This window comes from Copadichromis virginalis, linkage group LG17 (assembly GCF_057382275.1).
Source record: "Copadichromis virginalis isolate Kocher_CV1m ecotype Utaka linkage group LG17, C_Virginalis_male_GT1.1, whole genome shotgun sequence".
Lineage (NCBI taxonomy): Eukaryota > Metazoa > Chordata > Actinopteri > Cichliformes > Cichlidae > Copadichromis > Copadichromis virginalis.
The window spans coordinates 17,346,742-17,460,399 of NC_140634.1; the positions used below are offsets into that span (position 1 = coordinate 17,346,742).

General features: G+C 42.3%; 5 protein-coding genes across 14 annotated transcripts; 1 reads left to right on the top strand and 4 right to left on the bottom strand.

Moving 5' to 3' along the window:
* Positions 1 to 1,055: 1,055 nt before the first annotated feature.
* On the bottom strand, positions 1,056 to 6,515 carry socs2 (suppressor of cytokine signaling 2). 2 transcript variants are annotated; one of them, XM_085436522.1, is made up of 3 exons: positions 6,069 to 6,515; positions 3,037 to 3,247; positions 1,056 to 2,084 (listed from the first exon to the last, which is right to left on the bottom strand). In XM_085436522.1, the coding sequence occupies exons 2-3, from the start codon at positions 3,161 to 3,163 to the stop codon at positions 1,603 to 1,605; spliced, it is 609 nt and encodes a 202-aa protein (XP_085292648.1). In that variant the 5' UTR covers positions 3,164 to 3,247; positions 6,069 to 6,515; the 3' UTR covers positions 1,056 to 1,602. The 2 variants fall into 2 exon arrangements, with proteins under 2 accessions (XP_085292648.1, XP_085292649.1); XM_085436523.1 differs by having other exon boundaries at positions 6,020 to 6,515.
* Positions 6,516 to 12,494: 5,979 nt separating this feature from the next.
* LOC146689240 (filamin-C-like) lies at positions 12,495 to 73,955 on the bottom strand. Of its 4 annotated transcripts, XM_085437411.1 has the most exons (50): positions 73,068 to 73,955; positions 57,298 to 57,546; positions 55,324 to 55,421; positions 53,465 to 53,615; positions 52,159 to 52,277; positions 51,995 to 52,072; positions 51,187 to 51,352; positions 50,695 to 50,895; positions 49,331 to 49,453; positions 47,525 to 47,662; positions 47,069 to 47,195; positions 46,673 to 46,809; positions 45,992 to 46,185; positions 45,798 to 45,911; positions 45,562 to 45,705; positions 44,864 to 44,987; positions 44,408 to 44,568; positions 44,223 to 44,313; positions 43,323 to 43,492; positions 43,120 to 43,237; positions 41,926 to 42,188; positions 40,969 to 41,566; positions 39,340 to 39,513; positions 38,281 to 38,443; positions 38,020 to 38,180; positions 37,741 to 37,908; positions 37,375 to 37,498; positions 37,139 to 37,295; positions 36,874 to 36,990; positions 35,006 to 35,195; positions 34,897 to 34,920; positions 33,509 to 33,756; positions 32,389 to 32,481; positions 31,381 to 31,480; positions 25,942 to 26,082; positions 25,654 to 25,782; positions 25,291 to 25,464; positions 23,010 to 23,171; positions 20,545 to 20,748; positions 20,306 to 20,458; positions 19,920 to 20,042; positions 19,527 to 19,784; positions 18,271 to 18,540; positions 17,798 to 17,935; positions 16,217 to 16,332; positions 15,463 to 15,595; positions 14,900 to 15,076; positions 14,601 to 14,819; positions 14,007 to 14,213; positions 12,495 to 13,917 (listed from the first exon to the last, which is right to left on the bottom strand). In XM_085437411.1, the coding sequence occupies exons 1-50, from the start codon at positions 73,444 to 73,446 to the stop codon at positions 13,730 to 13,732; spliced, it is 8,454 nt and encodes a 2,817-aa protein (XP_085293537.1). In that variant the 5' UTR covers positions 73,447 to 73,955; the 3' UTR covers positions 12,495 to 13,729. The 4 variants fall into 4 exon arrangements, with proteins under 4 accessions (XP_085293537.1, XP_085293534.1, XP_085293536.1 ...); XM_085437408.1 differs by lacking the exon at positions 36,874 to 36,990 and having other exon boundaries at positions 73,068 to 73,954; XM_085437410.1 differs by lacking the exons at positions 19,527 to 19,784; positions 36,874 to 36,990.
* A 1,886-nt stretch (positions 73,956 to 75,841) lies between these two features.
* LOC146689241 (uncharacterized) lies at positions 75,842 to 99,195 on the bottom strand. 3 transcript variants are annotated; one of them, XM_085437670.1, is made up of 11 exons: positions 98,703 to 99,195; positions 98,159 to 98,302; positions 95,933 to 96,133; positions 94,820 to 95,116; positions 94,387 to 94,461; positions 93,370 to 93,663; positions 92,983 to 93,100; positions 86,467 to 86,668; positions 85,154 to 85,288; positions 82,426 to 82,540; positions 80,848 to 80,910 (listed from the first exon to the last, which is right to left on the bottom strand). In XM_085437670.1, exons 3-10 carry the CDS (start codon positions 95,982 to 95,984, stop codon positions 82,436 to 82,438), a joined length of 1,278 nt encoding a protein of 425 aa, XP_085293796.1. In that variant the 5' UTR covers positions 95,985 to 96,133; positions 98,159 to 98,302; positions 98,703 to 99,195; the 3' UTR covers positions 80,848 to 80,910; positions 82,426 to 82,435. The 3 variants fall into 3 exon arrangements, with proteins under 3 accessions (XP_085293798.1, XP_085293796.1, XP_085293797.1); XM_085437672.1 differs by lacking the exon at positions 82,426 to 82,540 and having other exon boundaries at positions 75,842 to 80,910; positions 98,703 to 99,026; XM_085437671.1 differs by lacking the exon at positions 98,703 to 99,195 and having other exon boundaries at positions 98,159 to 98,333.
* A 2,412-nt stretch (positions 99,196 to 101,607) lies between these two features.
* sco2 (synthesis of cytochrome C oxidase 2) lies at positions 101,608 to 104,891 on the top strand. Of its 3 annotated transcripts, none has more exons than XM_085437674.1 (2): positions 101,608 to 102,000; positions 102,714 to 104,891. In XM_085437674.1, the coding sequence occupies exon 2, from the start codon at positions 102,723 to 102,725 to the stop codon at positions 103,527 to 103,529; it is 807 nt and encodes a 268-aa protein (XP_085293800.1). In that variant the 5' UTR covers positions 101,608 to 102,000; positions 102,714 to 102,722; the 3' UTR covers positions 103,530 to 104,891. The 3 variants fall into 3 exon arrangements, with proteins under 3 accessions (XP_085293800.1, XP_085293801.1, XP_085293799.1); XM_085437675.1 differs by having other exon boundaries at positions 101,608 to 101,992; positions 102,711 to 104,891; XM_085437673.1 differs by having other exon boundaries at positions 101,609 to 102,000; positions 102,711 to 104,891.
* On the bottom strand, positions 104,281 to 112,020 carry ncaph2 (non-SMC condensin II complex, subunit H2). 2 transcript variants are annotated; one of them, XM_085437667.1, is made up of 20 exons: positions 111,437 to 112,020; positions 110,552 to 110,664; positions 110,009 to 110,110; positions 109,872 to 109,933; positions 109,716 to 109,794; positions 108,693 to 108,749; positions 108,532 to 108,611; positions 108,293 to 108,444; positions 108,029 to 108,162; positions 107,842 to 107,925; positions 107,528 to 107,591; positions 107,352 to 107,453; positions 107,216 to 107,260; positions 107,040 to 107,110; positions 106,788 to 106,899; positions 106,609 to 106,701; positions 106,449 to 106,498; positions 106,147 to 106,248; positions 105,908 to 106,057; positions 104,281 to 104,493 (listed from the first exon to the last, which is right to left on the bottom strand). In XM_085437667.1, exons 2-20 carry the CDS (start codon positions 110,657 to 110,659, stop codon positions 104,371 to 104,373), a joined length of 1,770 nt encoding a protein of 589 aa, XP_085293793.1. In that variant the 5' UTR covers positions 110,660 to 110,664; positions 111,437 to 112,020; the 3' UTR covers positions 104,281 to 104,370. The 2 variants fall into 2 exon arrangements, with proteins under 2 accessions (XP_085293793.1, XP_085293795.1); XM_085437669.1 differs by lacking the exon at positions 111,437 to 112,020 and adding an exon at positions 110,187 to 110,262 and having other exon boundaries at positions 110,552 to 110,607.
* Between the last annotated feature and the right edge of the window lie 1,638 nt (positions 112,021 to 113,658).

Here is a 113,658-nt window from a genome sequence, read left to right on the forward strand (position 1 = left end):
AAGGGGGCAGCATCGCCTCTATCACCTGGCAAGACTGCACTCACTACTAACGAAGAAGAACATTGTGTGAACGGCAAAAGTGGATGACAGAAGTAAACTGAAAGGGAGATTAAATTTAAAAAAAAAAAAAAAAAAAAAAAAAAAAAAGAGAAAGTATTTTACAAAAATTAAACAGTTAAACCAGACCGTGCTAAACGGAGCTTTCCTTCCACGACTGCAGTGCATGAGCATTTCAAACGCTGTCACCCTAGAGCTGTTACATCAGCTCTGATGAGTCCGTTATTGAGAGCTGAGTCAGTGCGTCACATTGATACCTTGTTCATGTTCGTACAGTAATGTTTATTTTAGCTTACCTGTTAGAAACCTCTCAGGATGCTTGCTAAGCATTTCAGTTTTGCTAGCCAATGACTGAAATCCAATAGCAAACCAGTACATTTCTGAAAAGAGGCTGATGCACCTCTCAAATTGCTGAAATCATGACAGAGAGCATCTTCAGCATGTTTATCAGCAGCTGGGAACATCTCAAAGACAAGTGTGAGCTTTCCTCCAGAGCATGTCTACTGCAGTTGTGAATTCATGAACTGAATCATCTGTAAACTTCGGAAACTTGTTATTTTGAACCTGAACAAAAAAATAATTTTTTTTTAAATTCAAAGCTTTATTCGAGTTTATGGACACTTTTCTGTTTAAAGTAGCATTTTAATTTATGTTCCTTGATATTTTATTGACTTACTTTTATTCTGACCGTGCTATTGAGTAATGCTAGAGATACATTTGATTATTTTCAAATTCACACGTTTCCTGGGTAATTATTTGAATTTGCTGTGGAATGAGACAACAGGGTGACAGTCACAGGTGGGCAGACCAGAGAAGGTGAGGTCCTGGAGCCTAGAACAGGAAGTTTGCCCACAGGGACAAGAGTTACTGAAATAATCGTTGACTAATTGAAGAAAAATTGACAGATTAGTCAACTACCAATCTTTAGTTGCAGCTGTAATTTAAAGGGAATGTTTTCCAAACCTGTGCAAATCTGTGATTCATCAGCAGAGCAAACCTGAAAACTAAAAGAAATATTTTTATTGTTTTCATGAAGGTAAATACAATATTCTGGTTTTTATTTATAAAATTAACTTGGGGGCAGCCCGATAGCACCACTTTCCCCCTCTGCATCACTCAAAGTGTCAACAAGCAAAATTAATAACAAAGCTTTTTAAATAATGGTATTTGTAATATGACGTTTCATAGAACCATGGTAACATCAGTGACCACATCAGTAACCACTGTAAACATTAATACCTTAAGATACTTCAGATTTATCTGGTCCATTTTAAAAATCAGCATATGGATTCAGGGGAAAATGGATGTTCTGAAAAGTGATGATCTGGTAAAGGTGAGGGGACGACGAGGTGTCAAGTCACCACAGAGCAGAGAGGTAGCTGTGGTCAGGAGGGGTCATGTGACACGGCGTTTCCATCAGACCTTTCCCCTCTGACTCCAGCGTGATTGGCTGCAGACTCCGAGCACATCGACACTGCAGCTTATTGCGTGACCCTGTAGAGCAGCACACGATGGGATCAGTCAGTGGTAAGATGACATCAGTCCTTACACATTGTAGGCGTATTCCGTCAGGTAGTCCTTTAGTCTGTTGGGCAGCGGCAAATCCTGAACCTGCCGTGTCCTTTGGTTGATGGTGATGCGACAGAGGTGCTGCAGGGATGGCGTGGAGGTGTACACGGGTTTGGTGAGTAGCAGCTGCACTGTGCCATTAGGCGGCACCGGAGAGACCCGAGAATTTGACGCCGACGCCGCCTTGTCGCTGCTCCTGGACAGCTGGACGTAGTACTCGACCAGGTGGACCACACTCTTGAACTGCTTCAGCTTGGGCTTCACCAGGACCACCGAGTCCAGCTTGAACTTGCCGTGTTTGAACTCGATCCGCAGGTTGGTGGGACCTGCTGACGTCATGGCGGAGATGGTGAAGAGGTAATCTCTCTGAGAGCTGTCCCGCAGCAGGAAGGTGCCTTCGGAGGTGTCCTGCAGGATCTCTTTGGCTTCATTAGCCGTCAGACTGCCCCAGTACCAACCTGACAGTAAGCAAAAGATGAACTTCAGAATAACCCTTTATCCCAGCTCATCCTCTCTCTGAAACCACCCGTTTTAACCCGTCTCATTAAAAGCTCAGTTTGTTCTGATTAGCCAACTTTTGGAAGCCTGCTCAGGGGCAGCACCCAGTGACCGAGCTGTCTGTATGTGTCAGTGTTTGGAGATCACCAACCCCTCCCACTGTCCTGCTGAGACCATATCTTAATCTGAAACCACGCCCCCAGTCTCCCTTGCTGTTCCAACAATAAATAATTACTCAAAGTCTTGGTTGGAAACAGGACTTCAGAAACCAACATGTGACGTCACTGTTGCTCACCGCACCTTTATACTAGCTATTAATGGGAACTTAACAGGTTAAAACCACAAAATGACCAAACTAACCAACCAATCAGGATGGCTGCAAAAGAGCAGCTCCCGTTTGTTTCACAGTAAAATGTTTTTGTGAATCTGCCTGGTGGAAAGTAATGGCGCCACCTAGACACACACTGATTCTTTCAGGTGTGTGAAACAACATACAGTGCACACCTTTCACTGTTCCCCTGTCTGTCACTGAATGCAGCAGCTGTGGTGCGAAACGGCCCAAACCAGCCAAGGAGACCTTTAGAGACGGCAGTGCTGCTCATGTTATGAGCTGAGAATGAAATCAATCAGCTGATTTGTGGCGGCTGGGTACCTGAAGACTCGCTGCAACGTCTCTGGAGCTGTTAACCATCATGCTTTAAAGAAAAATCTGCTGTGTTTGTGATTTTTCAGCCTCCTGAACAGGACTATTTGATGCACTAAGGTGAGCCTTTTTAGTTTTGGATGTGCCCCCCCCTAAATCTGCCAAAATAAAAAAATAAAAAACAAGAGGATGGAAACTCCACCTGCTGGGCTTTGGTTTCCAGCTGTTCTCCTCTGGATGGAGACTGTGGAGGCGTAAATCTTTCCTACCCGTGTTTCTGAGCTCCTTCATGGCAGCGGCAATGCGGCTCTCGTCAGATTCCACAGCGGCGGTATTGTTGTCGGCTCGTCTGTCACTCTCGATGGTTTCCGTGGACTCTGAGGACTGGCAAGTCATTGGATAAATCCGACCTTCAGGCCCGCAGCTGAGACATGGACAAAGTCTACAGGGCGCAACTGCTCACACCACAGTGTCAAAGTCCTGGAAGTTCAGGAGAAAAACCAGTGAAGAAGAAAAATCTGACATGAGGCTTGCACACCAGGCTCCACTCAAAAAAAGTTGATCCAAAAATACTTTAGAGCCTGAATGAAGTCTGAAAACATTTTTAACCAGAAACTCAACAAGAGAAAGTTTTATTTCTCAACATTTCAGCGTTTTTTACGTTCAAGTGAGCCGGTAAATAAAGGAGCTTTATCTTTAAGACATTACTCATAAAGACAGATCAGACAGAGGCAGATTTATGTTTCACTAAATCAATCAGCTGACTGTAAAACACGAGATTGACTCATCACCTCTAAATAAATAAATTCAGCACTAAAACAAACAGGTATACTGTCTCTCTCATACCAAACCCCAGTCAAAAAAAGTGCAGATTTAAGACCAAACTGATTGAAAGTTTAAAACTGTTGGGTGTCAGATTTGTAGATTTTTGGGGGGAGGAGGCTGAATGTTTTTGAACAAACCTGACATCTGAACTCTGCAGAGGCATTTTTGTCCAAACTGAGAAATTAGTAAAAAAAAAAAAAAAAAAAAAAAAAAAAAAAAAAAAAAGAAAAAAGCCAAAATCACATTTTCCTGGATCTTTGTTATTATTTAAAAAAAAAATTTAAGTTCATATGAGACAATAAGAAAGGAATTTCAACTTTAAACCTTAACCATAATCACAAACACACATCAGCTAAAAACAAAAAGCGAAGAAACTTTAAGGTCAAAAATGCCAAAAGACTGATGATGTGAAACAAAAAAAAAAAAAAAAAAAGGTACATAGTGTCTATCAAAGAGTATTGTTTATTTCTTCACTACAGGAAGATTTTCAATGGCTTTAACTGAGCAGTATTTTTTCCCTCTTACCAAATTCCAGTCAAAAAAGTCCACATTTATGACCACTGGTTAAAACTGCTTTGTGTGGCCTTTAAAAACAAAAAACCAAAAAAAAAACCAACCAATATTCACCATAACTATCATTAAAGTGTTTTAAAGACTGGGGAGAAATAAAGCAATAATAAAAAGTTAAAACATTTTAGACTGGCACTCTGCCGAAGTCCCTTTAATGCTTTTATATTTGAGTAAATAGTGGAAATCATTCAGATGAGAAATGTGTTGAAGGGCTCGGTGTGTTACTCCTGTCCTCTGTTAGGTTAACTCTGTTATCTCACATTCCTGAGTGCTTATGCAACTTATCTCTGCAAAGACAAACCTCCAAACATCTTTCAGAGACCAGCTTCTTTATTCTGTGCAGCAGATATAGTGGCAGTTTTAAATTAACTCAGGTGGAAGGTGAAATCTTATTAACTAAACTAATAGAGTAAAGAGACACCTTAAGTTCCTCGTCTGTCCATCATGAAACAAATGCTGTTTGACTGCTTTGTGTTTAAACAAAGAAAGTATGTGAATGTTTCAGCACATAACAGCAGACTGAAGTTAGATTAATTCATTTTTCCACCTTAAAAAGCAGTCAGGTGAGGTGGTTCTTGTTCAAAGTGGACTTTGGGGGACAGGCCACATGTTTACATTCCAGGCAGCCTTAAAGCAGCTGAATTTCTCACAGAATTTGGTGAGAGATCTCCATTTCCCCCCGTGGAATAACCTGCTTAGTATTCAGGCCAGCAGGGCAAACACAAGAAGAAACGGAATAAATACAGGCTGCTTGTTCCTGTGTGCACAAATCAGTACTGCACTCTGATGTCTTGTTGTCTACAACAGTGGCTTCCGTGAAGAATGAGAATTACAAGAATTTTAACTGAATTTGGAAAAACTGGGCTATTTGGAAAAAGCAAACTAAGCATACAGTTTAAAACCTGCTGTGAGGTTTTATGTCTGACTGCAGAGGACAAAGGACGCAAAAATCACTGTTTTTATAAGCGACTTTGCACTCTGACCTCGGAAACAAATTAAGGCGATTTTACAATAGAATTTGTTAAAAAAAAAAAAATTCTGCACGTATAGCTGCTAATAATAATAATAAAAAAATATTTGGTGTAACCGAGGAACAGGCTGTCAGGAAAGAATATTCTGGGTTTTTTTTTTTTTTTTTTTTTTTTACGCCGAGGTCATGAAGAAATATTACAGTGGCTTCGAGTTTAAATTCTATTTGGCGAAACAGCAGTGAGTAGTGCAAAATTAATTTTATTACAATTAAAATTGAACGCTGATGTAACTTTGTGGACGGAATAGAAAGGAGAGCTGTGTAAAGCAGGACACATAAATCCGCTTGTTTTTATTCAAATCTACACAGCTTTGGGCACGGGGATAAATTTGGAAGAATTTTAGTATTTAGTATTTATTTATTGTCATTGTCAAGAACAATGAAATTGCGTTTGGGGCTTCCATACAACCCAAAAAAAAGAAAATAATAAATACCCCTTAAATAATAAATACCCCTTAAATAATAAATACCCCTTAATTTTTTTTTTTTTTTTTTGAGTAGAATTTGGTATAACATGAACAGTTCTTCAACGATGATTTAAAAAAAAGCCCTTCCTAAAGCAAAACCTGGACGGGGAGTTATTGTGTGCCGAACTGAAGAATGGGCTGTAAAAATAGCGGGAAAATTAGATTATTACGTTTTAATCAGATGAGAACACCGAGAAGCTTATTCTAAATGTGAACGCAATTCGACAGGCAGTAGAAGGGCTCCCATTATTCTGGGTAAAATAATCGAACTTGGGAGCACAGGTCAGTGCAGAAGGCTCTGTGCAGTCTGGAGCGTATTATCGGCGTGTTACTTGTCTATTTGGGTGCGTGTTTACCCACCTGGTTTGAGTTTTGGTGACATGTTGGTGATAAAAACAAGCACACGCACCTGACTGCTTTACGTCCTGCTAGCTGCTGTCTAGCTAAAAGTCACGGCGGGCTCAGCAGCGCTGCCGCCGATGTGTCCTCGGGGGGGGCCCGACATGTCCCCAGTAACACTTCTAGTCCAAATCCCGAGAAACGCTCCGCTGCTGGAGGTTTTCCTTCTTTCTTGTCTTTCCCGATTTACAAATGGCGGGTTACAGTGCAGATAAACGGAGGTCCCTGCCGTCTCTCTGACACCCAGTCCCACCCGGGGAGCAACCGCGCACCGGCAGCTACCGGAGAGACCGAAAAGTACCGAGCGGGTAATAGAGCGTCCGAACGTCCGTCAGAGAGCTGGACACAACCGAGTCCAGCAGCTGCCTAAGAACCAATGTCACCATAAACACAAAGGCAGCATTTCCAGGAACTTTCCAGGAACACGGTCACGTGGTGCCACGATTTAAGGTGGACTGACGTATGTGGCTGTTGGTCCTCCTGTCTCTGTAAGGACCCACCTGGAGTCACTCCCAGGCTCTCTCTCATTAAACTCAAACCAGGTGTTAATGCCCACACAGAAAACAAAGTGAAGATCACCCATGTTGCAGTGATGCATCTCTTAGTCTCAACTAGCGCCTCCTATGTCACTGTATATAACACTGTTTAATAAATGATAGTTACCAATAGTGATGTGCGGATCGATCCTGAAATATCGATTCCTCCGATACCAATCATTTATGTTCTAGAATCGATTCTCACATTAAAATATCGATATTTGAGTAATTTAGAGTAAATTTGTAGTTCATAACAGGAACACAGTGGGAAGAAACTATAACATTCGGATTGTCTACATTCAGAAGAACTACTTCCTCTTCCGCCTTTCATAGTCATGTGTGAAATACGGCTGTATAAATGTCTGGCAGCCCCTTGGTGTGCGCACTCACAACAATGGCTGAGCCTAATTGTGCAGAAGTATTTTACCTCCACAAACAGCTGAGACGTGGTTTGCCATACATGTGGCAAAAAAAGTGCTCCAAGAGTGAGGTGTTGTGGCCATACTAGGGAGACATTCAAAGGGCTGCTGGGGGGGGGGGGGGGGGGAGAATACATTTTACATGGTTTATTTATCGGATAAAATACTTTAAATCTCACAGCTATTATTGGCCAGCCGGGAAACAGCCGGGTGTCTGTTTTGGAGGAAGGAAGTTTCAGGGTTTAAGTAGTCATCATCATGGACTCATCCGATTAGAATGAGAATAAGCAGTCATCAATCATTTGCAGGTTTTGTCTTTTTAATTAGATAACGGGTAAAGGAAAGACACATGGACTGCTATCACTAAAAGGGACAAAGTATGATTTAAGTAGTGATGGGACGTTCTGTATCGAGGCTTCGGAGCGTGTGTCGAGTAATGGAGGGGGCGTTTCCGCGAAGCGCGTATCGAGGCTTGCTTCAGGAGGAGCTGAAAATGATGACGTCCGAAGCCTCGCTGCCCGGCTGTACCACGTGACTGGTTCATGAAGTGGTTCGAACTTTGCCGCGAGATATGACAGCGATATAAACCCCTCAGACTTCATTCAAAAATGTGGGTGTTTGATGGAGAGTTGCGGTTAGAGAGAGTTTGGAGACCGTTTGGAGGTTTATGAGAGTGAGGAGAGAAAGTCAGGAGAGAATGGAGCCAGCTAAGAAGAGGAGGATGTCCTGCCCTGTGTGGGAACATTTTGATCTTATTCCTCCCAACAAGGTATTTCTACAGAAGATGTATTTTCATGATACTGATGGTGCAATACAATTTATGTTGAGCTGTCTTGACTTTTGTACAAGGTGAAGTGTTTGCTATGTGCCAGGGAGCTGGGATATAACAACAACACCTCATCCATGCTTAGGCACTACAGAGCTTTGCATGAGAATAAGGGGGACACCGATCGTGGAGCAAGACCAGGTGAGCCATCAAATGCAATGATAATATAGCATGCAGTAATGTTACTAAATGATATAACAATATTATACAACTGTTATAAGTTACGTGTGTGATATTTATATTTGTGCTTTATCTTTATTGTCTTTCCTCAGGAGAACAATCTCAAATAGATGAAGACCTGGTCAGCATGGTGATTGAGGACTCACAGCCATTTAGCATCGTGGAGGACAAAGGATTCAAAAGATTTGTTAAATCATTAAATCCTAGCTATGTTCTCCCCACTAAAATGTCATAAAAGCAGTGAAAATTTAGTTTTTACAGAATAAAATGTGAACAGGCAGGACTGAGGCTCAAAGCCTCAGTGTGTAGCTGTCCATACCTCAACGTTACAAAAGCACAACCACTGTCCACACCCCAACCACACCTCACCTCACAGTAAATGATCATTTCCATTTCAAGCATTTCCAAATAATCATTTCCCATACTGCCACTATAAATATACACAGTATACTGCCATCACTACAATATACATGTTTTACACACTCCTTTTGTTGTTGACATTTACAGGCTGTGTGCAAAATGCCACACTCTTCAAATTCATGCCAGCTATTATTTTTACGTCCAGTAGGTGTCCTGCTAGAGCAAATGAAGCTTCATGAAGCTTCGCGTTGGGGTGAACCAATTGGATGAAAAGCTTCAGTGCTTCATGGGGCTTCATCTGCCCATCACTAGATTTAAGTAACTCAAAATGATACATGAACTCAGGAGACTCAAAGAGAAACTCACCTCAGCTGCCGCCCGTGTGGGAGTGAAGAAAGAGTGAGGGGGTAGGTGAGTGCAGTTCTTATATAACGAGTGACAGGTGAGTGCAATTAAGGCCAAGCACCACCCCCAATCAAAGGTGAGGACAAGAAGTGCATCTGCCAGTAGGTGGCGGTAATGCACCTTTCAATTGTTTGCCAACCGCCAATATAACTGTAAGAAAGAAGAAGAAGAAGAAAGTGCATCTGATGAAGTGAATGTGCTGAAAGGTGAGCCTTTACAACAGTGTCCAAATTCAGAGGCTGCTTCCACCTGAGGACCCGGTCTAAAGAAAGCCGGGTAGTACGTCACGAGCTGGAGTGAAACTGCCGTCTGCTCCTTGCTATCTAATACATAACCGGGCGCTGACGTAAACGCTTCTGTTTAATTATTTTCTGTTTGACGTTTATTCAGCTGTGTGAAAACCCCGGAGGAACCCTCCTGAGGGATTAATAAAGTTACATTTAATTTAATCTAATCTAATAACTTTAATCTCAGCCAAACCGATTTAGTCACGAACAAATAAAACACTGAAAAAGCCGAACAATAACATTTTTAAGTTATCAAAGTGACTATATCATGTTTAACCCGAGTAGCAAAAGACCGCGGGGGTTTGAAAACGATGTTTGGATCGGCTCAGATATTTGAAGTTTACACAGCTACATTCTCACATGAAAATATGTTAAAAGTTTTTTTGCGACCCAGAAAGCGAAATAAGAGTAATATTAAATCTAAGCAGCTGCCGCCATTGTTGGAAACTGGAATAAGCTGGGCCGCGCTATGAATTCTGCGATATGGTTTTTCAATTTTGTTGTCCGGCTGGAAAATCGGGAAAAATTCGGGAGAATGGTGGCTCCGGGAGATTTTCGGGAGGGGCACTGAAATTCGGGATTCTCCCGGAAAAATTGGGAGGGTTGGCATGTATGGTTGTGGCAACATCACTAACCTTGTCAAACACCTCAGAGTAAATCATATCACAGAATATGACGAGTGTATGTTGAGGTTGTTGTGATATTTTGATACCATGGTAGCATTTACAGGATATTGTTTTATAGTGATATTATACAGGAAAACTGTTACTCAATAAGGCCCATTTACTAGTTGTTTTTCTCTTTCTCTGTGACCCAAGAATTAATGTGTAAGAATCACAGGCTGGTACCAAGGTCGAAAATACCACAGAGATCACTTCCTTACTCCCATCCTCCCTTCTTTATCTCCTAGAAAAGAGCTTGTTAAAGGCCAGGTGGTTTGTTTCAGAATTCACTAATGAAAGAACTCTATATTCTATGTCTAGGAGTGTATTTTGCTGGGATAATCATAAATTGTAGCTGAACTGATAAACTATACAAAGGATACTTCTCTGCTCACAAGGCAGGAAGACGTTTCCTTATTTGGTCTGTACCGGTTTGAACTGAGAATCTGCTGACACACGAACCTTTTTCCTCTATATAAACTGTTGTCTGATGAATAAACCTTTGAGTTGATTTTGGGAAAGCAACCTGAAGCAGTCTGTGTTTCCTTGTTCTCCCAAGCTACTCCCGGCGCTGTAACTAACCCGCTGAACGGCATACCTGAGTGTTACTTTGAATAATTTTGAATCTTATAGGGTAAAGACAAAACTCTGCTTATAGGTGCCCACGCCTCGGAGGAAACCTGATCCACGGAGAAACCGGGGACCGAGATTTCCTTCAGAGGTGAACTGAAGAGGAGAGGGACAGGTGCTGCTAGGGCGAGACAGATGTCTCTCACGGAGTCCTTTAGTGCTGCAGGCAGGCAAGGTGTTCAAATAGCACAACTTCAGTTTTGTTATTTCTATATGATGAACTCTGCATTATTAAGTGATAAGAACAAGTAATCTGATGTCCTGTAATTATTATGACACTATAATTTGAGATACAATAAATAAAAATAAGTTTTTGTACAAAGTATCGGTATCGGATCAGTATTGTCGATACCACCCTGAATATTGCTTGGTATCGGATTGGAAAGAAAATCAGTGGTATCACACATCACTAGTTACCAAACCCGACATCCTCATTTTGAAGCTTAGCTCCCTTTACCTACTACTATAGTCTTTTTTTTATTTCCAGAAGCGAAACAAGTGCTATGTCATAATGCTAACTAACTTGGTAATCAGTCTGTATCCACAGATTATATGAGCCACATGTGAAATAAGCCTCAGTCCAATTTGAACAGTGAGATATAAAAATGCTGTAAGCATGTTTATTTCTGCTGTAATTTTGAGCATTTTAGCATGAGACTGATTCACTGCTGGCGCCCCTGCTGGACATCAAAGGAACTGCAGGCTTTAGTTCTTCAGCGTCTCGCATACGAAGTACCTTCGCTGCACAGTTTCCCGCTAAGTTGACGGTAGCCCCTGGCAGGTTCATTTGAACTTTGACCTCGGTGAGGTATGACGTCTATATCTCAGATTGACAGGTGCAAAACTTGTCGTAGTACAAGCAGAGCGCTGCAGCAAGTTCAACACAAACGTTGGGCTGTTCGCTCAACCAGCACTCGCCACTTCCTGTGTGATCAGCCTTCAGAAGTTGAGTAGCTGGGCAGCCCGATTAAGATAATGGAAGAACTATTGTCTGTTCTTGTTGTTGTTTTTTTTTCTTGTTAAAGCAGAAACAAGAAGACAGACATCCATTAAGCAGATTAAGAGAAGTTCAGCCTTTCCAGGAGGAATTTCAAAGTGGGAAACTTCACAGAGAGTGATATGAACACCTTCTCTTCTCTGTTGGCCAGGCGGATCTTTTTAAATAGGACTCTTTCCCCCCAAGATTTGGCCACTGGATAAGAGAAGTCATGGGTCACGTTCATCTTGAAGATATCAGCTACACCATAACAGGATCTATTGGAAAATCCCGTGCTACCTGATAACATTCATATCCTTTGCTGAAAGCATGGCGGCTGGTATTATTAAAACATACTGTGATGCTATTATTGACCTATGTGACATAATTATAATTTATTTTTAAATATTACTGAGAAAACATGTTGATAATTCCTAACTATCTTTGCATGCTTAATAATCTGGTATTGTATTTATTTTGGTTCATATAGTCTGTATTGTGTTTTTTTTCTCAAAACAAAATACAATAAAGACTTTGTTTGAAAACAAAGACTGTTTCTCGGGTTCTATTTGCCGTTTTTACTGGTTTCTGCTTCCACCTGCTGGTCCTTTGCAGCACCACAGTCACACAGATGCCCTCAGATCACATTCAGCAGCTTCTGTGCTTAAACCCTGAACATGATATTCACACTGCTCATCTTCCAGCCATTTAAATAACAATGTCTAATATGACTAGAAATCGTCTCCAAGCAACTTCAAATACATTGCCCCAGTTTATTTAATCAGAGTATTGGACCCGTCCTTACCATTTTTGTCTTTGGTGTTTCATAAAATTGGAACAAATTAGATTTTTTTTTTTTTATGAATTTCTTTTCATCTGCTTCCATTTGAAGGAGCTGTAACCCGAGTCTCAGATAATGGGCCTGTATCTGTCTTTCTGTCCGAAACAAGCTGTTTCACTCCTCCCCCAGGAGGACAACTTTTGTTCTGGTTGGCTACCCCTCACAATCAGAAGGTTTGAACAGCAGGTGGGTGGACTTCTGTCTGACACGATCATAATAGAATACACCCTCTGCATGACATTATATACCAAGAGTTTATGAAAATGAGATCAGACAGCAGTCTATTGTACAACACAGGAAAGAGGAAAAGCACAGTAGATTGTTCTCCATCATGAAAATGAGATGAGAGATTTCACAGATAAACTTTTATTATGCCTGCACAGTGTCGCAATACAGAAGGTTAACATATCAAACACTTAAACTTTGCTTCACTCATACATATAAAATCACTATAAAATGTCACTCTAATATCTGCTACTGTTTTTCCAACATTCACAAAGGAAACGCCACTTCACTTCCTTCCTGTGGTTTAAAAAAAAAAAAAAATCCATCATCACCTGCTTCTCTCAACAGTAAGACCATTTTCTGTCAAAGAAAATCAAAGGAGAGAAAAATGCTGCAGGATAAATAAAAACAGAAGAGTTTGTTAACGTCACAGCCCAGCTCATCTTGATCATTCCACATCCCACAACTGGGCCTACGCCACATGAGCGATCTGGCACAAACCCTGACATACAGAGACCTGCTGAGTGCATCTGATTCAACATGGAGGGAAGATAGTCTCTCGCTCACCTGAAACTGAATGCTGAGGAAGGGGAGACTTTGCCTGCTGAGGCTAACTAAACACCATTTTTCACTCAGAATATCTTCGAAAGACATTAAACTCATCCATGAGAAAACATGAATGCTTTTAGGGATCTGTAGTTATCAAGCTAACTTTGGGTTTAACTCTGTCTTTTCAGGGTTATAAAGGTGGTATGTCACCATGGTAACTGATGCTACAGACCAAAGTTGCTCCAGGTTTTGTTGCAGGTAAGCGTTCACCATCTACTGACCAATCAGATTTTTGGACGATAGTCACCATGGCTGGAGTGCAGACAGTCCAAGGGTCTGAAGTGTTCGTGGTTATCGGATGAGCATCAGTAAGAAATAAGGATTCTTAGAGAAAGTTTATAGTTTCCTGTTTTTACAGATGGAGATAAGAAATAAAGGACTCGGAAGCACTTTTCCCCCCTCACTGACGTTAAAACTGTTTCTTCTGTTTAAGCTAACTTCTGAATTGTTTGGTTTGTGGGAGCAAAAGAGCAACTTGCAGCTTGAATTTTTCACTAAATATGAGGTGTGATGAAAAAGTTCAGAGAAGTGGACACACAAAAAAAGATGGAAATGTATGCAGTCTCCCCTTCATGGTGACCTCAGACACCTCTGGACCTCTGAGTGCTGCATATCTTCAGAAATACTAACAGAAAATCTGTCATCAAGAAAATAAACTAGTCCAGATAATGCAGATCACATTTTAATCCAGTCTTGGACAGTGAAGAGTTCAGTTTTAAGGGACTGTGACATGAAACGGACTGCCGGGGACGTTCTCGTCTCCCCACTTCACAATGAGGATGTAGCTGCCCTGCTCTTTAACAGTATACGTGACATTGTACATCCTGTTGCCCATGTGTTTGACGTACACTTCCTCGCAGGGTGTCTTCGGCCCGTGGACACCGACCATCAACATGTTTGTGCCTGCAAGGAAAAAAACGGAAATATCGTGAGTGGTGAAGAAAAATCTCAGATTTGACTTTCACGAAAGACAGGAGGGACGAAATGGTCACCTGCTTTACTGCAGTCGACTGTGAAGGTGTTCTTCTGACCAATGAAGGCCTTTGAAAGGCCGGCACCTCTGGAGATGACTTTACTGGCATCTGAGGAAAATTTAGGCAGAGAGGCAAAAGGGCTGCCCATCGCTACTGACTTGCTGACGGTCTCCACAAGAACAGACGACGTCTCATGCAAACTGTGGCCACCTGACAGACGAGGTCCTGGAAGAAGAAGAGTTAGAGTCAGCTTTCTCCAACAGTATGTGGACATCCCTTCAGGTTTACTGAAAAGGAGGAAAAGGAGTCATATGGTCAGTATCACCAGCTATGTAGAGCTTGGTGTCCTACAAGTGCATAAAAACAATTGGTTCCAAACAAGCTTTATTTAGAACTGAATGTGCTCTTTATCTCTGGAGGAATCAGTGGAAAGTGATGAATCATGCTTTATTTCCAGGAATCACTACGCCTGAAGGCAGCATGCAGACTGTACACAACAAGACCGAATCACTTTCATCCTCATTTCCAAGGAAACCCCAGGAAACTATACCCGTGAGTATCAGGAAAACTCACGGACTGACCTCAGTAAAAGGTCAATGGTCATTGACCCACCTGATACTTTGGCCTTGAAGGGGCTGCCTACAATGTGCTGGGGTCCTCCATACTTGATGGAGATCAGGTAGCTTCCAGGAGCCATAGGTGTGTAGGAAACCTTATACCCCTCAGGAGACTCCTGACAATCCATCTTAACCTTTGATGGGCCATCAATTGTCACGGACAGTGCTCCTGAGCCGGCGTTACAAGTATTGACAATAAACTCTGATGCCATGCCTAAATAAAGTGAGAACGCTCATTAAAACTCTCTTTCATCAAATGGCTTCAAAGTTAAAGACTTTGTTTTTTGTATATACCTGTGGTTCCTCCCTCCAGACCTGACCCAAACGCAGACACCATTCCTGGATCTCCGACCTGACCCGGTTCTCCTACTCTGATCTTGAAGGGACTGCCGGGGACATGGCTGCCATTAAAACGAACGTCTATAGAATGAACTCCATTCTCCTTTGGGATGAACCTGATAGCATGCTGATCTGTAGAAACAGGAAATCATTGATTTACAAACAGTTCTATAACCACCGTAAATACAGACTTTGAGAAAGAGGTTTCTTATACGAATGACTCTATAATCCTGTATTTAATATGAAGATTAAATACAAGAAAGATTTAAACTTCCAAACACTCTGAAAAATTACAAATTAAAATTAATAGTTAAGCAGTAAATAACAGTCTTGTATTTATAGCAAATAAGTGATCTGAACCTGAAAAACTAAAAGGTCGTGGGCCCAGACTTGAACCTTGTGGAACTCCAAATGTAATTTTGACTGGGTTAGGAAATCGTGGTGGATCCATGTTTGGTTTTTAATTGTACTCAAAAGTCCTAAAGATCACTTCACTAACAGCTATAATGGGGTCTTACCGCTGTCCAGCTCAGTGATGTAACACTCTTCGGTGGCTCCTGATGGCGTGTGGATCTTGGCATCAATTAGCCCTCTTGCTCCATTGAGCTGCACTGCAAAGGAGGCCTCCTGACCCACCTTCAGACCCATCTCCTGGTAAAGAAAAGGGATTCAGTGCTTTGGACCATGGAGATTAAAAGTGTTCAACAAGCAGTTCTCGGTTATTTTAAACAAATGGAATATGCTTCCTCAGTACTGCAGATACTCATTTAAGTGTTTTTACAAGATTTCTTTGGTGGTCTGATTAATAAAGTTTGTAGTGCCTGTTTTTATATTTATGCCTATGTTTTAAAGATTTGGCTTTAACTATAAATTGTTTAATCAAAACTATTTAGTTTTTTTATTTTTAAAATAGAAATGTGTCAGTTTAGTTTTATTTCTGTCTTTTTTTGTGAGATCCTCCATAGCCTTTTTTCTGTTAATGTTACCAGCATAATTTTTTTTTTAATTTCACAATTTAACATATTGTGACTTTGTTTTTTTTCCCTACTTGTACACACATTTGTTATATCTCAAGAATAAATGTGTTGCATACAAAGAAAGAGGGCAGCGATTAAATATTCAGAGATAAATATACACACCTATGAACACAAATACAATCCTCAACACAGCACAGTTATTGAGACTCTAAAAATAAATCTGTCCACAGTAAATATAATTCTCAAAGGGTTTCATTTCTGTAAGTTCAGCTGGTAGATTTAGATCTTTCCTCACCTGCAGGCTGGTGATGGTGAGGCGGCGAGCGTCATCTGACAGCGAGGCGATGGGGACGGTAAAGGGGGAGTCTGGGATATGTTCATCATTGAATTTGATGGAGACCTCATAATCACCTGAACAAAAGAAATATATTATTGTTGGAAGGATATGCACTTTCTCCTTTAATACTTTAACGATCACAACAATTTGCAGATCCAATGATAAAAAAAAACAAAAACAATATAACATTATAACAAGGAACTTCAAAAACATTTAGGCTACGTTCACACTGCAGGTCTTGATGCTCAATTCCGATTTTTTGATCAAATCCGATTTTTTTGTCTGCTCGTTCACACTACAAATAAAATGCGACAGCAAACGCGCTCTAGTGTGAACGCTCAAAGCGGCCCACATGCGCAAAAGAAGACGTCATACACAACGCGCTCTGTTTAGACCCAGAGCAAACAGTATTGTTTGACTGATAGCCCTTAATATAAAGACTTCGGACTTCACGTTTCCCAATTTTTGCTTTAAGTTATTTTGTTATTTACATAATAATGTAAATAACCTAATAATTATCATTATTGCTGTTTTAGAGGAGCGGTGCTTCAAAGGATAGTTGCAGATTTCTGTCAGAATCTGCAGATTATACAGTATAAATAAAATGTTCACGTTTCTCCAACGTTGTCTTCCCAGCAGTTTCACTGGATGGCCAGGAAGCGTTCGCGATGTCTTATCGGGCGCTTCTCCGGCGCTGATAATTGGCGTCTGTCTTGTGTCAGTGACGTAAAAGACGGATTTAATGCGACTTGACCGTTCAAACAGCAGTCGCTTTCTGAAACATCGGATATGTATCGGATTCAGTACCACATACGAAAGTGACACAGATCGGATTTGTGCCATTCACACTGTCATACCATGATTGGGTATGGGTCGCATAGGGTCAAAAAAAAAAAGTCGGATTTGATGCGCTTTCGCCTGCAGTGTGAACGTAGCCTTATACTGTTTTTAAGTTCTAATTTTATTTCTGTTAATCTGCAAGTTTGTTTTTCAAAAGTTGCCCATTTACCATGAGTTCTAACTTTAATCTGTTTTTTTCTTAATTTATTTTTATATATCGTTCCAGAGGCAGAGCACGCTTACACTTTTACAATTACAATAATTATACTGTGACATGGATGGATTTGAACTAAACTGGTCCTGGGCGAATATTTGAAATGATAAAATTCAAGTAGTGATTCCAGGCTTGTGCCTTTGTTGCTATGTAGGTAGAAACCTTGTGGAATATAAGTTTGTATGCAGATCAAACCCTTTACCATCAGATACAGAATCCTAATGATGTTTATTGTCAAATTTTCACACAAATAAGGAATTTGTCTTGCTGTTATGGTGAAAAGAGTGATACAATTAATCAGAGGAATAAAAACAAAACAAAAAACAAATAAACACCACAATAATCTGTCAGAGAGTATTATAACTATCAGAGAGTATTAAAAGTATTAAAATTAAAATGATAACATCTCACAGAAAAAGGTTAGGCTTCTTTCATTGGCTGAAATAAATCTGAGCGGCTTAAGCCAAATATCTCTTGAGACTTACCAGGTTCCTGCACTACGTAAATAACTCCACAGGATCCATCTTTCCTGTCTTCAAATGTTATCTCAGCCTTGCTGGGTCCTTCTACAGCAATAGAGAGACCTCCAGCACCAGCCTCTCTGGTCCAGATACTGAACTCCGCTACAAAACAACACAAACTGTGAGAGCTGCAGTTCCTATGGTGGCCACTAGAGGAGCTTTTTGTAAAGAAAATTTTTCAAATTGAACTGAAATAGCAGACATATCATCAGTGAAACAAAATTAGGAACATGGGTGTTTCAAGAGTTCATTTGACACATCACAGATGGATGTTTTGTTTCCTGTGACCAAACCTTGCTGACATGTAGGAGCATGTCAGCATGCTTCTTCATCCAAAGATTCAAATGAAATCAAAGTTGTTACAGAAGAAGCAAAAAGAAACCGGTTCATAAGGACAGAAGAAGAGATAAGGAACAAATGTAAATCCTACAGCCCACCTGGGATTCCTGCCACTCCGCGGTCCAGTCCAGTGCCTCCTGCTCTGACCTTGTGGGCCCCTCCCTCTCCCAGGGGCCCCACAGTGAACTGGAAGGGGCTCCCAGGGACGTGCTGGCCCCGGTATTTGACGTTGACAGTGTGAGGTCCCATCTCCTGAGGGATGAAGCGGACGCTGTAGGTGCTCTCCTCTCCTTTAATGATCTCTGCGTCCTCTGTCTTTCCTCCAGGACTCGTCACCTGAGCCGTCATCTCCTGGTTAGCTGCCTCACCTGACAGGATTAGGAGAATGTTACTGAGGATCAGATGATTCATCCAGCAAATGTTTCATAGTCAGTTTTTACATAGCATGCACCAAAAAAAAAAATATCTTGCATCATGCACTGGTTAATATGTCACGGATTTAGATTTTGTAGGTTTTTGGTCTATAGCATGTTTATTTTGTAATTTTTAGTAGCTAAAATTAGGTGTGGAGCTCCTCAGAAATCAATCCAAGGTCCTCTTTTCTTTTTTCAATTGTTAGTTCAGTTTGAACAAATCATCTCATTCAATAGTAACATTTAAGTGAAAATACATTTTTATGAAGAATTTGATAAGAAATAGTGATGATACTGTAAATACTTGAACTGCAATCTTTTAATAATTTTACAAATTTAAAATGTTTCCTTGAGAGTGCGTATTACTAATATGCTTAATGGATGTTTGTCTTTGTCTTTCTGCTTTAAAATAGTCTTAAAGATGAACAGAAATCAGTTCTTCCACGTCTCAGTCAACAAAAACAACAGCAACCATTAACCTATAAAAAAAACCTGCTTTTCCTCAAAAGTCCACTAGAGGCTCCAACAGTACAAACATGGCCCAGAAGTCTCTGAACTGGACTTCTGGGCTGTATTTGTATTGTTGGAGCCTTTTTAAGGTTTTTTTAATTTTTATTTTTTATCTGACCAATGATATGACTGCTGAACCTGTAAGCAGCTCCTTCCTTCTACTGCAACTATAAACCCAACACATTTCTTTATTGCTGTATCTGAGATTAGGCACAGTGCCCACATCAGGCCAGACTGAATAACAATACTACCTTAATCCAGACATTTTGACAGCAGAATGCAGACAAAGAGAAGTGAGAGAGCTGGAAGAATCAGAGCAGGTTAGAGGGTTAGCATGGGAGGCCATTACAGCACAACACTCTGTTAAATCAGCCACTCTCACTTACCACACACACACACACACACACACACACACACACACACACACACACCGTTCTGCAGCGGCTGTCGGCTGCCGGTCGGCATCCCGCTGAAGCCACTAAGACTCTCTCGCCCTAGAAAATCTCCAAATACGTCTCTAAAGGGATCGCCTCCGACCTGCGTGCTCTCCTCCACCCGCACCTCCCTCTTGGTCTCTCCGGCTCGGGTTTTGCTGATCTCCGTCCGCTCGGTCCGGGTGTAGGTGTGGCTGCTGCGGGTGAACGTCCGGGTCAAACGGTCCTGAGCCGAAACCATCTGAAACCAGTTTCCTGGGACCCAGAGGAGAAGCAGGAAGGAGGAGGAGGAGGAAATAGTGGACAAAGACGAGGAGGTGAAGAGAAGGAAGCAGGGAGGGCAGGAGCCGACAGAAGGAGGATGAGGAGGAGGCAGATATCACAGCTCACCTGGTATTTTGAGGTTGAGGTCACACGTGCTGCCCACGGTGGCAATGGAGGGTGCCTGACGTTTCCGGGTGATGCTCTCTTTCATCCGACCTTCACCAAACACCTTCACCGTGAACGGACTTCCTGTTCACACAAACATCACATCACAACTGAAAGCCGAAACTCTTAGACCCTCATGCTTTGTCCAGAGCATCAGATCAACACCTAGCTCATCAGATCTGAACCAATGATCTATCTAACTCTTTATGGTAGTTACAGGAAAATGTTTTGTACTTGTGAAGAACTACTTCAGGCATCTGCATTCATCTTTTATACCATCTGCAGTGGTACGTTCTCTTTCTACAAACTAATTTGCCTCAAATCAAACTTGGAATAATTTTTCGTACCTGGCACATGCTGGTCGGCGAACTTGATGTTGATGATGTAGTTTCCTGGTTCTGTGGGACAGTAGGTGACCTTACATGTCCCGTCCTCCACGTCCTCACAGTTGATGTCCACCTTACTGGGACCCTCGATGGACAGACCCAGACCTCCATAACCTGCCACAAACACAGACATTGAGGGTTAGAATCTGAAATCCTGAGCTTCAGCGCTCTGATTGTGTGGATGAAGGTTGAATCCTCGCCTGCATTCCTTGTGTCCACAATGAACTCGGCCACCTCGAACACGTGTCCCTCCACCAGCCCCTGACCGTAAACCTTCACCTTGCTGGCATCTCCGATCTCCGACTGACCCACCATGATCTTAAACGGACTATTGGTCACATGTTTCCCGTTCTTCTTCACACTGACCACGTGTTCACCAACTTCCTTTGGTGTGAAGGATATTCCTGCAGGAAAGAGACATGTCATCAGAAACGTGGAGTCTCTTGTACAGCTGTGCGAATTCTTTTTACTGTATAAAATCACATGTCCGTGTAGGAATGGGAATTGAGATCCGAGTAGTTCAGTTCTTTTGAATCGTCTGCCTACCTATCTGTCCCACTTATCGGTTTTTGCACGCTACAATCTGCTGATTTCAGTTTGTGTGTCAGAGGAGGAAAATAGTTGGGCAGTTTCCAGTGTGGATGTGGACTTTTATTTTTATTGCACAAAAGGACGAGAACGCGATGGTAAAGTGCAAACTGCATCCAGGATAGACACAACTGCATCATATGCTGATAACACAAATTCACCTCTTTTCTAACATCTGCACAGCCAACACTAAGCTAGTATTCAACCCAGAAAAATGTAAAAACTGAGTGTCTGCTGACATAGCTGGACTGGCCATCGGGTATACCGGGCATTTGCCCGGTGGGCCGCTGGCGATTTTTTGTTTTTATGGGCCGATGGATTTTTTTTTTTAGGAAGGGTATATATAATGAAAGGTGTTGGATTGGCCATTTGGTCATGATCGACTCTGGGCTGGACCAATTACAGCCGAGGAGGCTGGATGCACCCTCCCCCTTGTTTAGCAATCACGTGATTTTCGCGCATTGCATGCCGGGAACTCGTGGCAAAACAATCCAAGTACCGCATCAAATGCAAGCATTTGCAGCACCGCAAAACGTTCATTCTCCGGTTCCAATACCTTCCTGTTTTTTCTTTGCCGCACAAAAAAGGAATGTACAAAACAAAAGGAGAACAATGTCGGTCCGTACAAAGACAGACTCGACGAAAAGACAAAGAAAAGATACGAGGAAAAAAATCAAAGGAGTGAAAGGGCCAGACCCTTAGGAGCACCCAGAGTGGACAAAGGACGTCAGCGTGCTGCCCAACTTTCACCACGCTCAGATTCATAATTATACGGTTCTTGGAGTGAGTGCATACACTCATGAAGTTTAGTAACTTCAGGTCACTGCAACAAGCCCAGGTACAGTTTACCGACGGATGGGTACAGGACCTTGAAATGCACCGTGTAGAACGAAAGACCATCGTACAAACAAAGGTAAGTTTACCAGTCTCACAAATCATCGTCATAAATACACATTCGTTAACCGTTTATTAATATAACCTTTGAGCTCAACGGTAATTAATTAGTAGTGGAAATAATTTCTGGTAGCATCACAGAAATGTAGCAGTGACAATAATATTGTATGCTGTAATCGCACTGGACAATTAGTGATACAAAACAACTGTTTTATCCTGTGAATAAAAGTATATGGTTTTGTCAATGTACCATAATAACAGAAGCGAAACGCAATATTGTGTCAGGACAATTCACTATTTATGCACAATAAACACAATAAATAAAGGAGCATAGCGCAACAATTTCTGTTCAGCGCCAGACTTGCTTGTAACCTATATCACCAGTTATGTTAAGAAAAATGACGCATTAACTACTACAAAACTCTGACCTTTGTGGGAATGCTTGGAGCAGACTAACATGTGAGCTGAAGTGTTCTGAGACGTTATATTTGGTATATCCAGACCATCCGTCGGCTCTTACTTCGGAAACATGGCTTAAAAATTTCTCTTCAACGACGTAATCCGATAAAAAAAAAAAAGATCTCTTTACCCGTCGGCTTCCCGTGGCTGTCATGCGACCGGCTATTGCAGTTAATAATACAACAGCTTCTTGCCATTTTTTGGGTTTCTTTTTATCGCTGTGTAACTGAGTTCAATTGAAAGCCTGCGTGCGCTAGTACCTCTTGCCACAAGTTCCCAGAATCCTTTGCGGTTTTACCCCTGAATGACGTCACATTTATCCTGGTGGGCCGGTCTCTAGTCAAAATGCCCGGGCCGATTTTTTGTCCCAGTCCAGCCTTGTCTGCTGACTGTGACGATATTCTGATCCTCACACCTGTGTCACCTCCAAAAACATGAACAATAGTCTTAGATCTGGCCTGCTTCAGACCTTCAGCACCTGAAGGTTTTCCCTTTCAAGTCCTAATAAAGACATTATTATTTAGGGACAATAAGGTAATTTTATCACCGATGAATTAGTGATGGACAGCTAGCTTTGTTGACTGGGTAATAATTTGAAGAATGTAATATTTAGAAAACCAAATATTTGATGAAATCTGGATAATAATAAAGATTCTATGTTGTTTGGTTTTGGTCCACGTTTTGCCAAAGGGTGACTGAGAAGCATTGAAGCATAGAAACTGACCGATATGTCTGTTGGGCAGCCTCTTCAGCAGGCAGGGCTCCTCGTTTCCTGACGGAGCTCTGATCGTCGCGGTCAGGCTGCTCAGGTCCGTCTCCATAATTTTTAAGGAAACATCTGTTGCCGTGCCAACGTTAAGCTGGGATGTTCTCATAGAGTCGTCACCTGGAGATCAAATGTGAGACGACAAAGTAATAGTGAAAACCAGCTTAGTTCAATCAGCCAAACTTTACTCATACTGCAGCTTTTAATGCAGGTTACAGCACCCACAGACAAGCCAGCACCGACACAAATGAAACAACGTGCAATGACATAAACAAACTAAAACAAACTAAACTGGCATCAATTTGAAAACAGAAATTAAGCTAATGATTGGCCATGTGATGGACGTACCGTGGGTAACAGGTGCTGCTTACTGAACAACTATCATGACTAATTTTAAAAAAACTACACTGAAAGGTGGAGCATGATGAGAAGGAGCTTGGGAACTTTAAAAGGTGAGGGGGGTGTCTCGGCAGGGGAATGTGCTCTCCAAATGCAGACTAAATCAACATTCACAGCTCGATGCCAGAGTTTGGACCACCTAAGCAGAAAATCTTTTAATCTTTTGATTATGATGATGATGAGCTTTTATGTCTGACATAAAACAAAAACCATATACAAACATACACATATACACTGATACCTGCATACACACACATATGCACACAAAAAAATACAATAAATAAAGAAAATCTCAGTGACATGAAATAAACCACTTAATCATCAAGTCCAAAATGGAGCAGGAAGAAGTATGTACACGCTGATTAATCCCTACCCTATGCTCAGCACTCTACTGATTCATGATATTCATCATTACCCCCACTTTGCCTCAGCACTTGTATACACGTACCACACAAAAAAGAAGAAAGACAGGAATAATCTATGTGTAAATATAGATGTAATTCATATATAGATACTTTTTCTTTTCTTTGATGGCCAAGACTTGGAGGAACAATTAAAAACCGAGACTGTCACTGTCCTGGGTCTGTGACCCAGTGTTTTGTTTCTGTATTACTATTGAACTTTGATTTTGTCATTGTTTATCTTTTCTAGTCTTTTGGTTTCTGTGTTCCATGGTTGCTGTCTCACCTAGTTAAGTCCGTGTCTGTTATGTTTCTTGTTTTACTTTGAAAGTCTGCGTCCTATGTCAATGTATTGAGTTTTGCTTCCCCTTGGTCATGTCTGATTACTCCCAGCTGTGTTCTCCTGTGTCTCATTCCCTCGTTATCCGTCTGTCTATTTAAGCCTTGTGTTTCCCTCTGTTAGTTACTGGTTCGTCTGCGTGTCTGTATTTCTCCAGGTGTCTCTCCATGTTTTCAGGTTTGTAGTCACAGGTTTTTATTTCTTGTATTATTATTTCGTAGCTCTTCCCAGTTTAGGTTTTGTTAGCGTAGTTCCCTGCGATACCCTGCTTTGGTTTGTATTTTCCCCTTTCATTATTAATAAACTTTCTCACAGCTACGCCGTTGTCAGTGCTTGCGTTTGGGTCCACATCCTGCATCTCCTGATGATCTGCCCCCCAGATCGTGACATAGACAGGTTAACAATGAGCCAGTGAAGGTCAGGAGGTTAAATAATGTAATTAGGAAATATTATAATGACAAGGAAGGATAATTACAAGAAGTTAGACAACCAAAAGAAGAACACATGCCACGTCATGGTTTGACAAAACAAAGAAACTTTCCAGAACACTTTAAAGCTGTTAGAGTTAAAGTGAAACCTTTTACAGGACTAAATGACTGAATAACTGAAGATAAAAATGCTGGATAATTTATTTTCTGAATTTAGCTGAAAAAAAATCTGATCATTTATATCTGCTTTGATTGGAAAGGGTTTTGTATATTTGGTGTCCCACAGGAAGATAGAGCAGAGTGTTGTCTGCGTACAGAGATAGAAATCAACTAAAGGCAATCCACATGTGACCAAGTACACAGTTAATATCTATCTTTTTCTGCACGTGCTTCATAATTAATGTGTTTTGAAGGTACTGAAAGGTATTGATTGTGAAGATATTCAAGCTAAGCATGTTAGTTTTCTTAAAAGAAGATTTTCTACATTTTTGGAGGTAGTTCTGAAAAATTACACATTAAATTCAAATTACATCTTTTGTTAAAATCATAAAAATGTACAACGTCATAGGTGCTGCAGCTGCTTTTTGATGAACAATCATTTAAAAAGTGTTGCTTAAAACTGAGCTGTCTGGACAAAAGCCCGACTTTCCCGAGGAGAGAGAATTTTTTACCAGTAATCTTGGCGGTGAAGGGGCTGCCAGGGATGTGTTTGTCATCAAACTTGACGATGATGTTGTAGTCTCCAGGTGCGGTGGGCAGGTAGGACACTGTGCATGTCCCGTCCTTGTTGTCTTTACAGCTGATCTCTGCTTTGGATGGACCTTCAACTGCCAGAGACAAACCTCCTGTAGAAAGAGTGGGAACACTTACTGCCTTTCTTATCTTCAGTTTCACATGGTGTCTTCTTCTGATTAAATACACATTTCATATTTCAGATAAAAGATACAGTCATAAACACCGTCTACGTGCCCGAGAAGAACTGGGCTCAGGCTTTAAACAGCTCTTATATCTACTAGTGTACATATGAGGGATACCTTCTCCAGCATCTTCTGTAACTATAGTGAAAGTAGCTGGTCGGTTCATGGTGCCGTGGCTCAGGCCGGGACCGTATGCTGTCACATGACCACTGTTAATAGCATCAACATAGAACTGGAGTGGACTTCCTGTAACAGAGAGAGCACACAGAGAACCTGTGTGTTAATGTGATGTTTAATGATTTTCACATTAAAGGTTGAAAGTCAGTCTGTCTGCTGATAACACTGCTGAAGACGAAAGAATGTGCGCCTCAGAAACAGAACACATATTCACTGAGGAGGGATCACCTGGGATGTGGTTGCCATCGTATTTGATGTCCATCTCATGGAGGCCTCGTTCAGTTGGCGAGTACTTCACAGTAACTGTCCCGTCCTTGTTGTCGGTGATGTGAGGTCGGGCCGTTCGGCCAGAAGGCATGCGGACTTCGCCTGGAGGATAAAACACACACAAGTTCAGTTATTCTGACTAATTTCATGTTTAGACTGAAACCATTCTAATCACAATAACCAAAAGGTTAAATTTCATTAGAGTTTTTAAATTAGATTCAAATACTATGCAAGTTATCAGCCTCTAGTAATGCTTCAAGTGCATCCTTTGATGCAAAGTCACCTGGTTAGGAATGATATGTCAAAGCTAAGAAACAGCATTTACTGGGGTGCCAACTGAGCATGAGCAGGCGACCATGACCACACAGAAGAGAGCAGATTCAAGTCTGACCCGCTTTCCTGTCTGTCTACACCAGGGGTCGGCAACCTGCAGCTCTTTAGTCCTTATAGTGCGGCTCTGCGTGGTTTGGGAAAATATATATATATATTTTTTAAATATTTTGCTGAAGTGCATTTTATTTATGTTTATTTATGTTCTTTTTAACTTTTAGTCCTAAATTGGAAGAGTATTGTGATATTGAAATATAAAATTATATTATATTTTTCATGGCTGAAAATAAGCGTCACACTCACTGAAGCCGGCATACCCGCCGAAACACCTTGCATTTATCGAGACTTTCAACCCCAGGTAGGCAAATTATGGATCTTTGGATCCACATTATGTCAACAGCTATTCTCCACCGCGAACTATGCTAAAAACAAACACTGCTCACGCCTCACAGATGATAGCTTACAGTCCTGCGTAAAGATGAAAGTGACTTCTTATTAGTGATGTGCGGATCGATCCTGAAATATCGATTCCTCCGATACCAATCATTTATGTTCTAGAATCGATTCTCACATTAAAATATCGATATTTGAGTAATTTAGAGTAAATTTGTAGTTTATCATTAACAGGAACACAGTGGGAAGAAACTATAACATTCGGATTGTCTACATTCAGAAGAACTACTACCTCTTCCGCCTTTCATAGTCATGTGTGAAATACGGCTGTATAAATGTCTGGCAGCCCCTTGGCGTCCGCGCTCGCAACAATGGAGGAGGAGGAACACGTCTGAAGGTTAAAGGCATGTTCACAGCCACTCTCAGCAAGAACAACCACAAAACCAAAGAAGACATTTATGTCGTACAGGGTTTATGCACACCGCTGCTGAGCGGGCATGCTGCAGTGGCACTACAGCTGGTTGCTAGAGTGAATCATATTAGCTTAGACTCTATTGACGCTGTCAAACAAGAATTCCCCAAGCTTTTCAGCGGCTTAGGCAAAATGGAGGGGGAGTACAATATTGTTCTGAAACCAGAGGCACAGCCGTTTTCCCTCTCGACCCCTAGGCAAATCTCCCTTCCACTCTTACCAAAGGTTAAAGAAGAGCTGAACAGGATGGAGCAGCAGGGTGTCATTTCCAAGGTGGAGGAGCCCACTGATTGGTGCGCGCCTATGGTGGTGGTTCCTAAGCGCACAGGCATAGTGAGAATATGCAGCGATCTCACTGAACTAAACAAATATGTCATGAGAGAGAAGCATCCACTCCCTTCAGTAGAACACACACTAGGACAGCTTGCAGGAGCAAAAGTGTTTTCAAAGCTGGATGCCAATGCAGGATTTTGGCAGATTCCATTATCCAGGGACTCTTCTTTGCTCACGACCTTTATTACACCTTTTGGTCGGTATTGTTACAATCGTCTGTGCTTTGGAATCTCATCAGCCCCAGAACACTTCCAGAAACGGATGGCACGCATTCTTGAGGGCTTAGAAGGAGTCCTCTGCCAGATGGATGATGTGCTCATCTGGGGGACGTCACAAGCAGAGCATGATGAGAGACTTCGAAAAGCACTGGTTCGACTGCAGGAGGCTGGAGTAACATTGAACGACAAGTGTGAGTTCTCCAAGAACAGGATAAAGTTCCTGGGGCAGGTCATTGAGGCATCGGGGGTTAGCGCAGATCCTGACAAGGTGCATGCCGTGAGTTCCATGGATGAGCCCAGCAACATAAGTGAGGTGAGACGCTTCCTGGGCATGGTGAATCACCTAGGAAAGTTTCTTCCTCACCTGGCGGAAAAAACGCGCCCCCTAAGAGATCTACTGAAGAAGTCCAACCTGTGGTCATGGGGGCCACAGCAGCAGCAGGCTTTCGACGGCATCAAAAAAGAACTGACAACACCCCCAGGGCTCGCTCTGTATGATCCAAATGCTGAAACGTGCGTATCAGCTGATTCATCTTCGTATGGCTTGGGAGCAGTGCTTCTCCAGCGGCACGCCGATCTAGGGTGGAAACCAGTAGCATACACTTCAAAAGCTCTCAGCGCAATATGCTCAAATTGAGAAGGAGGCCCTCGCTTCAACATGGGCCTGTGAGAGGTTTGCAGAGTTCCTAATTGGGAAAACATTCCACATTGAAACAGACCACAAACCTCTGGTCTCGTTGCTTGGCTCCAAGGGCCTGGACGAGCTTCCACCTCGTATACAACGTCTACGCATGCGATTGATGAGGTTCTCTTATACCATATCTCATGTTCCTGGTAAATGGTAAATGGCCTGTATTTATATAGCGCTTTACTCGTCCCTAAGGACCCCAAAGCACTTTACACATCCAGTCATCCACCCACTCACACACACACTGGTGATGGCAGCTACATTGCAACAGCAGATGTACTGTCCAGAGCTCCTGTATGTGACACAACTGAAGGTTTGCCGGAGGAAGAAATCAACTTGTATGTGGAGTCCGTCATAGCAAGCCTGCCAGCCACAGAGCCACGACTCAGAGAAATCCAGACACATCAGGACAATGACAGCATTCTAAGCCAGCTGAAGAAGTTCTGTGTGGAAGGATGGCCAGATAAGTACTGCATCGAAAGGGTTTTCCAGCCTTATCTGCCATTTTCAGGTGACCTCACAGTCCACAATGGTTTGCTTCTTTATGGGAGCAGAATAGTGATTCCCACATCACTCAGAGCAGACATTCTGTCTAAACTACATGAGAGACACCTGGGAATAACGAAATGCAGAGAGAGAGCTAAACAATCTGTTTGGTGGCCAGGCCTGAGCAGTGAGCTGATAAAAGTGATTGGGACCTGTGACACTTGCTGCCGTGAGCGGACTAACCACAAAGAAATCATGCTACCTACCGAGTTCCCACAAAGACCGTGGGCCATGGTTGGAACTGATCTGTTCCAGATAGAGAATAAACAGTACCTGGTCATTGTGGATTACTTTTCCAGATTCTTCGAAGTTGCCAAACTGACATCTACAACATCAGAGGCAGTGATCGAGCACTGTAAATCAATCTTTGCACGTCATGGCATACCAGAGCGGGTTCGCTCTGATAATGGACCTCAGTTCTCGTCTGATTCCTTCAAAAGATTTGCACAAGAATGGGGTTTTAGCCATGAGACATCCAGTCCCCACTTCCCTCAGAGCAATGGGGAGGCCGAGAGGGCAGTCAGGACCATCAAAAGTCTTCTTAAAAAGTCTGGCGATCCCTATCTCGCCCTTATGGCATACCGGGCCACTCCATTGGCAAATGGCTACAGCCCAACAGAGCTTCTCATGGGTAGAAGGATAAGGACAACTATTCCTGTCATCCCATCACAGCTAAATCCAAGAGGTACGGACACAGACAAGCTCAAAGCTATAGAACAATCGTACAGACAAAAACAAAGACAAAACTACAACCGCAGACACAGAGCACATGATATGCTACAGCTCAATCCTGGAGACAAAGTGTGGGTCTCAGACATGGATACTAGAGGGACAGTCGTGTCCATGGCAGGCTCACTGAGGTCCTACATCATCGAGACAGCAAAGGGCACGCTGAGAAGAAACCGTTACCATCTTACATGGACACCTGGGGCACCGGAGATTTCTGGCGATCCACCAGAGGCTTCACCTGAGAACTCTGTTCCAGCTGCACAGATTGTGTCGGTTCCAGACACTATCTCACAGGGGGCCAGCCAGCAGACTCCTGAAGCTGGGAGCCAAATCCAACCCAGGTCTAGGAGGCCTCCAGCATACCTAAAAGACTATGTTTGCTCATAGGGCTTGGAACTGAGTGAGCAATGGGGCAGAATAATCCCCACACTCAGGCTGAGGGCTGGGTAGTCTACCCCATCCCTCATAGAGACAATGAGAAATAAAGCAAATGGTTGCACTGTTTAAACATGTTGTTTGTAGCTGCACTGAATAGTTCAGAAATGTGCACTTATGCTTAGTGTTCAGAGTTGTATACTTTGAGAGTTTATTTTTGGACATTCTGAGTAGTCTGGTTTGAAACCAAGCGAGTTCAGTAAACAAGCTGTTACCAGATAAAGCACAAGGACATAGTAATAGTATACTTTAAAGCGTGCAGGTCTAATCTGTTTTCTTGGTTGTATTCCAGCATCACATCCTATTTAGTAGGGGGGATGTAGTATCAGGTAAATGTTAAGTGGTAGGAACGTTTCTGCTGGGTTGTTGTTGTAGGGGGGGATGAAAAATAATAAAGGACACTCATTGGAGTAATGGCGCGTCTCTTGTGTCTGTGAGTTATGCCTCCAGTCAAATAACATCCATAACCTCAAATAACGTAACAGTGCGCAGAGGTTCAGGAGCAGAAGTTCCATTGTAAACATACCACGGCAGACCAACGATGTTTCCATGAACATGCTTTTCAGCATCTACCACTTTTCACACACGGTTGCTGTACGCATACAGCCGGCTGTAGCTTTTCAGTTCACAGCCCGACACACACCAACACAACAGCATAGATAGCACAGACGTTAAGGCGGCGAGGCGTGATTGCGGGTGCCGCTCAGGTGCGTCCGCCTCCCCTGCAGCGGCGCTGCAGACCACGCCCCGCCACACACATTAACCAGGTAAAATACATATTTAGGCAGAATTTTGCAAATATCTAGTTTTCATTTTTTTTTAGCAGCATAGTGCTTTTTTTCCAATTACTTTTTAAAAGTCAGGTCAAGGCTCCAAAAGCCCAAAGGCGATATAAGGGTGGCGGCTCACAACAGTTTTTGTTTGCTAAATGTAATTGTAATTTTGAAATTGAAATGTAATTTTCTCTGTAGCACTTCATGGATTTCACAAGCAATAGACCTTAGTTGTTCACACAAAGCATAAAGGTAAAAAACAATATATACAGTGTAATCTTCATTTTAGATGTCAAAAAGTATTTGCGGCTCCCAGTGTTTTCTTTTGCGTGGAAATCGCGTCCTAATGGCTCTTTGGGTGTTTAAGGTTGCTGACCCCTGGTCTACACCGCCTCTGTCCAATAATGGCTAAAATGCCCACAAAACAAAACAAAATTAACACAAACTGCATAAACACTACCATTAGAAATAAAGATGCCCTACCTGTGATCTCTCCTTTCTGCACCGTAAAGGGAATGACCAGACTGAAGGGACGCAGCATCGGCTCCAGCCCATCCACAGGGCTGACGGGATCATCGGTAGCCTGAACCAGAGCAAGAGGGGAGGGGCGTTAGTGGCATCATACTAGGAACTCTGGGATTTCATCCAGAGAGAGGAGAGAGGCAGAGGAAGCACAGCAGGGCTGCAGAGAGGCTGACAGAGACATCTGACTGGTCCAGTTTAGGTAACACTGGTTTAAGAGCGGGGAAAGGAAGGGAGCTTCTAACGATCAGAACTGAACTGGAACAAATGACTGCTGCACAGTCTCTGAGATAATAAGAAAATAATATTATATAGGTTAATATAAGAAATATTAACCTATCTAAGCATTTTGATATAAAGAAGCAAAATGAAATAGAGACAACAGCTCTGAAAACTATAACGAAACCATAAAATTACCAAAAAATTATAATTAAATACATTTAATGAAAAATAGAGTAAAGCAATAAAACAAAATTTAAAATTTAAAATAATGTCATACTAAAAATAATATGAAAAAATTATAAAAGTATAAAAATAAAATAAATTATAATTTTAAGAAAATACACAATTCTCTGAAATAATACAAAACAAATCAAATCTGTCTTGAAACTATTTCTCTAAAATCATCACATTGTCAGAACATCTGGATCAGCTGCTCTCCAGATGTTGAAGAAAAGTTGACATGCTGAATTGTCTCTGATATCAGCCAGTCAGAGGGTAAAAATCAGAGGGTAGTGTTAATAAGAGTAGCCCCCAGCTGCCCTCCCAGCAGGAGATGATGATCATGCAGATTAAACATGCAGCCTCATGCTGAGCCAGAGATCAATCAATAAGTGAATGTGGGTCGGTATCGACTGTGGGACAGGAAACGCTGCAGTGATGGAGGGCAAAGCGAGGAACAGATGACAGTTTTTATGAAGAGGAGACGCAGCGGCAGATAAACAGCAGGTGTGGAGGTAATGATGATACCCATTGAGGGGAGAAGGCCGCATAGGGAGAGTAGGGCTGCTGTAACTGAAGCTTGTCACATGGTTCCTCTATTATTGGGATGGTATCACTTGCCTGACGAGGAACAAGGTGCAGCCATTACAAACACAAGCAAACCAGAAACAAACACACCGAAAAGCGCAGCAATTTTCCACAGTTTCAGGAAATAAATCTGAAACATAATTAAAATATGGAACAATACAATAAATAAACAAAAATAAAACAAATAGTCAAAGAAAAATTAAGGATAAAATAGACTGCAACTTAAAATCAAATCAAAAATGAGACATAAAACAAATACATACATAAGATACAAAAAAATACAAAAACAGCCACAAAAATAAAAGAAAACAAAAAGATGAACAAAATAATAAATAATAATACATTTATTTTCCTTAAACTGGAGATTTCTCCATCGTGTCAATGCTGTGAAGAATTCACAGTTTCACAGTTTTATTCAAAGAGTTTGTTTTGTTTGGGGGTCAACTAAATAATTTAAATATTTGTTTTTTCATAGTGACAACTAATATTCATGAAAAAAAAAATCCCAAGATCAGTTGTGAAAGACATGCAGTTATACAGAGTGTTAAATAAATGAGCCATTAGCTAATCGATCTCCAGTGGCTCCAAATCTGATAGATTCAGATGGGTTGAGATAGTTGGAGGCGTAAAACTACTTTGGTATTTACATGAAGAAGCCTTGGAAGGACTGACCTTCAAACCAAACAAAACCCAATCCAAAAACCCCAACTTAAACTATCCCAAAACCAACCCCAACAAACACCAAACTGCCCCAAACCAGTTCAAACCATCCCAAATCAAACCTAACTATGTAACCCTAAACAAAAACCAGACCAAAGCCAAACCAAACTCATGCCAACAAATCCCAAACAAAACCACTCTGAACCAAGAAAAAAAAAAATCCTAACCCAACCTAAACTAACCTCAACCTAAACTATCCCAAATCCATCCCCATAAAACCAACAATAACAGGCCAGAAAGTCAAAGCAAAACAAAGCTAACCTGACCACTTGACTCCAACTCAGTCCCAAACTGAAATCAGCTAAGCCCAAATCATGGTGTTTTCAGGGTGGTGACTCACCACGACATGGAAGGGGCTGTTAGGAATGTGTTCCCCTCCGAAGCGGATGGTGATGACGTACTTCCCTGGCTCTGGAGCCGTGTAATAAATATCAAACGTCCCATCTGCGTTCTCCACTACATCCACATCCAACTCCGCTCCGTCCGGCGTTGACACCTTACAGGTGACTTTACCTTTCCCTGCAGCCTTTGCATCCACGGTGATGACTGTTTCCTCTCCGATCTGGATGGTTGGTCCAATTCCTGAACCTGACAAGACATTTGTGGAACCAACAGAGTCAAAGCAGTGATTTCTGAAGTGATTAATGTTAATGAAAGAAAGCACACACTAATACCAGGGAGGTTAAATGTTTAGATTGATGCTGAGTTGATTAGGGGAAGCTTTAAGAGTGATCGTGAGCAGTGATTATAAGAAAAAGGTTCTGATAACGGTGGTGTACCCAGCCTCAGAGTGAGTGCTGCTCAATGAGCTGTTAGAGTGGGTTGTTAATCTCTATTGTGTTTATTATCAATATGTTTATTGCACAATAGAAACCCTTAAATAAAACAATAAATTAAAGTCTTTGTCATTTATTTCAGTTTGCACTGAGTGTGTTTGAATTTGTTTGGGTGGGTTTAAAGTGCAAAACATACTTATAATAAATCTTGGATTTCCTTCTGTTTTCCAGACAGACTGACTGGACAAATACAGTGACAGTAATTGTGGGTAGTTACACATATGTCAAATATAGATGACAGGAAATGAGTGCAGAAATGCCACAGATAGTTTCGGTCTCATCTGGAGTCCACTGGAGTTTATCCAGTGACCTCCAAGCATTTTTAATTCTCCACCCTACACACCAAAACATCTTTAAGTAGCTTCAAGCTGCACTGACAGATGTCCAGTTCCCAGCGCGTACTGGGATTTAGTTTAGCCATTGCTTAGCGAATGACATTTCCCATCACTCATTCTGAAAGCTCAGAGAAACTCCCAGCCCATCTTCTGGCCTCTGAGAACAGAAATCACTGCATATTTAGCATCTTATTTTATTCAGTTCCTTCCATATATAACAGCTTCCAGCTAATTTTATATTCTTATTATTAATAATAATAATAATAACTTCTGAGGTGACCTTTACTACTAGGAATGGTATCCTACCTTTTAAAGCAAACTACCCCCCCCCCCCCCCCCCCCCCACACACACACAGAGCTGGATTCCAGTCACAATGCAGAACCAAAATTTGAGAAAACATTAAACTCAATGAATCAGTGTCCATTTTAAATATCCACCGTTCAGTATATATGTGTAGTTGCTGGTTGGTTAGTTAAGCAGCTGCTTTTTTATGCAAAACTGTAATGCTGTTTATCTGTTGGCGTTCAGTGAGTCTAAGAAAGTTGAGGCCACTCACCGAGTCCGTGTCCTCCAATCGACACTGTAGGAAAACAACTACAATCAGTGATGCTGCTAAGCTTCCAATGATAAAGTTTAAGTTTCAGTGCTGATGGGTGGAGCCTAACCTGTGACCAGACACTTGCTGGCGTCTCCGGTGGGCAGGGCGTGGATCCGGTAAGGTGAGTACGGGATCTCATCTCCTCCGTATTTGATGGTGATGGTGTAGCGGCCCGCCATGTCCGGCACGTAGGACACTGTGTAAGTCCCATCTCTGTTGTCTCGAATGGTTGCCTTCTTGGGTTTTCCCTCTGGATCCTGGAAGCGTACAGACAAGAAGTTAGTCATGTTTGGGGTACAGAAAACATAAATAGGTCCCATTGCCCATCACTGGTCTCCTACCATCTGCCATCGATAGTAAGAAAAGGGAAAAGTAATATGAAGTCAAATTAATTTTATTTTACGGAGATCAGAGATCTTCTTGGTCACCAGACTGAGGCTCATTTCTTCATGTGTGGACACAAACAAACTGAACTGCTGGGTGGAAGCTACAAACCTGCAGTTCCTCTGATGTCCAGCAGAGGCTTCAGCAGTGCATCAGTTAAAACCTTACATTAGAAATAAACATCTTTACAACCTGATACAGAAACTGTTTTGGTCTCTAATGATAATTTCCAACTTCTTTTGATGATTTTTAGGAATCTTTGTGATACATAAATGCAATCAATGGATTGTTTGGTCGGAGACATTCACACCAGTAGCCTGCTGCAGGTCATTCTGTAGGGCTCTGGCACTGCTCATCCTGCCCCTGCTTTTGTACAAAGTAGAATATACTTCTCATTGCAGTATTGGTAATACCCGGTTTCTGTATCTTGCACAGAAGAAGAGGACAAAACAGATTTTCTGGATAAACAAATATGTTAGAGATCAAACAACCAACATGAAATTCAGACTTCTGGATCTAAAACTTTTCACTGTGTCAGTGATGAGCAGTTGAATGTAAAAACAGGCGTAAAAAAAATAAAAAAAAATAAAAAAATCTGATTTAACCTCCCTGTGCAGCAGCGCCCCCTGGTGTGTGGAAGCAGGCATCTACAGCTTATATCCATGTGAAAAACTAAAGTGTGTATCAGAAAGATTAACAGCTACCGCATTATGAACACTATCGTAGACCTGATGGCCGCTGATGGTTTGAGAGCAGTGGGCTTGTCACGTCCACAAGTGTTCTCACAGGATCTAACTATTCACTGCAGCAATGACAGGTCAGACAAGTGGATGGATGGATCATTGAATGGAAGCAGGTTTACCAAAAACTCTGGTTAGTTAACAACTCAAAATCAAATATGTCTGTTAACTCGTTACACAAACTGAATGGAGTCAGTGCACGTGCAGACCACAGAGGGGTGGAAGCCAAGCAAAGTGCTGCCAATGAAAATTTGCTTCTAACGTTCCAGCAGATAATCTTTTTGAATCTGTTGTTGATTTGATGAACATTGAAAGTGATATTTCAAGTACTTGGACTCTAACACAGGAAACTATGAGCTTCATTTAAAAGGCTTTAACTAAGAGCATTTACCTAACATCCTACCATCTGCCAGGTCAGATGTGAACTGCTAAGGGAAAGGGCTGAAATTTGTTCTCTCACTCTTATTTTATCCTTACAGTTCTTCCATTATAAGATTTCCATTTAAGTGTAACTAACAGATAAGATTCCATATTAAGGAGTTGATTATAAGAGCTTAACCACGTGCAGCTATTCTTTCTTTGAGTCTCCGTTTTTAATAACATCCATGAAACTAATAATGAGTTTCATGGATGTTATTAGCGTCACAGGAATATTCACACTTTAGATCTTATGCAGAATATAAGAGCGGTGAAAACAGCCAAAGGCTACACAATGAGGAGGCAGTCAGCGGGGGAGAACAGGTGGGTTGGGCGGGGGGACAAGAGACAGGTAAAGGGGGAAGGAGGTGAAGGGAGAGAGTGCAGGGCTTACAGAGCCTCTCCTAAGAATACTGAAGGGGATGGTTTTCTTTACTATGTGAGTCTCCCACACCCTCCTGCCCCAGTCTTCCACAAACAATGAAGCCTCGCGACTGCAGCCGTCTGGACCCTGCAGTGACAGCAACAAGCCCGCCGGTCTGCGTTTGAATCGGGGTGAGTCAGAAACAGGTCACAGAAGAGCAACAAGACACGACAGACACCTCCCTGCCAAACACTGACTGGGCAGCACAATGATGATTTCAGGACAGGAGACTCACCAGAATCTGGACGGTGAGCAGTCCTTCTCCAGCATCTCTGGCATCAATGGTGAACTCCACTGGCAAGCTGGCTGGAACCCCAGATGCATTCAGACCGGGACCACTGGCTCGAACTTTGCTAGCATCATGAGCCGGTAACGTCTTGATTTTAAAAGGACTGAAGAGACAGTTAGAAAGGTTAAATCTGAACCTGAAGGACCAGAACTGTCTTGTACACACTTCTCTTCAATACCAACCTCCGGGGCACTTCCTGGTCGGCATACTTTACGCACACCGTATATGGGCCATCGTTGGCAGGAGTATAGTTGACCGTGTGAGTGCCATCACCATTATCTGTGATGTTGAGTGGCTCAGCTACACCTGAAGACAAACCAGAGCACAGGGCAAGGCCACAATGAGGTGATATCAGGTGATTAAAGCTAATGGGAGAGTTTCATGACAATACTACTAAAGAAAGATTTAACTCCAGCTTGATAATGAGTTGGTCTGACTGGAAGTCCCACGGGTATAAGGTAAGGCAGGTGCAGCTTTTTTGGAACAGCTTTCCTGGTTAACAATGGCCTGGGCAATGTTATGAGGTTAATAAGTCTTTGTAATCTTACCTGTTGGTCCATATAGCTGAACTGACAGGGGAGCCACCCCTGCCTTGCTGCTGTCTACAGTAAAAGTCTGAGGAACATGAGCCCGGACTCCACTTCCAAGGCCAGGACCTGAACACCTCACCATACTGGGATCAACCAGCTCTCGCACTGGGACCCGGAATGGACTCCCTGAAAGACAAGTGACGTAATAGACGCTCTTGATTGCAGATATCTTTACCTTAGAAAAGCGCAGAGTCAGTTATATCCAAACCACACCCTACAGGGTTAAGTGACCTTCACCTGGGATCGGTAAGCCTCCAAAGGTGATATTGACGTCATATTCTCCAGGTGTGAAGGGGATATACTCCACACTGCAGCTGCCATCTTTGTTGTCCTTACATGACATTTTTGCCTCTGATGGACCCTCAATGGCCAGGCCAAGTCCCCCAGTGCCAGCACCTCTGAGGCACGCATGAAACAAAAAGGAAGTTTAGGATGTTTAAACAGAGATCTATGGATGCTACAAAATCTATTCTGGATTTAAAAACAGAGTGACGATACCTGGTCTCAACAGTGAATCGGTTTGGTTTGTTCACCAGTCCTTCCTCCAAACCTGGACCGTAGGCTCGGACTCGACTGGGATCACAACCCTCGCTCACGGACACCCTGAACGGACTCTTTGGCACCGAGATGTCATCCAAAAGAACTTCAATCAGATGTAAACCTTCAGCAAACAAGAGTCCAGTAAAAGTGAGTATTTTAATGGATAGAGTCAAGATAATGTGGGTGAAACCATTCTGCAGTGATCCGGTGTGTAGATGTCACTGAGTAACCTCCTCATTGCTCTGTAATTTGTTTGTTCTCTTAAACTTGTATACGAAGAAATACAAATTAAATGCTTTACACATTTATTTATTTATCCGTCTTCAGCTGTTGAGTGTGTTGTTTCAAAGTAACCCAAACATTTAATGGTCACTCATTTTTTTACCCCACGGTTCAGTTTTTAACCAGCAACCTCTCAGGCAGAGTGGGAGTAAACCAGACAAAGAATCACCTTCCATTAAAATTCCAGTCTGACTGAGTATTTCTTTCCCACAATGCAATGGACTCTAACACGTCACACTTCACTATCAGTGGAAAACCATCTGCTGAGCGCCGACAGACTGCAGCTATAAATACCCTTGGTCCAAACCCGCTCCTCACTGAGAGGTTAAAGGACCAGAATCCAATCATTGTAACTGATGTTCAGTACATTACTATAACTGACTATAACAGTAGCACATGCAGGGTTAAGCTTTGAGCAGCAGATATTTGTCTGAGCTTCAGGCACTTAAATATTAAATCAGATATATTTGCTCTGGAATGGTAATTATGCCCTGGATGTTGATTGCTGCTAACCCCTCTGTACACAGACTGACCGCAGTTCAGCCAACAGTCCTTCATGGCTGGCGAGGGAAAACAAGCCTTATGAAAGCCAAATGGAATTTTATTTCACAATTAGGAGGTGTTGCAGTGGAAAAACACCCACAAACCAGCAGCAAACCGTCGTCTTGCCCGTCCTCTGTCTTTGCTGACGATCTGCAGCCAGGCTCACAAACAACACACAGGTCTCAGGCTTACCGTCCTCATACGGTGTGTACTCGACTTTGTATGTCCCATCTCCCTTGTCGGTGACGTAGGCGTCTGTGTTGGCGCCTGACGGATTTGAGATCGAGGTTTTGATATGGCTGCCACCGCTCTTGTAGTGAGCTCGAGCGTCCACGATGAAATGAGTGGTTACTTCCCTCAGGATGCCTGCGGAGAGGAAAGCAGCACGAAGGCAAAAAAGTAGAGAAGAAAGTTAGTCAATGTCTCCATGAAATATAACATCCCATTTTTTACCAAGATGCAGAGAAGGACTCATCACTTTTAATCATATCCAAAGACAGTAAAATATTTGAAATATTTCACGGAATACAGTCATACTGAACAGATTATTTAAAGTGCTACAGAATTCATGTTCAGTTTACAAACAATCAGCCATATTAATCACTTAATTTATGTTTTTGGTTCCAGTCACATAAATGAAAAAAACCCCCAAACATGATAGAAAACGTGTATCATTAACACAGATCATAGTTATTACAAAAGATGGACTTTAGCTTCTAGTGCTGCATTTTCTGTCATTTCCAGCAGGGGGCGACTCCAGTGAAGTCTGATTGGATAAAAGTCTCTGAGCTCAGCAAACTCTTTCTCAGTCGCTGCTTTCAGGTCTGATTGAATAGAACAACAAGTTCATTTTGGATGCCGTGGCTCTGTTAGAGGTATGACGTTCTATCACTTTCCAGCCTCATATTTTAACTTTCACAGCATGACTTAGATCAGGACCAAAGGTTGTTTCAGGATAAATCCATCAGAGTAATGCAACAAGCACTCATTTCTTCTTTGCTCTTTGTTTATTGATTAAATTAGTAACGTGAGCATTCAGCAACTTCTCCCATTTGTTCTCATTATAAGACTTTATGACTTCAGTGCTCTTTTATTGGTTTTACTTTAATCTCAATTTAATAAAGACTGCAATCGAAATACGGAAAGAAAAACGTAATAATTAAAAAAAGAACATACAAACTAAATGTGCTGTTGGGAGTTTATTAACTGTGATAATGGAGTCTGGTGGCGTCCAGGAGGCCAATGAACCAACCACAGAGAGCTGAGCCTAAACCAGATCACACTGGAAATAGTCCTGTCGTCGTAAAAACAGACCTCAGAACAGCAGAGAGTTTGGAAACTCTAATCACTGAGACGGATAGGCTAATTAGGGCTGAAAACAAGTTAAAGGCTCCCCTATGGTTTATTAAGGAAAATAGAAGGTAATGTGTACCCCATAACATAGAGGAGCCAAAACCCCTGCATCTTTAGTGGCAGACGTCCTGTTAGGGTCAGGGGCGTTTCTGGACATGTTTTTATATCAGGTGCATGTATCATATTTTATACACATACATGGCAGTGGCATTACGTCACTAAAATTTTGCAGGGGGTTTTGTGGAAGCATTTTGCACCCCTGCATGTTTACAGCTAATAAAAATCAGTACATTTTCACAGCTTCTCACATGTGTGCAAAATCTACTGAGTTTTCTGTCGTGTTTAGAGCACAAAATCGATGAGCAAATTTGATGACCAGATATTGTTTTACATTTGTGTTTGATTAAAGTATACAAACCTCAGACATCCTTCTTTTAACTGGGCATTAAAACATCTTTAAGTGCTCACCTCTGGGTTCCACTCCTGGTCCATAGACCTTCACTCCGCTGGTGTCAACAGCTGGGTCCACCTGCAAGCGAATGGGGAACTTTGGCACCATGTGTCCTCCATATTTAATGGTGATGGTGTACATGCCGTGGCACTGGGGTATATATGTGATGGAGTAGGTCCCATCACTGTTGTTCTGAATGTGAACTTCAGCTTTGGCCCCAGAGTCAGAGATGATCTCGATGGTGAGCTCATCCTCTCCGGCTTTGGAGCAGTCCACCGTGAAGGTTCCAGCCTCGTTGACCTTGCCTTGCTCCAGCCCGGGGCCGCTGGCTGTCACCTTGCTGGGGTCAAACACTGACTGGACCACAGCCTTGAAGGGGGAACCGGGGATGTGCTGGTCTGCAAACAGGATGTTGATGGCGTATTCACCAGGCTCAGTCGGCAGGTAGGACACAGAGCAGGATCCATCACCATTGTCCTGGCATTCAATCTTGGCCTCACACGGCCCCTCCACTGTCAGACCCAGACCACCAGTACCAGCACCCTTTGTGTCAATGGCAAAGGGGGCTGGTTTGCCTACCACACCACCCTGAAGGCCTGGACCGTAGGCTCGCACCTGGAAAGTAAATGAAAAAAACCAGAAGAGACACAAGGAATACTTATTAATGCTGGTTAGCAGAAGACATTAGCTTTAAGTCTGAGGTTTGCACCAGAATCAGCACAGATGATTGACTGAACATCCATGGATTACTAAACTGGTAGGCCTGAAAAACATTCACACAAGTAAAGATTTACACAAGGATTTCTCAACTAAGTACTAAGTACCTTTCTGATCCTTCCTAGTTGGTGTCTGATACTTTTTTCTGTGCATCTTTGCTGACTCGATGAAAGCCCAATTAGGATAACCACATGTCTTTACTTATTCTGACAAATATTAAAATTCTATCAGTGTGGGTTGTTGTGATCTTAACTCACCTTTGAAGGATCAGGGGGCATGATGCCCTCCACAGTGAATGGACTTCCTGGGACAGGGTTCCCATCGTAGCTGATGTCCACTCTGTATGGTCCTTCCTCAGGAGGAATGTACTTCACTGTATGAACCTCATTGGCTGTGCCCGACTCTACCTTGCAGGGGATTGGTCGACGAGAAGGGGAGGTGATCTTCACGTCTAGTTTGCCCTGACCTCCAGCACCTTGAGTACAGATGGAGAACTCCTGATCCTTCCCAACGTCTACTTCTGATTAGTGCACAGAAACAGCAGGATGGTCAGCAGGAACAGGGGTTTGGGGTTTAGGATGTTGATAACAGTGAAGTCTGAACATCTTTTTAAGCTGTACCCACACAGAGGACAATTCACTCACCGTGCATCGCTTTCAACCTGATGGTTGGTCGCTACCAGGCTCCAGTTACCTAGGTAACATTCTAATGTATTTACTAGCCAGTCATATGTCATTCACCAGTATCCTGAGCTAAGTAGCAATCACTTTAATTGCTCTCCTTAAAGTTGAGAAACGTTTATGTCACGCGTGACATCATTGAATGTCATTGATTTTCCTGTCACCATGTGAATTTTTTCCTGTGTGGACGCAGCTTTAGACATAAAGATGAAAAGCTATTATTTTTGGAAATGCTGGCGTGTGTTCGGCTGCACATTAAGGGATATTTCTGTTGGAATCCTTTGATACCGATTATAAATGAAATGGAAAAGTGGTCTAAGCAGTTCAAGCTTGTTTTATGTTAAATGATTCAGAAAGAAGAGAAATTTCCACTGCAGATCAGAATTACACATCAGTTAGATTAAATTTAATGAAACAGAGCTTGAATGAACAGCAGCTCAGAGTCATTAAGGATCCCCATGAAGGGGTTGTGATTGTCTTTCAGAGGAACTCCTGGATTCTTTTGTTTACTCATCTAATCCATCATTTACTCTCCACCTCACTTATTATAATTAGTACCAAACTGTGCAGGACTCTCTATGGAAACATCCTGTAATCTAAAGCTAAACAGCAGCTTGTATTTAGGAATTTGTGATGAATAATTCCAGGAATTTAGCTGGAAACACGCATTCTCTGCTTCATCTGCTGCGTCATGAAACCCGATCAGGGCTCCGTATGGAAGCACTTTGCTTCTGTATGATAAATGTTCCATTTTTTCCCTCACAGACTTACTGTTGTTCAGTCCCTGAACTTTGACCTTGTTGAGGTCCAGTGGGGGGGCCACAATGATGGTAAATGGACTCTTTGGGATGGGGTCTCCTCCATGACACACAATGATGGACATGCTCCCCTGAGAGAAACACAAGCAGTGCTTAACTTATGTCCATCAGTCACCTCACAGGTAATCCATCACACATGTGAAGTTGGTGTGTTACCTGCTGCACCGCCGTGTAGCGGACAGTGTATGAGTAGTCATGGTTGTCGATGATCTCAAAGTCTCGGACGGCATCACCTTTAGTTGCTCCGGTGAAGTGGACCTCAGGTTTGGCTTTACCAGCTCCCTTTGTATAAATGGTGAAGTGGGTGGGCTTACCCACCTCCACCCCTGCAAAGTTCAGACAGAAACTTTATTAATAAGGTTCTTCTATGTGCAGCACTTTGTGATTCTCTGTCTAGAAAGGTGCTATATAAATAAAATTTTACTTTATCTAATTTAATACAGATAACAAGCTAAAACCTGCTGTCCCCCTGATGGGAACAGGGGCTCCAGCAGTGAGCCAGTCCTAACAGACTAATTAAAGATTAAAATGTCCAACTTTACAACAGATATAGATGTTTATAGTCTGATACAGTCTTTTTAGATTATTTAAAGTTTGTATTATTAGAAGAATAGAATAGAATAACCCTTTATTGTCATTGTACATATAAATCAAAACTGTGGGTGCTCCACCCTAGTTGTGCCAGAATAAATTATAAATAGTAGGCAGCTGGAATCAATAGAAAACATCCATCCATCCATCCATCCATTCGCGTCCGCTTATCCTGTTCAGGGTCGCGGGGGGCGCTGGAGCCTATCCCAGCTGTCATAGGGCGAGAGGCGGGGTACACCCTGGACAGGTCGCCAGTCTGTCGCAGGGCCAACACACAGAGACAGACAACCATTCGCACTCACATTCACTCACACATTCACACCTATGGGCAATTTGGATTAACCAATTAACCTATCCCCACTAAGTGCATGTCTTTGGACGGTGGGAGGAAGCCGGAGTACCCGGAGAGAACCCACGCTGATTTTTGTGTTGTATTGATCGCAAATGTGATAAAACCCAGCTCACCTGTCCTGTTGAGTCCAGGTCCCTCTGCCCTGACTTTGGCTGCATCATGGGAAGGATCCACCTTTATTCTGAAGGGGCTAATAGGGATTTCCTGTTTTACACAATAAGTGTGAGATGTTTTTTAAATTCAGTTTTAACATAGATGTGCATTTAAGATTTGATCCAACTGTTGACCCCTCATTTACCTGATCAGCGAACAGCACCATGATGGTGTACTGTCCGGGACCCGGAGGCATGTACTTCACTGTGAATGTGTCGTTGTCGTTCTTGATGATGTCAAAGTCGATGTCAGCCTCGGCAGGTCCGACTACACCTGGAGCGCACTTGATGCCAATGCTGACATCACCTGCAGGGAAATAATAATTAACTCTATTACAGAGATTCAAGGTTATTTCTGCAGTAATATTCAAACATCATGTAGCAGTATTCCTGTACTATTTAATTTCTTTCTAATTAAACTCATAAAAACAAAACTTGGCATTACAGCATGTTTGTGTGCTGCACAGCTGGTCTGAATCTGAGTTAAAGTCATTCATTGGAGATCAAGCTCAACGATCAGAAAGACAAAACAATCTCCTATGTGTCGTGCATTGTGGTGGCGGGACATGAAAAGAGGACATTAGACATGAAACAGGTCTCACCCTGTCCGGCTTCACTGCAGTCCACAGTGAAGTAAGTCGGCTCGTTGGCCTTCAGTCCTGTCTTCTCCACACCTGGACCGTAAACTTTCACATTCTCTGGATGGCTGCCCTCTCCGATAGTCACCTTATTCACAACATTACCATCATTGTTGGCAACAATAAACCTGGCTTCTATCTAGACTCTAACAAATAAATGCAAAAGCTGAAATATGGAAGAAATCATGGAATATAAACATCCATGCTTTTAAGGAAAATTTTAAACTCATCTTTTTCTGCTAAGAAACATTTGAGGTGATACACTGAGCTCTCGACACACTATTATTAAAACACTGCAGCCACCGGAATACCTCAAGGCTCTATTATGGGTCCCCTAAAGTTCTGTATTTACATGACAGCATTTTGTCCTTCAACGAATAGAAATCGTGTTTAGCAGACATCTGCTTAAATTAAAGGTTAATTTAGTTTTTTCCATTTAATGTTTTACTGATTACTAACAAAAAACAAACCTGAAACTAATCTCACATAGTGTCTGTTGTAAGTTGGTAATAATTCAAAGAACAAGGTATTTGTATGTTCGTGTTAATGATTGACCAGTTTACACTGCAACAAACTGCAGACATTGTCAGTGGGATTAACAGATTTAAAGGATATACTTCAGTGACTTTAATGTAAGACTATATTTGGTGTTGGTTTTATACCCTGAATGGGCTGTTGGGGACGTTGACTTCACCCCAGGTGACGATAATGGTGTGTTTGATGGGTTTTGTGGGAATGTAAACACAGAAGTAGGTGCTGTCTCCATTATCTGTGATCTGGACGTCAATGGGGAAACCATCTGAATCCTACAACACAAACAGATTTACACTGGTGTGACTTTGAAAAGATGTTAATGTGTTATTAAAACATTACGGAGAGGCTGCCTCTGAATCCTCACCTGAGCATAGAGCTTCAGCTCTCCTCTGCCAGCTCCATGGGTATCAATGGTGAAATCAGCAGGTTTGTTAACAATGCAGCCCAAAGGCTCCAGACCTGGACCGTAACATTTCACCTGAGGAAGTAAACACATCACATGTTTAAAAATTAAACATGCAGGAAAATGTTTGAAACTCAACAAGGCTCTGATCTGACCTTCTCAGGGAAGATGACACTGGCAGCAGGGAGGATGTGGGCCATGAAGGGACTGTCCTTGATGTCCTCGTCATCACAAATAACATGGACGGCATAGTCGCCTGGTTCAGTCGGCCAGTATCGAACATCACACGATCCATCGCCTTTATCATCACACTCAATCTTAGCCTGGGAGGGCCCCTCGATAGAGAAACCTACACATAGACGCTGTTATTTAAACACTGCCTATCATTGATGAATGTGAAAACAATGGGATCTGCCCATGGAGTTCAATACTTTACATGACACACAAATATTCACAGAAATAGCAGGATATACCATCAGATCCAGAGGCTTTTGGACAGTGGCAAACATCTTACACACAATGCCCTGTTTTCAGATGCTCAAAAGTAACCAGACTGTTGATAAGGAGTAGGTCTGCAGGTTGTTATTCCATGACCACTTAAGCAAATAAAAGATGTGGAGTTCTGTTTGGTAGCTGTTTACTGAAACATATGAGGTGTTAGATTTCCTTGGTCTCGTTTCGTTTGATAGATGCAGCAGAAATGTTACATCCTTATTAAATTTAAAAATATTTTTTCAACAAGATGTTGAAGTACTGTGGATTGCTTTTGACCATAAGTCAGCACCTTAAGCTCTTAACGTTTTCCTGAGTCCCATCTTTATGTTATTGTAACTAACCGAGAGTTCCCACTTCAGTTCCAATGGCCTCCACCACAAAGTCAGCACTCTTCCCCACCATACCGGTCTCCAGACCTGGACCCCAGGCTCTCACTTTCTGAAGCCCTGCCTCCTCACTGACATAAACTTCAAATGGGCTGGAAAAACAGAACGAATTGATTAGTTTTTATCTTTATTTCAGATAAAAAAAAAAGTTTACATTTATGCACACAAGTCACTGGAGTACCTCAGGGTTCAATCTTGGATCCTCAATATCTTTAGTTTTATATGGCATCACATGGCCAAATGATTAAAATGCATGCATTTGTTACTATATGTGACATAATGCACAGCTGTAATAAACACTGTTAACTCCCCAAAATGTAATAGTATGTATAATCACTCCATCAACCTCACCTGCGAGGGATGCTGTGTCCGCCCCAAGTGACGGTTACGATGTACTTTCCTGCCATGACGGGGTAATAATTACACTCATACAGGCCATTTTCCATCTCAAGCACATTCACAGACTCCTCCAGGCCCTCTATATTAAAAATAAACATAATCCACAATCAGCCCACCTTTACTGAGCTAAATTTCAAATGAAAATAAAGCCAATTACCAAAAATAAAAACATTTTGTAAAACACACTCACAAATGTACATACACAGGAGAAACCTCTTTTTGGATATTCTGGAAAGGCCATACTGTGCTGAATCCATCATTAAAAATCTCACAAATATCAGCTATAGTCAGTGTTCTGTACTAAAAATAACAGGGGTTCTCTTCAGTTTTGTGTTTAAATGTGTTTCCTTAAAGGGATTTTAGCTCCAGTTGGTGAATCTCGTGGGTTGGTGAGTCTTGCTGTCTTACTTGGTCCTTTTACGGTGATTTTGAGCTCCCCGCTGCCGGCTCCTTTGGTGTAAACTCTGAAATCTGCCAATTCTTTCACTCTCAGACCCTTCGGCTGCAGACCTCTGCCAGATGCTCTGCAGGCGTTTGGGTTACAGGCTGCAAGGATCAGTCAGATGGAGGTTAAGACTGGGAAACGATGCTCAAATGATAATGAAACTCACACAAACACACAGAGCCTGTTTCATACTTCCTATGTAATCCTACACTGAATCGCCTGGAGAATCATCAGAATCTGTCTTATCTGTCCAACTGCCTCCTCCAGCTGAAGCCATAAAGTCGGCTGCTATCATGGAGGAGCTATGAAGCTTGAAATGGAGGGCTGAGTTGGAGTTAATTTGGTCTCAGAAATTAATAGTTAATCTCACAGGTTACTCATTTACTCTCTCAGACTGATCAGTGCACAGCTGATTGAACTCAAATGATTACTGTGTGTACAACAGTACACAGTGATTCTAACTAAAATATACTAACAACACACACACAGAGCAGCACGAGTTTCTCATTAGTCAGCTGATCAGCGCCATAAAATGCAGTTTGCTGAGGCTGAAAGGGAAAAGCAGCAAAGAGGAAGACGTGATGAAATCAGAATTCAGAGCTGAAGATTCAAGAAAAATACAAAATACACACAAACTTAATAGCAAACAGAAGGAAAAACTTGCTATAGATTGATATGTTCTTTAAACTTAAACTTAAGTTTGAAGCATCAGATTTGAGAACACGATGCACTCAGAGGATAGAGCGTCGGTTAGCTGCAGAAGGAAGAGTTACTGGAGGCGACGTGAGGAAGAACAGGCAGGGTTGATGATGATGTTGGGGAGGAGCAAGTAGAAGATCACTCTGGCATTTAAGCCTCTTCTTTGATTATATATAATTATGTGAAGTCACTTGCTAACCACTTTATTTTAAAGTGGTTAATTTTGTTGTTTTGCTAAGATGTTATTAACACTTCTTATTCTGTTTAGTTGTTATTCAAATTACAGATTCAAACCAATAAAACAACCCAGAATCTTCTTCATAACACACTTTTTCTTAATACCTCCTTATATAGTTGAACCCTGTTCAATTCTACAAAATTTCTTAAAATTAAAAGTGATACCAAGAAAATCTGAGCTGTTCTTGGGCTACTTTGTCAGTGTCGTTTTCCAGCCCTCAACGGTTCTTGTAGATTTTTTGTTAACCATCTAAATCAAACAAAAGTCTCCAAATGTTTACAAGACGTGACCCACCACACATACTAACCCACTCAGGAGAATATTCTGGATTTTTGCTGACACAAAAGTTGAATCTGTGGGCAATGGAGCTAAAAAAACAAAACAAAAACAAAAAACTGAGCAGTAAATAGCTTGAGTTACTTGGAATTGCTTTCTTTGCTGCTTTTATCAACCTACTGACCTAACAACATGTTCTCAGGATAGATAGTTTTGACAAAATGCATCCCAGAACACCACAACCAACCCAAATGTAAATTATTAAGCTTGAATTTCTACAGAACTAAAGTGTAATAAAATAATAATGATAAAATAATGATGAACTTAAATAATTCCTAATTATTTCTGATGCCATTCAAAAAGGGCTTTAGACTACCACATTCAGTTTCTGAGATGTAGAAAAAGAACAAGCTGCTCAGGATGAAGCAGTGCCAGGACATGCTGTAAGGCAGGGAACCCCCATCCATATGGGGCCAAAGTGAAGACAGTTTGAGTCGAAAAGACCAGGCTAGCGCAGGCAGGCTCCAGTTGCATCCTGTCAATGGCCTGTACTAACTTGGTCGCCTGGGTTTGGGTGGTGTTGGAGGAGGAGCTCTCCTGGTCTTGTCAGCAGGTGGGGTGCGTATGGACTGAGGTACAATCTGCACTGGAGACCCAGGAGGAGGGACACTCTGTGAAACTGAAGGAGGGAATAACAGTATGATGCATTTGTACATCGGCACAAGGAGGACAGAACCCAGATCGGTTAAAGGGCAGCGTCACCAAAGCAAGACGAACTCTCCAAATTCAACCAAATCAACCCAACCCAAACCAAACGAAAACTAAGCAAACCCAAAATAACCCAACCCAAATGCACTAAAATAAAGCAAACGAGCCAAATCAATCCAAACAAAACTAAAACAAATCAAACACAACCAACAAACCAACGCTAAATAAAACATAGGAAATCCAGTCAACCCAAAACAAACTATTCCAGACCTAACCACCTAACCAACATAAATCAAACCCGTAGACAGTTGGGATAAAGTTTAATTCTGCATTAATTCTGCAAAGTTAGTCTCAAGTCACTGGAATTTTCTCAAGTCAGTTGAATCAGGCTAGTCCCATTTTCAAAGATAAGTCAAGTTAGACTTCAAATTAAGGTAAGCTATTCCCAAACTCAGTGTCCTGGATCAACACGGTCCTGATTTATATCTTAAATCCTTGGAAATCACATTTCACGATTCTTAAGTTCAATATTGAAAAATCCCCTCATCTAATTCCAAATTAGTTTAATCCAACATGACATCCCAAGGCTACTTCTGCAACAAATTACAAGACAAGACCAAGTTGCCAATAATACCCTAAATTTAGGCTCCAAATTAAGACAAATTAGGAACGCTCCAAACATGACTTACAAGTCCTAACCAAAAGTAGCCAAATCCCAGATCAAGAACAGCCAAGTCAGACATAATCCAGTCCATATAAATATCCACATCCTGTTCCAGCAAACCAGAGGTGATCAAACACCACAGCCTAAAAACATGAAAGTCCATAGAGTGAACCATAAAGGAAGCACAGACAATCTCAGAAGACCTGGACTTGGACGATACCAAAGGTTCCTGTTACAAAATCCATTGAAGTTTAATGTTACACGCATGCTGATCAGAGATCTGTGCTGGTGAATGTATTACAATAAGAGACAGGGTCAGTTAAATGTTTAAAATAAATATTGTAAATATTTAAGTTGACTATATTAAATGAATGAAATAAAAATATATCTGCAGATTTAAAGAATTACATATAAGATAGGACTTTAGGACAAAATTGTGGTTTTCATTTTAAATCACTGAAGGAACTGCCTAGCACCTAGAATGCAGGAAAGAGTTAGAAAGGTCAGTTTGTAGTGTTGTAGACATAAAGTAAATGTTAATAGCCCACCTTCGGAGATGTGGACAGTGAAAGGACTTCTGGGAATCTGCTGCCCAGCAAAAGTCACACAGACGACATGAGGTCCCTCCAGGACAGGGACATAGGTGCACCGAAATACACTGTCGCCTCTGTTCTCCAGGACAATCTCCACTGTATCCCTGCGGCCATTTGAGTCCACAATGATGACGCCCACATCTCCAGCACCCGCTCCTGGTGTACGGACAGAGAATAACAAGACCTTTAAACAATGGAGGAGGAATGTGACAGTCACTGGAACAGTATCAGACAATGAAGGTCATCTGCAGGAAATATAGCAGTGGATACCCAGAGCTAATGGAAATATAGAGTCAGAGTCCCTCCGAGAGACCACAAAATGTTTTTGTGCATAATTTTGGTTTTAATTTGTTCTTTCAAGAGTAATGATGGAAGAAAAACTTTTCATCAATTTTCTTTTATTAAGGGAATGTAGCTCAGACAAACTAACAATACAATGAGACTTACCTGCAGTGTAAATATCAAAGTATGTAGGTTTGTTGGCCACATTTCCTGTTGGCTGCAGTCCCAGCCCGCGGGCCTGAACTCTGGTTGGGTCGCCGCCCATGGCTTTTGAAACATTTACAATGAAGGGGCTTCTGTCGATGTCCTGACCAGCAAACAACACCTTTACCTGAGTGGAAGAGGACCGCAAAGGCCTGTTAGGTTCACAAACATAAATTTGTGTTTCCATGAACTAAACAAAAGCTAAGACAAAGGAACCAGGAAACATTCAGAACCTGTCAAAAGGACAACACAAGAAACAGCTCCTTTATCCACACATGATCCATGTGAGTTATACATGTCATTGGTTCAGTATTCCCCAATCAGGGGTATAAGCATCACAGGGAGTTCTTCTGCAGAAAGATTAGCTCAAACATAAACATTAAAAAAATTACAGAGACCAAAATTGAGCAGACATCACCAGTTAAAGTTAAAAGGAACTGATAAATGGTAGCAAATAGATATGCATACATGATTAAAAGTGATAATTAATGGTGAAAGAGAATGCAGTTATTGATGAGTCAGTGAACAGTTATGCTAATGATTGTGGATGATGACATTTATTTGTATTTGTATTTATTTATCTTAAATGGTAAAGTCATCCTTGTCCAATGTAAATGGGTTCCCCTTCAAACATGAAGGGCTCTGGGTCCATGTTATAGGCTGTGCAGGTCCATCAGATGAAGAACGTTGGGAACCATGGCCCTGTATTTCTGATCAATAACATAAGAACCACTGTACTTCTTTCAGCCTTACAGTGAGAGCTTCTTACTTTATGAAGCCCCTCCACTTTGGGCAGGTAGACCACAGAGTAGGTTCGGTTCTTGTCGTTGTTGGGGATGACTCGGGCCTGATGGAGACAGAAATGATGCAGCATAATTTCAGTTATATTTAACTTTTGTGTCCTTTTAAATTAATGTGAGGGTGTGTTTGCACCTCTTCTGTGTGTCCCTCTGGATCCTCCACATAAACTAGAACTTCTCCCAGTCCAGCCTCCACCGTCTCCACCAGGAACTCTGCTGGTTTCAGAACCATGTTACCTCGAGGCTCGATACCTGCAAACACAGCGATCACACGTAACTTTATTGTTTGAAGTAATGAATGGAAATGTTTGTGAAAGTCCTCCGATAGCATCGAACTACGTAAATGGCGACATAGTTTTTCAGATGTGGTATTACCGTGTTAATAACAGAAGCTACAATAAAGTTGACTGTTTCTGGATTTAGGGCCGTAATGTGCTGATGTCGATAACATATTTAGAAAACTTGTTTTAATTCAGCTAACAGTACAAATAAAATTGCTATTTGAGCATGATTTCAGTTTAAATGTGCATCTGCATTTATTAAACATTTTAATATTCTGGAAATTTAGCAATGATCTTTTTCCACTTCAGTGTTTCATCTATGAAACAAAAAAAGGAGTTAAATAAGCCCAAAGACATCCTCAGATTAGATACTTTTGTTAGGATGCCTGGGTCGTTGACCCAGGGTGTTTGAGTTTATGTTATTATTTATACTTTCTAGTTTTTGGTTTCTTTGAGTTCCGTCTTATGGCTTATGTCTCCCCTATCACCTGCATCCCCTTGTCTAGTTCGCGTCTATGTGTATCTTAAGTTCCTATATCCCCGTGTTCAGTCAGTGTTTGTGTCTGCCCTGTTCCCACGTCTCTGTTCCCTTTGTAGTGCCTGCATGTGAGTCTGTGTCTTTGTTCAGTCTGTGTTATGTGTTTCCTGTTTTACTTTGAAGGTCTCTGTCTTATCTCAGTGTGTTCAGTTTACGCTTCTTTGGTCTCGTCAGTTCTAATTTGTCCCAGCTGTGTTTCCCTCCTGTTACTCATTCCCTGATTGCTCCCTCTGTGTATTTAAGCCCTGTGTTTCTTAGTGTCTGTGTCGCAATCTACCGTTTATTTTGCTGTGTGTTTTGTCAATCCGCCGGTGTGAGTTTATTTTTGACCTTTTTTCCCCAGTTATGTTATGTTTGAGTTCAGCATTAAAGCTGTTTTGGTTTAAGTTCTGTCTCCGGAGTCTGCACCTTGGGTCCTATTCCTGTCTGCACACAGCCACACCTAACAACTTTGTTTTGAGTAATGAGACAAATATCTAAATGATTGATGGAATTTTGAGGTATTACAATACGTTTTTTGTACAATCCCAATGAGTCGATTCTACCAGAAATTTTTCTAAAACCTCAATAAAACTTGAAGTTTGATTAATGAACTTTGTTCCTGTGCATTTTCCACTCACCTGGTCCGTAGGCCTTAGCCCTCTTGGGGTGTAGCGATTTGGCCCTCAAGGGGGCACCGGGCTTCAGTTTGGCTTTAGGGAACTGAGACAGGTAGGTCATCACAGAGTGCTCATCCACATTAGGATCGACGATCTCCTCAGGAGCAATCACCTGGAGAGGAAGGACAAGACGAAAATTGCATCAGCTCAACACACAGCAGCCACACACTCAAGCTTTATCGAACTGGAACTACATGTCCTTGCTAACGGTTCTCCTGTATGACTGGTAAGGTAAGTTTTCCATTTACTGACGATTTCTTCAGAAGTTTAAAAACCTTCAAGGAAAATTGTTTTGCAGCTAGAAATTTGTTTTCTCATATTATGCTTAACATCTCCTGATTTAGTTGCAGTTTTATTTCTTTGCTTTGCTTTTAAGTTGGAACTATGTTAAATGGACTGGTCCTTTTATAGCAATGTTCTACTCTAGCAATGTAGCTTGCTATCGCCAGTGTGTGAATGTGTGTGTGAATGGGTGAATGACTGAATGTAGTGTGAAGCGCTTTGGGGTCCTATGGACTAGAAAAGCGCTATACAAATGCAGGCCATTTACCATTTACTCGAACTCAGCATTCAAAGCACTTTTCACAACAAGTTATAATAATTTACGTCTTTAAGCATTTTTTTACTAACCCAGAAACACACATACACACACACACAATAGAGGCGCTTAGGATCGAACCACCGACCTTCTGATTAGGGGATGCCCTGCTCTTTCTCGTGAAGCTCAGAGTGGTAGGACATAAATTAGCTGATGAGCTTGTGAACATGTCAGTAAACCTGTTACAATCAATACATTTCCAGCTGCAAATACTTATTTAAAAAATAACAGCTGGAAACTTAAAAACAATTTCATTTTGCCAGAAACACATCAGATGGCCTCGATAAAGACGTCTCTAATCTCCAACAGCTGAAGTGAGTGAGTTCATAAGAGATTGAGGGAGTCGAGTCCAAAATCCTCCATGGAAGAGAAACTGGAGGGAAATCAAAATGAATGGTTTCATCTGATCAGAAAATCTGTTTTTTAATTACATAAATAACAAAAGAACAGAACACGTGAGGGGTCGGTGAAATGGTAAACAGCTGCTTGCTCAGCGAAGGAGAGTGAGAAGACGTCTGAAATCTCAGAGGAAAACCGCCTGAATCAACCTGAGAACAGTGCAAAGAGTTTTATCATTATTGTCATCGTTATGTGTTTTTTCCACTTAAGCGCTCCTTACCAAATCATTTCCCTCTAATTTCTTGTGAAAACATTTATACATTATTCCTCTCTTTACAAGTTCTGACTAAAAAATTTCTGCGTTTCTCATTTAAACGACTCTGGCAGTTGAATTTTATGATTAAACTTTCTGGGAAATTAGAGAGGCTTAATTCACCTCCGACCTGCAGAAATTAGGCAGCAGCTGAACTCAGACTCTGACTTCGTGCCTCAGACTACTGAGTGAACAATCGCTTTGACTCATCTGCTCTGCTGCTAATTTAAACTGCAGCCTGCTCACATCTCTGCAGGCTGAAAATAGAGTCGAGCGTGTGAATCATCCACATGGATCATGGCTCAACCACGACTGCTATTTCTGAAGTTCAATTTAATCGTAACAAATATATCCTCTGAGCCTGAATTCAAAGGAACCACAAAGCTCACCGGCAGATATAAACAGCATACAGGTCAACTTATCCCTGATTCATCCATGTTCAGTGAAGCAGAGGCTTTTATTTTGTAGCTGTTTCCTAGATTTTGGCTCTGATTTTCTCATTAATCAGTAAGAAGAAACTCAGAGAACAGACACTGAATGTGTTGCAGTCCGTGCGCAGGTAGGTGTTACCTGTGGCACTCCCAGCCAATCGTCAGCCTGTTGCATGGCTTCCCGGGCGTTCTCCACTGGCTGACTGGGATCCCATGTTTCCCAGTCGGGACACAGACCTGAAGGCAGCACAGACAGAGAGGTTTCATTATGTACAGGAGACTAGTCTGTCCTGCAGGACGACGTTCAGTCTGAGTCGCCTCTGCTGCAGAACATCCGATGAGCTCCTGCTTAACAGTTTGCAGAGAAAATATTTCAAAATAAGATTTATTTTTCCTTGATTTGTGTAGCGAGTTCCTTTTTGTTCAAGCTTTAGAAACTCAGAACATGTCTGACACGAGTTCATTTCCATAAGAGACAAAGTTTGGGAGTTAATATCAAACTAACATGAAAAAAACTACATATTCGATTTATGCCACATATTAAATTATGAACATAAAAATATGTGATATGGGCTCTTTATGGACTTTGACTACAGAGTACTTTATAATTAAAAGACACTTTGACTACTTCTGTTTCATGTGCACAATTTTCTCTAACTCGCATATGCTTCACTGTGAAATTACAGAATATTCTTGAGAAAACAAACAAATGTCTAAAATTTGTTGTAATTATGTCTGTATTTTATATTTATAAATGGATGAACGGGTTTACTTTGTAATCTAGGAGAAACCAGCTTTGTAATGAAACTGTAGGTTTAGTTATTACAGGTTTTATTTTGATTGAGCCGGTTTACTCGTTTCAGTTCTTGTTGGTTTTACATACAAACAGAGGCAGCAGACGCTCATCATCAAACCTCGTCGAGGGTCAGACTTACAGAGTCAAAGTAAGAAGATCTTCTCAACATTTCTATTTTAATGCACTTTGAATTATTTGTAAATATTTTCACAGTTAAGTGCTGACTATGAACTGGAAATGGAGGAGGTGTTGCAGTTAGTTAATGCAGGTCTGTTATACGGAAATATTAAAGATAAAAGTTTCCGATGATGAAAGAGAAAAAGAAAAAGCATTTATGAAACTGGAGCAGAAAACATGAATAAAATATGTGACTGTTATTAAACATAAAACAGGAGGATTCTTCTGTTAGACCTTAATCAGAGAGAAATGATGATGAAAACAAAAAATATGGAACAATATGTTCAGCCAGTTTCTTGTAATCAGCCCTGAGCACACACACTTTGTCCTCATAAATTACTTGAACACATTTCCACAAAGGTAACGAGCCTCTGGCTGCATAATAAGCTTCACAAACTCAAAAATGAGATCAGAAAATATCCGGCACACCTCACCCTGGACTGAAAAACTCAAAATTAGCTGAACGTTAAAGCTGATGAGTTATACATATTTGTCCTTCGCTGCTCTCTGATGAGGATCAGAGCAGAAACTGCAGATTTCAGCTGCTGCTTGTTTCCTGAAGCTGCTGACATGAAGCAGAAACACAGAAACACTCTGAGCCTGAAGCTGATAAGAGGATTAACTCCTCCTCCTCCCCAAGTGTGCTGTACAAACTTCCATGTGAAGATTTCAACTTTTCCTGCAAAGTCAAGACATTTTTACAGCCTGACTCCAGGTTAGTGGGGCTGGATCAGTTCCAGAGCGAAGCACTCAGCCGATGACCAAACCCTCCAGACATCGATACAGGAAGTTAAATATCAGGTTTTCTAGAGAAAACTTTGACACAGGAACAAATCGATAGTTTAGATTTAGCAGCTGCTTCACATCAGCTCACAGATTATTTAAGCACATGTTCACTTTAACTGACAGTTTGACGGCTTCAGGGAAAGTTTTTATTTGACAGCGTCTATATTTTCCTGGAAGCTTTCCTCAGCTTCCAGGAAAACAGCAGCCGCTTTTCTTTAAATCACAGGAACGTTTTAAAGAAAACCAAACTCAGTCAGCTTCCTGTCTTAAAACATTTAAACTACTTTTACTGATCATTTTTAACTTAAACATCAGCGTCTCTGCACACTGTGTGCAGTGTCAGCGGGATCCTACCGGGGGCGCAGTTGTCCACCAGAGCTCCCAGCGCCTTGCCGTCCCTCCAGTCTCGGTGGAAGTTGGTGATGGGGAGCTGGGGCACCTTGTTCTGGATCCAGCCCAGCAGACGCTGTTTAGGAGTCAGTTTCTTGGCGTCTTCGTCATCCTCGTCCTCCCACATGGGCATGGAGATGGAGTAGTGGAGGATCAGGGTCCAGATAAGACCCAGGATCAGCTTCAGATTCCCATCCACGATGGCTTTGGAGTCTGAAATAAATACAGAGTCATTCAGGTGTTTTAATGTGAGTGTCTTTCCAGGATTGAGTGCTCTAGCAAATCCACCCTGAGGTCAGACTGAGCAACAAAACCCAGAACTACATGTCAGACTCTACAAGCATCAGTTAGCAGGTTAAAAGTCAAAGTTCATGACAGCACAATTAGAAAAAGACTAACAGGTATGGCTGTTTAGAAGGGCTGCAGAGCTCAGAGAGCTGTGCATGAATGAATGCTGCAAACCTCAATGAACTAAAGCATGGCTGTGAAAAAGAGTGGACTAAAAATCCCCCGCAGAGATGAGACGGACTGATGAAGTCACACAGGAACCATCAGTGCAACTTACTGCTGCTGAAATATGAGATGGACTTAGTTTCATTAATTAAATAAAGACACGGTGTAATGTGTCATGGTTGTTTTTTCTTATGAGGTTGTTTTTAACTTTCTTTGTATCATGACTGTAGATGATTATATTTTTATACTTTTACGTGCGCTGTTGTGGTATTTTGATTCTGTGACGTGTGGAGCATCAGTGAACAGATGTTAACAGCTGGTTTTGATTAATTTAAAGTCACGTTCAGCTGAATTTGATTTCCAACATTTCGTGACCCAGTTTCCTGTTCTGCCAAAGAGTGCCAAAATAAAAGTTCACGTCTGCTCTCTGTTTATCTTTCAGACATCAGGAGACTTATTTTTTTCTGTCATCGTGCAGAAAAGTTTCATCCATCGACAGCAGCGAGCAGCATGATGTCATGCAGCCCCCGCTCTGAGGAATGAGGTCAGTTTAAATAGGAAACACATGCGCGCACACACACACACACACACACACACATACACACACACACACATTAACAGGAATCTGATGGAGGACACCCTCAGACACATTTCTCCTGCTCTGCTGAACACTGCTGTTGTTTTCTGTCACACACCTGAATTCTCAGGTGAATTTGCTTTCTTTCTATATTGAGGTCAGCTTGGCATGTGAACATGTCGTCTTTAAAACAGCAGAAAACCTTGTGTTTCCCCCTGAGTGTTGTTAAAATTTCTGAAGGCCTACCCAATCAGGAGGCGAGGAAACCAACTTCTAAACACACAGCTGGAGTTTCACTCACGCTTTGGCTGTTTTCAGCGCCTTTAACTTCACATTACCACATACAAGCAACACGAACACTGCCTGCCAGCTTATTTTGATGATGTGAGCTTTATAGATAATTGGGTAACTTTCTGAGGGAAACCTGGTCTTGTTAGGAGAGATGGTATCCGTCCCACATTGGATGGAGCAGCTTTCATTTCTAGAAATCTGGTCAAATTTATTAAAACCACCAAAATGTGACTATCCAGAGTTTGGACCAGGAAACAGAGTTGCAGTCTTACACGCCTCTATGCAGCTTCTCTCCTGTTATCCCCCCAAAGCCCCATCGCCTGTGTCAGCTCCCAAAGAGACAAACTAAAGACCAACTAGTAATAATGACTTAATGAACTTCTTCACAAATAAAATTTTAACTATTAGAGAAAGAAATATTCATAATCCTCGCACAGATGTAACACTATTTATTTAGTCTTTTACTCCAATTAATCTTTCTGAGTTAACTTCAGTAATTACTTCTCCAAACCATCGTGTCTTTTTGACCCCATTCCTACAAAACTGCTCAAAGAAGTCCTGCCATTAATTAATGCTTCAATCTTAAATATGATCGGCCTATCTCTAATAATTGGCTATGTACCACAGGCCTTCAAGCTGGCAGTATTTAAACCTTTACTTAAAAAGCCAGCACTTGGCTAGGGATGGGTACCGGTGTCCGGTGCCATGATGGCACCGGTTCTGACATAAACGGTAGTAACCAGACCGAAAAGCAGCGCACATTTCGGTGCTTTATTTCGGTGCTTTTTTTTTCCTGAGATGTCATACACTTTAGATTCTAGCCGATCATTTTACGTTTCCGAGGATAGTAGGCGGGTCCAGGTACGTACGTTCTTTTAGAGCAGAGCTACAGATTAAAAATGCCCAAGGCGAAGCGGTCAAAAGTCTGGCTGTACTTCACAGCAAAATATGCAAACTCAGCAGCCTGCAACAAGTGCTTTAAGCTGATACTGTGATACTGTCAAAGGAGGTAACACCTCAAATCCGATGAAACACCTGGCGACGCATAGCGTTTTTTTTTTTAAAAGCCGAGAAATGCGCCGTATTTGATAGCTTGCTGCGAGACCTCACACCGAGCACATCTACTGCGGGTGTGGTGCCTGTTATCGGACCCGGAGTTAGCATCATCCCCCAAAAACCCAAAGAGGAGAGTCCTGGCCCCTAGCCCTGCCAGTGTAGCAGAAATGATGACGGATGATGATGGCAGCAGCAGCCGTTCTTCTCTGCGTGAGTAGCTTAATGTTGTTCGTGTGTAATTTACGTTGAGTAGGCTAACCACGTTATTACATTAATGCATGTAAGGTGAACTAGCAAACATCATCATAGCTACATGCGGCTGTCCTCTTGTTTGATGGCAGATACTCCCTTCACCCTGGCCAAAAAGGCTAAAATGACCAAAGAAAAAGTGGAAAACAGTTAAACATGAGAAGTTTTTGGACAAAGTTTGTGTTTGTCCATTGTTTAAGCACTGCTTCCAGCCAAGAGTGATACCATATATGCCCCATAGCTGCAGAAAAGGCTAACATTGTTATCTTTTTACAAAAAACCAGCTGAACATGAGAGGTTTTTGGACCAATTTTGTGCTCTCCATTCTTTAAGCACTGGTTTGAGCACCGTTTAAGTACCGGCACCGTTTCAAAAGTACCGGTTTGGCACCGGTATCGGATAAAACCAAAACGATACCCATCCCTACACTTGGCCCAGCTGTATTAGCTAATTACAGGCCTCCAACCTTCCTTTTATCTCAAAAATCCTTGAAAGAGTAGTTGTCAAACAGCTAACAGATCATCTGCAGAGCAATGGCTTATCCGAAGAGTTTCAGTCAGGTTTCAGAGCTCATAGCAGCACAGAAACAGCTTTAGTGAAGGTTACAAATGATCTTCTTAAGGCCTCTGACCAGAGTTGGCAAAAGTAAAGACATTCTGTACTTAAGCAGAAGTACAGGTACTACTGTTAGAAACACACCACAAAAAGGTGAAGTACTGATTTAACTTTACTTCTATACTTAATTAAAAGTAAAAAAGTAAGAAAGTATAAGCAGATCTTTGGAAGACATTTCTATGTCTTGCACAATGCTAACTGAACCTTGTGCTATATCAACATAATGATAAAATAATGTCAGTAGATGGGAATACAAACTTTAATCTAACTTTTTTAATCCTAATTATTTTCAGTTTGAACTGGAAGAAAAAGAAGGAAAAAATAAATAAATCTATATTTCTGTTGCCTGCATTGTAGAGGGTGACTTTACCTCTAAACAGGTACAGTCAATGTGTACAGTCAGGGGTTCAAGTGGATTCAGGTGTGTGTGTGTGTGTGGGGGGGGGGGGGGGGGGGGTGACGACGATATGACGATTTCTACTGAGTGCTAAAGTTGGTATGAAGGTGGAATTCAGTGAATGAGTCTCTGCTACACTTGATGTAAAGTTACTCTGACCATGAAACCACAGCCACTGTGCACCAGTCACACACTGTCATTAGGTCAAAAAAATTAATCTAATTAATTAGCGACTTTATAATTAATTAATCTCGAATAATCGCATTTAATCACACAAGAAAATTTGTCCAAGAGTGCTTTTTTTTTTTTTTTTTTTTTTAAATTGAAAAGGGTTTTAGTGGGTGACAGAATCAAATAATAGACATGGACATGTATTGTAACTCAACCTCTTTTAATTTCTGGAAGAAAAAAAAGGATTTAACTCAATCCAAAACAGAGAAACCTAACATCCCTGTTCAAAATTGGGCAGACTTAACAATAAAGTGCCATTTTAAGTACATTTTCAAAATTGTATTGTCTTACAATAATAATAATAAAAATGTCAACATAAAGTGCAGGTTTTCTTCTTAAAAAAGATAAGGCAGAAACATAAAAGGTTATTTCAACAGCTTCACCTTTAAACTCTAAGTAACCTTATTTTGTACATTAGGTTAAAACAGTGTGATCATTGAACATTTTAGTGCAAAACATAACAAACCCACTGGACTCACAATACCTCCATGGTTATTTACTGTCCGTCTTCTTCAGCCAGTTACTTAGACAAACTAGTCTGTTCACATTTTCTGAGCTGAAGGTAGCTTTCTTTTTTGTTACTGTGACCTGCAACTGAGAACAGTCTCTCACATCTGACAGAAGTGGCAGGACTAATCAAATACTTGCAGGCCAGGACAGACAGCTGTGGGTGGGTCCCTGCTCGACTGGACCACCACTGCAGCGGGCAGTCTGTCTTGCTGATGGTGGATTCTGCTCTGTACAAACTCAGGGCCCTGTTACACAGGGCTTCCTCATCTGAATCAGAGTCTGAAAACAACGAAGAGAAGAGGAGGCTCTTTGTCTTTGCTGGCTCCTTTGTGGTGGCATCTTTACACTGTTCCTGCAGCGGCCTCAAGGCTGGTCCAAACCTCTTTTCGCTCTCCCCTTGCAAGATACTCTAAATCCTTAAAGCATGGGTCAAGCACAGTCGCTCTGATGTGTGCCTCAGTGTATTCAGTATACCAGGAAATTGTGCATTGACAAAAGTTCCCCTTTGCTTGGAATACAAATTGCAATTAAATGCATTATTTTTTTGAATGTGTTATTTGTTCAAAAAAAAAAAAAAGAATAGCAATTAACGTGTTAAATTCCCACCCCTACTTTAAATCCATCACAGTGCAGAAAACTAACCTATTTATCCTGCACTAACCTGCAGAGGATTTCAAATAACACAGTTTGTCTGCCTCAGTTTGTTTAGCAGCATGTTTCACAATATGAAAAAACATAATTTCACATGTACAGACCTGATATCTGATTTTAAAAAAACGAAGACTAGATGCTGAAGTACCACAAACACACAGCTTATGGACACCTGCAGTGGTTGTGGTAACCCCCACCCCCCACCCCACACACAAAAAAACACTGTCCCACTTTAACCTGTGACTTTGGCATAGTCATCTCTTTTTATGCCACATCTCCTGGAGATTAATAAGTGAACAGGATTTCCTTTCATGTGTTTGACGTGAGGAACTGATGTGAGTGATGACATAATAACTCCCCTCAAATGTGTTATGGCAAAAGTAATTAGTCTGCTTTGGAAATTTAAGGAGTAGAAAGTACAGATATTTGTTTAAAAAGAGTAAAATTAAAAAGTATTCAAAAAAAAAAAACTCAATGTAAGGTCCTGACTCTGCCCAAATAAAGATATTTTATATTAAGTTATATTAAGGTTTAAACTGACATTAAGTTAAGTCTAATGAAAATAAGTTTTCTTTAATATCTTCCTGCTGGAAATGATTGAAACACGACTCTGCATGTCTGAAACCACAGCAGCCTCTGTAAGGCAGATAAATTGTTCTGTGTCTCCTGGGATTAATGTTATTTTAAAGTGAGATTAAGGTTAGTTTAAGGTTAAGCCTGAAGGAAATAAATCTCAGTGTGATGTCCTCTGAGGTGATGGAAACACCACTGCGTCTGTTCCCAGTCATTAAATCATATTTTCCTTCTCTGAGCTCAGATGACCTTTCTTCACCCCTCAGGAAACTCGGAGCCCAGAGATTAGCCCGGTCCGGTGCCCAGAGAGGAAATGTGTTTGGAGTGTCGCTGTAATCTTTCCCCAGGAAACAGGAGCTGCTGCAGCAGTTGGCCTGGCCTTCCCTGCCTGATAAACACAGTTTATTCTGCGATCATTTAAATAGTTTATGGTGAAGCACAGAAATAAATATCAGCTCATATTCAGACATGATCGTCACCACTGATTCTTATTTCCTGTGGCTGGAAGTAGAGCAGGGTGATATGGCCAAAAATATTTATCACGATATATATTTGAAAATTTGCGATAACGATATAACTGACGATATAATTGATGCGAGACAAAATACAACTCCACAACATTACTAGCGCAAAAAGACAACCTTCCATTTATATTCACTTAAACAAGAAGCTGGTTTTTATGTACATTAAAGCTTTATAAAAATGTAACAGTACAAATGCAAATTGCTTGCTGAAAGTTTAACCAAAAGGCATTTCCACTAGAAATGGGCTGACATGTCCTGAGCATAACCATGTATAATATCCACTGAAGTTAAAAAGAGGTGCTTTGCAACATTAAACTGCAGTGTGCAGTACGCATTTTTCGGACCATAAGGTGCACGGGATTATAAGGCACATTAAGCGAAACAAAGCAGTCAGATAAATCAAACTTTATTAAACTCATTCTTCTTGCTTCCTCCATTTCTGTACCATTGATTCCTTAATGTTGAATTCTCTGGCAGCTGCTCTATTCCCATGTTGTTGCAGTATATTAATGACTAACCTCATATTGTGGATGGATTATCTCAGTTGTTCTCCTGACTGAAGTTTGGTCCGTTTACAGCATCCTGCCATGCGATTGCATTTGTCTCTAACCATGAAGAACCTTCACGTTAACTTTTATAAGTGGAAAAGTGTTAGTGTTCGTCCTCCAGCTTCACTGTTTATGTTATGCTAACATAGCTGTGTCGCTAGCGATCACGTAGCACATCATTATATACCAGCTAGCCCAACTTCAGTAACCCTACAAACGTCACTGCTGTTTAGTTTCCTGTCTTCATTTATGTTGGAAGTGATAGCAGAGGTGTACGTTTGATTTTTTTCAGAAATCTCTCAGTCAGAACATGCAATATCATGCTTAGGTAACTAGCGAAACTAGCGAGCTAACTTCCGCTAGCTTCCTGCTAACTTCTAACTCCGTTAAATGTAATAACTTTTGTTTTCATGGATGCCTGGAAGTTAAACTTTATAGTTACACCTCGTAAAGCAGCAATGCTGATCGTTTTATTAAAGATGAAAGAATTTAGACAGTTTTTAACTCTAAGTGATGCTGCAGTGTTGTTTGACCTGAAGCATACGGAGTTTAGGACCCAGATTACTCCCAGATTTAAGAGCATCTTAGTCCGACAAATACGACAATAACAACGGCCGCTTGCATGTTCTGCAAAAAAATGTGCTTTGTTGTGTATCTGACGGACAAACACCAAACCAGTTCCACATCACGGAAGTTGCACCATTTTTACAAACCAATTCTGGTTCATCTGTTTCACTCAACAATCGGCCATGTGCGTATGAAAACAAAGGCACTGCGCATGCGCGTTTTACTCCCATTCTATCGCGATATTTCATTTTCCTATCGTTGCCTAACATTATACCGGTATTACCGTGAACGGTATAATATGGCCCAGCCCTAGCTGGAAGGCTTTCTGGAAAATGTGAATGTGTGTTCAAAAAAAGTGATTTATAATTTGGAGAAGGTGGGTTTGAGCTACACGTGCTCTGAGCGCCGCGTCCTGTAAACAGAAGCTGAGTCGAGGTGAGTTTTCTGTAAAAACCCCCAAAGGCTCTAAAATCAGGACTCTGCCAGCCGCACAACAACTCATCTGTTCGTTAATGTCCGACAGCCACGCTCGCCGGTCGTCATTGGTTACCAAACAAACAGGCCACCTAGAAACAATGGAGTCCTGATAGAAAGCCTGCAGCGTGAGAGGAAAACAGCCCCCCCCCCGTCACCTCCTCCATCACCTCCTCCTCCTCCAGAACAAGCTCGAGGGTGACGGAGAAGCTGTGTAATGTGACATTTAGAAAGAAAGGCTTTATGAGCTGCAGAGTGGAGAGAGGAAGACATGGAGGGAGGGTGGAAAAAGCAAAGAACGAGGATGACGATGTAGGGAAAGAATTAAAGAGGAGGGTCTGAGCTCTGCAGGAGTCCAACAACAGGAAGTTAAAACAAGTTGCCAGCCAATCCTCCGGCTACCTGCTGACATGGCGTCCAGTCTGCTGTCGCTCTTTATCTGCACGTTTTTAAAACGCAGCCCTGAGAATAGAGTCACTGCTGTAAACTCCACTCTGTGACTATGAGAGGAAGATCACCTACGCTTGGACTCACCAATGTCCACAGTCTGCTTTTACAGGTGGTTTAACCACCAGCCTGACATCACCGCGTCCTCTTCCTCTCTGAAGAGTGAAAGTTACTCATCCTTTCATCGGATTCCTGTCAAGCTCAATTTGAAAAAGGAGAGTTAAACAATCCAAGATCAGGAGAAAGTCTGAATGTCTCCATCACTGGTTTAACTGGAAGCAGACTGGTGTCAGACAGTCTGAGGCCAGGCTTCCTTTGAGCCCTCACAGTGTGACCTCAGTAAACTGAAGGTGGTTTAAAAGGACAAATGAGGTCGTGACAGACTGATGGAGTGCAGATAGTTTGTGTGAGCACCCGTCCAAGGCGCAGGCTGGTACGCTGATGTTCACGTCTGTGTGGGAGGATTTCTACTATCTGCTGAGCTGCAGTCACACAGAGGTCAAAGCGAGGTCACGCCTGCAATACGAAGGCAGACGAAACAAAGAAAACCTCAATCTTCAACATTCAAACTGAGAAAAGGGACTTTTAAAGGCTCTGTGTATTTTTCACAGTGAATATCAACAAAGCTTCAAACACTCTCAGATTACAAATTTCTTTTCACGACCATCACCACGTCATCTTGACTCAGGCTGATACCCCTCCCCCCCAAACAAAAAAACAAACAAACAAAAGAAAAACAAAATCAGGCAGTGCTGTTCACAGTTACTGGGTAGTGTCCCTCAGCACGCTTCCAGAAACTGGCCAATCAGAAGAAGGTTAGCTGTAAAGTGAAAAGAGCTAAAACAGTTTGTTTCCGACAGAGTATGAACTGACGGGCTGCACCGACACGCAGGATCAGATAAAGAAGCACTATTATAACATTTTGAACTGTGAATCATGCAAAGCTGCCCTGGCACAGTATGAAAACAGGCAGCTGGATGTGAGCAGAGCAGGAAAGTATATGTAGGTCGTTTAGTATCGGGGGAAGAAATGAACATGAGGTGAACTCTGACTGCAGGAAGCTGAATTTAACATAACATAAAGTAGATTTTACCCTTTTTAGTGCATTTAAGCAATTCGCAGTCTGATTTTACTCGTGAAGCATTTTAAACACTACAGGAAGGAGTGTTTTTTCAAAATAAAAGCCTGAAAAAATATTTTTGGACTGCCTTTTGAGTGGGTCACTTTTGTAAAAGCTCTTCATGAAGCTGAAGTTTACAAGAAGAAACAGAACAACAGCCTGCTGTCACACAAACATCCACCCCGAGCACCTGCTGGATGGAGCGAAGATAGAGCTCATTCAGTCACTGATCAGCTGCTCCCGAACTTCACTGGAAGCTCAAACCTGATTTCTGTCTGAGCAGATGGACGGCAGCTGAGTAAATGAGATGTTGTTGTTTATCCTGGGAGACTTCACAAAGACCACAACTATTTAAAGACACACACACACACACACACACACACACGTGAGCTATAAAAGACCAAAGTCTGCTGATCGGGCCAGCAGCTGGTTAGGATTTCTGAGTGTGCTGCTCTGGTGTTTCCCCCTCAGAGTCCACACAGTGACATCAGGTGTACAATGAACTTTTATCCCTCCATCAGCTTTGTACCTCAAAGCATGCCCAGGTGTGAGAAATACGTGTTATTACTGCAATATTCAGCGCACAAACATGTACTCTATCAGTAGTTTAACACATTCTCTTCCTCTGAATGCTTTCTTGAATAAAGGAGGTCAAAGCAGTTACCTGGACACTTCAAATGCTCTGCTAGACATGAGCAGGTCAGTCAGGAGGGAGCTGATCACCCACCAGACCTAGAGCAAGGATCTACTGGATTTCCAGGCTGTACACGTCGCGCACGATGTTCAGGCCTCCGTCCTCCTCAGTGAGGAGAGCTTGATCCAGGAACAGTAACATTTACATCTCAGGGTCCTGCTTGGTTCTCTGAGCTGCTGAAGACCTGAAGCACCATCACTGGACAAAGGTAGTGGCATATGACACCAGCCATCAACCGCCTATATCATTTAGCCCCGCTCACACCTTCATGCATTTGATCCGCCTCCAAATTAAATACCACTGACTCCCCGTCATCTGTCAGGACTGAAGAAGACCTTTGGATGAGCCGTGAAACGAGTGCAGCCAGCGCCAGGCATGAGGAGCTTAGATACCGAAAACACCCACATATGAGCAGCAAACAAAGGACTAAATGTACCTCAGAGTTCTGGTTAAACGAGGCGAGGAGGGACAAGGAGATAGACAGGAAGTCAAAATCAATATAAGACACCAGACAAAACTATCAAAGTAAAACAGGAAACAAACAGTTGAACAGACTGAGAGGAATATGAAGACATAAAACAGATATATATCAGAGTTCCAATAACACAGCTTAACATCTCACCCTGACAGACAAACTTCAGGCACCCGAAATCCTGCCAAGTGTCCCTGGCTCCACAGGGAGGTGTCCCTCAGCAGGGACACTTGGCAGGAGCCGGGATCCGTTTGTCAGATGGCGTGATAGATGTGAGGTATATCCTCGTGTAGCAGTGACGCTCCGGTGTCATCCTCATCAAGGCGCCTTCCTTCTGACAACACCACCCAGAGAAACCCGACACGTGAGACGGCTCAGAGGCTGTTTGGAGCTGATATGAATAAAGCCGTGATTTCATGTGAGATTCCACAATTTAAGACACCCTCCACTGGATTATAGTGCAGGTGAGGGTCAAAAGAAACAGGTGGGTCAAAGAGAAATGTGCTGATCTGAGAGGCGATCAGGAGGAAGAACGGAGATGAGAGAAAAAATGCTTTCAGAAAAGGAAGTGTTAATCATTTATTTTCACCAATCAACAAAATGCAGTGAATAAACAAAAGAGAAATCTAAATCAAATCAATATTTGGTGTGACCACGCTTTGGCTTCATAACAGCATCAATTCTTCTAGGTACACTTGCACACAGCTTTTAAAGAAACTCGGCTGGTAGGTTGTGCCAAACATCTTGGAGAACTGACCACAGATCTTCTGTGGATGTTGGCTTCCTCACATCCTTCTGTCTCTTCATATAATCCCAGACACACTCGATGACGTTGAGATCAGGGCTCTGTGGGGACCATGCCATTACTTCCAGTACTTCTTGTTCTTCTTTACACTTAAGATAATTCTTAATGACTTTGGCTTGGCTACATTTGGGGCAAATAAACAAGCGTTCATATTTCTGAAAGCATTCTTTGTTTAAAGCATTTTTTCACATTACTACATATATGTACATATACATATGTATGTACACACACACACACACACACACACACACACACACATATCCATCTTATTCTCTTATCCTAGTGGCAGCAGTCTAAGCAGAGAAGCCCAGCCTCCTCCTCCAACGACAATGAGCATGGAGGCGTTCACAAACCAGCCGAGAGATCAAATCTCTCCAGCGTGGAACTTTTCTCAGTCTGTCTGATTTTTTAGGGATGTAGCTCTGCAAAGCCAATGTACCACTGTTAGATATTGTTAGATACCCCAGATCTTGCACACACACATACAACACACCACACACTAATCAATAACTTATAATAACTCTGTCAGCTGGAGCCTGAACACATCATTCCCCTCGATGTGCTCAGGCTCCGGCTGCTGCTTCAAATGCTTCACAACAGCTGTGGCGACAGCTGACACACACATGCACACAAACACACACACACCCTCACCCTCTTGTCATGTGGTTGGTCTCTGTCTGGGGGGGGGGCAGTAACTAAAGTGAGTCTTTGTTGTTCAGACTCAAACTGGACGTTTACTGCAGAGTCTACAGTGTGACAGTCAGCAGATCACACCAGATCTCTCTATCTCTCTTCTCTCAAACACACACACACACACACACACACACACACACACACACACACACACACACACACACACACACACACAGGGGAAGTCCGGGGCTTTGAAAAATCTCATTCTTTCCCTGCAGTCCATTTGAAATTTTGCTGATCTTATTGTTAGGTACTCCTCCTTGATCCTCCTCCTGTTTTCCAGTTTAAAGGGTGTTCTTCCTCCCCACCATCTCCAGTTTTGCTTATTAGCTCATCTGGTAATGGGCTCCTACTCCCCCACATCACCCTCAGCTAGTTTAAACTGTTTTGAGGTGATTTCTGCTGTTTGTGCAGCTGTTCCTCTCAAACTTCACAAATACCCAGTGAGGCTCAGAGGGAACAAAGACCAACTAGCATGTAGACGCCCAGCACTGAAACATCTGTCTCCAACAGTGGCTTAAACACGCTCCCACATCTGGAAATGACCAAACAAGCTCACTTTAATCTGGTTAAGTTGGACCCTTGATGTAGTTTCCAGCATCCAGCTGGTGTCACGCTGCCTCAGTGATACTTAGAGATGCTGAGCCATCGTTAATGAAAGCTGTCCCGCTGACTCATAACAGATTGATTCTGAGGTTTCCAGGAGCTCTGAGAGAAGGAAGGTGCAAACACACCACAGCTTCAAAGAGGTGGGTTACTGGTGCAGATTAAACCATCTAAACCCAACAAGCTCATAACAAAAGAAAAAAAGTGCAAACATAAAAGTCCAAACGGGGCGTGACCACAGCCTCCTCATTAGTTTCGTGTTTGCCGGTGCCTGACAGGAAGTGTTCAGCAGGGAGGATCAGGACAGTACGAGGGTGTCTTATATAACAGCCTGTGACGTCCTCATCAGGAGCTTGGAAGGAGCCCTTCTTTGGAGGTCATGGTTCGAGTCCCGCTGGGAGCTTTGAGTTTTTCTTTAGTATGACTTTTTACTCTCACTATTATATCCTGGTTGAAGGTTCAGGACAGCAGGACGTCACCCCCACACAAGAAAGGCTCAGACTCGACTTCGTTATTTTGGTCTTAATGAAGCCGACAGTGTGACAAAGTGAAGCTCCCAGTACGTCCTAAAAAGAGAGGCGATACCACACTCACACTTCCTCTCCCACAAATGACCATCTCCACATTGAACCTCTCTTCGTCTCCTATTCCACCCGACCTTTGACCTCTGAATTGCTGCCACACACAGACTCGGTATCACAGTTTTCACATAAACGCTGCACAGGTACAGTCTAACCTGTGACCTCACAGTCAGGTAGGATATCCTCAGCTGTAACAGGAAGTTAATGTGAAACACGGCTCAGAAATCAGCAGCGTGTAGTGAGTTACTATGAGGGGAGGGAGGGGCGGGGTGTCCTGGCCTTAGTTTAACATTCCTGTGTGCTGACTGCTGCAACACATGGCAACTATTACAGAGACACAGCCAGAGAGGCATGGAGGTAAAATTAGCCGATATTTGAATGGAGTTTGGCTGAAAGAATCCAGGTTAGAGAAAACGCGCAGTTCAGCTCAGCAGCCTCAGCTACACAAACACCACATTAACCATTTATACACCCACCCCTCAGGTTTGGAAACAAGCCAATCAGGTTACAGATCACATCCTGTCACACATCAAATATCTGTGTATCAGACACAACAAGCAACTCACATATATTAGCTAACCAATGATGAGTTCCTGTTGGCCCCACTACTAGTGCTAAAACATTATTAAGTGGCTGTCTCCAGACCAGGCCTCTTATGAAGCCTGTCAGCTGTGGTTGGTTATAATGACTTTTTATATATAATTATATATCTATATAGATCTATCTATCTATCTATCTATCTATCTATCTATCTATCTATCTATCTATCTATCTATCTATCTATCTATCTATCTATCTATCTATCTATCTAAAATTATTATAAAATAATAGAAAAGCATATGCATTTTATTAACAAAGTTTAATTAAATGTTGCCCTGCATAAGGGGGTCCTGAGGAGCCCTCAGCATGTCTCTGCCCCCGGGCCCCTCAGCAGGTTAGCGAGGCCCTGCATTCTCTGGGTCTATTTTCAGCAGCTGTTGGCTGAGGGACAGCAGAGCTCAGCTGTGCTGCTATCAATCAACTCCTACTCACACTGCTCCTCCACCTCCTCCACCCCCTCCACCCCATAAAACCCCAACAAGTAACTGCGCCCTCCAGGCCTCGCAGCCCCCCAACAGCCCCCCCATCAGCTGCAGACTCACAACAGCAGCTCAAGCTTCAGTTTGTCCTGTTAGACCCTCAACAAAAGTAAAACTACAACACATGAAAACAAACTTATCTCCAGAGCTGAGCGCACAGCTGGACAGAGGAAAACTTTCACCTTTAGCCTTAACCACCATGTCTCGTTAGTGATGTCAGTATTTTTCTTTAAATATTTTAATATTATTTCCATGAATATATGACAGATGTCCACAAGTTAAATACACAGCTGGGTATTTTCTGTTAATCCGATACAAGAAACATTCAAAAGCCCGAAACTGAAAACTGCTCAATGAATGAAAATGAAGCATGTTTTTCCTTAAGTTATAATAAATGTGACATAATTACAAAAAGTGATTTTCTTTAATTAAAGCATTGATTTCCAGCTGACGGTTACTGTGACAAGCTCAGTCTAAACTCAGTTGAATCCTGATATTGAATGTAAGAAGAATTGTTGGCTGTGATTTTTTCTTCAGTGTGTGGATTTTTCCTCTCTCTCATTTATCGTCTTTTATTTCAGGGTCTCCCTTTGATTTTGCTATTTATGTTTTTGATCATCTGTCTTTGATTTTTTTTTTTAAATCATGCTATATGAACAAAGTTATTATTACTGTTACTACCTATGTTTCATTTAATGAAGGTAAGCCTGCTTAGTCTTTGTGTCCTGCACAGTTACAGACAGACTGAAGTGGGAACAATTACTCTCAACAGGAGTCTGTTAACAACTAAACCTTCATATAAACACTGAAAACCATGGCACACAGACTCCAACACACCACTGCACAATGAATTCAGCAACACAAACACACTGTGTCTGCAAATACTGTCCTTTAGTCAGATTAGTGCATTTAACTTCATCTATACTAGTTTTTTAATGCTGTACTAAGTAGCATGGACTTCATGTCTGCAGACTGAGCAGTAAAGTTGTACTTCTTCAGGATTTATAAAACCCTGCAACACCTTGGCCACTCATCATTCACATCCACTCCAAGACATCTGCAGTCCGATTTACGTCCTTCTGGAGGGTTCCAAACACTTTTGGATTTCTTGAAGGGTTCAAGTTTCAACAAGTTTCTCTGAGCCCTCCCGAGACCTTTTGCAAAAACCACATACTCTGTACTTGGGTGAAATTTAAAAGCAGGCTTTAATAATTCTGACTTTTTATCCTTAAAAATAAGAAACTCTTTGAATGAATCCACTGATGAAGCTGTAGGCACTGAACAGCTGTGAACACCTGGATCTCCACACACCTGTGAGCCACACCTGTGACCTGTCAGTCACAAACCGATGCCACACGTGATTACCTTTGTTAAAACCCCTTTTATGAAAGAAACCAGCAGTTGGGCTGACTGTTTCCAGGTCTCTCTCTCTCTCACACACACACATACAAATACACACCGTGCGTAAAATTTGCGTAAAAACTCTCCAAACGCGCCTCTGTCTCGGTTTTACGCACTCACCGATGGAGACCAATTTGATGTGCTCCCTTTCCAGGAACTCCAGCGCCACGGACACGTTCTCCAGCTTCATCTGCCTGAAGTTGGGTCTGCTGTGGTACTTCCGGTACATCTTTTTCTGGCTTAGCACCTCCAGCAGCCCTATTAACTTTAGCCCATCGCTTAGGTCCTTCTGTAGGTCGTTGATGCGTTTGTTGATCACCTTCAGGTGCTCGTTGCACCACCTAGTGAAGGTGTTCTGCTGGATCTTCTTCCACGGGGCGTCCTCGGCTAGGTCCTTCTCGGTGGCCGGCATCTCCTCCTCCTCCTCCTCGCCGATGTCCGCGGTGCTCTGGTAGAACTGCTGGGGCTCCAAGTAGCTGTTGTTGCTCATCATGGACATGCCTTTTATAGAACCGAGCGCAGTGGGAAGAGAAGGAAAGGCAGAAAAAAAAAGAGAAACGGGGGGCAGTGGAAGCGGAGGGGCAGTGCCCAGCGCGCGGGGAGGGAGCTTCACGGAGCTGTGCGTAAAGAGGCGCGCATGCAGACCCGAGGTCACTCCTGTGGCTCACACTCTCAGAGAAAGCGGAGGCTCGGGAGGAAGAGTGAAGAATAGTCTGCTTTTGTCCTCCGGCTGGCTTGGCTGTGGTCACACGCGGGTGGCGTCGTGGACAGAGTGGGGCTGTGCAGCTGCGGGAGCGTGAAGCGAGGTTTAAAGGCTCGGCGTCACTGCGCAGGACTCCCAGGAATGCCCCTGCCATGACCATATACTACTGCGGCCCGGGCATCCTCCGAGCCGCAGGACACCGAGACCGCAGATCATTGGTCGGCGCGGAACAGGGGGGTGGAGACACGCTGGACACCCCCAACCAGGACACCCCCATCTACCCCACCCCGACAGCCGGACCCGGGGCTCCACAGCCGCTCTGACACCTCCGGGTATTTTTAGAGTCCTCAAACCTGGAGAGACACCCTGAGGAGGGACATGACATCACCATCAGACAGCGAATCAAATCACTGCATGATATTTAAACAACAAAGCATAAATAAAAAACATCAAAGTTTACTTCAGTTTGGAAATACATATCATATCTGAAAATACAATAGGCTCTGTGATAATGATTAATGACAATTAATGGTAACTACAATGGAGGTTAGGTGTTTACAGTTAATTGAATGAGGTGTTGCTGCTTCTTGCAATTCCATTGGCTGCCAAATGGAGGCGCGGCAAACTGAAGCAAGCGAGAGAGGAAGAAAAATTCCATGCTGCGTTCTTGAAGAATAAAACAAACTGAAGAGATTTATTGACGTAAACAGCAGCGCCCCCTGCTGAGCACAGTCTGCTTCTACGTGAAACAAGCTGAACTTGACCCAGAGTGAAACCCAAGATCAGCTCTGCAATAATCACATACAGATGTGTGCAGTTACAGCTTTATAAGAGCTGCTGGTTTTATTCCAACTGTGTTGAACATCAGCCTAAAATGTGCTCGCTGTGGCTGTACATAGTCTATAGTCTTTATAAACAAAAAATGTCCACAGTGATGATTCTAGTGGGTTGAGTGGATTAAAAAGTGACAAGTGGCACAGTGGCTCACTGCATTCATGCTGTGGAATCGTGGGCTCGTTGAACATGTGTGTGAAAACATGAAAGTAGTGTTTTGAGTTAAAATGTGTGGCATCAGGCATATTTCCTGTGTGTCACGTTTAGAGACTTACTATAAAAACACAAGACAGGAATACAGACTCACCGTGAGTCTGAAAATATCTGCGTCCAGCTCAGATATCACGAGAGGAAAACAGCAGCTCACATCTAAAGTGTAAATATGGAGCCAAACTAAATTTAACAGCGAGTGCCGCCGTGATACACTCATCATCCTCTCAGGGCAGACAGTTTACCAGAGTTATCACCACTTATTACGGTCATGACTTCACTCCTGATTCCTACTCTTTTTTTCCCCTTCACCATGAACTGAATAAAGACGATGGAAGTAGCCATTATGATGTCACCATGAAGCAACTTTTTGACCACTAGGTAGCCCCGCCCTAAATCATTCCTGGTTTTGTGGTCTTTTCTGGCTCTAATGGGACCTTTTGGTTTGGTTTGATTTGGTTTGATCCACCACACAGCTGCCACAACTATGATGGTGACACAAGGTTTCACAGCAGAAACTGACACAGCATCAGATGACAGAGTAGATAGAGCATTAGAACATGGTATACTATGGCCATAAAGGGATGGACATGGTCAGCAACAATACTCAGCTACGATGCTGTATTTAAACTGTAAACTGTGTTGCTCAGGTGACAAAAGCGGGTCAATAAAATATCCTTCACACCATCACACCACCAGCAGCCTGAAATACTGGTATAAGGCAGGATTGATAAATGACTTCATAATGGCTGTTTTCACCAAACTCTAAACTTACCATCTGATTGTACTAGCAGGAATCATCATCAGACCAGGAAACGTTTTTTTGTCTTCTGTTGTCCAGTTTTTGTGAGTCTGTGTAAACTGTAGCCTCTCTGTAGCCTACTGTTATTAGTGAACAAAAGTGGTACATGTGAGGTCTTCTGCTGCTGGAGCCCAGTTGCTTCAAGTTTAGACCAGCCTCTCTAGCACCAACAACCAAGCACTTCAGCAGGTCATTGTCACGATGTCTACATACCTAAAAGCAATAAGTTGCTGCCATGTGATTGGTTGAATAGATAATTGCATGGTTGAAACAGGTACATGTAATGTCTCAAGGTTGTTTTTACCAGTAATTCTGAAAATATACCATAATGCTGAACACATGAAAGACAAGGAAAACTATGTTTATTTGTATTAGATCATTTAACAAACATAAAATACAGTCCCAGACAGATGTTATCATGGTGCAAAAACATCAAGAACAGAGATCAAAAACAAAGAAGAGAAACAGCAGCCAGATGACAGTGATGTTCCACTTTTTTGCGGCTCAGATTCAGGACGCCAAAGTAGAAGCAGAGTTCATACAGCACACCTGATACTTGACAGTAACACCTGACGCACAATCAGCAGTGAAATCTGAGGAGTTTAAACAGTCAGACATTTTTAAATCTTTTCACCGTGGTCTAAGTATACATCCAGGATGAACCTAGCTTTGCAAAAAGGCTGGAACTCAGGGGCAAACTGACAGCTATCAGTGTCTTCTGTATTTTCTTTTTTAAAGCTCATTGGCAGTTTCCCCCTATGTGTTTAACATCCTAATCAACGCTGAGCTTGGCTAATCACGTTTAAACATATGAACACTTGTCCCACCCCCAAAACAAAATAAAACTAAACAAAACAACAAACCATAACATTCATTTTTATACCAACTAGCATGATGTTGAATAAATCTATTGCTAACTACCAAATAAATCCCAAAATATGGAAAAACATTTAGCATACTATCTTTAGTTATGCTGGCTAACATATGTTAAGCTAGGCTAAGCTAATTTTATAAACACCAGTTACAAAAAACTACAACAATGCCTGTCAGTACTAGAAGAACCTAGTGTAATGCCTGCAGTGGCTAATAACAACAAAAATATCACTTAGCTAATAAAACATGCCAGTATTTCAGCAGCTACACGGACTTGTGCTAAATTAGGCTGAACTAGCTGCTACTGATAGATAACTATAATAATAAACTGCTATTTCCATTAGACACAGCTGCGCGACACAACACCAGTTAGAAACCAGCAGGAAAACATGTTGCGTTAAACTGTTTGTAGTTCTATAAGTTAAACTAGTTCAGTGACAATGTCTTTAGCTGTGTGCCACATAAACTTAATGTAAACCATCATGTAGATGTTAAGGTGCTCCCATGGTTCCAGTGTTCATGCTCAGCTTGGTTAAACCCAGATGAAACTAAAATCCACCATAAAAACAATTGGCTAATAACACAGTCTGCATCAGCTAATGGAAGAATTGGATTTTAGCGCTCATGCTACAGCTTGGCTGAAGCTGCTACAGCGGCTACATCTACTCTTCTAATTTCATGCAAAGTCACTATTCCTCTAAACCTAACATGCAGGATGGAGATACCTACTGGGAGCTAACGTTTGTCAGGACTGTGCTAAGGATGGACGGATTCAGGATATCACTGATAAAACAAAATATGCCTTTTCACTTTTACATTTTAATTTTGTGAAAAGAGAACAACAAAAGGATCAGATAAGTACTAGTTCTGTTTTCAGAAGTACATAAAAACTATCACAGACCTCCAGAAATTGATATCAAGTGCAAGTTACTGTGGCAGAAACAACAGCAGATAAACTGACATATTTTGTATTTTGATTATATTATTGTGACTTTTGTCAAGATAACTCCAACACAGACATACGAGAACCATCAGAGGAGATTTGGTGGCCTAACAGGAAGCTCAGATGTTTGAGAAGTTTTCAAAGTAAATCCATATTCACACAATAGATGAAAGAAAGTTTTTTAAATTGTTCTATAAATTCAGATGTGATTTCTGCATAATGGACAAACAGTCTGAGTTGTGCTGCTGTATATTAATGTATCAGGAAACCAATAATCAGTCCACCCCCAGACTCTTCTTAATGCTAGATTTGCAAACATCTGACAAACTATCACATACTTATTATCACAGAAGCTGTAGGAAAATTATGCACTTTAAAACAGAACAAAGAAGAAACCAAGCGGAAGAAAAATCAGAACAAAGCACCTGATCAAAGCAAAGATACCAAGACGGTACAGAGGAACACCGGCATGCAGCTTTTAGGAAGATTTTTGTAATTTTACTGACATAATAATAAAAAAATAGTATCGAGTTTGTATTCACAGTAAAACACAGATTTAAAAACATTCTGGAGGAATTGATTCAGTGCCAGTTAAGGTCGTGGAAGTCTCGAATAAATTACATATTTTCAGACACATTTTTAACACAAGACCAGCAAAGGCAACACTAAAAACAGTGAGAGCCCCAATACAACACAAAACCAGATTCAAGCCCAGGAAATACCAAAAACACTAGCAGGTCAAATATAGGTTATAACTATTAGTATTTTATGTTCTAAAATATCAGATAAAATTAGTTGAAACTCACTGATCAAAATGATTAAATAATGTGCAACTCAACATCTGTCTAATTATCTCATTAATGTTGACTTAGCTAGTGACATTAATGAGATAATAATTTTTTGTTCCTAACTGGTTTCCCTTTTCTGGCAGTAATGGGCTTTCATACCTTTAATTTGAGTAAATAAGTACATTTAAAAAAGTTACCCCGTGAAAGTTGTGTGGCAATTAAGTCTTTATCTTGACTAACCTTTCATATATATTATTGTTTTTTTTTCTGCTGGGAGCTGACCTACACATATTACTAAGAAAACTTCACAACATCAGTTAAATGTGTAAAATATGTTTTTCCTTCAGCAAGTGTCTTTAAAGTAGGCTACACGTGTTTGTCATGCAAAATGTTTATAGGAGCTCCTAACAGCACATGCTACTAGTTGTTTTAAACAATACAGTATAATAGCCTGATCAAACTTCGGATTTAATTATTAATTAATTTAAATAATCTTAAATTAATTAATAAGCCTTTATTAATTTTAAATTCCCATAGTTTGTTAAAGCCCTGCTTTATCAAATTAATGCTTTTAATATCTTCAGTCAAGTACACTTGTCACAGTTCAATCTTCATTTGCAGTGCCATATGTTGTAAAGAAACTGGAATGTCTGAGCTAGTTGTTATCTTACTGAAACAAGTTTGACAGAAGTACCTTGTTCCACCCTGAAAGGGATCACAGTCATCTGAACAGCTTATTCTTATTTTCTAGGATTATTTGGTCTCTATTTAAATGTAAACATAACTTAGGAACCATAAAGTTTGAAATGTGTGCAAAAGCAAAAAAGAGATGTATTTGGGTATCTCCCACAGTAAAAAAAATTCAAAAGCTTACAGAAAAAGACGTGTTTATTCAGAAGGATGATCTGAGGCATCTGAAAAGTTTGATCAACCAAAATGCAGATGCAGACTTCTCTTTGGGGTTTTACATTAAATGCTGAATTTTTGCCGCCCCTTTCAGACAAGATCCATCCCAGTTTTTAATTTCTACAGAAGAAAAAAAAAATAAACAAAACAATATTCAATGTTGGAATCTAAATAAAACTTTGTGTCCTTATCACTGTCATTTTGAATTCAGTGAAAGGTGTTCCACTACATGACATCATTTCTGGTCCTCCTCCATTATTATTTGTAAATAGATATTGCCCAGTGCCCTTATTTGATTAGGACTGTATATGAGCTTAACTTCTATCATTTTTCAATTAATCAAATTTTCATGAAATTCATTTTGCTGCATTGTGCTCAACTGTTAGATGTAAAATAATGTATCATCTGCATGCATAAAATTTGGACTTTTTTAGTAAAAAAGTAATTTTCTGTTTAATCATTATAGTTTTCAGTTCATTACGTTTTGATCAAACTCTGCTCTTCGTAAAAATAAAGAAAAGTGTCATCTGCATACACAATCTAAAATTTGCATGTTAAGTAACACTAGCATTTGGTGTGTTTTGATTTTAATCACATTTTCTACAACATGCTAAAAATGAACAACAAAAAAATCCCCTTAGCATTATTTCAGAGAAGGAGGAAAGTGTCTGTTCAAAAATAAATCAATAAATAAATCAATGAAAACCATCTGCTACACCTAACTGTGCAAAATAAAAACAACTCTGGCACAATCTGAATTTAAACACAGTGTAATCAGTCCACAGAAATTATCTCTCTTTAGAAATGAGCTTTAGGAAATATATATATATTTTAAAGTGCTATTTTACTTTTATAGATAGTCATACTACACATTTGAAAAACAGAAATCCAGACATGTAAACGGATTTATAAGAAGTGAGGAAGGTAAAATAAAGCTAATCCCAGTGTTTCATGCTACAAACCAGACCTGCTGAAACTTAACGCTGATTAAAGTTAATCAGCGTTAAGTTTCTGACAAATACATGATCAGATGATGTATAACATTAAGAAGGAAGGAAGGCAGTATTTGAAGCGCTAAACAATCAAGTTTTATCTGCTACTGTTTTCTCCTTTATCAGTAAGTGCAAAGTACTCCTTAAACTCACCAGGACAGAAATAAGGCAAATAATTTTAAAGCTGAAGGAAAATATAATAACTCAAGTCATTTTTAAAGTAAAAATGTGCTACTTTTTCAGAGTGTTGCCTTTAAATTAATGAGCCTTTTGTTTTGGACTGCTGTTTGATCAAATCTCATTTTAATGAATAATCACCAAAACTATTCAAGTAAGTAAGCATGTTTTATCAGTAAGTTAATTAGATCATTTCACCCCATGAGTTTATATTTTCCATTTTAACACTGAATGTAGAGACATTTTTTTTTTTATATGTAGCATCCACTAACACGAAAGTGAAACTTAGTCCATTGTCTTCACGAACCTCATGACAAGCTACTTCTGGTACTTCTGGAAGATACAACAAAATGAGATATTCTGTTCAACTCTTGAACTGTGATGGTGAGTACTCAATAAATCAACCGCTTGACCATCTGCGCAGAGCTGACCTGCAGGAAGAGTAAAGAATCATAGTAGACGATGTCGGGAATTCCTATTGCTTTCCCCTCCAGCACTCACTGACGTCTGTGGCGTTTGGTCAAAGAGTCGTGGAGATGCAACAAGCAGACATCAGGATGGTCACATGTATGAGGGCAGCACTGGATGGATGACGGCAATCCCACAATCCTACAGTTCACCGTGAGGTCGCTTCCTGTGTACTCCTCAAGCCCTGGTGAAACTAGGGACAACCAGAACAGCAATGGCTGCCACGGCGACTGCCACCACTGCCAGGTTCCAGCCTTCACAGTCGTGCTGCCGGGAGACGACAAGACAGGTTAGAATAAAATTAATTTATAAGCACATTAGGTTTTAGCCACATGCTGGATATTTTGGAAACTTTAAATGGAGTTTGAAACTTTATTTTGACTTTGCAGTTCTTTTCCATTTGGATGCACCAAATAATGGAAATGTCTATAAAAAAGGGGACAATACTTTTTATAAAAGAGCACTACATTCTGACCTCCCAACACATTTTGAATGTGCTTGTAGGATCTGGTCCAGAGGGGTGAAGAAATCAGGTGGCCCCTGAAGCAGAGCCTCTTCAACCTCTGCATATTCTAAACACATATGCAAAGAACCCACACAAATTGACAACAAAAAATACTGAATATGACCATAAGCGAAGTTTTAGTGTGGAGCCTTTAAGATGTTTGGGAACTTTTAGATGTTCTGCGAATCCATTCGTACTGGTCACAAATGAAGAGTGAGTGGCAGGTCATTCAGTATTTTTCTAACTACCTCTGTATGGCTGTGTTTAGGCGAAAGGTGAAGGATGTTTTTTGTGCCTCACAATTACAAACAGAGTCAATGCTAAGATGCAATCATACATAAACTGAAAATATTTAATCTTACAGAAAAAGTCCGTGCTGTGTCACAAGCAAAGACTCTTCTGATTCAAGATTTTCTTTACTGGCATTATGTTGCTAGAACATAACAAAAATTACAGTGGTGCCCTCGGTGATAAAGAAAATACAAAAAAGATAAATAAAGAAATAGATTTTCTTTAAAAAGATATAAAAGATAAAAGTATGGAAGAGGATTAGGGCCACTGGGGGAAAAAAAGAGTGGGAACATCTTTTTCTTTCTTGTTTTCCAGAATTCCGAGAAAAAAGTAAGAATTCTGACTTTTTTTCTCGGAATTCTGACATTAATCTAAGAATTAAAGTGTAAAGATTACATTATTATGGGCTCTTTGATGGACAGATGGTAAATGGACCGGTTCTTATATAGTGCTTTTCTACTATGAGCTAACTTTGCACAACTTGGCTCATTCACACATTCACACCCATTCGCACAAGCGCTTCTTTCTATGCAAGTGTTTTCTATCTAACATTAACACAGATGATGGAGGCATCTGAGAGCAACTTGGGGTTAGTATGTTGCCCAAAGATATTTGGCATATAGAAAGCAGACGCGGATTGAACCACCAACCTTCCTTCATATTTGATTTGCTTCACAGAAACTCAAGCAACCTGACAAAACAAACTGAGCCCAGCATTAAATCAGTCGGGACATGAGCATGTAAAATCATGGCTGATGGAGGATGGAACACCCGGCACGGCTGATGTACTACTACAGTTCAAACAAACAAGTAAAACCTGGATTTGAACAGAGATTGGGAAGTCATGGTGGCAGAGGTTTCCACTTTTAAACTCTTTAAATGACAGAGGGGTTCATCTGAAGCAATTGTTTCTTCATTTGTGGAAACAAATGCAGAGGCAGTTTTCCTTGAAAGCGCCTGGTAGAGGAAGAAGGTCATGGCCATACCTGGTCCCATCTAAGACGCCAGCTCCTCCCACCAGCACCAAATCAAGGCCACTATTACAATCATTCCTATGAAGGGGATGGAGAGAACAGGGGGCTCAGACTGGCGAGTGCAGTTCTGGGAAGAAGACAGAAGGTAGGAGTGTGGGGAGTATGGAGAGAGGAGAAAATAAAAAAATCAGAATAATAAAGTCAGAGGACGTGAGGGCGAACGGCAAGCAGGGAGCAAACGAAAACGAGTGATCTGATGTGAAATGACTGATAGGCAGGCAGGTCGATCATGAAAACTCATCAAATTTTCAGAGAATTTTTCAGTTTCTTGTGTAAATTTCATGTGAAACAGAAGAGACGGCAATCAGACAAAAAAATGGAAATGAAGTGAGGAAACTGAAAAATTAAAGACAAGATGGTGAGGTTTTTTTTGTTTTGCTTTGTTTGAAGTCTTTAACATTAAAACATCAGCATCTTGTCATTTCAAGACTTTTGGAGATCAAATCTGAAGCATCAGCAGCCCTGCAGGAGCTTTTGGGTAAGAACTACCAGGTCAGCTTTGGCTGTAGAGAGCCATCTTAAAAGTTGATGTGTTTCCTAACAAGTTTGTTAGCCTAGCGTTAGTATTCTCACAAGTGAGTTTATATCTCACTCGGTGAAAATATCCTAAATTCATCCTAAAATGTTTATATTTCACAAAGTGATATTTTCTGGAGGCCTGTGAAAAAATCCCATTTAATTTTTGCCAAGGGAAGGAGGAACTAATGTCAATGTTAAAGGCTGCTACTATCAAAATAATGACACCCCTGCAGTGCTGCATGGTGGATAAGAAATTGAATGAATTATCTGATGAAGAGGAGTGGATTGGGGACCAGGTCACTGTTTACAAAGTCCAAAGAAAAGAAAGGCAAGTGCCACAACAAGTTCTGAGTCAAACCTCATGTCAGCACTAGTGAATGCAAATGCTCGAGTCAGGAAAGTTCCTCAGCAAGTCTTAGAAAACCAAACTCTGTGTAGTTTTAGTTTTTAATTTTACAGTTTACATTTCAAATTACAAGTAGGAGTGTTGAAAGCATGGCTGGAGATCCAGATAAGGGTGAAGTCAAACAGCAGGTCTTGAGTGCTGACTTGGACAAAGGATTATGATTTTCACAGCTATGCAAAAATCCATACCAGTTTAACTGTCCATGAAACTAGATAAGAAAGAACAATTAGTAAAACTACATTAATGTCTTAAAAATTTAAAGGCTGGATAACCACTAATTTAATGGTTGTAGATTTAGATAAAACTGAGGTTAGTGTACTCTGCCCTGAAAACCTTAGAAATATGGCATATAACCAGATTCTTACTCTGGCTGGCATAAACTTGACCTCCAGTAACACTGTGAGAAATCTTGGAGTCATTTTTGACCAGGATATGTCCTTCAATGCGCATATTAAATAGATATGTGGGACTGCTGTCTTCCATTTCTGCAATATCTCTAAAATTAGAAATATCCTGTCTCAGAGTGACGCTAAAAGCTAGTTATTGTATTTATTACTTCTAGGTTGAACTGCTGCAATTTGTTATTTGTATGCCCTAAGAACTTCCTGAAAATCTTTCAGTTGAACCCAAATGCTGCAGCAACAGTACTGACAGGTGGCCTCTCTTCATTTGCTCCCTGTTAAGAATCCAGAATTTAAAATCCTGCTCTTCACATTTAAGCTCTTAAATAATCAGGCCCCATGTCATTTTAATAACCTCATAGTACCATATCACCACATTAGAGCACTTTGTTCTCACACTGCAGGCTTACTTGTGGTTCCTAGAGTATTTAAAAGTAGAATGGGAGGCAGAGCCTTCATCTTTAAGGCCCCTCTTATGTGGAACTATATCAGACTAGATGGGTTGCCCCTCCCTGATCCTGGTTAGGCTGGAGGTTTTTTCCTGTTAGACGGGAGTTTTGCTCCTCACTGACACCAAATGCTGCTCCTTGGGGTGGGGGGTGGGGGTGGGGGGTCATCTGATTGTTAAAGTTTCCAATCTCTTTAATCCATTTGACATTATGAAAAATGAAAATCAGTTGAATTTCACATCCTACCTAGTGAACCCTCAAGTCAATTTGAGTCATAAGGTGTGAAAAATTGACAGTTGATCAATACTGAGTCACCTAACTGGGGAATTTATTTGTTCAAGTTTTGGAGTCTCCGGGAAGAATTGATTTACTGATGTTAAAGTAAAGAGTCCCAAACTGTTTGGACTGGTCTGTCTTGCAGGAGATGTTCCATATCAGATGAGCTGTAAATGTCCGTGTTCTTTGTTTTTGTATGAAATTCATTTTCAAGGGCTGTGCGATATAGGCGAAAGACCAGACAAAAGACAACGTGCCCTGAAGCGACAGACATTTAGAAGCTCACAGAAAAACTGTCAGAAACCGGCCACGAGCAGAGCTGAAAGCAAAATGATCCAGAGAGCGTTTGGGCTTAGCTGTTACCGGCCAACATGCACACAGTACAGACAGAGAGGCGTCATGTGACAGAGCACGGACCAGATTTTTTTTCTCTAAACACTTACCTGAAAATGTTCTGCTATGTTAATCTAAACCTCACCCTTTCCTTTCCAGAGGGAGGGAGTTTTAACCCTAATCTCTGTCAGGCATGGTTACTTGAGACCAAATAATCTATCAGTACTGAAACATTTTAACATTGTAACATACCCAACTTCACTAAGCACCTGAGGCTTTTACCTGTGACCTCTCACCTGTGACTTCCTGCCCACCAGTTTTTGCAGCTCAGCCTTGCAGCGCTGCAGCTCCTGTTCAAGTGCCGCTCGCTCCCGCTGGCTGCAGTCATACAGCTGCTGAAGCTCGGCCAGCTCACCTTTCAAACCTTCACACTGAAGGAAGGACAGAAGAAACACAACAACAAATCAATAACAGATATTTATATAAGAGACAAAGATACTATGGGCAGGTCAGGACCTCTTTGGTCTGTAAACCTGAAGACTATTGGAAGATGCTGATTCCATACTGGGAACAGTCAAAGGATCTTGCAAAGAAAAGCGTCTGGACTTCTTTAAGTTGCTTGAAGACGTTTCACCTCTCATTGGCATCCTCGAAAGAGTGTCCTTTATCCTTAAGATGCAGATGGACTGCTGAGTCTTGTCCTGTGGAGGTGGCTCTTCTGTGTTGTGCCATGCGCTTGTGAAGTGGCTGTTTGGTCTCTCCAATGTAGAGGTCTGAGCATTCCTCGCTGCACTGTACAGCATGAGGACACTCTTTCGAGGATGCCAATGTTCACATTTTGGACAGAGGACAGATGGACAGATGGTTTGAAAGAGGAGTGAAAGAAGCCATCTATGTCCACTGTGAGCGACCATCTTTGAACAGAGGCGGGGGTTTACGACACCAACTCTCTGCCATCTATAATCCAGTTTTGAGATCCCTTCCCAGACGCCTTAACGCCCACTCACATCCTGGGCCATCTGACCTCAGGAAGTCGCATGATAAGGTGGGGCCAGGTTTCACAATGAACACACCCGAAACTCTGGCTGATTGGGACCCACACCCAGTTTCACACCTTGGCTCAGGCGATTAGAGGATCATCAGGGGGTCCTTTTGTCCCTCTGTGGGGGGATACTCCCACTAGGTTTATATCTGGGACTCTCCACCATTTGACCTTAGAACTGAAGAAGTTTCTCGGATGAGAGGTGAAACGTCTTCAAGCAACTTAAAGAAGTCCAGACGCTTTTCTTTCCAAGCTCCTTTGACTACGATGACCTGGATGACTGAGAACCTTCACAGACATACTGGGAACAATTTCCCACAATTTCATTAAACATGTACCATGACAGTAAAGCATGTTTCTATTCTATTCTATTCGAGTTACAACTGCCTGTTTTTTAATGTTGAAATGCTGAAATTTGCCATGCTGCTACAGATGACTGTTAAAGGTAAAATCAAAAGCTTTGCAATTCAAGATATCAACAGTCTTTGGATTAAACTGACCAAATATGATGTCCGTCTGTAGTAAACATCCAGATGTTTTAGCTCATAAACAGCAGTCACCTCTCACCTCTCTCTGGACCTTCTGCGCTGTCTCCTCAGCTTGTCTCAGTTTGACCTTCAGGATGCTGATCTCCTCCTGTATATCAGATGAGTCCTTCTGCTCAGGTCTGGACTGGAACACCGTGATATAAGAGTCTGCCTTCACCTGGTTGTCCTTTTCATATTCAGTACTGCCCTCCGCTCTGACTGCCAGATACACGTCATCACACCTGTTTGCCATTAGACAGAAGATCTGTTGGAACAGTAGCTTCAGGAGACAAAGTGAGATATATAATAACACCCTAAAAAAAAAAAATACCCGCTCGTCCCTGCAAGCGGTTTATCCTTCAAGCTCAGGTCCTCTACCAGAGGCCTGGGCGTTTGAGGGTCCTGCGCAGTATCTTAGCTCTTCCTAGGACTGCGCTCTTCTGGACAGAGATCTCTGATGTTGTTCCTGGGATCTGCTGGAGCTACACACCTAGTTAGGCAGTCACCGCACCTAGTGCTCCGATTACCACGGGGACCACCGTTACCTTCACCCTCCACATTTTCTCAAACTCTTCTCTGAGCCCTTGGTATTTCTCGAGCTTCTCGTGTTCCTTCCTGATGTTGCTGCCATTCGGAACCGCTACGTCTATCACTACGTCTCCTTCTGTTTGTCTACCACCACTATGTCCGGTTGGTTAGCCACCACCATTTTGTCAGTCTGTATCTGGAAGTTCCTCACGATCTTAGCTCGGTCATTCTCCACCACCCTAGGGGGCGTCTCCCATTTTGACCTCGGGACTTCCAGGCCGTATTTGGCACAGATGTTTCTGTACACTATGCCGGCCACTTGGTTATGGCGTTCCATGTATGCCCTGCCTGCTAGCATTTTACACCTTGCTGTTATGTGCTGGATTGTCTCAGTGGCATCTTTACACAGCCTGAACCTGGGGTCTTGCCTGGTGTGATAGACCCCAGCCTCTATGGATCTTGTGCTCAGATCTTGATCCTGTGCTGCTATGATTAGTGCCTCTGTGCTGTCTTTCAGTCCAGCTTTGTCCAGCCACTGGTAGGATTTCTGGATATCAGCCACCTCCTCTATCTGCCGGTGGTACATACCGTGCAGGGGCCTGTCCTTCCATGATGGTTCCTCCTCTTCCTCCTCATTCTTGGGTTTCTGCTGCCTGAGGTTTTCACTGAGCACTCGGTCAGTTGGGGCCATCTTACTGATGTATTCGAGGATGTTTGTTGTCTCATCCTGGACTGTGGTGCTGACACTCACCAGTCCCCAGCCTCCTTCCTTCCACTTAGCGTACAGGCTCAGGGTGCTGGACTTGGTGTGAAACCCTCCATGCATGGTCAGGAGCTTCCTTGTTCTGATGTCAGTGGCTTCTATCGCCTCCTTTGGCCAGCCTATTACCCCAGCAGGGTACCTGATAATGGACAGGGTGTAGGTGCTGATAGCCCGGATCTTGTTCTTACCGTTCAGCTGACTCCTCAGGACTTGCCTGGCCCTCTGCAGGTACTTGGTGGTTGCAGCTTTTCTAGCGGCCTCTTCATTGTTCCCATTTGCCCGTGGGATCCCCAGGTACTTGTAGCTGCCCTCTATGTCTGCAATGTTGCCTTTTGGTAGTTTGTTTCATGCATTTATTTTTTAAATAATTCTATTGAAGCATGGTTGAAAAGCAATGTCTGACTTTCATTGGTTGACATTTATAGAATTTTTATTTATTATTACTTTTGTCAGATTAAGGTTATTTCTGTGACCATTGTGAGATTTTCTTTTATTGACTGAAGGGTACCAACAATTTTGTCCACATCTGTATCTATTTAATATGCGCACTGAAGGACATATCCTGGTCAAAAATGACTCCAAGATTCACAGTGTCACTGGAGGCCAAGATAATGCCATCCAGAGTAAGAATCTGGTTATATACCATATTTCTAAGATTTTCAGGGCAGAGTAAAATAACCTCAGTTTTATCTAAATTTAAGGTCAAGGTCAAGGTCAAGGTCAGATTTATTTATATAGCACATTTCCAACAGCCGATGCTGCACAAAGTGCTTAACAATAACAATAAAATTAAAAACTACAGTGTAATACAATAATAACAATAGAAACAATAAAATAGAAGAATTGAAACAATACTAACTAATTCAGATAAATCCAAAATGCTTGGGTCATAATGTGTTAAAAGCCAGAGCGTAAAAGTGTGTCTTTAGTAAAGATTTAAATTGCTCAAGAGTTTGAGCAGATCTAATATTAAAGGGGAGACTATTCCAAAGTCTGGGACCTGCCACAGAGAAGGATCTATCACCACGAGATAGTCCGTGGAATGGACAACAATAGTTTTGAACTAGATCTCGTGGGTTTTCCTGGAGCATAGGCAGAGAGGAGCTCTGACAAGTAGGGGGGGGGGCTCGGGCGTTGAGTGACTTAAAAACAAAAAGTAAGAGTTTAAATTGGATCCTGTAGGGGACAGGGAGCCAGTGTAAAGAGGCTAAAATTGGGGTTATATGCTCTCTCCGTTTGGTACCAGTTAGCAGGCGAGCAGCAGCATTTTGAACCATCTGAAGGCGATGGATGGTGGCATGATCTAGGCCATAATACAATGAATTGCAGTAGTCCAATCTGCAAGTAAGAAAAAGGTGGATGATACGCTCGAAGACGTCAGCCGGAAGGTATGGCTTTATCCTGGCTAGCTGTCTTAGCTGAAAAAAACAGAACTGAACTACTGCACTCACCTGCTTATTCAATTTAAAAGAACCATCAATGTAAACTCCAAGGTTTTTTACATGTGTTTTACAATACGAGGAGAGGGTACCCAACGTGCTGTCGATATGATTGAAATTGCCAAAAATGACAACCTCAGTTTTGTTTTCGTTTAGCTGTAAAAAATTTAATGATAACCACTGTTTAACGTCGTCAAGGCAGCGTAATAAGAGCTGCGGTTGATCTGATCCTGATTTTAAAGGTAGATAAATCTGTAGATCATCCGCAAAGCAATGAAATGAAATGCTGTACCGCGAGAAGATGGAGCCCAATGGCAGCAAATAGAGTGCGAAGAGGGCGGGACCCAAAATAGAGCCTTGAGGAACGCCGTATTTAAGAGGAGCTAATTTGGAGTTGTGGGGGCCCATATTGACATAAAAGAACCTTTCTGTCAAGTAGGAGCGAAACCACTGAAGGGCAGATCCTTTTAGGCCAGCATGCGATTCTAGCCGTGATAACAGGATGTCATGGTCAACCGTGTCGAAAGCTGCTGACAAGTCCAACAGTAAAAGGGCAGCAGGGCTGCCAGAATCCATAGTTAAGAGAATATCGTTAAAAATCCTTAAAAGTGCTGTCTCAGTGCTATGTAATGATTTAAAACCAGATTGAAATTTTTCTGAGATCATATTAGAATCGAGGTGTGCCTGCAACTGTAGATAGACCACTTTCTCCAAAACTTTAGATAGAAAAGGAAGCTTTGAGATGGGCCTGTAATTAGACAGAACAGTTGGGTCCAGGTTTTGTTTTTTAAGAAGAGGCTGAACTACAGCTTGTTTGAAGCATAGTGGGACGCAGCCTGTAGTAAGGGACGTATTAATCAATTTCAGAATAAAAGGGCCAACAATATTAAAAGTGTTTTTGAGCAGACTCGGGGGAAGAGAATCAGAGGGGCAGTGTGATGATCTTAGGCCACTAACTATCGCGGTCAGGCCCTTAAGGGAGACGGGATCAAACTGCTCTAAGACAGCTGAACACACAGGTGGAGGGCTTTGAACTGAGACAACAGACAACGAAACAAGGGCCCTAATCGATAAGATCTTGTTATTGAAAAATGCTAAAAAATCATCGCACATACTTGGTGAAGAAGTAACTCCAGGATTATCACATAAACTAAAAAAGCGATTAAGAATGTTAAAAAGTACCTGAGGCCTATGACCGTTTGCTGATACTAAGTTTGAGACAAATTGTGTTTTTGCAGTTTTTACAGCTTCTTGATAAGCAGAGAGACAAGTCCTTAAAATCTGTAAGGAAACATACAATCTGTCCTTTTTCCATCTCCTTTCAGCGCGTCTGTAGTCGCGTCTGAGGGAGCGGGTGTAATCGTTCAACCACGGTTCTGATGAATTCTTAGCGCGCACAGTTCTGAATGGTGCAATAGAGTCCAAGATATAAGTGCAAGTAGAATGAAGAATAGCCGAAAGGTCCTCAACATTTTTACAATTGGAGTTCAATATTCCAGAGTCCATAAAGGCAGCAGAAAAGGCAGGTGCTGTTAGTACATTAAGCGCTCGCTTTTTGCGCAGTGGGGCGTTCGACTTGTCCATCGAGCAGCGCAGTGTTAGAGTGAACAACACAGGAAGATGATCGGAAATGCGTAATTCGGATATATCCGTGATGCACACTTCCAACCCGTGGGAAAGCACCAAGTCCAGTGTGTGACCTTTTTCGTGCGTGGGACCAGAAACCCACTGGGTCAAGTTAAAGGAATCAATAATATTTAAAAAGTCCTTGACCAAAAATTTCGAATCACAACAGACATGAATATTAAAATCGCCAAGGATCAAAAAGCTGTCGTATTTAAGAGCGATTCCAGCCATAAAATCAGAAAACTCTTTGATAAAATCCTTATTAAACTTGGGAGGGCGATATATAAGGGCACACAGCAGAGGCGCAGCAGGATTAAGGTGTAACTCAAACAGCTGGAGTTCAAAACTAGAAAATGAGTCATGCTGTAATATTTGATGGCAATGAAATCGAGGATTGAACACAGTGGCTAGGCCTCCCCCCCTGCCAGAGGACCGAGGGAGGCTGAAGAATGAGAAATTGGGAGGGACCAGTTCCGAAAACGCTACAGACTCACCGGGTTGGAGCCATGTTTCCGTCAGAAATAGAAAGTCCAACTGTTGTGACTTTATGAAGTCGTTTAATACAAACGTCTTGTTTGCTAATGATCTTACATTTAGCAAGGCCATTTGGAATGTGTAGATCCTAGCATCGGACGCTCCAGCTCGGTTAAGTGTGCGAAGATTTCTGTGGTCCACACCGCATCCACGGGTCCGAGGCCGCTTAGGAAAATAAAAAGCTGAGGACGGGGGATCAAGTGACGTGGAAGTTCCAGGGACAACAGGCAGGATCCATCTCGAGATGCACTCTGCTGGTCCAGTAGTTCCGCGAGAAGCGCGGAGAACAGCTCGGAGTTTGATGAGTGTACCAGCCCGCTTTCCTCGTTTCCTCGGACGCTTTTTCCAGGACGTTGTGAAGGTGTGTTGACACAGGTAGGCCGGGATACAGGGCTCTAGGAGTGGTGGAGGCGGCCCATAAGCATTTCCTACCACCGATTGTTTAAGAGCGAGGTCATATGAAGCTTTGATTTCAAGGAGTAACTGGCGATTATACACACGCAGAGCGAGAGCATTTTGGGATAGAAAGGAGAAGGATAAGGCTAGCCAAAGCCAAAGCAAAGTTAGCAGGGTTAGCGGACGTGTCGCCGTGCATACTGCTGGCGCCATCTTGTCCTCTATAATCTTGTCCTTAAAAGCGTTAAATTAGTGGTTATCCAGGATTTTATGTCTTTAGGACATTGCTGCAGTTTAACTAATTGGTGTGTTATCTGGCTTCATGGATAGATAAAGTTGGGTGTCATCTGCATAGCTGTGAAAATGTATGCTATACCTTCTGGTGATACTGCCAAAAGGAAGTATGTATAATGTAAATAGAATTGGTCCTAGCACAGAACCCTGTGGAACTCCATAATCAACCTTAGTGTGTAAAGACGACTCTCCATTTACATGAACAAATTTGAGTCCATTAGATAGATATAATTAAAACCACTGCAGTGCAGTACTTGTAACACTTACGTCAAGTTCTAATCGCTATAATAAAATATTATGGTCAACACTATCGAATGCTGCACTGTGGTCTAGCAGGACCAGCACAGAGATAAGTCCACCGTCAGAGGCCATAAGAACATAAATTGTAACCTTTTGTCAGCCTGGCTACAGTGCTTTAGAGAAACCTGGGGTTATTCTCATTTTCGTCAAACAATGATGAATAGTGAGACGTTCTAGCTTTATGGGGGACATTTTCAAAACAATAAAGCAGCAAACTATTTTTTCAGGCTAAATAATGAACTTCTAAATTTGTGATATGCCATTTCCTCTCCAGCTTACAAGTTATCTTTAAGGTTTGTGTTTAAGAGTTACACCAGGGAGTCAAGTTCTTGTGATCTGGTGCTTTCTTGTTCTGAGGAGCCACATTGTGCAGAGTCGTACACAGTGAAGAAGTAAAATTATTAACAAGACCTTGAACTTAGTTACAGTGCTTTCAGAAAGACATCTGCTGTTATGAAATCTATTCCCCATTGCCGTGTAATTCATTATTGTAAATTTAAATATTATTAGGAAATGATCAGACAAGCTCTGAGCACAAGATCCACAGGGGGTGGGGTCTATCACACAAAAAAAGCCTCTGGTAGAAAACCCAAGCTTGAAGAATTTTCGCACATTTTAAGAGTCAGAGTGTCAGGTGTAGGTGGATGTTTTGACTGAAGCTGCTCAGGTCACTCACGCGTCTTGTTGTTGTTGCAGTTCCTCCACCTTGTTGTTCAGCTGTTTGTTGTCACTAGTCAGATTCTGATGTTGGTCTGTCAGAGAGTTGAACTCGTCCTGCAGCTGAGTGACCTCACCTGTATCAGTAGACAAAGACTGATATCAGTATTGATTAACTGACTAATAATTGTCTTATTGATTCTAATGAAGAAACAAACACGTTATTACATCTCTGCATTATTGGTGCATCAGATGTTTGTTCACTTTGTTTCCTTCATCTCAGGTGATAAAGGTCCCATCTGTTAGTTACAGTTCTCCTACTTAGTTACAGTTACTAGTACTAAACCTTAGATAATGCAGGTTAATATTACTTAGAGTTATAGTTACTGTGTTTAGTTGCAGTTACCCTGTGTCAGTGTGCTGTGGCTCTTCATGCTCAGCTCAGCTCTCAGTGTTGTCACCTCAAGTTCGTACTCGGCTGTTGTGGCGTGCAGACGCTGTAGCTCCGCCCTCAGACGGCATAGCTCTTCCTGAAGGGAGGCAATGTCATTCTCTCTCTCTGCTGCTGCCTCCTCGGCTGCCTGCTGCAGCATTAGCACCTCCTCTTGAGCTGAGCGTAGCTCCTGCTGCACCTCCTCCAGCTCGCTTTCCTTCTCCTCCTCCAGACTGTCCATCTCCTCCTGGACTGAACGCAGCTGGGCTGAATGAGTCAGACAGCGTGAGAGAATTAGAGTGAGAGTCAATATCACAGTTTCAGAGTCTCAGAGAGTTAGAGAGTCAGAGTCAGTGAGTCAGAGTCTCAGAGAGTCAGAATCAGAGAGAGAGTCAAAGTCAGTGAGTCAGTGTCAGTGAGTCCAAGAGTCAGAGTCTGAGAGAATCAGAGTTAGTGAGTCAGAGTCTTAGAGTCAGAGTCAGAGAGTCAGAGTCAGTGAGTCAGAGTCAGTGAGTCAGTGTCAGAGAGTCAGAGTCACTGTCTCAGAGAGTCAGTGTCTCAGAGAGTCAGTGTCTCAGAAAGTCAGTCTGAGTCAGAGTGTCAGAGAGTCAGAGAGTCAAAGTGTCAGAGAGCAAGAGAGAGTCGGGGAGCATCAGAAAATCAGAGTCAGAAAGAGTCGGAGCGTCATAGTCAGAGACAGTCGGAGAGATCAGAAAGTCACAGCGAGTCAGAAAGTCAGAGAGAGTCAGTGAGTCAGAGTCTCAGAGTGTCAGTGTCTTAGAGATCAGAGAGTCAGTGTCAGAGAGTCAAAGTGTCAAAGAGCCAGAGAGAGTCAGTCAGTGAGTCAGTGTCAGTGAGTCAGAGACAGTGAGTCAGACTCACAGTCTCAGAGTGTCAGACTCTCGGAGAGTCAGAGTCTGTGAGTCAGTGTCAGAGTGTCAGAGAATCAGAGTGTCATACTGTCAGAGTCAGGGAGGTGAAGGAGCTCACCTTGCAGCCTTTGGATCTGCCGGGTGAAGCTCTCGGCCTGGTGGGCGCTGGCCAGCCGCTCCTCCTCTAACAGACCTTTGAAAGGAGAAATGATATAGAATAGAATAGAATAGAATAATCCTTTAATTGTCCCACATGGGGAAATTTGGGTGTAACAGCAGCAAGAAAGACACATATACAAACAAACAGTACACAAGACACAGAACAGAAACATACACAGTTTTCACATATTTACATCAAGGACAAAGGTTACCAAAAACAGAGTACTGTACCGTTATTAAATTGAATAAAATGAAATACAGATAAGAGGAAAGTTACAGAGCTGATGTAAACCTCTATGTTTGTTGGGAGCAGTTTTGATTGTGCTCCTGCATAACAGGAGATGCAGAAGGAGTAACAACCGTGAATATGAAGCAAAGTGACGTTTCCTCACCCTGTAGCTCCATGAAGCTCTCCTCATGTCTCTGAGACACCTCCCGTGTCTCCTCCAGCTCCAGCAGTAGCTGCAACACCTGAGCCTTCAGCTCCTCCAGCTCCTCTTCTTTACCTTTATCGCCGCCTTCCTCCTCATCCTCAGACTTCTCTTCCTTCACCTCTTTCTCATCCTCCTCCTGCCCCTTCTCTCCTTCACCCCCTGTCTCCTCCTTCTCCTCAAGGGACTCCCTCTCTTTGGCTGTGAGGGTATCTGCCAGCATGATGGGCTTCTCCTCCTTCAGCTCACAGAGCTCATCTGCTCAGAGAGGAAGGAGACAATGAAGAGGCAGAGGAGGATTTTTAACAAAGAGAGATGAAAATACACTTCTCTTATTTTGTAGGAGTTTCCAAATAAAACAATATTTATTTTAAAAGATTATAAAACCATGATGTACTTCTTTACTTGACCACCAGGGCTCTTCTTAATAAACCATGTTTCTTCTTGTTTGTCACTGAAAGTCATACCCTTTATTTTAGTGGGAGATAAATACCGAAACTGTCTGAGGTTTTCAAGCAGGTTAACAGTTTTTATCAAATATCCTTGTTTTAAATACTTTAAAATCCTCTAAATTTACTCAATGTCCAAATTTTTTGTGTGCTGTGCTGCAGAGACATCTGCTGGATTTAACCTTTATTTAATCTGGTGCATCATTAACAGCAAATCATTTAAAGTGAGGGGCAGGGAAAAGGTAAACAACTGAATATACCTGACTTCACCTGGCAGCAAAACACCTTTAAATGTGTGTACCATCAGCATAAAAACAACAAAAGAGTTAAAATCCCATAAAATAAGATAATTCTAATATAATATTTCATATAAAGGAGAACGTGTTTCTCTTAAATCAAAAGTAATAATTTGAATTCCAGCGTGCACCTCAGTCTGCACCTCTGACACACATTTGAAATGTCTACACCTTGTTCTAGCCTCTATGGTTTTTATGTGAAACAGGAAGTGCTGAACATAATTAACATGGTGAAGATAAAATAAATGTAAGGTAAAATAAATGGGACTAAAAATGAAGACTCTGATGCTTATCCCTTCACACAGACACACGCACACACAGTGACTGACCAGATGGGTCGAGGACCTCCTCGATGACAGGCGGCAGCCGGAAGGCATCCATGTTTCCTCTGATTGACGGGAAGCTATAGAGATGAGGGGGTCAGAGCTCCAGAGGGGTGAGGAGGGGAGAGAATGAGGCAGATGGAGCCCAGGAAGGGTCCTCACGCTCCGGGTAGAGAGAGCCGCTGCAGCCCTTTCATCCTTCTGGAGCTGGGAGGGAAACACAGGGGGAGGAGGGAGAGGCGGTGAGAGCTGCGACAGATACTGCATCACGAGGAGGCGGGCAGCGTGCAGGCCTCAAACACACACTCTATCTCCACATGTCTCACTCTGCAGCTCTGCTGCCTTTTAACCACCAACCCGCATAACCTCAGTGAGAGGGGAGCAAACACAGCATCTCTCTGCGGACACCACTGCCACAAGAACCAATCAACAGCTACCATGGGCGGCTGGTGTCATCTATACAGTTATAAATTGGGACCGCTCTTCATGACAAATGACTGAAATAAGAATTGACCACAGAGATCACCTGGACCACTGAATCCCTTAACTCTCAGTTTGCTGGTATGTTACCTACAAATAGCGCTAACCTTTAGCAGACTGTGAATAAAAGAGGGCTATCGGCTGTTTGCTTTGTGCCATCAGTTTTAGCATTTTGACCCATGAGGTGCTATGTTTTGTTTTCAGAGGGCAGAGCCTCACAGACACAAATACCTGTGCAGTAACATCCAATCAAAATCCTAGAATTTCACTGGTGACCAAAACTGGAGCTCAGACTTCTTGGATGGCCTGTTAGTAAAATTAAACATATGACTTATAAAAACATTTTCCCCCCATACAGACGTTATATTTGATATGAACCCCAGATAAACTTTTGCAGTCTCCTTCTTTTCCAGCTTATAAATCTATGTCATCTGCATGTCTTATTCTTCCCATTCCTGTCTTTTACTTCCTTTTACTTATCTTTATGATGTAACAGAAGTAAAATAGTTTCAGGAAGTGGGAAATTATGTACAGCGCACAAACCAGTTTCTATCCCGTCTCAGACTGTAAACATGTTTATTTTAAACAATGAAGTCTATTGGTCCTGGGTCACTCCTGGAGCCTCTAGTGGAAACTAGAAGAACTGCTAGTTTGGAGCTTCAGTGCTAGCTTCATTTATTAATCTTGGAATGTGTTTTACGGTTCTGTGCAGTGCTTGTTCTTCATCAGTGTGGCCTTTGATGATCGTTTAGAGAGGTTTGTTGGTCTCCAGAGATTGGTTGGTTGGGAAAGGCTGTCAGATTTAAGGCTGCGGTTGTGTTTACCTGGAGCTTGGTATTCAGATTATATTTATTTAAAGTTTAAACCCTTCAGAGGAAACGATCCACCTGATTTCATGACTTAAACCTGAATGTCAAACTGCTCCTCTGCTGAGATTTTAAAACACTCTGACTGTAAATATTTTCAGGGACGAAGCGCTGACGAGAACACACATCACATTTCCCGATTGAAAGGATGTAAAGATAACTTGAAACCTTCAGTCACACTGCAAGTACTCATGCATTCTGCATGTAAGTGCAGCCGTTCAGGGATAGTTTAAAGGGACCAGCACACATTTCTGTCTGATGCCAGGCTTCTACAAAACACTCCAAAACACACAAAAGACTAGACAAACAGACACAGCACGATCAAGAAGGACAAAAAGACTGATGAGAACACAGTGCTGATACAGAAGCATCGATTAGCTTTAACACCTCAGAGTTCCCAGCTGACGTGGAAACTCAAACATGAACACTGAGGCACAAACAGGAACAGCTTCAGCAATGTTAATCTGATATATCTGCAGAAACTCCTCATGTTGAAGGTTTTACACTGAGAGCAGCTCTGACATGAGCTGGATTACAATCTTATCCTCACTATTACACATTAATACCACCATGTCATCACCCTCTATATGTGCTCTGTATGTGCTGTCCTGCTGCTGATATTAAAGTCCTCATTCATTGGTCTGTGTCATTTCGTTGAGCTTGCACTGTGACCATAAAGCCTGAAATCCCCCTGTTTCCCTGTCATTGTGCCTTCATAAAGGAAAAGTTTAAATGTCATTCCTTGGATTTTCTGCTGGAACATCCTCTCCCTGCCTCATTGCAGTTTTAAAATGCTGAACTCTTCCATTAGAATCAGCTAACAGGCTGTGGCACGACCTTTTTCTGCTGCTCAAACACAACACATACATGCAGGATGAAGACGTACCTGATGCAGATCTGCTCGTCTCTGAACCACTCTCTGTGGTTTCAGGCTTTGCTGCAGACCTCCTCCTCCTCTTCCTCCTCCTGTTGTCCTATATTTCCTCCTCAGCTGCTCTCTCAGCGTGATGCAGAGTGACGTCACTACATGCTACAGACGGACAGAGGCCATGATGTGAATGCACAATCAGCCTACATGACGTCATTTATTAACCCATTCCTGCCTCTGATCTGCAGTCAGTGAAACTGAAGACGTGTGAGTGGCTGCAGCTGCAGACATAACAAGGATCACATTTCTGTGGCCCAGGTTATGATTCACCAAGTGGTCAGACAGAAACAGTGTTCAACTCTAACAAGGCCATGTGAAGCAAAACAAACACAATAATGACAAACACTGATTTTATTTCAGTCTTGATACAGAAAAAAAAGACTGATATCAGTATTGATTAACTGTCTAATAATTGTTTTAATGGGGAATAATTGTCTTATTCCCGATTAAAAGTAATGCTTCACTGCGGTTTTAGTCTCAGCTGAAAGTCTCTGGGTCGCACCTGCAGGAGAGATTTAACACAAGGTGACACAGACGCTCTGCAAGACTCGTTGGCTCTCAGTCGACTGCCGGTGAAAATGGAAACGCTGCAAACTCGCTCACTTCTGTTGCTAGGCAACACAAATCCAGGCTGGATAACATTAAAGGCCACAAAGATGAGAGAGGAGGGAAATGAAAGCTGAGCACCGACCTCCCAAAGATCCAGGAAGCTGCAGGGTTAAAACTAAAACTCCACCTGAAGGTTCAAAATCCCCACAGAGACAGAGACCAGAATCACTGACATCTATACAGTGAAGAGGTTTCCAGTCCGCTCATTCCCAGTTTCAGAGTTTTCCCAGAACCTCTGAGAGCAGCTCTGTGACTGACAGCCTCGCTGAACCCACATTCAGCAAACGGGATACCGCACAGATGAGCTTTCACTTCATAACGACACAACAGCAACTCTTGATGATAACAATAATAATAATAATAGTGTGTTTGGGACCTCCTGCCTTAAAACCAGCAGTTCTTGAGCCCCCTGGTGGCCTCTGCAGGTGGTGGGAGGAGTCAAACTAAGTGAAATAAATAGAAATAAACAAATTAGTATTTTTTTTTAAAAACTCTGTTATGGTGATGAAGGGTAAAAGGTGTAGGGTGTGACCACTGCAGGACCACCTTCAGGAGAACCACTGCATGAAAGCAGCTTTCCTCTGATTGGCTGCCCTTTGCCTGGCTTCCTCTCGCAGCTGTGAAGGTTGAGAAAACAAACTGTAAAATAAATAAATAATCTTAAAATAAATAAGTCCTGATGAGGAGTTAGAACCTCGAGAGCGGAGTAGAGACAAGCTAATGGGTCTGACGAAGACACCCCCCCTGTGTGACATCACAGATATCCCAGAGTAGAAAAAACGGCATCTGCATCCTGATGTTTTGGCTCAAACTGAGCACATTATTATTAGAAACTGCGTGAAAGTTTGTGACTGTAGATCTGAAACTCTACATTTAAACGATGGCTCTGAAGACTCTGAAACTTGGAGGGGAGTAAAAGATTAAACCGTCTCTGCTGTCTGAGTCTCTACTTCTGTCTGAAGCTCAAAGATGTTTGTAGACGCGCTGTGTTAGTGTGGACGTGCAAACAGGACGTGAACACAGTGAGAGATGCTGTGTGTGCTCAGCACTGCAGGGTTATGTAAAGGCTCTAAATCACTCAGCTGGACTCTTTAAACTGGCTTTCAGCCCTCACGTCACTGTCAGAATCACAGGTGACCTGAAACTCACGTCATTGGACAAAGGAAGGAAACACAGGCAGGCACAGAAAGAACCGGCCAATCAGGACGCCCCAAACTGGAGGCTTTGTCCTGTGAGGAAACGGTGCTAACCACTGCAGCACCTGGAAATAATAATAATAATAATAATAATAATAATAATAATAATAATAATTGTAACATGGTAGACTAATGTGCCTGTGTTAATTCAGCTCCATATTATTATGTGAAGTTGCACTGGGTTGGGAGTGGTTTTGTGTGTGTGTGTCACATTTTTGGTGAGCCAATGGCTGGAATGGGGTTGGACTAATTAGAGGAAGGTGTACTTGATTGCACTGATACACTGGTCTACTTATAGCCCACACTACAAACACTGCTGTGTCATTTTGTCTCTCTGTGCAGGTATGTAATGTGATGAAAAGAAATCAGATATGTTTGGGATGGATGGGTTTTGCGCTATGAATTTTATACTGAATGTGTCATTTTGTCTCTCTGTGCAGGCCAGGGCCTATTATATGCCACAACCTAAAGGCAGCAGAGTTGCAGAGGCTGGAGTGACCACTGGCTATATGCTTGCAGGGGTCTCCAAGGACAACTTCTAACCCTGTTAAAGGCAACACGCGGAGTGCAACTGGCCATGTGGCATAGCTGGCTCTGGCCTTGGGGCTATGTGTTTTTATACGATTCATAAATGGGACACTGGACTGTTTTATCTTTTATCTCTTGATATTTTTTTGTCAATAAATTATCTTTTAGAATTTTATTGACTGTCATTTTTTTGCCCACGACTGAGACGGTTGGTCAGACCTAGAATCTTTCTTTGGGTGTGTTACATAAGAATAAGAATAAGAAGAATAATAAGAATAAGAAGAATGATAAGAGGAAAATCAGCTGTGCACTGTGCATGCTGTGTGTTTGCGCTGCGATGTGACCTGGTTCCTTCTTCAGTGGTGCTTCAGCCGGTTTGTGCTGCCCTTAGAGCTCATTAAAGAAACATGGAGCGACGCAGCAGAGAAGAAGCTGAGCTGCGCGAGACGGACGGTTAGAGGACGCACGTGAACCATGATTTTCAGCTTCTTAGATTAAATCCTAAAAAACGAGTTAAAACCTGAATGATCAGTCAGAATCCCCTCTGAGCGCTCGTTCTGATTTAATTTAGAGGTGAAATCACGGAAACATGAGTATTTTTACCTGATTAGTTTCAATTCTTGATTTTTTTCCCCCGTTCTCATCGTTCAGGTGAAGTTCTGAACTCTGAGCTCAGGTTACCCGAAAGCTGCTCTGACTGCAGGAGCTGTAATAAATTATGTTAGTTGTGATTTTGTATGATTTCCTGATAACATGAACGTGCAGATGTTTGTTTGATTAAAGTGGAGCGCATCTGCAGTTGTCGGACGGCGCCATTCAGAGGAAGAAGCCAGTCTTACAGCTGATAATGACATGAAAGACATTTTACACAAACATGATGAATGAAGAGAGGCTGTTGTGGAGATTACGTGTCACCAGGGCTGTATCCCAATTCAGGGTCTGCAGCCTTAAAGTACGCGTCGTTAACGGTCCACAAGGGCCGCGCACTCAAAGACCGCTAAGGCCGGAAGTGCGAGGCTTCTGAAATGGGACGGTCTAGCCTCGGTCGCGCTGCCCAGGTTGCCTAGCAACCATGATACTAACAGCTGGAAACGTTTCATACAGCTTTGCTTGACAGAAATGAAGGAGAACATATTTTTGTTCATTTGTTTGTTTGTTTCTACATGGGCTTTGATTTGATAAGTATCTAAGGCTGAGACCACAGGACTGTAAAAACATGATTACTAAATTTGTCTCAGTATTTACTTTAAATATCCATGAAATCATCACATTCTCTGTAAGATTAAAGGTGGAGACAAGTGCAGTTGTAGATTTAGGAGTCCTGCTTCGTCACTCCAGCAGGTGGCGGCACTGCATCTCGATGTTTGCGGTAAACCACCATAGAAGAGGAAGCAGAAGCCGGAGGAGTGTTCGGTGGACGTGTGGCAGGAGCCGGTCACATTAGTGTGGGGTCTAAAAGGTAAACAGGTGAGTCCGCACCTCGTTTTTACCGGAACTCGCTGAATTCACGAGGCTAAAGCAGCTCGTGCATTAGCATTATCCCGAGCCGACACTCAGTTAGCTTTTGGCTAACCGCGTGCTCCTTAACCTTCAGTCACCAGGAAACCCTGTAGCACTGTCCTGACATCAGCTGTGTGTGTGTGTGTGTGTGTGGGGGGGGGGGGGGGGGTCTCTTCGGCTGGTGTTTGTATGTGTTTATCGTCATTTGTCCTGTGACGTAACAGCGTCGTGACGCGGTCAGTAACAGGTGAGGACGTAAACTCACCTGAGAGTTACTGAAGGTCTGGGGTCTAGGTAAGGCAGTGTCACGTGGGTTTAACTTCACTAAAACAGGAAAAATCCCCAAAGACGATTAAAAGGGTAATGAGTGTATGGAAGACCAAAGGGGCCAAGATTTTACATTTAAACTAATTATTTATTTATTTATTTATTTTATGAATGTCAGAAACTAATAATAACACGTGATGATAATGGATTTTATTTTGGTAAATTTTTAAAACTAAAATAATGTTTTGAGCTCAGCGTTTCAGTGTGTTTCTGAAGTCAGACTTCAAATGAAATAAGCGGATCTAAAGTTTAATAGACACAAGTGAAACATGTTTTATAATCAATAATTTGACAGATTAATGATCAGAATAAATAATATAATAAAATAATCTGGTCTTCCTGTCTTATAGCAGGTGGTGGAGATGTTGGGGCTGCGGTGCATCATGGGTGACCTGCGAGGAGGAGCGGCACTCCGGAGGACATTTGTGTCTTCGGCGGTGCTGAGTTTGAGGTGGCGGCTAGCACCGCAGGACAGGCTTCCTCAGGCTCGCTTCCTCTCTGGTGATCGGGACTCGTCGCCGTCAGTAGTGGCTAAAATGAAGCTGCGGACTCGGCTGCTGGTTACGCTGTTGTTCGGCGGCGGGTTGCTGGGTGTGTGGTGGTTTGTGCACTCAGAGAAACAGCAGAAGCTGCAGCAGCAGCGAGTGGAGCAGCTGCGGCAGGTGGCGCTGGGGCAGGGCACTTTCAGCCTCATGGACCACACGGGGTGCCGCCGGACGAAGGAGGACTTCCTGGGCAACTGGGTGCTGCTGTACTTTGGCTTCACGCACTGCCCTGACATCTGCCCCGAAGAGCTGGAAAAGCTAAGCACTGTCGTGATGACTCTGGACCGCGACGCCTCGCTGCCGCCGGTGCAGCCCCTTTTTATCACTGTAGACCCAGAGCGGGACGATGAGGCGGCGCTTGCCCGGTACGTTAAAGACTTCCATCCCCGGCTGATTGGGCTGACGGGGACGGTCGAGGAGGTGAAGCACGCAGGGCGGGACTACAGAGTGTACGCCAGCGCCGGGCCCAAAGACGAGGATGGCGACTACATTGTGGACCACACTATCCTCATCTACCTTGTCAGCCCTGACGGCCTCTTTCTCGACTACTACAACAGGATGAAGAGTGATGAGCAGATCGCCGACAGTGTCCGCAAACACATCAGAAACTATGCCACGCTGTGAGCGCTGGCTATATAGCAACCAATTACAGACTGTTTTCATAACAACCCCACTCACAGCTGGGGGATAAACTGCTTCTTGTCCTAAAACGGGACACTTCTCCATGGTAACACAGAACTGTAAACGTGTTTGAAGTGAAAGTTTGTCGATAATAACAATGTAAAATCCAGAGAGCATGCTCCCTCACTTCCTGTCTCAGCCTGATGGTTTCAGTGTGTGTGTGTGTGTGTGTGTGGGGCCTGGTGTCAGGAGAGGAACACACACAGATTTCCTGTTTAAGGTGTTCCTCTGTTGACACCTAGACAGACTTCCTGTTCCTCAGACAAGTGAAGCAGTCTGACTGCTTCCATGTGGAGCTGAGATGTTTATCAGGTTAAGTTTACTTCTCTCTTGCTCAGTGTGGATGAAGTGTGTTAACAGCTGGAAGAAGTGCATGCTGGGCATTTCCTCCAGTCTGTCACATAAATGGCAGTGGGACATGCTCTCTGAGAAAGTGTCAGTTTTCATAGTTAAAGGTCAGATTGGCCTCAGGGTGTGAGGACCTCGCCGATTCCTGTGAAGAGGTCAGCGATAGGGCAGATCATGCTGGTCACATGGAAACTGATCAGCTGTAATGTTGCTGTGGAAACAAGTTATATTATGGCGGACTTTAATGAAGCGTGAGTGACAGACAGGTTCTCGTCAGAAGGTCGTGCGTTTTTGTTTTTTGGCTTCTTGTTACCATCAGATTTTCCCCACAGACACAGAGAGTGCAGACAGTGACAAACATTTTATTACAAAAATTCAATAACATTGATCATCGATTAAACGTTACATGATGATGTCAGAGCGGCTTGTGCTGCATTCAGGCCTTCAGCGTGGCAAATCTGTCCGTCGCTCTGTGCGTGCTCAGTAGAGTCAGAGCCATTGTGTCCAAACTTCCCTCCAAACCGGCACAACTGTCGATCTCCACCGTGTAGTCGTTTGCCTGCAGGAAGTAGAGAGTCATGATCAGCAACCAATCAGCTGCAGCCATCCATCAACAGGAAGTGAAGACTCATCAGAACAGACTTTCAACCTTCTGACGGTGTCACTGATCAATAAAGTGATCAGACAGCTGTTCTGTTATTGATCAGCGAGCTCATCAGACTCTCGTCTGTCTTTAACCAGCTCAGAGGATTTAAAGAAATAAAAGCACCACTTCTGTCATGGAGGATTTTCAAAATAAAACCACCAGACTGATCCAGTTTCCTGTCCTTACCTTTTTCACAGTAAAACCCCTAAACACACACCTTGCTGTTCACTGGAATGAACACAGCTATGCACGATAGGGGCAGGTTTAAAAAAAAAAAAAAAATCAATTATCCTATTTAAATCGATTTCAATTTGAATAGTGTATCAATCCATTAATTCCTGAATCGATTTTTAAATATAAATGTATTTTGCCAGAAACACCAGAATCTCAGGTTAAAGCTCACAAAACTATTTCAACCACTGCCAAACAGTTAAAAAAGCAAATGAGAGCAGGTAAACGGCACATGCGGACATGCTGTCGTTGCTGAAAGCTGATATCTCACAAGTTCTGAAGCTGCAGGTTTCGTCACTCTGACCAAAATTCATTGAACCGGCAGCAAAAGAAGATCCAAACTATGCTCTATGTTTGAAAAACATTGTCATGAATTCCCTCTTTTGTGCCCAGGACAATAAAAACCACACTTCCTGCACAGCTGCCTCTCTGTGTATTCAGAGACCACCTCTGATGAATTCTCACAAGTCTTAGCTTTGTTTTTAATGCATAGATATAAATATGCATATATACTGATAAAAGATCAGAATTAAAATATTTCTGAGTCTAAATCAAATTGAATCCAATCAGTTATAGAAATCAGTGACGATACCCAGTGCGAATGCTATAGTGGGTCTAAACAGAGACTGTATATAAAAGATGGACATGGTGACATCATCTACTTCTGTATAAAGCCTGGATATTTTGTGTGGTCCCATGGTAAAAGCTCCTGACACTAATTGGCCCAAACATGTTGTTTTATTCAGTTCGATGGGATGACCTCATCAGGAAACATTCAGCAACAGAATGTTAAACACCTGCAGCGCTGCGCTCATCCTTGTACCGAACTGTGTGTGCAGAGCCATAACTATGACACCAGATTAACGTATCAATGCTGCAGTTTATCGTTTATGCTTTTTAGAGAATTCATCATCATTTGATGACATCCCTGACTGGAACAGGTGACGTTCACTGTTTGGGCCAAACTAGTCACAAAACGCGCAAAATGCCTCCTTTGGATTTGAGTGTGCTCAGATCATTAAAGTAAGTGTGGTCTGATGTGTGTGATCTCTGCGCTGTTATTGGTTGATCGCTGATGTCTGTGCAGATGTTTTACCAGCTGCAGGGAGGCCAGCAGGTACTTTGAGGCTTCAAAGTTGTCTAGACCATGAACGATGGCTGCAAACATTCTGCGGCATCCAACGCCGCTCAGCGCTCTCACGATGCGGTCTCCATAATCATGGATGTCAAATGCTGGGCGTTCCTCCTGGAAAATGGAGAGGCGGGGTTTAGAGTCAGAAGGGGTTTGAGTCAGAAGTTGGGTTAAGTTACTGGATGGGGCTCAGCAGGTTTTACCTGCAGTGCCAACTCAGGGCGGATCTTCTCCTCCCAGTCTTTGACCCTCCGAGACAGTGCTGTCTCCTGAGTGTAACCACGACTGTTTACCACTAACTGCTCCTAAATCCCACACACAAAGGGTTAATCAACTTCCTGCTATTCAAAATAAAAGCTTCACCTTCTTCATGACGGAGTTATAAGTAGTTTGATTTTTCTGATCATGGGTAGCTTCTAGCAGTAGGAACAAACCTTACAGGCTCCAAGTATGATTGATCAGAATGTACTGAACATTACTGAAGATAATAATATTGATCACTGACCACTCGCAGCTTCACCAGATCCTCGTAACTCAGTTCATCTCGGTGAGCTTCTGCGGACACAAACAGCATCAGATCATTACACACGTTCCACTGTTCCTGTATCGATACTGAACTGATTGAACTGATCGATCAGTTTCAGTCTGAATCTGAAGCATTTTACCAGGTGAAATGTGCTCCGGGCCACCCAGAAACTCGGCTGGGACGTCATCGGGAAAGGCGTCGTGCTCGTTGTCCGAGGCGTCATCATCCCCACCTTCAGACAGACATATCAGGCTTTAACGCAAACACACTCAAACAGCTTTTATGACCCTGAACTCAGACCAGCACTAAGACTGTTACCCAGCAGGTGCTGTCTCAACTCTTCCACAGGCTCCTCCCCCAGTTGACCAGGCCCCACCCCCTCTGGCTGTAGGAAGGTCCTCTTCAGCTCCTCGTCAGACATCATCACTCCCTGAGTGACATAACAAATGTGATAGTAATGAGTCATAATCTGACAATAACACTGACCCTGATAAAACGACCTGAACCGCAGCTGATGTCACTGCTGACATCACTGTGATGTCAGCATGGATGATGGTGTGTGCGTCTTACGGCTCTTCTGTTCATCCTCTTCTGATTTTTGAGTTTGTCTTTGATCGTGCTCAGGTAGATGTAGTTGAGGTCTGAAAAACAGGAAGTCTTAGCTTCATTTAACAGGAAGTATAAATTCAACTCTTCAGATTAAAAGTCTTTTTCTGGACACAGAAAAGTTTTCAGCCTATTGTTACCTGTAAATGTGGGTCCATTTTTCAACTTGTGCTCTGGAGGGTCAACTGAAACAAACAACCACAAAAAGGAAGTGACATGTTAACAGATAATGGGTCCACAGGAAGAACATGAGTGCTCCAAGCAGTTTGTTCTTACAGGTTCCTCTGAACCAGCTCCTGAAGTCCCGAAGGAAAGCGGCTCGTTTCCTTTTCCTCTTCCCGCAGTCGTCCAGCCCGTCGGGAACTCTGTAGCACTTCCCTGCAGAAGACACAAAACTCTGTAAGCACCTGCAGACTGAATACTGAAACACGCCACGCGGTCCCCATAGTTACCTGGTTTCAGTGGTTTGTCCTCCTCAAGCATGGCGTATGGGTCATGGAACGCCCAAACATTCACCTGAAAAAAAAAAAGAAGAAGAAAAAAAAAAAAAAAAAGATGTTTCATAATGAAGCTCTAGTAAAAAGGTCAAATTTAATGAATCTAGTTAGAAAACAAAATGAGGAACCGGAGCTTTATGAAAACTATTTTTTTCAAAATAAAAGTACTGTTGTGCTTTAAGTGTGTGAGATTTTTGACTAGGGGAAAATAAACGCTCCTGTGGCGAACACTGAGCTGCAATCTGGGGGATTAAAGCAGATTAACGTACAGCAGGAGGAATCGGCTCCTCTCTCCTCGGTTTGTTGGCTTCCATATGTTGCCTCTCTCGGATCATTCGACCATCACTCGGAGCCTGAAACACACCAACGACACTGAAGTTACACAAGGAGAAGAAGAAGATGAAGAGGTGGTGGCTGAAACTGTTCTGTGATTCTAACAAGTGAAATCTCCTCCACCTGCAATCTGTCCACATGCTCCTCCTCCTGCTCCATGTTGTCCAACTCTAAGGGGAGGAAATCGTCTGCTGCATCGCCTCCACCCTCCTCAGCATCAGCTCTGCCCATTTCAACATCCACTGGAACCACAGCATCTGAGCCATGAAGGTCAAAAGTAAAAAAAAAATCAGAAACCAAAGTAGTGAAAGTCAAGAAGAAAAAAAAAGGGGAGCAAAGCGGGAGGAAATGTGTCATGAAGGACTGAACAGGTGAGGTGAGGTGTACCTGGGGGCTGGGTCTCTAGTTGAGCGAAGTCACTGTGAGGCAGGGAAGTGGAAGCAACTGATCTGAATGTGAGCAGGATCATGTCGCCCTCACCTGGGACGAACAGGTTGATCCTGAAGTCCTTCTGACTGCACAGGATCTCACCTTTCACACTGACACACAGGCATAGAACCAGGTGAGACCTCATCATCGGGGAGCGAGGCTTAGCTCTCATTTAGTTGCTGTGCGAGATCACTGACCTGATGAGGGGCAGTTTCTTTTTCTCTTGGGTTTCAGGTGCAATCAAAGACTCCGGAGGAAGAGGCGGCACGTCCACAGTCTGCATAGGTCAGAGGTCACAAGCAGAGGTCAGAGGCCAGAACGAGCTGCAGGTAAACTGACCTCAGAGAATCAAACTCACCGTGTTGGAGTCAGACCTCTCAGATCGGTCCGACACTTCCAGGTCCAACGCAGAAAACTGAAGGACACAAATGATGTTACTCATTTACACCCGAGCACACCTGACTTTGACAGGATAAAGAGTTACAAAAAAGGAGTAAAAATAAAAAGGCAAAAATGACACGATACAGATTTAAAAAGAATTTCTGTGAAAATCTGAGGTCAAAATTTATTTTATTTTTTACGATTAAAAGGTTGAATCTGAAAAATCTAGATCATTAATAATAAATAATTAAAATAATTAATGATCACGATAAAGAATGTTTTAAATTTAAGGTTCTAATTTTTTAAATATGATATGGTCAGTGACTGAATGAAGTGACTACGTTCCCCAGAATGCCCTGTGAGTGTTGTTAGAGAATGGCGTAACAGTAAAACCTTAACCCTGTGCCTGTTTTCATTCTGACCTGTTAACTCACGTTACCTGAGGGGTACCTCAGGCTTGGCTCCAGGTCCCCTGTAACTTGCTGTTTATATTCTTGAGCACAGATGCCACATTTTCACCCAAACAGCTTCACACTCAGTGACCTCAGATGCTTCAGTTCCAGCTGACCCTGACTTCTTGTCTGCTCCAGGACCGAACTATTTCTACAGCTCGGCTCACTCTGCAGCCTCTGAGGGTTAAAGAAGGCCTTGGCTCTGGAGCAAGCTGGCTAATAACATCAGGCTCATAGAGTCAGGTGCTTCCTTTAAATCCCCTCTGAAAACATGTTTCATAGACTTTCTTTGAAGTCTATAAAAATGTCAGATATCAGTTTTGAATTTTTAGAACAGAAACATTTTATACTTCTTTTCCTTGGTGTGGTTTATTTTTGAGTCTAACATCCAGCTCTCAAAGCACTTTATCGCCAGTGTGTTTAAATGAATGAAGCATCATGAAAGCTGAAAATCAAATCAGGGACAAAATGTGACTCTGGAAGTTTGCTCTCAGGTAAAGAACCACCTTTAATAAAAGCTGCCTGGTCTTTTTTTTTAATTTTTTTACCTCCTCCAAGTTGTCAGCATCATGACTGCTCACTGCTCTGCCATCACCCTCCTGAGACTCTGTTGCCTGCTTGTTGCGTCTGTCGGGAGAGCACAAAGATAATGTGTGAACCTGCAGCAGGAAATCAAACCAGCATGTGGGCGGAGTCACGCCTACTTCTTGTTCTTGTCGTTGATGTACTCCAGAGTCTGGAACACCAGGCTGTGCAACAGCTCCACCTGAAACAGACGCAGATGCCGTCACATGACTCCATCACAGACTGGCCGAGGTCATGTGACTTGTGTGTGGCTCACCTTCTTGCTGTAGATGCAGGCGGAGCCCTGGATGAGCAGCGCAGCCTCTGCGAAGTTCAGCCTGGTTTTCCCACCATCGAAGGTGATACACATGTCATCCAGCTGCAGACACACAGACAGATGTTACTGGGCGGAGCTCAGCTTCATTCCATCAGGCTGTGACTGACTGAAATCCCACCTGGATTCACGTTTGTGTCTCTGTGGATCACCTGAAGCTGCCAGACCAGTCCTTTGTGAATGACCTGAACAATAAACTGACCCAGAGCAATTTGTCTGAAATGCAGTTGTTACCTTCTAATTACAGCTCTGTCTTCTTCTGTCTGCATTAGAAGTACTGCAGAGCTTACTGCTAAAACTGACACCTTCTCCGTGCTGCTTTTACTCTTTACAAAGACACCCAGGGAGCCAGACTGACCCTGTAGGTGAGCCTGTTCTGGGGCACGGACCACATGTTTGATGCAGAAGGATATTGCTGTCTCGTGTCAGTTTGTATGGAGGACGAAAGCTATCAAAGTAAGAGCCTCTGTGGTATAAATAAATTACCTCATCTAAGTAGTCGTTTAGCTCTGACGCCAGGTCGATCTCCCAGTTCTTTGTGAGCTCTCGGATCGGCTGGAGCAGGTGAGCATATCGGCTCTCTGTGGACTCCATCTCACCTGAAACAGGTAGAACCAGAACAGGCTGTGAATCCTGCGGGGTCTCAAACATCACTCGGTCTTTAAGCAGCTCGTTTCTCTGCAGTGCTCTGAGTTGCAGATGGAACGCTTTCTCATTTAAAACTCAAGCAAAGATTACTTTCATTCAGTCCAAATTTGATATAATAGTAGATTCATAAAAGCCTGTAATGTCGATCAGAGCGCACAGCTACAGCTGGACTGTACATATCGATTTAAGTATCGATTATCAGTTTTCATGGTGAACTCTTTGCATTCACCTGTCCTCAAAATCAAACAAAACTGTGTTATCGCTGCTGTGAATTATATTAAATAGCGTGATAATTGCTACGAGCTAAAGCGGCAAATACTGAAATCAGAGAGAACGAAATTAAAGCAAAGTACGTTCAAAAATGTGATTTATTTTAATCGCTGTAGCTAAACCTGTGATTAAAAGATAAACTTAACAAATTAACTTATTCCTAATCTAACGCCGAATATACCGGGACATTCCACTGTTTAGTAAACCGTGTTAATTAATCCTCTGTGAGATCGATGTTTACATCAATCCGAATGAAACACAGAAATGTCAGATTTATCAACGCAATGTGGCGGAGCGTCTAAGCGACTGCAGCTGTCAAAGCTTGAACACTTGGCTCATTTACCTGCTCAGCTTGGTTATTTTTTTAAATAAGAGAAATACCTGAGAATAAGCAGGTGTCGGTAACATGAAGCAGCGACGGTGTTTAAGGAGTAAAATCAGAGAGAAACTTACCAAAAAACCTGAGCCGAGCTACACCGGGGCTAACTGTTTGTAGCCGTTAGCACAACACTCAAAGTACCCGCGTTAAATTTCTTCTTCGCTGCTCTGGTCTGTGTAGCAGCTCCGCGTGCTGCCCCCTGGCGGCGCTATGGTGTGATACAGGCTGCCGACCGCTAGATGGCAGCGTTGCAGTTTAAAGCAATGACTGTAGAAAACATCTACAGTTTTCTACAGTTTTCTGTAAAACTGTAGAAAACTTCTCCAGTCATTGGTTTAAAGAAACTGGGCGAGCTGCTGCCTGCACCTTGCGATCTGTTTATAAGAAATACAGATGATTTGGCATGCGCAAAACAGCGCAAGAGCAAAGCCAAGTCAAATAGTGAGAATTTGGACTCCATATTTCATATTTATATCTGCAAATATCAGGCTAAAGCCATATTCATTCATTGGACTTATTTTGTAATATCACAGAATATTTAAAGCCCCTGTTTTATTTTTGTTTATACATGATAACAAGTTAAATAAAAACCCTGTGCTACACGACTGGTGTAGGATTAAAGGTTAAAGAATCCTAAGCAACAAAACAAAAACAAAAACCAAAATACTTAATGAATTAAGTAATCAGTAAAAAGGATCACAAGCTGTTTGGATAATCTTTTAGAAAAAATAAAACCATGAAGTGAGAAGTCATAATACTGTCATGAATGTTTGCACTCTTCCTCATCTCACTCTTCTGGTGCTCAGTGCGAACACAATGGTCGTGTCCAAATTCCTGGACTGCATCCTCCTGAGGAAGCATTAGTATGAATTTGGACACGACCCGTGAGCAAGTCTGCCCCTTGAGAACGCCCCCTGTGGAGCAGGAAGTGCACTGAGGGAGGTCTCTGCTCTCCTCTGAGCCTGAAATTCCTGCTCCAGACCACACTCCAATCCACCAGCAGGTGAGGAGGGCAGGAAGAGTATCGAGCCAGAATAAAAGCCCTCGTGCAGACAATCAAAGCCATGTGAAGGACACATAAGAAAGTGGTTTTCTTGGTTCCACCTGAACTCAAATGTTGGTTACCTGGGCATGAAACAAAACAAGCAGTGTGCGGAGCCATGCTGCCGTGTGCCGTGACAGCACACCGCTGTCTGAACTCTGACCATCACAAATCATATCTGCAGATGGAAACATGATGAGATTTCCTCTGCACACAGATCTGATTTCAGGGCCCTCAGTATGTGTGTGTGCGTGTGTGTGTATGCATGTGTTTGTAACTCTTCCTCCACACATGAAACCATTTTTTTATTGTGATTTAATAAAACTTTATTTACAAAAACAGCAGGTGATGTCATTAAGAAGCAATAATGATGATGATGATGATGGGCCTCAGGAAGCCTCCTCTTCGTCTTGCAGCAGCATTAGTGAGTATTATTAGTCTGAGAGGACAGCTGTAATTAATGCCTCTGAGAGGAGGATGACGGGGCAGCAGGAGCTAAATTTAACACTCCTAATTCAAGCAGCCGGATTTCTAATCCAGGAGACGACGCCCTCCTCCTCCTTGTCTTTCCTCCTCAGAGGTGTACATGCTGCTCGGGAGTCCCACTGTTTTACTTTCCCAACAGAGACGAGACAACAAAGGATGCAGACTGGCGGAGAAACGTCGTCACGGCCCAGGAAGAACACTTCTGGAAAACATCTGGCCACATGTGATTATGAAGAATAATCCTCTGATAAACTCAGAGAAAACAATGCACGCAGCGGTTTCCCAGCAACACCCCATCCCCATCGCACTGCGCTCCTCTTCATCGTTTATCTCTTCCACTGGAGCACCAACAGATTACTGAGATGCCAGCAGCTGCACGCCATTCTTAACCCAGCACAAAATGTCTCAGAAAAGCTACAAACTAACAGGTAATGCTGCTGTGGCCACAGCCATCCTTTACATACAGTCTTTGGCTAATAACACAGAGCATCTGTCAGAAGAAGGTGTGACTCTGCAGCAGAACATCCTGGACTCAGCTGCAGGTGAAGCTGAGCCATGTGTCGCAGTCATATTTGCCTGCTGCGCTCCATCACACCTGCAGCAAGAGTGAGCACAGAGACTCCACCCCCACAAACACCACCGTGTGCACATCACCTGATAACTAATGGTGTCAGCACACAGGTAAATCTAATCAGCATTATAATAATAATCATTCACAGTTCACAGCATGTTAACCTGAACAGCTGCAGTTCCTCTAACTTCCACCAG

Coding starts and splice junctions, on each gene's coding strand:
- sco2 (XM_085437674.1), top strand. CDS start 102,723: ATGTTGGGGCTGCGGTGCATCATGGGTGACCTGCGAGGAGGAGCGGCA.
- ncaph2 (XM_085437667.1), bottom strand. CDS start 110,659: ATGGAGTCCACAGAGAGCCGATATGCTCACCTGCTCCAGCCGATCCGA. Junction 107,592..107,841: donor AGGAGCCGATTCCTCCTGCT/GTACGTTAATCT, acceptor TTTTTTTTTCAG/GTGAATGTTTGGGCGTTCCA. Junction 106,058..106,146: donor GCCCTGAGTTGGCACTGCAG/GTAAAACCTGCT, acceptor TCCATTTTCCAG/GAGGAACGCCCAGCATTTGA.
- socs2 (XM_085436522.1), bottom strand. CDS start 3,163: ATGACTTGCCAGTCCTCAGAGTCCACGGAAACCATCGAGAGTGACAGA. Junction 2,085..3,036: donor GAAGGAGCTCAGAAACACGG/GTAGGAAAGATT, acceptor GCTTACTGTCAG/GTTGGTACTGGGGCAGTCTG.
- LOC146689241 (XM_085437670.1), bottom strand. CDS start 95,984: ATGGATGCCTTCCGGCTGCCGCCTGTCATCGAGGAGGTCCTCGACCCA. Junction 86,669..92,982: donor CTGCAACAACAACAAGACGC/GTGAGTGACCTG, acceptor AATGGCAAACAG/GTGTGATGACGTGTATCTGG. Junction 82,541..85,153: donor TGGTGGGCAGGAAGTCACAG/GTGAGAGGTCAC, acceptor TCTTCTTCCCAG/AACTGCACTCGCCAGTCTGA.
- LOC146689240 (XM_085437411.1), bottom strand. CDS start 73,446: ATGTCCATGATGAGCAACAACAGCTACTTGGAGCCCCAGCAGTTCTAC. Junction 46,186..46,672: donor AACTGAAGTGGGAACTCTCG/GTTAGTTACAAT, acceptor GTCTATGTGTAG/GTTTCTCTATCGAGGGGCCC. Junction 45,706..45,797: donor AGCTGAAGCTCTATGCTCAG/GTGAGGATTCAG, acceptor TTTGTGTTGTAG/GATTCAGATGGTTTCCCCAT.